Source organism: Patella vulgata, chromosome 8, assembly GCF_932274485.2.
Source record: "Patella vulgata chromosome 8, xgPatVulg1.2, whole genome shotgun sequence".
Taxonomy (NCBI): Eukaryota; Metazoa; Mollusca; class Gastropoda; family Patellidae; genus Patella; species Patella vulgata.
The window spans coordinates 54,599,629-54,743,807 of NC_065886.2; the positions used below are offsets into that span (position 1 = coordinate 54,599,629).

General features: G+C 35.5%; 4 protein-coding genes across 6 annotated transcripts; 2 read left to right on the plus strand and 2 right to left on the minus strand.

Moving 5' to 3' along the window:
• The first annotated feature begins 43,940 nt into the window (after positions 1 to 43,940).
• LOC126830198 (uncharacterized) lies at positions 43,941 to 71,116 on the plus strand. Its single transcript, XM_050560532.2, has 13 exons — positions 43,941 to 44,222; positions 47,905 to 48,455; positions 54,482 to 54,690; positions 56,697 to 56,868; positions 58,336 to 58,562; positions 59,563 to 59,744; positions 62,672 to 62,768; positions 63,433 to 63,616; positions 63,941 to 64,066; positions 64,496 to 64,647; positions 65,913 to 66,633; positions 67,164 to 67,329; positions 68,930 to 71,116. The coding sequence occupies exons 2-13, from the start codon at positions 47,933 to 47,935 to the stop codon at positions 69,084 to 69,086; spliced, it is 2,916 nt and encodes a 971-aa protein (XP_050416489.2). The 5' UTR covers positions 43,941 to 44,222; positions 47,905 to 47,932; the 3' UTR covers positions 69,087 to 71,116.
• A 1,920-nt stretch (positions 71,117 to 73,036) lies between these two features.
• On the minus strand, positions 73,037 to 81,793 carry LOC126830010 (death effector domain-containing protein). The gene is made up of 4 exons (XM_050560208.2): positions 81,484 to 81,793; positions 80,649 to 80,906; positions 78,851 to 79,105; positions 73,037 to 77,720 (listed from the first exon to the last, which is right to left on the minus strand). The coding sequence occupies exons 1-4, from the start codon at positions 81,785 to 81,787 to the stop codon at positions 77,611 to 77,613; spliced, it is 927 nt and encodes a 308-aa protein (XP_050416165.1). The 5' UTR covers positions 81,788 to 81,793; the 3' UTR covers positions 73,037 to 77,610.
• A 2,312-nt stretch (positions 81,794 to 84,105) lies between these two features.
• On the plus strand, positions 84,106 to 105,347 carry LOC126829480 (POU domain, class 2, transcription factor 1). 3 transcript variants are annotated; one of them, XM_056102741.1, is made up of 7 exons: positions 84,106 to 84,215; positions 87,378 to 87,496; positions 96,663 to 96,803; positions 97,878 to 98,282; positions 99,267 to 99,446; positions 100,929 to 100,998; positions 101,956 to 105,347. In XM_056102741.1, the coding sequence occupies exons 1-7, from the start codon at positions 84,179 to 84,181 to the stop codon at positions 102,624 to 102,626; spliced, it is 1,623 nt and encodes a 540-aa protein (XP_055958716.1). In that variant the 5' UTR covers positions 84,106 to 84,178; the 3' UTR covers positions 102,627 to 105,347. The 3 variants fall into 3 exon arrangements, with proteins under 3 accessions (XP_055958716.1, XP_055958717.1, XP_055958718.1); XM_056102742.1 differs by having other exon boundaries at positions 97,914 to 98,282; XM_056102743.1 differs by lacking the exons at positions 84,106 to 84,215; positions 87,378 to 87,496 and adding an exon at positions 91,653 to 92,254.
• A 17,440-nt stretch (positions 105,348 to 122,787) lies between these two features.
• Positions 122,788 to 139,104, minus strand: LOC126829445 (histone-lysine N-methyltransferase 2B). Its single transcript, XM_056102916.1, has 16 exons — positions 138,053 to 139,104; positions 137,374 to 137,565; positions 136,570 to 136,821; positions 135,433 to 135,672; positions 134,600 to 134,669; positions 134,354 to 134,485; positions 133,916 to 133,963; positions 133,504 to 133,828; positions 132,990 to 133,094; positions 132,013 to 132,123; positions 131,350 to 131,504; positions 130,309 to 130,502; positions 129,197 to 129,310; positions 128,277 to 128,464; positions 126,758 to 127,658; positions 122,788 to 122,801 (listed from the first exon to the last, which is right to left on the minus strand). The coding sequence occupies exons 1-16, from the start codon at positions 138,600 to 138,602 to the stop codon at positions 122,788 to 122,790; spliced, it is 3,591 nt and encodes a 1,196-aa protein (XP_055958891.1). The 5' UTR covers positions 138,603 to 139,104.
• Between the last annotated feature and the right edge of the window lie 5,075 nt (positions 139,105 to 144,179).

Genomic DNA, 144,179 nt, shown 5'->3' on the forward strand with positions numbered 1-144,179 from the left:
TTATTAGAGGTAACCATTGTATGTTAATAACAGGCCAATTGTCTACACATGAACATAAACAGTTCATATGGGTGGCTTATCTGACGGCCCCTTTTCACTCGCAAAGAGATACACCGTCAAAAGTAAAAATGGACGTTTTTGATTTTTGTCTTAATAAAGAGTATAATTGCTCCACCAATCCTCAGACATTCACCAATTCGTCGTGGCGTGCTCCTAATCAACCGTCCAATCACGATTTGGGTCAATCTGACCAACTCCTCTTGCAGTGCCACGGCCAATTCTTGCAGTTTTGTCGGTTGATGTTGACGTCGACGAACACGTCTCCCGATCAAATTAAACGTAACACACTAAAACAAAGATACGCTAAACAGTAAATACAAGAACCGATAGGAAAGCAAACATGGATAGATAAACCAGCACGCGGCAGTTTTCATCAACCCTTCCTTGGAGTGTCAAATTTGACAATGAACCCCTCCCACGTGTATGGCGCTATTGGGTGTCGCATGTGCAGCTCAGTGGTTCTGTTGGGGCGATAAGTTCTTCATCTGTGAACATATTTCTCAAAGCATGTCAAGTGTCCATGACTATTTATCATATCACAACCTGCATAGGTATTTGCATTTCAATATCCCCTACTTTTTTTTGAAGAGTATATTTCGTTCTGACACATTCTTAACATATTTATGACATATTTATTTTTATTATTATTTTGCTTGTGAATGGCCGGGGTGGTATGGGAGGCGGGTGAGGATGGGGGCTTTGATATTGAAGCACACTATTTTATGTTGAAATATTATCCCCTTTGAAAGTTTTTTGGACCCTTTTATAACAGGATGTATGTGAATGGTTGGGGATGGGGGGGGGGGGGTGTCTTCACCATACTACATTACAATCTTCTGACGTTTAACCCAACGAATGATGTAAAGCCTGTGTAGATCTAAAGGGTCTCAGATAGAAAATTAATTGAAATACGTAATTCGGTCCCTTAAACGCGATGAATAAGTCCACTTCGGCTGAATTTAAGACGATGTTGTTCCAGATTTAAAGGTTTGTATTTTTTACGAATATAGATTTATTACAAAGACTTCATAGGCCCCGATTATTCTTTATTTTTGTAAAAATATACTTCCTTTAATAATTATTCATAACTCAACTTTACATGCCAAGTAAATATTCACTTGAACGGGAGCTCCGTCAAATAATTATGTCCTCGATGTTGCTTCTCCCGTCTCGAACATGCTGGATCCTACAAATGGGACGCCTTCGCGATCTAATTGGGTTCAGCTATTTTCTCCTACTCAAGTCTATGCCTCCACAGCTCGGTTTATCTCTTACCATTGTGAAGATAAACAAACTGTTTGAGCAATGTCAAATCATCTTAAACGTCGCTGAACATATAGTAAAATATTTTCTATAGAACCTTTCATCTCAAGGCCTTAACATCATTCTAACTTGTAACACGGGATTCGTTCCTATATCGCGCCATCTGTAATACGGAATTGGAACCATCAGAAGACAGTGGATACGAGGTTGGAGAATTCTGCCCAGACAGTGTCTCCACTTACACTTCTTCTTATTCCGACTATCAACGGCTATTTTACGGGAGGACTTCAGTTTGTTGACCTATGTAAACATCTCTCTCTTCTCTCCCCCCTCTCTCTCTCTCTTTCTCTGGGGGTTGGATGACCGAATGGTTAGCACGTGCGCGCTGTATCAAAAGGTTCCGATTCCCCGGTTGTACGTGACAAGGAGTAGGGTCGTCTGTCCAACCCCGTGGGTTTTCTCCGGGTCCTCCCACTGCTAAAGACTTCTACGCGCAGCAAAACCCGGCTTGAAAACTCTTTCGTGCACCTAGCTAACAAATTTTAAGTGTACTTTCCAATTTATATAAATTTAAAATTTATGCAGTTTAGCTACATAAATTTATTTAACCGACGAAACTGTTAAATTATTGATTCGATAAATTATATCTGTAGCGAACATTAATAAATTTGCCAGTGATCAATATGCAACAGAGATTATAAAGATATATCGTTAGTAATATATTATTAATACAACACGATACAGCATTAATAACTTTGTGAATATATATTATATGTGCAGCTGATGAGTGGTACGCTTAAAGGTTTTTGATTACTCGCCGTATCTCTTTATCAATGGGGTCAGGGCCAGCACTCTATGGATAACATTGGCCCCGTATAGAATCATTTATCTTCTAAATTTGCCTGTTAGTAGACGTACTGTCTAATAGCTATGAAGATTTGGTATCCTTCTACGTGTTTGCTACTTTCGCTTTCAGTGATTCTAGTTCATTGTAGAAGAAATGTTCTATTCTTAGTTTCCGATGATATGCGTCCACAATTACCAATCTATTATGGACCTGATTTCCCAACACCGGTTCATCCACCGATGCATTCTCCTAATCTGGATATGTTGGCAGGCAGAAGTTTATTGTTGAAGAGAGCCTACGTACAACAAGCTGTCTGCTCACCCAGTAGAACGTCTTTGCTGACTGGACGACGACCAGATACGACCCACGTTTACGACTTGGTAAAATATTTCCGTAATGTCGGCGGTAACTTCACTACTATTCCAGAATATTTTAAACAAAATGGTTACAGAAGTATTGGAATGGGGAAGATTTTCCATCCTGGGAGAGCATCTGGAAATGACGATCCAATTTCCTGGACAGAACCATACTTCCATGCCCCTAATGAAGGACTATATGGAGGTCGTAATCATAGCTGGCGAGCTGTTCCAAGAAGTGAATACGAGAAGCAACCTCTTCCCGATACCCAACTCGCCGATAATGCTATCAAGGTATTAAGGGATGTTGCCCCAGCAGCTCGTAGCGGTGAAAAGAATTTCTTCGTGGCTGTAGGGTTTCATAAGCCACATCTTCCTTTCGTCTTCCCTGAAGAGTTCCTGTCAGCCTATCCTATTGAATCTATACACCTTCCAGATAACGAATTTGCACCTGTCAATATGCCTGAAATAGCTTGGGTTAGTTACGGTGAATTGAGATCATATTATGATATTCTCAAATTAAATGCTTCGGGAAATCCCAATACTTCACTTCCTAATGATGTTGTTATAAATTTACGCCGGGCTTATTATAGTGCTCTGTCGCATACAGACAATGAATTGGGACGAGTTTTACAGGAACTTGAGAATCTTGGTTTAGCAAATGATACTATTGTATCTTTCTGGGGAGATCATGGTTGGCAACTAGGAGAACATGGTGAGTGGTGCAAACATACCAACTTTGAGGATGCTGTGCACGCACCAATGATGATTCATGTGCCTGGAGTCACCGACAAAGGACTCGTTACCGAGAGACTCACGGAATTCGTTGATTTATTTCCAACATTGGTTGAAGCTGCTGAATTAGAACCGTTACCCCTTTGTCCGGAAAATTCAGATGAAATAGGTTTGTGTCGGGAAGGTACGAGTTTGATGCCGTTAATGCGGGATCCAACTATGGAATGGAAGGAAGCAGTATTCTCACAATATCCAAGAAGTAAAAATGGAATACATATCATGGGGTATTCAATTCGTACTGATCAATATCGATATACGGAGTGGCCAGGTTTCAGCGGACCTCCAGCTTATAAACCAGAATGGGAAAATATGTTCGGAGTTGAACTTTATGATCACGATACTGATCCGGAGGAAAATTATAATCGTGCTGATGATCCAAACTATGTGACTATCAGAAATAAACTCAGAGATCATCTACGTACTGGTTGGAGAAAGTTTTTACCTCCAACATAAATGAAACGTGATTCAATCATTCCGTTTTGTAATAAACTAATAACGTTTATTCATCTTTTTTTCATGGATTCATTTTTAGACTTGTTTGATTATTTCTTATTCTTAACTATCCTTAACACTTGGTCCGCTAATGGCCACAATGCTACGCATCAAATTTGAAAGGAAACGGCTATCGCGTTCACAAGGTTTTCTGCAAAAGTTGGATAATTCCAGAGGAAGGGTTGCGGAATATCGATAGGGGTTGTCCTCTTTTATAGGACAGCAATGTCCCTCCTTAACTTCATTAGACGCGGGATAATAATGCAGCAAAGCCCCATTTCAGGGCTGTTCCGCGAAACGAATCCGAGAAACAGCCTTTCCAGGTAATAAGATTGCCGATAATGCTATCAAGGTATAAAGGAGCGTTGCTCCTGCTTTGATGTGCGTACACAGTTTCATAAATATATATAATCAAAGTGATTAAATCCAAGAAAAATCTAATAAGAAAAGATCTACTTTTATAGGTTGATATGTGTGCAGAGTTTCATAAAGATATTTTGAGCGGTTTATCAGGTTATATTCCGGGAATGAAATCGGGGCGAAGGCCATGGACGGACAGACGGGGAACATTTCCATATCCCTCCCTAACTTCGTTCGGCGCGGACTAATGATGCAGCTGAACATTTTATACCCCCACCACCACCACCACAACCCCCAGCATGACATTCAAGGCGACCTTCGGATGCAGACTATGGTCGCGACTACAGTCTGGACCAGCACCCAAACGCAAATGGCCCTAGCCATTGACTATTCAATATGGTGGCGACCATGTCAGTTGTTCCGCCTGCTATATTTACTCCTATTTACTCATGTACTTTTAAAAACCGGTTAATTTTCCATACTGCGATGTGAAAGCAAGCTTAAAATAGGTTACCCAACCAAATCATTTCACACGTACAGTCTTATGTCGTGTGCCTATATATATTCGAAGATCCTAATCTGTCAAATTCACCCAAAAAGAATCATATTTAACATTTATACTACAATGCTCATTCACTAACTTTCAGGCGTTAATATGGGCCCTATAATACCGACCAGGGTGTAAATAACGCAACGGCAATCGGCAATTTTATTATATTTTTCAGAAAATCTTCTCAAGTGTCAGTTTTGTCAGCCACCTTTGAACTATCCCGACCGCGCTTTATCGCATAGTATGGCTGGTCACGACCACTGGTTGAACTTAATGTCATTCGCATGCAGATGGTTCGACTATAGTACGAAAATCCGTGCAATCGAAGGTCGCCCTGGATAAACAATTCAGTTCTACAGCCTCAATCCAAGATCTGATTCGTACTATGGATTGCTCTGTAGTAATTTAATAACGGATTACTGATTTAGTTAAGTCATTTATTTTTTACATAGTTTGTTGTATTCAGTTGGGGACGGAAAATTATATAATCATTTGTATAAGTTTTAAAGATATATTTAATTTACAATAAATTGAGTAACAGATAAATAGCTATGTAAGATCCCTATTCATAGTTTTAAAAATACACAATCAAAAATACCCATAATTTCTACTAGAATTAGCGAATTAAGACGCCGGATGTGACGTGATCAGAGTAACCCATAGTCACAGTTTATAATATCAACAAAGGTAAAGTTTAAGAAAAACGTCGTCCCAGTTTTTTTATATTGTAAACATTAATGACGTCAACACTGGGACTGTGATTGAGAATATTCATCACAATTGGAATGTTTGCTATCATTATTAGGTAATACTGTAGTAGAGGCTCGCTGTAATTTTAAACCAAGTTCTGTTGCTGGTGGTATTTGAGGGAGAGGAGGGCGTTGTTCCCAATAATTAGCCATCTGTAGTAGGTAATCAGAACCATCACAAGACAGTTGATGAGCAGATTTTTCACTTTCATCCCTTGCATCATCTAATGTGCAAAAACACAGAGAATAAATAATATTATATTTGTATTTAGGGATAATGGTCTATATTTCAAATGAGAGAGAGAGAGAGAGAGAGAGAGAGAGATGGGTTTTAAGGACCACTCGACACAAACTAGCTCATTTCAATAATTCGCTTGGGCGTAGGGGTCTTTAGCAGTGGGAGGAAACCGGAGGACCCGGAGAAAACCCACTAGGTTGAACAGGCGACCCTACTCCTTGTCACGTACAACTGGGGAATCGGAACTTCGGCAGTTGACTCAATGACAGACCTTATGATACTGCGCGCACGTGCTAACTATTCGGCCATCAAACCTCCCCATATTTCAAATGAATTAAATGGAGTTGAGTTAGGTTTCAAGAAGAAATCCTATAAATATTTCAGCGAGTAAAATTCTGTACGGTTGATCAGTCTCGGGTAACTATCTGAAACTCTATGATTTGTTTTCAGAGAAATACTGACGTCCTGTGGAGTGTGGAACGAACTCCTTGAATTGCAATCACTTTATGACTGGATGAACCTGGCTATAAATCAGGCACGTGATTCAGTGATGTGGAACGTTTGTGCTACAAATATGTTTTCTAATTGTAAGTCACTTACACTTTGTTTTTGAGCACAAAATCAATGGGTGCGCTGAGATGAAAATCATCAGTGAGCCTGATACTAGGAAAATGCCGAGATCTACTCGTCTATATATGACGGGGGGGGGGGGCTGGTGGTCTATAGTGGCGCGCTTCGAGCTCTAGCTGATCGGTCGTGGTTTCAAACCCTGGTGTGCGCTATCACCCTCACTAATAGAAGAAGAAGGAGAACACCTGTCAATTGTAATCCATGAACATTAGTTGGTGACGCCGCTAGTTTTAGCCCCCCCCCCCCACACTAATTGCTACAGAAAAATCAACCGAACGTAAATCTCAAACTGATAAAAGTATAGTGTTGACCATGTTCCTGAAGCAACGACCACGAGTTTTACAACATCTAGTCGTTGCTTCAATACTCAACAATTCCTGATTTTTTGCGCTCGTTGTGGTTACACGTGACTAATTAGCATTGTCCAATCAGAGGTCGTGGCACATAACACACTGTAAACAAATATGGCGGCCTCCATAGAAAAAGAAATAGACAAGTTTACAGCCTTTGTTGATGAACCATGATTTCCAGCAACCTTGACATTGATCGAACCTTGAACTTTGCAACTCGATTGTCACATGTAGGACATTTTAGCTAGAAGCACGAGACTTGATAATCGTAACCATATTTTTAACGAAAGAATCTGATAGGATCACAAGCTGGGCTTATACCCAATCGAAATTAGTGCTAAAATATGCGGGGTATTAGGTGAGGGGCTTGATAAGATGTACGTAGTTAAGGCGAGATCAAGCCTTCTATTGAAGATGGAGTGTTGACGAGATATTCCTTTCCTTTATATATTTTTATATATTTTGTATATATTTATAATACCTGTTTGATCTATCAACCTGTCTAAGTATTTCTTATCAATATACAATTCTTCTAATAATTTCTTTAACCTGTCTCTATCCAATACAGGATATCTAAGTCGAGCTGAGGTCGGGGTAACACTAAGGTACCAATCTGTTAAAGAACTTGATGTTATTTTACGTTTAGATTGACCATCTGCTGGGGGACTCAATAAACCATCCAAATCTGTTGTATTGTGTGGCCCTGGTACCCGGGTGAACAGACGAGGATTTTCAATCAACTTGGGGAAAAAATAAAATAAATCGTGAATTACTTGTATCAACCAATATGAAGGATTTAAAATGTTCTAAGAAACAGTCTAATTAATTCTCGACAATATAGTATACTACAACAAAGTCTAACAAAATCTTTAAGATCATCTGATCTGTACGCTCTGTCAGTCAATGAAAAAACATATTAGCATTAACAAAAGAGGTTAAGCCAACCAGAGTGATAAACAAACAAACAAAGACAACAAACAGTTGATAAGGAAGTAGTCCATGTCTATCTAAAATTAATACAAAAAACGAGATAATTTAGACATTTATTCAATCCCAAAATCGACTCTCTGGAATCTAGGTTTTCCTTGTCATTGGTGCAGGACGGAGAGCCTGACAAGGACAGCTGTCTAGTCGGTCGGATGAGACAAAAAACAGACGTCCTGTGTACTGTGTACACATTTGCGTGTACGTAAAATATTCCTTGACAGTTGGAATTTGATATAAGAGTAAGCCGCAACGCCGCTGTCCGGGCAAAATGTTCTTCACAGTACACTGTGTGGCGTATGCCCGTCTTCATTAGGCCATTTGGAGCAGAACAGTAGGACGTTAAACCTCATTTCATTTCACTTCAGAAACTGGTTGGATTACAACCGTCCCGCCATTTATTAATATAACGATAAAATGAATAATTGAGACTTATTGTACTTGACAAGCGAAACTATCGTATCAAAACTTCAAACAGTGATAACTTCGCTCAGAATAAAGTAATGTGACTGAAATTTACAATAAATTCCTTTTCTAATTATCTATTTTAAACTAATACAGCCAGAACGGTCAGCTGTTTATGTGATTCTTATATAATGTATCTTTAACCAAATATGGAAGAACACAGGTCAATAAATGATATGTATCTAAAATGTTGTTTATCTTATATTCACCTTTTTATTTTGATCAGCTATATAGGCACGATGACTTTTACCTTTAGATAACCATTTCGGATAATCTATAAATAGATTGATATTGTTTAATTATCTACAGAATATAATTATTTCAGCAAATATCAGGTTATAATCTATTAGTGGCATTTAGCGATTGGAAATATAACAAAACTAACAGTTATATTAGACCGGAGGCTCAGCGCGGCGGGTGTCCATCAAATGGGCACAAAACCAGACCCAACTTTCTAGAGTAAAATTTTGCATAGAATACGACGCCGGGTGGTAATCAGTCCGCCGTTGGGGCGTTTTCGAGATATTCGGGGTCAAAGGTCAAATGAGTTCATTTGCACTGAAAGTGAATGCGCAGTCATACTTGTATTATGTAAAGATGCTGAAAATGATCGAAAGTAATCACACTTTCAATAAAAATGTAAACTTGCTAAATTCACTTTAGTCTTAGTGACTCTGGAGGTCAAAAGGTGAAATTTACCGTTTTACGGCGGACTGAATACCACTCGGCATCGTATTCTACGCAAAATTTTACTCTATAAAAGTTGGGTCTGGTTTTGTGCCCATTTGATGGACCCCCCCCCCCCCCCCGCGCTGAGCCTCCAGACTATTTGGCACAACAATCACTGGTCACTTATTGAAACGTCGTGCTTGTGTATAATAAACCAGTGATTGTTGTCCCATATACCTGTGTTAGTTATGAAATATCAGAATAAAAAGAAATCGACCAGAAGCGAAACATAGTCTTTGATTAATCCGTCACAGAATCTGGATTCCTTTTTTACTTTCAAGGCGGTTAGTGCACGAGTGGTCTAAAGTGTGTGTTTTAGGTCATAATATCTGAGTCAAATGGCTTGGTTTCGAGCAAACCAAGTTATTGTGGACGTGCCCAGCTTCTCTCCGCAACTGGACATCACTAGTTGAACGTGTGATCAGCCTTGACGTCTGGAAGACTGATAACCGTAGCCGGAAGCGCCGCTGTTTGGACAAAGTTCTCCCCCTAATCGGGAGAAAACGGAATAAAATTAAGTTTGTCTTAAATATTGAATTGACAAGATGTTCAACTAACAGAGAGACAGATTACATAGCCAGAGTTACGTGGTGGAAAAGTCTTTGAATAATAATTGTATTTTTTAAAATTATATTTGCACATACCATCTACGTGGATATTATCTGGGTTTGAAAGAAAACTCTGATTATGATAATCATCATCTGGCCATATTCCACGGTTGATTTCGTCGATGAATTTCTGGGAACATACAGAATTTGTCGAAGGTCCACAAAACTCTGAAGGAGGACCAAAGGGTGCTGGCGAATGACCAAGTCGTATTGATGAAGATTCCCTATAGATTGAGATTGAGCTTCCATGCTCTGAACCCAAGCGAGATGACCTTTGTCCATGATGTGAACCTGACACACTGTTCTTTTGTCGGAATCCATCGTAGGAAAACCGAGACCAGCTTACTGGAGGTCGATGAGATGAAGTAGATTTTGATCGTTCACGGAAATTGATTAGTGGCAAGCCTGTGGGCTTTCGGAGTGTCTGGGATGCCATTGTAGAGGCTCGGCCTCTATTTTCAGGTCGTATATCAGGACATTCTTCTATAAATATCACATGACTCTGAAATAAAGCCAAAAATAAATAAAGCTTTGTTTTTAAAGTAGCTAAGACTCTAACTCAATATCATCCAAAGTCTTCGACATTGAAATCAGTTTAAAAGTCAGTTTAAATCAACATTGATGTCGTAATGTTACCGGGAAAAGATGGGTTTCTGATATCAAATATTTAAGACAAAATAAACATTTTACCATTGGTACACGAATCGTGTACCATCATGCGTTTCAGCGCTATATGTAACGAGGCTAGACATATTCCACAAGTCATGTCAAACGGTGACACCATATTCTTTTTGGGGAGCATGCGCAATAAATACTATCGGTGTGGACTGGAATTACCAGACGCTAGAGATTGCAATTCGATTGAGACGTCTGGCGTATTCCGCTGAACATAAATGATTTGAAATTACAGTCAATTTCTAGCTCCCACAATTAGCGATTTAGCTCCTTTGAACATAATTAATCATATAGCTACGGTCGCTCGATGAGTATGGGCGGTGGTTCACAAATCAGCAAGTCAAGACTTCGATCCCAATGTTCGTTCCTTGAGAGTTCCTCGGGATTATCCAGCCTGGTTTCCCCCTTGTTAGTTCTTGACAACAAAGATAATCTTTTGGGTAGGACAAAAAACTCAAGCCCATGCACGTATTCGTTGACAGTTGGAAGATTAGATAAAGAACTGGCAGTTCTCACTATAATAGTTAAAAAATAGATAATGTAAAGGGAATTTGCTGAAAATTTCAGTCAAATTGATCCACTCCGAACCGAGATTTTAGCGATTGAATTTTGGGCCTAGCCTGGATCATCATTACTAAAGTCGGTACGATAAAGTACATAGTATCGATTATCCATTTCTTGATTTAATCATGAATGAGCGTAGAGCAGCAGATTGGATCCTAATCCAGTAAATATCGCAAACCAGCGATGCCATCGAGAGTTGATTATGGTCTGGATAAGTTAATTAATGTCTAATTAATAATTTAGATAACATTTCAGGCCTAAAGAAAGACCTGCAATAGACAGATTTTGCTCGTGTATAATGTATAAGTTTACCTGTATTTTATAATGAATGCTATTGGTTGAAGGGGAAATTGAACTATCAGACCTTGAAGTATGTTCTGGTAGTTAACGGTTACCTGGGTTTTATCAGGAATAATATTGGTTGAAAGGCGAGTTGAACTATCAGACCTTAAAATATTTCTGATAATTAACGGAAACTAAATTTACCTGGGTTTTATCAGGAATGCTATTGGTGGAATGGGGAGTTGAACTATTAGAGTTTGGAATAATTTTTGGTAATTCCGTAATCGGATCATGTGTCGTTCCCTACAATATACGAGAATCATTATTAGGATCACACCCATGGAATAATGAACATTCGAACAATACACATTGATATAAATACATACAGTGAAAGACAGAAAACTATTATAGATAATATCATACCTTGAAATATTTCAGGTACTTAACGGAAACTAAATTTACCTGGGTTTTATCAGGAATGCTATTGGTGGAATGAGGAGTTGAACTATTAGATGTAGATATAATTTCTGGTAAGTCTATAGCTGGATCATGTGTCATTCCCTACAATATATGATAATCATTATTAGGATCACACTCATGGAATAATGAACATTCGAACAATACACATTGATATAAATACATACAGTGAAAGACAGAAAACTATCATAGATAATATCATACCTTGAAATATTTCAGGTACTTAACGGAAACTAAATTTACCTGGGTTTTATCAGGAATGCTATTGGTGGAATGAGGAGTTGAACTATTAGATGTAGATATAATTTCTGGTAAGTCTATGGCTGGATTATGTGTCATTCCCTACAATATATGATAATCATTATTAGGATCACACTCATGGAATAATGAACATTCGAACAATACACATTGGTATAAATACATACAGTGAAAGACAGAAAACTATTATAGATAATATCATACCTTGATATATTTCAGGTACTTAACGGAAACTAAATTTACCTGGGTTTTATCAGGAATGCTATTGGTGGAATGAGGAGTTGAACTATTAGATTTTGAAATAATTTTTGGTAATTCTGTAATTGGATCATGTGTCATTCCCTACAATATATGATAATCATTATTAGGATTACATTACAGGAATAATGAATATTCGAACAATACAAATTAATTATAACAATTTAAAAAAAACATAGAGTGTACTGATAAGCATGGTGGCATAAGTGACATACGGTGTTCCAAAAATATTACACTCTTACCCTGCCTCGTAATTACCAGAATTATTAATTCCGTATCGTTGATTATTTATCTTCCTTCTGAGTCCTGGTCCTAACCACGGAAACGGGTACAGAGTTATCTCCACTGCGTATGTTAAAGTCGCGCCGAAATTATTCCACATGTTGAGACAATGATTTGTATTATTCGGCCAACAAACCTAGTAGACCTCTCACAATATCGTCCATAGTTGCCTTTCGATCTAGCAATGGATATTGAGATACTGATGATCTAGATGTACCCTTGCTTCATGAAAATACCCAAAACTTAAACATCCATTCAAACATATAGGTCTAATTTATTTTGTGACAGTCAAAGACATCAACTAAAAATCAATTATTCACGAAATGTTGAAAATTACGTACATGTTTTCTAACAGGCGTTTGTTTAAGATTGGCCACGTCAGTATTTATCGTGTCTGGTAGCCCATTAGCTTGTAAAGGGAATTGGGTGACATTTTGGTCGCCGCCATTATTCTACAACATAATGTATAACATATACTTTTATAATACATTGCTTAAAGCCGCAATATCCACAGTAAAAGGTAAATATATACTTTCACACCATATACATTATATAATAAATAAATATATAATTTCACATCATATACATTAAATAATCAGGGTTTAATACTCGATTTCTCTAAACTAACCGGAAATTGAAAGTCGGACATAATAATGTCAACATGGCGGATAAGGTTTAAAGGCCCCTTGGGAACTAACCTTATCTTTTTATCATCGCTTACACCACTATCAAGAGAATATCTGTCGGCATTTATTTTTGTAAGGAAGGTAATACAACTGTTACCATTCATGAATAGTAATACAACATACCTCACCCCCTCCACATTATTACTTACAAGGTCACTGTAAACATGCTGGATAGCTGGTGTCGAAAGTCGAGGAGTTGTCGAACTATGGCTACCTGGTTGGTCATGTGTTGATTTAGATGTACATGTACTGTCAGGAGTTGTCGAATTATGGCTACCTGGTTGTTCATGTGTTGATTTAGATGTACATGTACTGTCAGGAGTTGTCGAAATATGGCTACCTGGTTGGTCATGTGTTGATTTAGATGTATGGTCAGATCTATTATAGTAAGGATTGATAGCCGGGTGGTCATCATGGAAATTCTGAAATAATAAAACAAACAATTATTGATTGAGATATAATCACACAACTGTTTGTGGAAGGACAAAGTAATGGGGAATATTTTAGAATTAAGATTCTGTATATTATTACTTGAGTTCGGGTTGCTACTTAACGAGTCCATCATTTTACAAGTCGTATTCTTACGGTAAAAATTAATTTTGAATTTCAACAAGTATGACCATATCGCTTATACTTACAAATATGTCTGAAGCCCTTTTCTTAGATTCGGCATCATCAAAAAATCCCTCGTCATCTAAATGATGTTCTATGTCCTTCTTATAGTAATATTCTTTCATGTAGGGAGTTCTATTTTCACCAGTTTCAACACTGATATGTTGAAGTGTCGAGTCGGCGCTATCGTTATGTTGAAGTGTCAAGTCAGCATTATCGTTATGTTGAAGTGTCGAGTCAGCATTATCGTTATGTTGAAGCGTCGAGTCAGCATTATCGTTATGTTGAAGTGTAGAGTCAGCATTATCGTTATTCTGTTTCGAATTCATATCTTGTGACGTTACCTGGTTACGGCTCCCTGTTAACTTTTTGGCTAATGATCCAAAGAATCCTTTTGTAGTCTTTTTTGGTTTCTCAACTTGGTTACGTTTCTCATCTTTCCTTCTGCTTGTAAGATATCCATCCAAGGGAACCTTGGGCTGTAAAATATAAGTTCTAAATATAACTTTAGAAGACTTGTAAACAGGAACAATTTCTATATTCTAGATCTTAAATTTCAATTTCTATATTCTAGATTTTAGAATCAAAGTCATGTTTTATAGATTTTAAAATTCGAAATATGGATTAAAATGTCACCGTCATAATTTTATAACAAAACGTTGACTTATCTATTTAGAACAATCCCTGTCGGGCTTTGTACTTTTAACATCGACAGAACCGTTTTTCGACACTAACAAGTTCAAGATAATGATTTACATAGATTATTAAAACAAAACTAACAATTCTCGTACCTGAAATAAATAAGAGCTGTTCTCTCTTTTACATTCAGCTACCCTGATTTTATTACTTAAAGTATCCCCATCTTTTAATGGGTTCCACACTTCATCACCATTGCTGTTTTTCTCTAATGTTTCTTCTATCTGTTACACAAGTAAGATATTAATCCTAGTATTATCTTTTTGATGAGAGAGAGAGAGAGAGAGAGAGAGAGAGAGGGAGAGAGAGAGAGAGAGAGAGGTTTAGCGTCGGGACTAACACATGGTTCACTTTTATTTCAATAATTAGCTTGCGCGTACGGGTCTTTAGCAGTGGGAGGAAACCGGGGGACCCGGAGAAAACCCAAGAGGTTACTCCTTGTCACGTACAACCGGGAATCATCGAAACCACGCCAGCTGACTCAAGGACAGACCTTATGATACAGCGCGCACGTGCTAACCATTCAGCCACCCTACCCCCAATATTTTATTTATGAGAAAAACATCAATACAAAACTATTGTTTAATTAGCATTTGGTAGGGGGACCCTTAAAGGCTCAATACCACTCTTGTTGTAACTGAATAATATGTCCCAATCTTTATTCTGGTCAACAAATTGTACTATTTTACAATATTCCAATTAATTGATAATACAAATTTCATCTTAACACACTTTATTTAAAAATTTTGAAAAATTCAACATAATGGTTTGAAACGTCTAACGTAAACCTTTTCAAATGAAACTTCGATTTAAAAATATTTTCGAACCCTCTGGACAAGTAAAATAGGATGTAATGGATAATTTACACAACAGGTAGGACACTTAAACATCTAGTACTTAGATAGAGATATTATTTATTTTCTGGAGCTTTCAAGCCAGCAAGAGTGTTATTGTCCCTTTAATATTCACACTCTTTCCGACAGAGAAATAAAAACAAATCTTTATTTAATTTTACCTGCGTTCTGTCAGATAATAACCGACTGCGTGTGACCAATGTAGGGTCACGTCCGTGTCTATCATCATCGTTTGAATTGTGTTCATCAATATTGGTTGATGTTCTGTGTACATGAAGAACATTATCTCCGAAATCTCGTCTGATTTGTTCTACGACGTGGTCATCCTGGACAGCAGATCCTGTATCATCAACCTATAAAGCATAACAATTAATCATTTCACTTTCTTGTCTACGAGGGGATCACGTGGCTAAGTGGGTAAGACGCTGGCTCGCTAGCCTGGAGGTCGGGTGTTCGATCCCTGCATTGGCCAAGAAAGAGCATTCAGTTTTTACGGCGTGGTTCCTCGTGTATGCCCGTCTTCATTAGCCCAGGTTAGGAGCAGAACAGTAGGACGTTAAACCCTATTCCATTTCATTTCTTTTTTTGTCTACGATATCATCCATGGTGGAAGTGGACATAAAATTCTAGGAACGAACGTTCGAATGTTTCACTTTTTATGATAAAATAACTGTGACCATTTTATTTTTGTCCGAAATCATTGATATTACTATCTTATTCAAACCATTTTCAGATATACAAATAAACGTTTTTTGTTGGTTTGATTTTCAAGTTCCTATTACAAGAGGAAACCCCACATTTCATACACTGATGGGAAGATATCTATAAGTACGCCATACGATGATATATGAATTATGTTGATGTACGTAAGATTATTAAAAAGGGATGCCTTTGTATTAAGAGCGTTTCCACAGTTTGTAAAAATGGGCTGGACTATACTTCATAGTATCCCCTACACCCAGAAAGAACCCAGAACTAAAGCCGCCACACACGGCCCAAAATCGTCAACGGACAAAGGCTTTCAGCAATCAAACATATGATCGGAAAAACATTTCATTTATTATGTTATTTATTTATAGGCCGACACTGGTCCTGAATCACCCACCTCCGCCCTGTAGTAAATCCACTTACTATCATTATATGTCGTCCATATTTATCTGTTACCATTTTTCTATCCTGTCCGTATCTTGTGCTAGTCAATAATCTTCGTGAACTATTCTTAACCGCTGTTTCACTATGAATGTCAGCACCATACAAACCATATCGTTCTTTGTCATTATCAACAATACTAACATCATCTTTCCCAGAAACACCAGTACCAGCACGACCTTCACCACCAATAGAACCATCTTTATCGGTAATATTATGGTTACCATGGCAGCCAATAGAATGATCAATACCAGCATCATCTTTACCACCAATAAAAGCATGGTTGCCATGGTGCCCACTGGAATGATCAATACCAGAACCATCTTTGCTACTACCAGCATGGTTACCATCGCTACCAGTACCATCTTTGCTATTAACAGTATGGTTACCATCGCCACCGATATTATGATCAATACCAGAACCATCTTTGCTATTAACAATTAAATAACCACCCCCACTGACAGAATGGTCACCACCGACACAATCTTCACCACCAATACCACCACCTACTCCAAGGCCAGAATCCGTTGATGCAGTATCCGCAGAATCCCTCCCTCCTACAGAATAATATATTTGTATTCAAATATGTAGCTGTTTGAATAAAGCAAAATTTCACGTTTTTGTTATATTGTAATTTTCATTAAAAAAGGCACTGATCTTTTTACTTTTTGCCGACTAAGGAATGCGTCATCCCTGATAAGACGTAATCGAGCGTGAAAAATCCCAGGACATTCTCGATTGGATCTGGATTAAAAACACGAACATTCTAGTTACATTACCACTGACATTCTGCCGTCCCAACACGATTCTACCTTCTCAGAATATTTAATTTATCTCTTTTCGAACGAATTAAATGAACTTCGTCGGAATCTACTCAGACCATCATGTGAGTTACACTATCACTGACATAGCCACCTACCCAGACCATCATGTGAGTGAAAAGAAATGAAATGGGGTTTAACGTTATACTGTTTTGCTCCTAAACTGGGCTAATGAAGACGGGCATACGCCATACAGTGTGCTATGAGGGAAATTTTGCCCGGGTAGCGGGCACGCCAATTTGTACACGGGATTCGGTTTTTCGTCCCATCCGAACGACTAGATAGCTGTCCTTGTCAGGCCCTCCGTCCTGCACCACTGACAAGGGGAAACCACGCCGGAAAATCGGGATAAACTTTCTCGGCCAATGCAGGGATTGAACACCCGACCTCCAGGCTAGCGAGCCAGCGTCTTACCCACTTAGCCACGTGACCCCCCCCCATCATGTGAGTAATGTTACAAACGTACATAAAATCTAATTTACCTGTTTTATCTAATTTACCTGTTTTCGAACGAATTAAATGAACTTCATCTGAATCCTGACGTGTTCTTTCTTTTCCCTTTTCTTGGTCGATCTGTCTTTTTTGCTTTCTTCTCTTTTGACACCAGCAGCAACAGAGTAATAATAATAGAAGCAATACCAACAACAAGAAAATACCCAATGAAATACCAGAAATTTGGGCTGTGGTCAAGCCTGGACTATCTTTTAAATCTGTTATAGCTACAAAAAGAAATACATGTATTTCGTCGTTAGTTTGGTTGTATTGGGAATCAAAACAGGGTCCAGAATAGTTACCAAGATAAAACAAAGCAATACAACTTTAAAAAATTTGTTATCCATGTGATATCCTCGAACGAGATGTGATGGTACGAATTGCTTGGATCTCAGAAGATACTGGATAGACGTTAGCCTCGACACCCTCGTCCCCCAGCAGTCATCAGCCAAATGAGACGTGTTATAGAGGCTCTAGAATGAGTAAGCATACCCCGCATGACACGTCACTAATTGTAACCAAATAGAACGGTGGCTTTGAAAATCTCCACCCCATTGGATTAAAAACAAAAGTATAAAACAATACATTAGCTACGTGCACTGCTCAAACTTGAAGTGGTATCAGATACCCCATAAAGATCAATCATGCCCTGTACCATGCACTACACCTTCCAACCAGTAAAGATAATAGTTTTGTTTCAGCTTGTGGATGTCGGTGTATATTGTCTTCGTCTCTAAAAGATGTTGTTTTTTGTTTAAATATTTCTTAAGTTGTTTGTATACTTACGACATAGCTCTGAAATGGAAAATAAAATATTTGAAAGTACTTTTTCCGTATAATCTTCCTTTTTTTCATTTTATACTTTTAAAATCCCTAAACACTTCTTCATCTGAACATAAATATATATAATTGCTAGAAATTACCATTTATTTACCATAAATAGATCATATTTCCTATATAATATATAGAATGGCTGTTGTTAAACTGATATAAATTAGTGAATTACCCAATGCTGTAAATTCGTATGTTTTGCCAATAGTTGGAGCCACTAATGATGTTTGATTTTCCAGACATTCTGATGGGTTTTCAGACAACTCTAATTTCCCTGAAACTGCACGAATAGCCTGGAATTGAAGAGGAGAGAAAATGAAAAAGACATCAGGGTTGTTAAAACAAATGGAGCCTATCGGAATTGATTAAATGTGGAATAATTAACAAATATCACAAATTAATACAGTCATAATCTTCTGAAAACAATATTGACTTAGTGATAAGATCGGGAAAACATTTAGCAAATTATATGGCGAATGTTTTTAGTTGGATTGGGGTAGGCGTGATATCAAAGTTATTTTATAAAAAATTATATTGCAATCGTACGGGGCCCTTATTCACGAAAACTTAAACTAAGATACAATCGAAATTTTAAGAAATACTGCAATTCGATTGGCTGACCAGTAAAATCAATTTGCATATATCCAATGAAGTTGCAGTATTTCTTAAAATTTCGGTTGTAACTTAGTTTAAGTTTTCGTGAATAAGGGCCCAGATCGAAGGAAGAAAGTAAATGTTTTGATCGGTTATGGAATTGTCTTAGCAGCCATATTTTAGAGAGCACGTTCATGACGCAACATACGATCTGTGTATGAGGATGATTAGGACAAGTTCCTTCAAACACAATGTATTAGGTCCTTGGCCCCAAATGACCGGAAATGACATCTACAGCGTTCCAGTATTTTTCTAGGGGGTTCTCCACACACACAACTCCGCCATGGGTTTTAAGTGTCTTCACCGCTCGTGAATTGTAACCACAACACTTCAATATGTAGATTTAAAACTTCTGGATCCCTCCCATCCCAAACACATCTCTCCCACCCACCCCCTGGATCAACATACCAGACATGTGAATCGGAATGTATTTATATCATCTACAACTTGATCCTGATTATAAACTGTTAAATATGTCACGTTATTACCATCAATAATACTGTGTATACAACTAACACTACCATTAACTGCAGAAAATAAAACATAAATAAATTATTTATATTCAACACTCACCGGAGGATACAACCACGGGTGCTTTTTAATGCAATCTGAAGCATTAGGGCTTCTATGGATCCGGGGGCGAAAAAAGTTTTGAATTTTGTTATATACCTTAGGGCTAATGAAGACGGCGTTCGCCATACAGTGTGCTATGTGGTAAATTTTGTCCACACAGCAGCGCTACGGCCTACATTTGTCAGACCCTCCTCCCTGTACGAGGGCAAACCGCGTCGGATAATAACGAAATGGGAGTAGGACTACAAACTAAAGATATAAAATACCCAGATCTGGATTGGTTGCTAGAAATCAATCTTGTCCCCAAGATATGGTACCCCAACTCTCTATTCTGCTCGTCTCAAGTTGAGGTAGGGAACTATTCAATCTTGATCATACTTATCTCAAGTTGAGGAAGGGTACTATTCAGTTTGAGGGGGTGGGGGCACTATTCAATTTCTTGTAACAGCTATAACATTAATTGATTAATTTAACCGATATGGATACGGCAAAGTTGTGTCGCTACACTGTGCTGGGTATGTTTAATTTGTTATAATGGTAAGATATTATCTTATTTTAATGACGTTACAGTTATTAATAAATAAAATAAGATTGCATGGTGAAAATAACACCATCAAATCTTTAAATATTTGATAATTGAACGAGTTTTATTTTGCATAGAGATGACAAAGATTATGAAACATTATAGTAAAATTATTATTTATATTTTTAACAGAAATAGGTAGAAACTTACGAGAAAACAGCGGTAAATGTGAACATTGTGTATTTGATATGATGATCGTTTTTTTATCTGAACATGAATCAAGTAGAACTGTACAATTTGATTGACTTTCAGTATATCTACCTAAAACTTCAGATGGACAATTACTAACTGAATTGACAGGAACGTCTGTAAAAAAAACAGTGGATAAATTATAACATCTTTTTATTAAAATCTCTTGTTTTTATATTCAGAGCTACGAAAACCTATAAAACAGAGAAGGGTTTTATTTATAAATATAAGGGGTTCTAGAAAGTTTAAGTTTAACCTGAGTCGTGCACGATATCATTTTCTACAAATAGCATACTGGGGTGATATTTGGGATATCGGAAGTCAAGGCTATGTCAGAGAAAGTAATCCTAGCGCGATAATGGATTCAAGGCGACTTCGTGTATACTCATGAGTCACCATTACTATTACTAAGTTCCCACTGTCGTGTGGTGCGTTACGAATGGGACGATTGGCCATTCTTTTGCTGATCGTTTAATTTTTATTTACTTCTCTGAAAGTTCACGTTTCGATACGATGTGATGCGAGTCAAAACGTTTTAGTACGCTTGATGTGATATGGTCACGACTGGTCAATTACAGGTCACAGAATCTGTCACGATCTGGTCTCCCGTTCCGATACGATCAGATAAGTTCCAATAGGATTGTTCCTATTGAGTCCTCAATCGGCATCCCACTTGATTTTGTTTGACGAAGGACGCACTTTATTCAATCGTCATTAAGCGCACATTAGACTAGTATACAATCGCTTTCTTGAATTACAATTAATGTACTATAATGCAACCAAGCGAGTTAATTTAATTAATGTCTGTAATGATTTTAAGCTAGCACTTGAATTATTTATGTCTTGGTGTTTCAACAAGGTAGACTGCTACTTAAAATTGCCACCGTGTGAGGATGACGTCATATCGAAGTCTCTCAATGGAACAAGGACGCCATAGCGATCGTGCATGATTGGCTACGGTATGGACGACCCTCTCAAGAACATCAAGAAGAACAAAAGTCCAATAGAGCTTGAGAATCAATTCTTGGTACAAAAATATTCTTACATATTCATATAAAATGTGTAAATTCTAAAATGTTTGAAACCTTACCATTGTTAATAAGGACATGGTAGGATTGAGGGGGATATGGTTTCCTTCGGTCACAAACAACGTTTATATCAAGGGAATCGGCATCACTAAACAATGTTCTATCATTAGTGTACTCATTGATGGCTGAAATAAATTTAAAAACAGTTTATAAGCCATTAGTCGTCTTAAATAAATTAATATCACTCAATGATTTTAACTAAGTCGAAAGTTCGAGAGCGGGTTTTAATCCCCATCGATCCCGACACGGCACTAGCATAGGGTATAATTATTTCAATATTTGGTGAAGTTTCATTTCGTCATTTAGCACAGTAGAAGTCCCTAAAGAAATACAGTACTGTGAAAGATGAATCTCTAATATGAATGTCTAATCATACTTAGGGTGCATTACGCTGTGGGAAATTTAATATCTAGCGAAAAATGCAAATGACGCAATAAGACTTTAAAACTTTAAAAGATTGTTTCAAAAATAAATAAATTTTAAAAAATAACGTACCTTCTATAGCAGGATAATATATTACTTTAGATGTAGTTATTTCTGACAATTCCCAACATACATACAACCTTACAGGAATTCTACCAGATGTGAACATTGGGGATCTGTTCGTAATAAAGAAGATTATGGCAGAATGAAGGTGAACTATAAAGTTTAAAGTCATACACAATCTAAAGTATTTATAAGAACAGTATCTTTATTAAAATAGATAGTTCATATCTTTGACTTTTTAAATCTATAGGAACTTATTTATTTGTGAGTACGACTATCGAGAAGATGTATTTTAACGAGAAACGTCGTCTACAAGTAAAATACTCGGCGTAAATTTGTAGTTTTAACAGTTTTAACAAGTACGACCGTACTATGGACTTGGACCGGATTATAATGTCAGCGCGGCCATCAGAGTATAACGTCGGCGAAACCATCTGAGTATGACGTCAACGCGACCATCAGAGTATAACGTCAACGCGACCATCTGAGTATAACGTCAGCGCGGCCATCAGAGTATGACGTCAGCGGGGCCATCAGAGTATAACGTCAACGCGACCATCTGAGTATAACGTCAGCGCGGCCATCAGAGTATAACGTCGGCGCAGCCATCTGAGTATGACGTCAGCGGGGCCATCAGAGTATAATGTCAGCGCAGCCATCTGAGTATAAGGTAAGCGCGGCCATCAGAGTATAACGTCGGCTCGATCGTAAATAAATAGGCGCCACAAACAACAAGAACATGTTGAGCAGCGTTTCAGGAACAGTTCCTGGTTCAACAAGTAAACTGGGCATACCTGAGAACATAAGTAGTATTGTCATTCTTGTAGCATTCTAGTGTTTGTGGACATGGATTCTGACAAGCATCTGAAGGTATGGTGTACCCAGAAACTGTCGTAGAGTTAAAGTTTAAAACACCCAGATGAGAATCCAGCCATCTTCCACGCAACTCTGGCGGAAACTGGCACTGTGAGGCTAAAATAAATTATACATTAACATTTCAGTAAATACGAACAGACTAATTTAAAGAAATAAGGATATGTGCTTAATATTTAATGTAGATATCTGATACTAAAGTTCCGAATTGACCTAGTTAGTGTCGAGTAGACCCACACACCCTTTCTTCCAAAGTGCAACCTTACAAAAGAAATGAAATGAAATGGGGTCCAACGTCCTATTGTTCTGCTCAGGTTGGGCTAATGGACACGGACCCTATAAAAGGACGGACCTGCTATTGAAATTGATAAAATATAAACTAATATAATACAAAGCTTAAAAATATTATTTTACAATTAAATGTTTACTCACAGCATGCTGGCAACAAAACAAAAGCTATCACTATTAGCACGATATCTTTTCCCATTTTACAGAAGTCTTTAAATGGTGTACACAACGTTTAATAAAGTTTCATTTTTACAAGAATTCGTCGAGCGGAAAGTTTGGTAACCGTTCATCATGAATACATATTTCTCATAGAAGAAATGGCAACGTAAATAATTGTTATTTTATTATGGCTATTTTTAGGCATGTAAATAACCGTGACCACCGGGTTTGTATACTAGCAAGAATAAAGGCTATTTGCCCATGTCAGATTGGTTTTACACTGTTCAACAACAATTGTTTATTTGTATATCAATAGTTGATTTGAGTGGTCAGTAGATATACGACTATCTAATAGTTATGTTTATATCAATGATCAATAACTTTATACAAAAACATGTTTTGCTCACTTTCTATTGAAGTAAGAAAACAAGTGATATTATATATAGTACTTGATAGCAAATAAAATATAATTCACCCAAGGTCCTTGTGGCTGTCTAAGGTTCATATTAATTTCTATAGATTTCACCCCGCCATCTTTTTTTACAGAGAGAGAGAGAGAAAGAGAGTTTAACGTCCACTCGACACAAACTAGGTCATTTCGGGACTGACATATGGTTTAATTTTATTTCAATAATTCGCTTGCGCCGTAGGGGTCTTTAGCAGTGGGAGGAAACCGTACGACCCGGAGAAAACCCACGAGGTTAGGCAGACGACTAAATGACAGATCTTACGAATGAACGGATTGTAGCGACTATGTAGAGCACTGCCTTAAATTATGCAAGAGCTAAATCTGCCTATAGCTTCAAATGTTACATAATTATTATTTCTTTAACATTTATTAATATGTCAAGTCCATAATCAACTCTCTGAGCCATCGGATGACTTCGATTTTAAGTAGATTAGAACAGTTTCACGATAAAACAGTTAAAACTTCAAACCCTTATAACTTGGCACAGACAAGTAATTTGACTGGAATTTTTAATATATTCATTTTTCATTATCTGTTTTGGAACTATTATTGCCAGCAGGGTCAGCTCTCTATCCAAGTCTTTCAATATGTATCTTTAAGCTATCACAGACAGAACAGAAATGAAGAACTGCGACTCAATACAAATATGACCCAGATTCAGTGTTTTATGTCATAAATCAAACCACTGCTACTGTTGAGTTGAATTTTACAGTAAACATTTCGCTTTGTGTCCGCTTAAACAAAAAAAAACAACAACAACAAAAAAACCCTACTTTATGAGAATATGGAATTTAATATGAACGTGTTTATCTGCCACCTCCCCTGTTAATTGACATGCAATTGACATACAACTGCAATTGTTATAATGTATCGACGACGAAGTTTATGTTTAGTTGATAAACGGAGATAATTAATCAATAATTGTTTTCACTTCACCGAACATGTAAAGATATAACCATTTTAAAACATGACGCGGTTAATTCATCTGTTGATATGACGTCCTGGTGTAGTTATTTACTACTTGCACATCCCAGTAAAAATTGACCGGTTTTCAGATTTTTTGTGTTTCTTACATGTCAGGCAACTAAACACATAGGGGGGTTGGATGGCTGAATGGTTAGCGTGCGCGCGCTGTATCATAAAGTCTGTCATTGAGTCGACTGGCGTGGTTTCGAATCCCCGGTGACAAGGAGTAGGGTCGCCTGTCCAACCTCGTGGGTTTTCTCCGGGTCCTCCGGTTTCCTCCCACTGCTAAAGACCCCTATGCACAAGCGAATTATTGAATTAAAATTAAACCATATGTTAGTCCCGAAATGACCTAGTTTGTGTCGAGTGGACGTTAAACCCCATTTCTCTCTCTCTCTCTCTCTCTCTCACTAAACACATAGAACTTTCTTTAAAGGAGCTAATTCGCTATTTGCGACCTAGAAATCGACACAGATGGGTCGCTACTCATAATAATATAATATGAATGTTTATCCATGGAAACTGGTTTACATTCAATCGTTTCTGTTTTTACTTTAATTCAAAATCAGTTATGTTCGGCGAAACACGCCAGAAGTCTCAATCGAATGGCAACCTCTAGCGTCTGATTATTCCAGTCTATTTATTGTATATGCTCTCCAGATAAGAATATGGCGTCACCATTTGACATGACTTGTGGAATATATCTAGCCTCGTTCTTCAAGTCCCTTGTTACAAATGGTGCTGAGTTATGATTATTGACGACAATTGATTGGTGATTGTTAAAGCGGTTAAAAACGATTGAATATACGAAGAATTCCAAAATGCAACATGTAATTTATTATTCATTACCATTACGTAATAAACCTTAAATCAATTTAACTAACTGTAAGGTGGGACTGCATGCTTTCTGTAATGGTTGGGTTATTTGAGCCTAAAATAGAACACAGCAAGTCTCCAAAAGGTGCATATTTACGTGTGAAGATGGGCGCACGCGTTTCTTTGATCTGTTAAATCATGGACCGTATAATTATACGGTTATATCACGGGGGCATTCTGTTATTGAAACCCAACTGCATGAAAACGGCTTTCGATCGTAACCGATGTAAATTTAGTGGAATGCTGAAGCAATTTTAGTTTAAATATATCCTTTGTGTGTGAATTACTACTATTTGGCAGGCTGTGTAATATCAATATGGAAATTTCTATTTTTTTTCAATGCATACAGTTTGCTTTTTGTTATTAAATCATCGTAGCGACTTCTCGTTCGGCGGCCATTTTTATAAAAAAAAAATTGTTCTTTTCAATATTTTAACAGGGGCTGGTGTATGATTTAAATGTTTCATATTCATGTAATTATAATTTTTTTTAAATTTAGCGTAGCCATTGGATTTGATCAAATTGTTTCACCTTTATTTCAATTTCTTTTAATCTATTTCGACAACAAAGGAAAAGGTACGAATCAATTTGGGGTACGAAGTGAAGTACGAAACGGCTCATGTGAGGTACGAATGAACTAAGTACGAAACAGCCAGGTTACGAAATAGCTGACATCCATTATCACACTGATCCGCAGTGAATATTTGCTAGGCCGCTACAATCACTGATAAGGATGACATCGATGCGACTTAATGAGCCAGAAGTATTAACTTTTTACCTGCAACAAATTAAATTCTAAAACATTTTTTTTATGTATTGGAAAAATAAATAAATACGTTTGACGTATTTGTAGTTAAAAATTATTTCCGATTTAGTGTAAATGGGTATTAAAATGACTAAAATGCAGCATTCTCTCCGAAGTAGTAACGTCTTATGTAAACAATGCACGCGCCATTCAACCAATGATTGACGCCGCGTGCTGTGAGGGCACGTGTTAAGGCAGTCATCTTTGACAGAGATATTATACTAGACTCGTAATTCTCTGTGAAACAGATTGATCCATTATGGTACACGATTCACCGAGTTCCTTGTTACAAATGGTACACGATTCGTGTACCAATGGTAAAATGTTTATTTTGTCTTAAATATTGGATATCAGAAGCCCATCTTTTCCCGGTAGGATCACAATATCAATGTTGATTTAAATTGACAAATAATTCGTGTTTTTTGCGTGTTTTCTGCTTGTCCCGTGTACTCGTTGGCGTGCTAGTAAGAGAATTCTTGGTAGTTGTGATTTGATGAAGAGTGGACCTGGGTCTACCGTGTATAATATCAGATGTAATAGGCCTACAGTAGTTATTCACCCCTAACCGTCATATTCAATACAGTGTAACATTCCTGCCACAACAACCGAAAATTATTTTAAGCAATGTGGACTGAAATCGCGTCTTGAGCCCCTTCAGAATTAAAGGCCCTGAAACTTAATCTTCATTAGTTTGACCGTAGATTCACCCCTCCCTCATGTCATTCACTGAAAAGGCTTTATGTAGTACCATGGGTTGTCTGTCAGACGTGGAAAACAGCCATACTCTCAAAACAGGTCGCCACATCCGGCGCATAACCCATGTACTCTTTTCTTTCTACATATCTTTGAACAGCCCTTGATCGTCTAGTGTACTGACAATGGAGAATAATATTGTTACAGTTATAATATAAACATGTCGATATTAAAGAGTTCACACAGAGCTTACAATGTTTTCTTGTACTTTTGTATTAAAACACTATAAATATACATTACATACAGATCGATCTACATAACCGACAGTGTGTTATTTACTTCCGGTATTTCATGTTGACATATACAACCTACAAATATAAATCAATGCCATCAAATTATTTTACGCATAATTGTCAACTTCATAAATAATTTTAAGGATTAACTTAAAATCTGTTCAAAATTCATTTGTTATAACGTTGTCGGTGGCCATTATTAGTTGAATTACTATAATAATATATCTATCAAGTTACAGTTATTGGTGAAGTTACATTGGTATTGTATTGAGGAGAAAATAGTATGAACACTCTGTAGATTTTGTGATATTTTGAACGGATTATTAGTAAATATGTTACATGAGTGATTATCAGTAAATATTGAACTATCGATAAAAATCAGTAAATATTAATCTATCAGTAAAGACTCGTATGTTAATCAGGTATTATCAGTATATATTAAAGTTACAATTTCATATTTTCTAAAAAAGTCAAAACATAATTATTTCTATGTCTTTTGCTCAATAGGTTGTCAATTCACTATTATACGATCATAGGTGTCATTCTCACACTTTAAACTCATTTACACAGGAAATAATAACACAATTACCTCCCAATTACCTTCCTTGTTTTCTATTCTCCACCATGGAGTAGCGATCTTCAAACGTTTGAATTTGAAGAGGAAAATGATATTTTTGCCAATTTCTCAACTGGTAATAGTGAATTAATAGGATTATTCTTTAACAAGGCAGGACTGTTTATAGATACCATCTATTTTAAGGCCCTTTATTAATAAATTTTAAAAATATAACGTAAAAATATGAAATTGCAACTTTAAACTATCAGTAAATATTGAAGTAAAAAAAATGTATGTTGAACTATGGTATATAGCTACATGTATGAGTACATATTGAGTTGAACTATAATGTATAGATATATATATATCAGTAAATATTGGGTGGAACTATAGTGTATAGCCCATATATAGACATCAGTAAATATTGAATAGTAAGTAAAATTTGATCTATCAAGTTATAATACACCAATCATACCAATAAACCAATATTCCTCAATATACTGGCATGTCCTTGATAACGTGATGCCACAGGAGCTAAAATCAAATGGTTAAGCTTTAATTAAACATAGCTAAGCTATTTGTAAACACATCGAAGCTATTTGTAACAGAATCAATGTTCTGTTGAAAAGTGGGATTTTTTTCTCACGTAGATGTTAATGATAAATATCTGATAAAGATAATGAAATTCATAAAGAACAATTCTGATGAAGAGTCACTAAAATGATAAGAATATTAAATGAACTTGTAATTGACATTTTTTTTATACACTATCAAGTTAAAATCGTTTTATTCTTGTTCTTAATAGGAATTGGTTTATTTGTAATGGATTTTAGACTGTCTTCAAACAAATTATAAATATAGAAATAGAAATAAACACACATCATCACACACACGCAAATTAAACACATTTTGTATATCCTGATTCTTATTTGTCTATTTCTAAAAACGCATAATTGCTCTCAAAAATAAAGATGTTCTTGACATCAATGTCGTTCCATACGTTTATATAGCCTACTGTTAGCAGTGTGATTGTCTGAAACACAATAACTTTATTTCTAACCAATAGACTTTAATAAAACTTAAAACATAATGTTCACTATCATAGTCGTTTACGATTTTATCTTCCCACCGTTCAGCATGAATGCTTACAAGGTATGTTTCAATAATAATTGTTTTTGCACTAATTCTTTCGAAACAAATATTATATCTACAGGGCTACATCAAAACACATTCATCATAGCCTTATTTGGACATGGGGAGAGGTGGGGGGGGGAAACTAACGTGTGCGGTTTCGATTCCAAGCTTGTACGTGGCAAGAGTATGGTCGCCTGTCCAACCTCGTGGGTTTCCCACGGTTTATTCGGTTTCCTCCAACTGCTAAAGAATCCTACTTGCATTGCTGCCTGCCAAATTATTCAAATAAATAAGTACCATGTGTTAATAATGACCTACCATAGATTGTGGCACTGTAAAAAATATCCATTTTTTATGTGGCCGAATTCCGTAATTTAACACCTTTTTTCTGTTAATCGATGGATTTTTTGGAGAAATTGTGTTAATAGTGTGAATTATTTCTTCAAATTACGTGTTTTATGTATTTCTGTGGAATATTCAGTATTAAACAGGAAATTTCCGTGAAATTTAGGGATAAAATGTTAAGGTTGTAATATCTGGTAATCAAGCACGCTTAAATCCGGATAGTACAACCGGTTGGCCAGTGTAAGTCGGTTTGTCTCTATGGCAGGGTCTACATACCTGCGAATTGATAATACCGCAAACTTTCATCTGAAAGCATCCAACCACTGACGAGTAGCGGTTTGTGATACCTTGCTCTCGATTCTTATATTAGCGAAAAGAGGTTACGTTTAAAGATTATCTGCGATATCACTTCGGTGGAAGCGGACGTTAAATAAAGCTATTTAACGCACGCGTATAAAGTCAATGGTTAATTCAATGAAATTTTTATCACCTATATGGTCAGGAAACGAAATTTACCAGGATTTTTTTTTCTGTATTTGAAAATGGAATTTATGTTAATTGAGGGAATTTCTGTAAATTACAGGAAAAACAAATACGGAAAAAATTTTCCTGGTAATTTTTGTTTCCGGAATTTTTTACGTTTTTTCACGGAAATTTTTGTTACAGTGGTACACATTAATCCCCATTTACCTTTCATTCGGTTTCCTCCCACTGCTAAAGACCCCCCATTGACTCGCCCTGACTCGCCCCGATGTCATCTAACTCAATACCAGTAGCGATCAAGCGAATATTTACAAGTCAGATTGAAGCCTGTTTTAATTAAACAAACAAACACTGATTACAGTTCTTCATACGTCACTGTGTGACTGTAACCAGATATTCAAAAATCGAATAATCCATTGTGTCATTGTAAATATATCTGCATCGTATTCTATTAAAGTTTAATGACAATAATTGATAAATGGTGTTATTCTTGTTAATTTGCAAACAAAAATTGTTAATAGCTTGCATATTGTTGCAATTAAAATCGGAAATCTCATGACCATCCCCCATTATGCAAGCAGAAGTGAAATACGCTGGTTTAATGATCGAGTTATTGTAATTTAATAGGGCGTAATGTTTAATACTAAGACGTAGTTAAATCCCTGGCATGTTCCTGGAGCAACGACTGCGAGTTTAACAACATTTGGATGTTGCTAGATTACTTCACAATTTCTGAACTTACAGCTACGTTATCTAAAGACACGTGAACAGTAGCGTTCAATCAGAGGTTGTGACATAGCGACCTTGAGATTGAACGAACCTTGAACTTTGCAACGCGATTATCACAGTTCGACATTTTAGCTTGAAAGCGCGAGACTTGGTATTCGCGACGATCGAGGAATCTGATAGGCTCACAAGCTGTATGGGCTTGTACCCAATTGAAATTAGTGCCGAAATATTCTGGGCATTACGTGAAGGCCTTGATAAGATGTACGTAGTTAAAGTGAGATCAAGCCTTCTATTGAAGAGTCCTCGGCGGATTAACTGTTTCGTGGGTGCATAAAGAGGACTTGTCAAATTCCGTTACCTTGAGATATTTAAGTATTGATTTTCGTCGATATAGTATATAGAGACTAATTAACCCAGCAAATTTCGTCACAAACTATTACCTTTGCAAAAGTCATCGATTGAAGGATAAAGTGGCGACAGGGTAGCCTTCTCATTAGGCCTTACGCGTGAATAATCAACGCGATACAGTTACCGACTTGATGTTAAAATATTGAAAAGAAATAAAATACGGTTTAACGGATTATTCTTCCATTTTATTGGCTTCGGAAACGGGAAGAAGGTTGTACCTTTGGTATGTCGATCAGTATATCTTGAATTATACTTGCATATTGCCCAACAACAATATTTCATCGTACCTGTCTTTCCCGAAATGACCTAGTTTGTGTCGAGTGAACGTTAACCCCCATTTCTCTGTCTCTCCCTCTCTCCCCCCCCCCCCTGTCTCACTTTCTACCTTCAGGTTAACGATGACGGCATGTGGTTAATTTGCCCGGACATCGGCGCTAAGACCTACTCTAGTTTCGATTTCCTACTAGTACTGGTATACACGGAGGTTTCGGTGTTTCATTCTATCCTAACGATTGGGCGCTTTTACTGTCCATTTAGAAAAGACCATAAAATTTTCTATCTTCAGTTTATAAATTGACGCATAGGCTGGTAGGAGAACTGTTCATTTAAAAAAGACCATAATTTTCTAGCTTCCATTTTTAACCGGATTTTAGGATGACATCTGTTTTATATGGCAAGATGCCTTTAAGTATGCAGTTTTTACATGAAGTTGACCATTTCCAAATATCCAAGGTCTAGGCTGGTAGGGGAACTTCGGATTTGCGTGAGATGGGGAAAAAAATCCGAAACAAATGATTCTTGCTTTCTATGAAAGGTTTATATGAGTACAACTTCAGGGAAAAAATCCACCAAAATGGGCCATGGGCAAAAACATGGTTTTCGTACCCATTCGACTTATAAAATCCACAATTTTTCGAACTTTTTGTCACTTTTTTCGGCATGCTGAGAATATTTTTGTGCATAATAAATACTATTCCACTATTAGACCATTCTAGAAGCCATTATCAGAAGAAACAACAAACTTCAGTTTATAGGTAACCAGCCCAAAACAATCAGTATCTCCACTACCAACCTAACGACCCGTATCAGATCAAGAAATCCACCATCACGACACTCACCAGCCGTCCCTCACTATTTGTGACCATGATCTCCCCCATAATACAATCTCAAACAATTTTGTTCAACATTTAACCAAAAACTTGCTACTCAACACCACAAAGTCAACAAACACTGAGCCAGCACCCATCCGCGTCAGCATACGATTCCATGATAGTTCATCCTACCAAATCAGACCAGTATGGATGGATATTGATAGTTGAGCTAATAATATTATTTTTAAAAAATCACGGTGTTTAGTGTGTTTATGATTACTTACAATTTGATAACATATTTACAGTGCGTAAAGTTGATGATAACTTAAATGAGGCGGCTTTACAACTTAAATGAGGCGTTTTTACAAGGATCATTAAAAGATCGCCCAAGGTAGATTGTGGTGGATTTTCGTCTTACATACCTCCTTACACCCCCCCCCCCCCAAAAAAATCATTTGTTTCGGATATTCTTTCCCCAGGTTGGGATGTCTCCTACCAGCCTAGCGGGCTTGATACATTAGGAAGACATCTGTCATATATGTGAATATCCCTTTAAACTTCCAGATCTACTTGCAGTCAAACTCTTGGATGATTACGTATACTAACTAATAAATACCAGCACCGTGTTCGATCAATAGCCAGTGTGGAAATCTAATCGCTAGCTACATCTTTGCTTATTTGTGTAACATTTTCCCACGGAGATATGGCCTACGCGATTATATTCGTTTTTATCGGCGGACTTTTATTATGTAATGAAAGCCAAAGTGAGTATCAAAAATATTTCTATATGTTTTGATTTGTTTTTTATATTTTTTCTTAGTTTTTTTTGGTCAACATAAACAAGTATCCTGTGTGTAGCTCATGTTGGCGTAAGAACTAACCGGGAAATTATCAGTATTATACCCAAATCAATGATTAGTAAATTCATTATAATGTCTTTGTTGTTGAGTTTCAAAAATATTACTATTAGTTACTGTTAGCATTTAGGCAAATACAAGGATTAGTAAATTCGTTTTAATGTTTTTGTTGTGGGGTTCCATGGAATATAATTACTGCTAATTACTGACCGCCGTTCAGACTAGTATAATACTATCGGACTTCTTTTCTTGTTGTGTTTGTTTCTTCGTGATCGTAATAACACTACAGAATCAATGGTTTTAAACTTTATTGTTAAGTTGTAGTGGCTTTGAAGGGTCCTCGTTCTCAATAATAATAGTTGCTTGGAATATCTGAATGAGCTCTGATCAATCTCGCTCTACACCCTGTTTTATAACCCCCAAATTTATGCATGTCTTAGATAGCCTTGAAACTAATTTCCAACCTAATTTCACAAGACTAACGGAGGAAACATTACCTTATTTGGTCTACCAACCATAGGTCAATTAACAGATAGAATTTATGGATATTTTGACAATTGTTATGATTTTACCAAAATATCACTGTTTTTTATGTATAACTATATATTCACGTTCATTAAGTACGTGTGATTTTGACTCTATAGACAGAGTGAACCAACAATTTTTCTTGATAATGACTAGAGAAGCCTAGTCGAAACATCGCTCAGTAAAAAGCAGTAATTGTATTCCATGGAATTGTGAACTGTATACTCCAGTTCAATTACTAAATGCCATTGAAACAATTTATTCGCTAATTAGCCGCTGCGTATTATGGCTTCGTTTAAGGAAATGTTTTCTCGGGTAAATCTACTCGTTTGGTCTATTCCGTAATGTTAACAAATTAATTATTACACACCGGTCAAATTGTTTCTGTTGTACATTTAATATTAATAGCAGTAGATGTGTTCATATTTCGAACCAATCGGATTTCGGGTAGGAATGGGGTCTATTTTTATTTTCGGTTCGAAGCAGAGTCAGTTCAGTTTTCTGAGTCAAAGACATTCGGACATCTTGTTTGTAATGATGACCGGAAATTCAGATCCGAAATAGATTTATAACCGGCCAAATAAGCCTTTCCGCTAAGAGTAGGGGCGTCACAATATAACACTTTTGTTAAGGCCAGCATTTTCCAGCGGGGTGTCACAATAGAACACTTTTGTTAAGGCCCGTATTTTCCAGAGGCGAAATTGCTAGCTGAACCCGATTTGGCAAGACAAAATCTCTGACGTCATTTTCGATTGGCGTATGGCCGACTTCCAATTGTCAGATTTTTCAATATAATAATAATCTTTCATTTTTTTATGGCTTGTAGTATGTTTATGGTTTATGAAATAAAATTATACACGGCTTTTAAACCCCCTAAAGATGCCTTATGTACGCGCTAAATCTGTCTCAAATATTATATCAATATATTTATTCACAAGATAAACCTATAATAAAGCTCTCTAGATTATCGGATCGTTGTGATTTGGAACGGATTAATGATTTAATTTAAAAATGTATAATTCAGACTTTGTTATTCTAATAAATGAAATGGAGTTGAACGTCCTGTTCGTTATTTTAACAACGGTAGTAATAAAAATCGAGATCACGGTATTCCTCCGCTCATAATATAATCCCTTTTCATTATCTACTATTAAACTATTGATTTGTCTGAAATGTTTAATATAATCCCTTCTCATTATGGGGGGTTGGATGGCTAAATGGTTAGCGTGTGCGCGCTGTATCATAAAGTCTGTCATTGAGTCAACTGGCGTGGTTTCGATTCCCCAGTTGTACGTGACAAGGAGTAGGGTCGCCTGTCCAACCTCGTGGTTTTTCTCCGGGTCCTCCGGTTTCCTCCCACTGCTAAAGACCCCTACGCGTAAGCGAATTATTGAAATTAAATTAAACCATATGTTAGTCCCGAAATGACCTAGTTTGTGTCGAGTGGACGTTAAATCCAATTTCTCTCTCTCTCCCTTCTCATTATCTACTATGTTAGTGAGAACAGTTAGCTCTTTATCTAAATCTTATATTTAATGTACCGTGAACTGACAAGTTATCTCAAACAAGCTTATTACAGGTTTATTTTGTTAGTTAACCAGCGGCTGCCAGGCAGGATACGCCCACATTTTGCAGGAGATGGATAGAGAACAAGCTAAACAAAAAGCGATTTTTCGTACAATCAAGGGCCTTAATTCAGGGATTTACAATTCGATATGCGCGAACATCGAGAGGAACCAAGATCGTGGGGTTATAAAGATATATTTCAAGTTTCATCAAAATCGGATCAAAATTGTGACTCCTACAGGGTCCACAACCATGATATACCATATATTAACACTATTTGCGTATGCGGGGCAGCCATTTTGTGCGGCACTTTTGGTCTGATTTTCACGAAATTCAAACTTAGCCGTCCTTAGGGTGTAACGGCGATATATTCAATCGGATAAAAATTGTGACCTCTAGAGGGGCCACAAGCTAAAAACGCGATTTTTCGTACAATCAGGGGCCATAATTCAGGAAGTTATGATCCGATATGCGTGAAAATCGGATAAGAATTGTGACCTGTAGAGGGTCCACAAATAAACAAATAAATTGTGGACGGACGGACGGACGGATAAACAGGGGCGACAACAATATACATCCACATGAACATATGGGCGTATAAAAACGAGCTAACGGAACTTTAAAAAGGTATTTTTATTTGATGTCTTTGAATGCTTAAAGGACCGTCTCAAATAATCAAACGTCACAATTAATCCTAGCCCGCCATTTCCGCCCAGTGGAGATATATTTATTTACTTAAGTCCGTGGCTTTACGTGCCGGAAAGAAGTTGTTATCATGCCATACGCGTGCCAAGCTAGTCGCTGTATTAATTACTTTTAATAATAGGCTTGTTTCTGTATTGTAACCAACTGAATGTAATTTTAACATGAATAATTTAAGGTTTGTGTTTAATCGACGATGACATTAGAGGCATCAGTTATCTCAAGCTGAATTGGAATTAATGTTGTGGAGAAAATTAATTGCATTAACTATATCGATGCGCCAATTATACAAAAGGGAGGATTTTCGCTGATGTTAGAAGAATACAAATAACTTACTACCTCTATGAATTGAAGTATAAAAGGGGCAGGATGTCTCGGATTTACATTCAATTATTGTATTGAATTTGGTTGATCTTTCGGTGAACGATGACGGAGTGCATTTTACCCGGATAGCGGCGCTACAACCTACACTGGTTTTGATTTCCAAATAGCTGTGGTATACACGGAGGTCTCTGTGTTTCGTTCCATCCTAACGATTGGGCGCTTTTACTGTCCATTTAGAAAAGACCATAAAATTTTATATCTTCAGTTTATAACTTGAACTGTTCATTTAGAAAAGACTATAATTTTCTAGCTTCCGTTTTTAACTTGGCTTTAGGATGACATCTGTTATATATGGCAAAATATCTTTAAGTGTGTAGTTTTTGCATGAAGTTGACCATTTCCAAATATCCAAGGTCTGTGAGCAAATTTCCCTCTTTCCTGGTTGATTATGTTCCTCATCCAAGACATATTCCAAGTCGTGTACATCATTTTCACATGCTACTAGATGCACAAGAAAAGATCAACATGTTAGTCTCGTGATGACGTAGTTGTGCCGACGTTAATTTCTCAATGTCTCCTCATTAAAGATGCCTCCCCGCGGACAAATTGAGAGATTTGATGATATATTTGGACTAAAAACATATTCAAACTAATTAATCTATCAAACATTTGCTTCAAATCCCGTTCAAAACTTTGTATTCGTGAGGAAATACCCCAAGATGTAAAAAATTAATTTTAGAAAGCACGTTTGTCATGTAACTTGATTGAGGAAGGAACATTTTCAGAGTGTATTTGTCGTTACTTACTGTCCATTTGCCATACTGAAGCCTAAGTAAATTCTTGGATTATCTTATGCCAACTTCTTTTTCCACCGTTTAACAGCAGGGTCGGTTGTGCGCTGTAACCTCTCAATATGCTCCAAACCGGTTAACCATTGATCAACAAATAACAACCGCTCCTTAAGTCAAGCTGGCAGACAATAATCCGTCGGGTTGCCATTAGTGATACCCTAACATTTTTGCCCAGTGCTTGCCTCATGGATGTTTTTCAGGGAATCCGGTACATGTATTTTTCTAGTAGAGAATTGGGCGTCTCTGCTATCCATTTATACCAAATTTGCCATACTTTTATTGGAAATAACTACCCTATAAATACTTTCGTGTGAATGTATCTTTAATTCAACATTAATTTTATATTTAAGCTTCAGTACCAGTTACAGTGAAGGGAACACTTTTCAGACGCTATGGATTCGATATTATACCCGATCAAACACCGTTATATACAGCTATGTCCAGTATCGTTGTTTGCGGTTTCGTATGTTCAAACCAAACGGATTGTATCGGCTTTAACTATCACCAAACAACGTGTAAGACTTTTGGTAATACTACAATTAAGACGACTCCAGCGGAACTGTTGGGTTCTTCGTCATGGTGCAAGATGCCGACATGTTAAGACGAGAATGTTTAGAAGACCCTGTTCATATCGTTGACATGTTAAGATGAGAATGTTTAGAAGACCCTGTACATATCGTTGATATTTTATAAAAACAATATCAAACCGTTCCATAGCTTTCTTTTAACTTTGCACAGGATAACTCATCTTAAGTTTAAGGGCACGCCCAGTATAGTTCCAAGTGTGGCGTCACAGAATATGGCACCGATAATATCTGCGTTATTTAAGCCTTTATCGAATGTTGTAATACAAACTGTACTATTGTATGTACCCATTTAGACTAAATAGGAAATATGTTTTATCCATATACTTCAAACAACTAAAGATTGATTTTAGAATTTAATTTGCAGCAGACAAATTGTTAATAATGAGAATTAAATAACACGCACCCAAAGGTTATCCCTCTCAGTGATATTGGCAGCCAGTTTAAAACAATGTACCAGACCACATAATTTTAGTATAGTTTTTTTTTCTTTGGTGTTTATTTAACGAAATATACGTTATGGACATGCGTCTATAAACTTGTCTTTATCTGTTGCATCTAATAGCGTGTGCTTAATAGTTTTCTGTATCCAAATTCTACTTAAAGGTTCTTTTACGTGCACGCCGATTTTTCCTCACATCCGAACGACTAGACACTGTACCGTGTCAGATACTCCGTCTGCACCACTGACAAGGGGAAGCCCGCTGGAAAATCCCGAGGTACTTTCTCGGGATCGAACACCGGATCCCTTTATTCTGTCACTGAGAAAATGCGGCCCCCTAACTTACAAGTACATTGAAGACTGCCCGACCATAGCATGAGAGGCCTATGTCATGGAGTATTAGTATTAAAAAAAAAAACCCAAATAGGTGAAAAAAACAGAACAACTGTTACTGTAGGTTCATAAGAGTTAGAAGATATGGTGGCTGTATAATTTAATAACATATTTTTTTTAAAAAGGTGTTAAATGTGTCAAATTGTGTGTGTGTGTGGGGGGGGGGATAGGCGCCCAGGGCCTAGTTGTGTGAGGTTGAGTAATGAGTGTGTTTGTTTTCGGGGAGCCTTGCAGAGACAGCGTCTCGTTCGGATGGGACGAAAAACCGAGGTCCCGTGAGGCCTACACCTTGGCGTGCACGTAAAGAATCCTTGCCAGTTGGAATTCTATTGCTATCCGGGTAAAATTTCCCTTATAGCACACTGTATGGCCTATGACCGTCTTCATTATCCCGGTAGGACGTTAAACCCAATTTCATTCATTAATTTGTTTGTTTTCGCTTGTTCAGCTGAACTTGTTTGTGTTTAGAAAAATATTATGACATGAAAATTTATTATATATCTTAAGTTTCTTATAAAAATTTAGTCTAAAGGGTTTATTTTAATAATTTTAAAATGACTTTTAGATAAGGTCTTCAAATCAAATTAATGACATTAATTCGATTGTTATTGACGTTTACATTGGCAACTGAGCCCAGTGCTAGAAGAATGGACCGATTTTTGATAGGTACAGTTGATAAATCAATCTAACCTATAAAACGCCATTCCACTACCTATTTTTTCGGTTGTTTGAGCAGCCAAAACAGCAGCAACTCTCTGGCATATTGATTATAAAACACGATTTAAAAAATCTAATGGTCGTCAGAGCCAACTCCCCGGATCTAACATGGCGGACAAGGCCCCATGTCGGCACGCTGTCACGTGATCAGTGTGGACTCTAGTTTCTATATTTAGCTCTATGCTTGGCACGCAATAGTTCCCACTTTGGAACTATTACTGTAAAAGTTTCTAGTTCTAGAAAAATGAGTTATGTTTTGAGCTGTGCGTAACTGAAAACAAATCTTGCATTTTCTTATATTTTTAATGTTTATTAATTAACTAAATGATTTTTGTGTTGATTCTGGTATTTTACGTAATTAAAGATATTATGAATGGGATTGTTTTCCTTTTTAAACGACAGTGTTTATTCCATTAATACAAAACTAGCGTTGCTAGCCAACTACTGTACACGGCCAAACAGTAGCTTCTGTAGGGTGGTTTACAACGGCAATAACTACGCATAACAATCAGTAGGGTTTCCTATATAACTGGGAAATATCAATGCGAGGCTCTGTATAGTTCCTACTTAGACATTTGAAACATAAGTGAGAAAATAAACTTACATACTCTTAAACGGTTTAGGCTACAAGGGGGGTAACTCTGCACAAGGTCTCGGACTAGCAAGTATTTGGCCACAGATCACTAAACATTTGCCCATTGACTTTAATGTTAATTCTCGTGTCTTAGACCGGCTCTAACTTTTTCCCAAATTTTCGTTGGGTAGAACGCTTTCTACCACAGATGGAGCAACATGTGGCAACCTCTTGCCAAAAAGCACGTATGAGGTTCACCATGGAAAACTTGAGATACACAAGCTGGAAGTAGAGATAAGAAAACATGCAATTTTGGACCCTACATTTCAACCTAACCAACCTCTCAACTCTTGTATCCTTCCGCCTCAAAATCATGAATATTCACCAAAACCTGGTAGAAAATGTATTTTCAAACCCTTTTCTTCGATTCTACACCAAAAAGTCAACAAAAATCGCCATGCAAAATGTGGGAAAAGGGAAAGGGAGAGAAAGACTAAAAATAACTTTCGCCCTACATTCGTAGAAATATTTGGTGAACTGTGTCCATTTGTCCATTGACTTCAATGTTAAATGGCTGTAACATCACAGGTTGTAGCTTTTTACTCAACATTCCGTTGGTTCCAATCTTTAAATGCACAATGGGGATCACATTTGGCAATCTGTTCATCATAATTTTGTAGGGGTTTGACCGTTTAGATTTTTTGCTACGGGGATTTGATGTTGACTGAGGTCAAAATCTCACTTCCAATACAATGATTGCTCAGCAGAAAGACACCTTACACCCCCTATCCCTCCACTGTCATATCATCAGTATTATCCCAAACTGCTATGAAATTGCAAATCTGATCCCTTTTCTCCAATTCTAGGCCAAAAAGTCAACCAAATTATGCAAGAAGAGGGGAGAGAAAAATTTAATTGGAAAATTGTCTATTTATAATAGAGGGAAATAATTAGTCCTGTAATTTCCATGTTTCCTCCTTGGGATGAACCAAACATCGTACCAAATTTGGGCGTTTACAAGAATTGTGAACGGATAGTGTTATATAATTGGAGAATATTTAGAAAAATGTTAATCAACACCTTCCATACATGAAATTGATCAAAACATCCTTATCATATAATGACCCACAGATGGGCGACATTGGCACTGTCCTGACACGGCCAACGGCCACGTGGAAGTCATTAGTTACTACCCATGGCCTGAACCAACTGCATAATCTCTTCGATCATCCATTGTCTAGGAGGGGGATTATAAGCAGGAATCCAAAAGAGATTATTTCTTCAAGGCGAGGGGGTCTAAAAGTTCAGGAATCCAAATAGATTATTTCTTCAAGGCGAGGGGGTCTAAGAGTTCAGATCGGAGAGGCCCATGTAAGTTACTTGGGAGTTGCAACCCAAGGGTGCCAAGCTAGGAGCATGGTTCCAGGGGCGGAATGGGCCAAAAATAATTTTGTCCAATTCGTCTAAAAAAAGCTTTTTCTGCTGAACATTATATGGGGTGGGGTGTGTGTGTGTGTGTGGGGGGGGGGGGGGGGTATTGGACCGGCCATGGAGCGATGATGATCATGTTGTATGTGGCCGGTGAAAGTGATTTACTTTCCGGTACCCTACCAAATGTTTACTTTTGTAAATGTGTATTCAACAAATAAAGAATCTCCTACGAGTTTTTATTAAATGGGTATTCAATAACATTTAATACACAGTTTTTATTTATTATGCTTGCGGTATTTCGTTAGTTCATTCTATAGCACTGACAAAAATAATGGTTTTACCTTTTCGGCTTCAAGCCGACCTCCAACCAATTGGAGTTAAATTCACGTGACAACGATATGTGTCTAATAACTGGATAATCATTGTTAATCCATCACTCATCAATACAACACGCCCATTTCATTTCATTTCATTTCATTTCGACAAGAGTTGTTTCCCTTTATCTAGATCAATTTTATTATAATACTAGCAGGATACCCGTCTTCGCCCGAGTCCATTTCGCCCGAGGCCTAAACAATTGACGGGGTTATGCTGGTTAATTTGATACCACATGCGACGGAGCGTGATTCGCCAACACCCAATTTCCCCGGACCCAAATTCGATGGCCTAATACATTCGTGGCTAAGTGGGTAAGGCGCTGGCTCGCTAGCCTGGAGGTCGGGTGTTCTATCCCTGCATTGGCCGAGAAAGTTCATCTCGATTTTCCGGCGTGGTTTCCATTTGTCAGTGATGCAGAACGGAGGGCCTGACAAGGACAGCTGCCTAGTCGTTCGGATGGGACGAAAAAACGAGGTCCCGTGTACACATTGGCGTGCACGTAAAAGATCCCTTGGCAGTTGGAATTCGATATAAGAGTAGGCTATAGGGCCGCTGCCCGGGCAAAATTTCCCTCATAGCACACTGTATGGCGTATGCCCGTCTTCAATTAGCCCAGGTTAGGTGCAGAAGAGTAGGACGTTAAACCCCATTTCATTTTCTAATACATTTACCGGGTCACACTGGTTAATTTCATACCGTATATATAGGACTGGAGCGCGGTGACGAAGCATGATGGGCGAACATAGATACATACATACACGTGTACACTTTCATTTTATTTATATATATTGGCTTTATGTGCTGAACCTATTGTCAATGAAGGGGCAAATGTAATCATTTTATTACTGATAGAGAAATTATTGATATAATGAAAGGTAGGCCCGGACCCCTCTAACCAATTATCAAGCATCCGCCACTTTGTACAGTTTTTGCTGAGATTTTTTTATTCAAATTGAAATCAATGGCTTGATCTTATGTGTCAATTGAAGCCATTGTAAATTTGATAAACGATTACTGAAAGTAGCTAAGTCTCTTACTCATTATCATCCAAAGTCATTGACATTGAAAACATGAATTATTTAAATTTAAATCAACATTGATGTTGTGATCTTACCGGGAAAAGATGGGCTTCTGATATCGAATCGTGTACCATAATGCGTAACAAGGGACTCGAAGAACGAGGCTAGACCAATAAATACTACCAGTGTAGACTGGAATAAACAAGACGCTAGAGAGTGCCATTCGATTGAGACTTCTGGCGTATTTCGCCGAACATAACCTATTTGAATTTAGAGTAAAAACCGAAACGATTGAATGTAAATCCGTATGCGTTCCGACCCATTTGTGTCAATTTCTAGGGCTAAAATATTAGCGATTTAGCTCCTTTAAAGTAGAAATGATCATTTTGAATAATATTTTATTTTTTTTAAGTTCATCGGGATTTTCCAGCGTGGTTTCCCCTTGTCATTGGTGCAGGACGGAGGGCCTGACAAGGACAGCTGTCTAGTCGTTCGGATGGGACGGAAAACCAAGGTCCCGTGTACACATTGGCGTGCACGTAAAAGAACCCTTTACAGTTGGAATTTTATATAAGAGTAGGTCATAGTGCCGCAGCTCGGGCAAAATTTTCCTCATAGCACAATTTAGAGTAAAAACCGAAACGATTGAATGTAAATTCGTATGCGTTCCGACCCATTTGTGTCAATTTCTAGGGCTAAAATATTAGCGATTTAGCTCCTTTAAAGTAGAAATGATCATTTTGAATAATATTTTATTTTTTTTTAAGTTCATCGGGATTTTCCAGCGTGGTTTCCCCTTGTCATTGGTGCAGGACGGAGGGCCTGACAAGGACAGCTGTCTAGTCGTTCGGATGGGACGGAAAACCAAGGTCCCGTGTACACATTGGCGTGCACGTAAAAGATCCCTTTACAGTTGGAATTTGATATAAGAGTAGGTCATAGTGCCGCAGCTCGGGCAAAATTTTCCTCATAGCACACTGTATGGCGCATGCCCGTCTTCATTAGCCCAGTATGAGAAGAACAGTAGGACGTTAAACCCCATTTCATTTCATTTCCATTTTGAATAATATTTTAACTAGAATGTTTATATAAATAAAAACACTTTTAATTGTGTAATGGTCTGGAATCTTTATATTTATCCATGTATCCTGGTATATTCACAATCTGTACCTTATATTTCACACTAACATTAAACACAGCTCTGAATAAACAAAACCTCATATTAAATCATGTAAAAAATAGAATTAACGATCGAACAGAATGGTTGACTCTGTCGTCTGCTAGAAAGACGGCGAATGCTAATGAAAAAAAAATCGATAGACAATATGGCTGCCTAGAATGAATTAATTATGTTCCTTTGGTGCCAGCAGAGCGTCGTTTATTTACAGTTTATTTTTGATATTCTACATCACTTGAATAGATTTGATGATATTATTGGATCAGAATTTATTTGTGACAGTTTATTCCACATTAGTTTTGTTCGTCTGTGATATCGGCTGTAGTATCGCCCTAAACAAATGAAATGGTAAGGGTTTGGATCGAAATATCGATGACGTCACATAGCGAACTATAGAAGAATTGGTGTTTTACCCTATAGTGCTGGTGACAGATGGTTAAACGATTCGGAACACCTCGAGAATAATATAAACGGATATAATCAGATTTGGTTACCAAGGAGGATATGATACAGGCATTATTGTAGCTGGTATGTATTGGTGTTTTCGTCTATCATAACAAAGGTACTGCATAAATTGAATATCAAACTATTTCTACCTTCCATCATCGATAATAAAACCATAAATCTCTCTTCGGTAATTTATTGATGCAGATTTTAAGGCAATCCTTAAGTCGAGAACCGAAACAAGCTTGACTCATTAAGATCTTTTTCAACCAGCTCTCTCCTTATATAAACTATAAACCTATCTATCCACGAAATGATTGACAAAACTGTTCCCCAGGACTGTGTTGTTGTTAATAATAATAATACATAAACGACGATTTTTTATATTGTGAGTTCTATTATAAATTGGTTAGTCTGAGGGTAGCTTGCTATATTAAGAGCAGGTAACTACACTTTATTTGGTTTTATAAAGCTTTGAAAAATCGGCACCAACCAATCACCAAGAGTCTCTGGTAACAATAACATCGTTTTGTTTCATACTTTATTCAATGGTGGGGGGGGGGGGGGTGAAACGTGCGCTTTAGATCATAAAATCTGCCATTAAATCAGGAGGTGGGATTTCGACCCCAAGGCGTAAGATCGCTGTTTTATCATCACGGATTTTCTCCGGGTCCTCCGGTTTCCTCCAAGTACTAAAGACCCCTACGCTCAAACGAATTATTGAAATAATTGAAATAAGGTTGAACCATATGTTAGTCCCGAAATAACCTAGTTTCTGTCGAATGTCTCTCTCTCTCTCTCTCTCTTTCTTCTAATCAATACATAATTATTTATCAATAATATTACGACCTGTATCTATGTTATTCAAAACATAATTAAGTGTGAAATAAATTCATTTACCTATCTTTATCTATAGAATACATAATAAAGTATTGTTTAATATATATCAATGTTATTGAATGTATAATTATAAAATATTGATCAATCATGTCTCTATATACCATGCGTTGCAATTTATTAATCTGACGGTATCAGTAGTTGCAAGCATTAATCAAGCAAAGCGTAAACTTTGATATATGAGCTGTACGTGACGTATGTCGGGGTTTATTGATCCCAATCTTCAATTTTCATGATTTCTATACTGTAGTCATCTTAGCTGAAGGCATGATAATACACAATAAAATCAACATTAACGTTTTATTGACCCACAGATTTCTCAATTACATAAACGACCATTGAGTCGACCAATAATTAACTGTGTAACTCTGATCGGTCAATGTGGTTCATTTCAATAAAGGATAAATATGTGATAATGTAAGTAATAATTAAGTAATAATTATTGCCATTCGATTTGAAATGATCCCTTGATTTTTGTCCTGGAATGATGTCGCGGTTTACAATAGACGGGAACATGTCCATAAAAGCGGAAAGATTGATTGCTACCTGTCTCGCAATGCTGTGATCCTGCCAATGTAATATTTTTGGTCCAATTATGTTTCATACCTCCATACATTCCCACCCATTGACAGGAATTCAAATTGATTATGTTTCATACCCTCCATACATTCCAACACATTGACAGGAATACAAACTGATTCTGTTTCAAATTACGTAGTCTGTATTATGATCGATGGAGACTTGAGACTGAGTTTTAAAAAAAGTGTGATTGATTCAGCAAACAAAATAGATAATGATAATGATCCGAACGACTTGACACATTTGTTTGCCAGGTTTGAGTATTGCCCCATTGAAACGGGGAAACTAGGAACTACTATTATTTTACATGCATGCGCTGGACCTCGGTTTTTAGTACCATCCGAACGACTAGACGAGGCATCACTGACAAGAGAAACACGAGGGAAAATCTCCCGGCCAACATCAGGGGTAAACCTGGGATTTGGTTAGTGAGCCAGCATCAGGGACGAACCCTGGATTTGGTTAGCGAGTCAGCATCAGGGGCGAACCTTGGATCTGGTTAGCGAGTCAGCATCAGGGGTGAACCTTGGATCTGGTTAGCGAGCCAGCATCAGGGGCGAACCTTGGATCTGGTTAGCGAGCCAGCATCAGGGGCGAACCTTGGATCTGGTTAGCGAGCCAGCACCAGGGGCGAACCTTGGATCTGGTTAGCGAGCCAGCGTTTGTACTCACTGAGCCATCATAAAATATGAAAGTGAGTTGGTTGGATTCTTTTAATAATTTTCTTGGGAACAATGTGTCTATGTCTGGACCTAGACCAAGCAGCACAGTTTTTCTTGAGGCTGAATGGGATCAAAGCCTATACAATTCTTGTCGCGGTCTTAAATTCCCAAACCAAATAATTACCACTGCACGTTTAAATCCGGCGATAAATCGCATCGTACTGCTCTAATTAACCGATATGGTTTTCGATCTTCATTTCCTTTAAATTATTTTTGTTCGTCTGTTAAAAGAATACTAATTTAATTATACATGCTTCATTAACAAGTTAAATCCATAGTAGAAACGGTTTAGAATATACCCTTTGCAGACAATTTTTAAATAAAAGAGACAATGACATGGCACCGAAAACGTTTTTTATAGTACAAGTTAGCATACATCCAGATTGTATATATATAAATATTGCTGTTGGTTTTAAATCTCACTTTATAACACGACTGTGGTGGTGGATGTCACTTTATAACATGACTGTAAGGATTGTACCTGTTGTGTGGTGGTGGAATTTGACATCTAGATCTGGTTCAATTTATGCCGTTGGTTGATTTTATGTTACAGACGGAATGTGGCTTAGGAAAATGGTCTGTTGGCTTTAATTGGCTTGAATCAAATGTACAATCACCTGATCCCTGCAGAATAACTTCCCAAACGGATCCCTTAATTTATTTTAAAAATGCAGAATAACTCCCCAAACTGAAATTCACTACCACTATTTATTTATATAAGTGGGGAGAAATTTTACTGGTGTGGAAATGGAAGAAACTAAGTTCACAGGTTTTGTTTCGGAAATAAACTTAGATTGGAGGCCAGTCTAGCATATTCCATATTTAACAATATAAATGTAAAAACGAATCTGCTATAAAATGTCAGTTTGAGAACTAAGCTTATATTCTATTTAACTACAGTAAAACTATTAAAACGATAGTAAGTACTATAAAATCCTGTCAGATCATGTATCCACCTACATATTTTTACAAAAAGCCTCAAACAATTGAATAAGAATAATGTGTGAAATTTAATTATTAATATAAGAGATTTTGGCACCAGAACAATTCAGTGAAACAGCTGGTTGTTTAATTGACTTTTACGTGGACCTGTCTAATCCTTGGATCTCGGTATCATTTCATCTCGACTCAACATATTATCCGAGTCAATCTGTCTAGGTTTAACGTTTGGATGGACTTTAACTATTATAATTTAGCTTTGTCAACGTTTGAGCAAAGGTAATGAGTATATGAAATTTAACTATTATAATTTAGCTTGGACAACGTTTCAGTAAAGGTAATATACGGACTGTAACTATACGAATTTTAACTTTTATAAGTTAGTTTTGCCAACAATTGGGATGAATACGGACTATAACGTCTATAATTTAGCTTTGACAACGTTTAAGCAGTAATAATACGAAGAGATCACACAGGAAAGTGTGTGAAATTGACATTGTGTGTGTGGGGGTTTGGGGTTTTCTACACAAGATTGTGCTCGCTAAAATGAAAGCTGATTTTGTTTTGAAATGAAACTATATTGTCTGTTGAGTATGTGTAGTAATCTGTAACTTGTACTTTCCTTCCAGGGTACAGACTGGCATCACTAAATCCGATATGTTTTCAAAAAAGGATAAAACGGAATCGAGGGTTGTGTTTAAAAAGAAAGGTGGCCATAGAAACGGTTACGTTAACGACGAGTACCATGGTGATGATAACGAAGAAGGTTACTCGGATGAAGATGACGTATTTGTTGAAGATCCCCTGGATGGATCTTCAGCTACCAAACCATTGATGCACCCGCGCCAAAGAACTCGAGTAAAGAGTAAACATCCGGATTGTAAATGTAAAGCTATGTGCAAGCCTATTTTATATTTTGTGATATTTGTGAGTCTATTAGGAGGCCTTATGTCCGTTATCTTGTATACAATGAACAAACACTCGCATAAAAATAATTCCCATACGAACAAAGTGAAAGTAGCGTCAAGTTCTAGTCAAGACTCTGTGATTGGTTGCGATCAGGTTGAAGTGGAAGATGTTTGGGTTGTGGGAATTCCTAAACTTCTAACAGAATCATCTTTCCGATTGGTGGACGTCAATCAAGATGGTGTCCTTGACGTCCTACTGGGTTTTGCAACAGGTAAGTCAAAAAAGTTATATGTTAAACGGAATATTCGGTGTCGGATTAACCCTAACCTATATATGGCTTTGGTACCCCATGTTTAAATATTAAATCAGATTATCTGACAGTGGTGCGTACCAAAACATGAAATTCTGAAGGTGAATTTAAAAAAAGTGGACATTTTGTAGGGGCTTACATCCAATACTTGAAATATAGGCTAAACATCAGAATCTGTCCTGCAAACATAGTTCTTGTATTTCACATTCAGTCAACACCAGAGTTAAATAAACTATAAACATACTTATGGAAAACAGCTACTGATTTATTTAGGCGACGTTTCGAAGAGTATTCTCTCAACGTTTTCAAGCTAATACTCTTCGAAACGTCGCCTAAATAAATCAGTAGCTGTTTTCCATAAGTATGTTTATAGTTTATTTATCTGTCCAGTTACTCAATGTCACTTAAAGAATACCAAAGTTCGGGGTAAAAATGTTCGAAATGTTCCCTCATTGCCACCTGAAACAAAGAACAGGTAAGAAGTAGGTTCCGGTGACAATATTTTCTCAGGTGTAGTAGGGGTAGTTCACTCTTCCGGAACATTAAATGGCCGCCATTCAGCTGTTTCTAGTCAATTCTTGTCTCTCTGCCTGCTGAAGACCACGAACTACTAAGGAATCAGAATATTATTTGACATCGATTTTAACCAAGGTAATTTCACGGTTGATGAAAGTTGATAAATATGTATCGTTAAGTCTAGAAACATTTGATTGTAGATAATGTAAAACAGACACGAGAACCACGTGGAAAACAAACCGGATATACATTCCCCACAAGCTATTAAAGGACAATATTGGTGCCAGTCATTATCACATATGTGTTAGAGCTGGTTAAACACATTCCAAATATACTTTTAACACAGAGATAATTGCTACGAAAGCTGAGTAATACAGGTTTCCCGAATAGGAAGTGACGAACGCCAAAGGAAAACACGAGTCACCGCTCTATATAACTGACTGAAGCGACGAGTGATAACAGATACACGGCCGAATTTCTGCTCACTAATAATTCCTTCGAAGACCAAAAGTTGTTGTGTGATAATGACTGGCATCAATATTGTCCTTTAAGATAGCATGGAAAAAATCAAAACAGAACCTGGACTACCACACTATATGCAAACAAAACCGCCAAGACAAACCAGCAGACAAAACTAATTACATGGACATTACGCGAACTAAACAATAAATATCAAATCAAGTGAATTTATCCTAGGGCCAGGTGAGTTGTACAGGTGTCACTCAATATCAAAAACAAAACAATGATTTACATGAAAGACCAAAATGCGACCAGTCTTGACGATACTCGTCTCCTAAATCCTCCGTGGAACTAATAGTCATTGTTCTTAATTGAATTGAACAAAAGTAAGGGCTGAAAGGTTTTCTTTAGATAGTAGTCTAGACACTCAACTCAAATAATCTAGGTTAGATACTATCTTGATCTCGATGTTTATGGATAGAAACCAGTGACTGACTGGAGCTCTAAGGCAGATTTCATTTAATTGAACATGGACTGAAATACAATATGAGCTCTTTATTCTGGAATATTATGACTTTGAAGTCTTAACTTTCAGAAAAGCCCCCAATCCCGTATAGATATACAAAATAATTTAATCATGTATGCTTGAAAAACTTCCAATCTAGCGCGTTTTAGTTGAGGCTACTCGACTACCGCATTCAGAGTCAGATTGCGCCTAAACTGACATCCATTAAAGTGTATGTGTCTCTTTAAGTAGTAATTCAATCAATATGATGTAAAATTTTTACCGTATCCAATATGTCTGTGAAGCCTGTGATGATATGTAATCACAAGAATAATGGTAATCTTAAACGACGAACAGTCACGCAACATCCTCACGTCAACTATTACATGTGATAGATAACAATACAGAAAGAAACTACTTCTTTACAATTTGTCATCATTCAATCGCTGTTTTATTATTGATACCAATGTAACAGTTTTCTACCTGGAGTGGCAGTGTCATGCTAAACTTAGGCAGCCTGTCTACAGACACTAAGCTAGTTGACTGACATTTTAAGTCCTAAATCGACGATTTTAGTCTAAAACACGAAGTATACCTCGAGAATTTTGATTTGATATTGTTTTAATTCTGCTTCCATTTGATAAAATTAAATATGTTAATTTAGTCTTTGTGTGTATGCCAGATGTGACACAGTATACTATTTTTTGGATATGGCGTCCATTCAGGACAGAGATTTATTCTCGAAGTATGAATTAGATAAATATCTGTGTGTATGTTATAAAGCAGGTTGTACAATGTATTAAAGGTATGAAATGATTTGGGTTTAACGTCCCAATTTTCTGCTTCATCTTCAATAATGAAGATTTTGACCGGAAAGTGGCGTTACGACCTACATCGTGAATTACGTGCAGTTCAATATGTACACCTCGGTGTACCTTGCCAGTCTGTATGTCCTGCACCACTGACAAGGTGGAACCACGCCTTAAAATCCAGATGAAATCGTATCTGTACCCCCCACCCCCCGCCTCACCTGCGGGTTAGCTATTAGTAATGACCGATGTCCGGGTAAGAAATGTTTTCTTTTTCTACCACTTTCATTTATTTGAGAATACTTAATGTTGGTTGACTTTGTGAATTGTGTTGGTTTCATATATCGATTAAAGGTAATTGGTTTGGTCATGTTATCACCTGCTGTTATCACCTGTGTATTCAGGTGTTAAACTGATTACTGTCGGGGTTATATATTTTAGAACGTTAATTCACGTTTAAAACATGTAACAGGATTCCGGACACCTCTTTGATAACTTTAATAACGTTATGTTGACAGATGTCGATACGCCAGTATATGTGCGAGATGTTGCGTGGAACTTAACCGTGGCCGACATTCATGGGGTTTGAAAAAGTCAGAAGATTCGGACGAGGTAAAATGGCGGTTGACAGTCGGTTCTTTCTGTTATTCCCATCATTTATCAAGTCTAGCAAAATGAAAATTGATAGTTCATATTATAGTATAATACACACATAAAATCATTAACGTTAACCTCTATGCCAACAGGTGAGCGAGGATATAGCTAAAAGTGATGTCTAGATAATAATACCACATTCTCTGTTAAAATCACAAATTATTAAACAGAGAGAGAGAGACAGAGAGAGAGAGAGAAGAGAGAGGGACGGAGAGAGAGACACAGAGAGAAAGAGAGAGAGAGATGGGGTTTTTAGGGGTCTTTAGTAGTAGGAGGAAACCGGAGGGCCCGGGGAAAACCCACAGGTTGGGCAGGCGACCCTACTCCTTGTCACCTACAGCCGGGGAATCGAAACCCCGCCAGTTGACTCAATGACAGACCTTATGATACAGCGCACACGTACTACCCATTCGGCTATTCATCCCCCGAATATGATTAAACCTTGTTAACTATATAGAGCAAACACACAGACGAGTAAACTGATATTGAATGAATTTTAATCTCAAAATCTGCTGGAGTGGGGTGGCCTGTCTAACCTCGTGGGTTTTTTCTGGGTCCTCCGCGTATGTGAATTATCGAAATGAAATTGTACCACATGTTAGTCCCGAAATGACATAGTTTGTTTTGAACGAACTTAAAGTTTAACCCGTTTTATTTCTAATTTAAGCTGTAAATAAGACTTATTTGATTTGACCTTTATATTATACAATATTTCACCTTTGATAAATGTCTGCTGGGAATGGTGAATAGTATTACAGAATCCCCGAGAGATCAATTAAGAAACTTTGAAAACAAGGAAATGATAAGCAACATCCCATAACTATACGGATCTCCACAGAGACGCGAATAAAGATTACATTTGTCGGTTTAAATTATGTGGTGCTATTTCATTTCCACTACATACCAGGAACCATAAACTATCGTGACGCGTGAAGTTTTCATTATTCTAGGTCAGCGAAATGAAATGAAATGAAATGGGGTTTAACGTCCTACTGTTCTGCTCCTAACCTGGGCTAATGAAGACGGGCATACGCCATACAGTGTACTATGAGGGAAATTTTGCCCGGACAGCGGCAAAACGGCCTACTCTTATATCGAATTCCAACTGCCAAGGGATCTTTTACGTGCACGCCAATGTGTACACGGGACCTCGGTTTTTCGTCCCATCCGAACGACTAGACAGCTTTCCTTGTCAGCCCTCCGTCCTGCATCACTGACAAGGGAGAACCACGCCGGAAAATCTGGATTAACTTTCTCGACCAATGCAGGGATCGAACACCCGACCTCCAGGCTAGCGAGCTAGCGTCTTACCCACCTAGCCACGTGATCCCCTCTAGGTCAGCGCCTGATGTATGTGGAGATTTAAACCCTCTTGGGAGTGGGAGGGGGGGGGGGAGTGGGAGATGGGGGGGGGGGGAGTGTTGGGGGCCGAGTGTTTAAACTCTCCTACCAAATTCTTAAACCTAACTCTTGTGACGTCTAACTTGACGAGTGGGAATTTCCAACTTCGTCGACCGACCTGAGAATAAAAAGAGAGAGGAGAAAGAGAGAGTGGGGAGAGAGAGAGGGGGGTTAAAGTCCATTCGATACAAACTATGTCATTTCGGGACTAACATATGGTTCAATGGGTCTTTTAGTAGTGGGAGGAAACCGGAGAACCCGATGAAAACCACGAGGTTAGACAGGCTACTCAAACTCCTTGTCACGAACAGCGGAGAATCGAACCACGCCACTTGACTCAACACGTTAACCATTCGGCCACCGAAACCCCATTGAAGATAAAAAAAAACCTAACTATCAGGACTTTCAAACGGAGCTAAAAGCAATTATTTTAAACTCGGGCTGCTATGCATTATCATATGCTAATTTTGTGAGGTGCTACCCAGCATGGCAAGGGCACCACCCTGAACCGGGACAACTCCTCCAGTCCTATGCCACTCCCCAAGGCAGCCAAGAGAATCCGTATTAGTATGGCCGCCAACCCCAAACAGACGAACAAACAGACAAATGACAGTTGCAGATATTATATAGTAGATTGTTTTAGATCTTTATCTACAATTTTCTGTTGTGCCTTAATGAGAACTGGATTTACCATTAATCAAAATAAGCACGCGCTTAGGGCATCAAGGGAAGAATGGGAAACACACAAATTGTCAATGTGGGATTTACCATGGATCACCGCCATACGTTGCAAAATTATAAATAACCTGGTTCACAAAAAGACCCTATGTTGAAGTATAATAAAACTCCCAACAGAACGACAGGATACCATGTAAATATGTTACGTAAAATTAGTTTGAAAGATCGGATCAAAGACTTTAAACATATTTACATTTTTTAAATACCAAAGTCTTTGATAAGATCCTCCAAACTAATTTTACGTAAATTATTTTAAAAAAAAACCCTTATTTTATGCTTTATCACGTGGGCACTAAAATCTTTGAAGTGCTAATAAAGGCTCTATAGGTTTAATCCAGAACTTGATCATCGGGGATTATTGTTTAAACATACATTATGCAAGAGCTATATCTGCCTATTTCAGGTCTTTCTTTAGGCCTGAATATTATCTAAATTATTAATTAGATATTAATAAACCTATCCAGACCATAATAAACTCTCGGTGGCATCGGATTTCTCCTATATTAAATAGATTAGAACGGTTTGGGAATAATTTGATTTAATCTAAAAATGCAGGAGCGAGACTTAGCTTCGAACAACCAGTACGGTGGTTGATATCTTCCCTGACAATGGAGTAATTTGAATGAAATTTTCAAATTATTCATTTTACACTATCTATTTTCGAACTATTATAGCAAGAATTGCTAGTTCTTTATCTAAATCTAACATAATGTATCTTTAACATAATAATACGACATAAGGTGATTTCCGTTGGTATTATTGTCAGCGCTAATAATGAATAAAATGGTGGTTTAACACCCTGTTTTGCTCTGCACCAACCGGGCTTGTGAAGACGCCTTGCTGCTGTTGAGTTTGTAATTAACCCGATATTACAAATCATTATTTATCAACATTGATTTTTATAGGAGCGGATGGTTACGATGTCACGAATTTGGTGTGCGAAATTTATTTTAATGGGACTGTTCCGTGTTTTGGCGGGATCCTGGCTTTAGACGGGATGTCTGGTAAAGAATTATGGCGAACCTACAGTAATCATGAGGTGTACGCTTTAAACTGTAATGTGGATTTAAACAAAGATGGCGTCAACGATTGTCTAGGAGGAGGAAGAGCAGGAGTAAGTATAATTGTTGTAGGTGTGCGTTTTAAAAAAATCTAAACTTGGTCGTATTGAGCACCAGAAAATAGGCAAAATGATAAACCAAACCTTCAACGTGGCACTGTTCTTTTAACACGACGTGATTTCCCCTTGTCAGTGATGCAGGACGGAGAGCCTGGCAAGGACAGCTGTCGAGTCGTTCGGATGGGACGAAAAACCGAGGTCCCGTGTATACATTGACGTGCACATAAAAGATCCCTTGGCAGTTGGAATTCGATATAAGAGTAGGCCATAGTGCGGCTGCCCGGGCAAAATTAATGCCGCTTCCCGGGCAAAATTTCGTTTACCCCCATTAAAGCCACGTCCAGTATACGTCAATGTGTGACTCGACTAACATGTAGAGGGTCTAAAGATTGAAACAATCTGACACAGAAATGATTTATTATGGTAATCACCACTAGAAAATCGAAGTTTTCTCAAAAGTTGCTAGAGCAGAGCGACATAGAGAGAGAGAGATAGAGAGGGAGGCCATTATGGGAGAGAGAGAAATGGCGTTTAATAACACAAACTAGGTCATTTCGGGACTAACATATGGTTTTAATTTTATTTCAATAATTCGCATCCGCGTAGAGGCCTTTAGCAGTGGAAAGAAACCGGAGGACCCGGAGAAAACCCACGAGGTTGGACAGGCGACCCTACTCCTTGTCACGTACAACCGGGGATTCGAAACCTCGCCTGCTGACTAAATGACAGACTTTGTGATACAGCACGCACGCACGCACTAACCATTCGGTCATCCAATCCCCCAGGTCATTATGGAAAACTGTATCCGAGTTTCTGTCAGATTTATTCTATATAAAGGTTAACTAAATGGAAAACTGTGAAAATCTTTATCCGGTTTTCAGTCATATTTATTTATAACAAGTTTAACTTATTGCTCTGGGGCTGTCTTCCCTTACAAATAACACTTGAATGAAAAAAAAAACACTCTTTGTGACTAATCATTTATACAGATATGAAAATAGCTTGCACGGATTTATCTCGCGTGATAGCATACTGTGAATTGAATTTCTAGACAAAACTAAAAAACAACAAGAGAAAGACTGCCATAAATATAAAGTGATAAGAATTCGAGTCTACCAATTGAAAACTCTTGTAAATGTTAAGTAAATAAAAACAGAGATTGGGGGTTTTTTTTATCCAAGAAACAGATGTGTCTTTTATCTTAATGACTTACTTCGTGCACAAAAATAGTCGGTTTATTTAAATAAATGATTCTGATGAATTGTCAGTTTGCGTTTCTTGTATAGACTTATTTTTTATAACACTATTTGGAACGCCAAATTGAGTTTTCTATTTTACGCACCATACAGCTGCTATTTTAAGCTATGGAAGTGGATGCGCTGGTGAAAGTCAGGGGCGGATCCAGGGGGAGAGGGGGGGGGGACTGCTCAGCGACATAAAACAAATGTAAAACAACACTTTTTATGAGAAAAGTGTCAAGGTCGTGTGCGTTGTCCCTTTATCATCAGATGGTGGGATGGGATGGGCATTCAAGGCGTGAGATAATTATATAGACATATGTGATATCATAATTAATGCTTTGCATCAATGAAATTGAATCACAATGTGATCCTATCAATTCATAATAAAAATTGACATCAAACGGGGTGTTGGATTTCTCTGTTTAAAAAGCTGAATGTGTATGTATGTACTATGTATGCTTACGTAATTTAGAGACGATAATGTCATCATGCATTGTCACCAGGCAAATTTCCTCAACAGGAACCTGGCAAACCCCCTCCTGTAAATATTCCTAGATCCGTCCTGATACGTCATCTTTTAACTTTCTAAATATTATATTGGGGACTCTATAGAGGAACACGTATTGTGCTCTGATAATAAAGGTAGGGGAGGGGGAAGGTAAAGGGTGTAGTATTTTCTACTCTGCTTGTTCTGTTTATAGGTTTTTGCTGTAGGCTCTAAAAAGGGTAAATTGTTAGTTTCCCATGTTCTATTTATAGGTTTTTGATGCTATAAGTGGTAAAGAGGGGAAGTTACTATGGAGATTTGGAGATTCCGATCCTAAAAATAGTATAATGAATTTATACACAGCCCAGTATGTGAGTGATATGGATGGTGATTCTGTACCGGATATATTTGCTGTACATGGTGGTGATCCATTACAGAGTCCAAGTAGGTTATGTAGATGTATTCCTGTATGCAGATCTGTGCTTATATTGTTTAATAAAAGATTCTCATCTACTGGAAACTGTTTAAATTGAAACCAAAAATATCAATCTGATCAAAACACAGATTTTATTTCGTTTCGTTTTTATAGTTCAAAATTTCATTTTACTTGTCTTTACTACACTTGGATCTGGAAGAGTTGTTATCATTGATGTCTTCTGAATGATGTGAGGAATTAACCAATGAAACGGTCTGTTACGGCGAGTTCTTGGCCTTTTGATACACGGAACTGTGGGTAAACCAGTAGAAACGTCAACGCTGATTGATTAATCAATATCTGACGTCATAGGGTCAAAAGCTGCTCGTTTGACCCCTGACGTGAAATCTCACTATAACTTATCAGATCTTTATGTAGTGTATGCAAACTAAAGTATAAAAAAACGAAACGAAATACAGATCTGTATTTTAATCAGATTGCAAAAATATATTAGTTTTAAACATTTCTTTTTCTATATTTGGCGGGGTGATGGTCGCGTTTGGTTGGCTTCTGATGTGGAAACGGCAAACGTCAGCACCGGATATTCTCTTCTATATGATAAATTTGTAAAGAAAATTTAATACAAACTCTTGAGTTCCATGTGAGGTTGGCGATAAGTACCCTAATTTCGCGGTATGTAAGTGGGGCCAAATAACCATATAAACATTATTGTTGGTCAATATGATAGCTGAGATAATCAGCCACACTATTGAACGAAAATAACGATCACTTCCGAATAGTTTAATATTTTGATTTGGAATTTTCAAACAATCTAATTGGGCTAATTCGGCTGATTTTAGATAAATATATTTAGATATACTGACATCAATGTATACACTTTGACATATTGAACTTCTCTTTTAGAGGGGGGTAGATGGTCTAAGATCTGTCATTGAGTCAAGTGGCCTGTGTTCGATTCGAAAATGGAAGCAGAATAAATACTGCTTAAAATTCTCAAAGTGTACCTAGTGTTTCCGACTAAAATCGTCCCTGTAGGAATTATAATGTCAGGCAACTAGCATTTCAATGTGATGAAATTAACTACATTTTTTTTTCTTCTTACTGGAGAGAGAGAGAGAGAAAGAGAGAGGGAGAGGGAGATGGGTGTTTAACGTCCACTCGACACAAACTGGGTCATTTCGGGACTTAATTTTATTTCAATAATTCGCTTGCGCGTCGGGATCTTTAGCAGTTGGAGGAAACCGGGGGACCCTGAGAAAACCCACGAGGTTGGACAGACGACCCTACTCCTTGTCACGTACAACCGGGGAATCGTAACCACGCCATTTTACTCAGTGACAGACCTTATGATACAACTTGCACGTGCTAACCATTCGACCATCCGACACTCCCCCTCCCCCTTCTTCTTACTGAGGACGCTATCACCTGTTTAATATACCTTATGAAATTTGAATGAATAATATTTGTTATTTCAGACAGTGCTTTCAGATTATCTGGTAAATTAATGTTCTTTAGTGGTAAAACTGGTAAAGTATTACGAGAAATTGGAGTTCCTGATAATAAGGAAGCCTACTATTCACCACAGATTTATCTACAAGAGGACGGTACTGAGGTTGTTTTGTTTGGTACTGGTGGTGAGACTCATGGTGGTTCACTCTGGAGTATTGGTCTACACGATCTTCAGAAAGGTCATATCGATAAAGTAAGTAAACAACGGTTGACATTTGTGTAATGAAGGTCAGTGAAGATCACAATCTAATTAAAATATAGATCTATATTTCGTTTCGTTTTTTTTTTATACTTTTGATGGCCTACACTACATGAAGATCTGACCGGTTGTAGTAAAAGGTCGCGTCAGGGGTCATTAGAGAGGCTTTAGACCCGATGACGTCAGACATTGATTAATCAATCAGCTGTGACGTTTTTAGGAGTTTACCCACAGTTCCGTGCAGAGCACACTAAGAACTGGCCGTAACAGACCGTTTCATTGACTAATTCATCACATCATCTAGAACGCCCGTTATATAACAATACTTCCAGATCCCAGTGTTGTGAAGATCAGTAAAACTAAATTTTGAACTATAAAAAAACGAAACGAAATCTGTGTTTTAATCAGATTGGTGAAGATCATAATAGATGCATGTACATTGAAGGGTGCCCAATGAAAGTCATCTAGATAAAGTAAGAGCATCTAGATAAAGTAAGAGCATCTAGATAAAGTAAGAGCATCTAGATAAAGTAAGAGCATGTACAATGAAAGTCATCTAGATAAAGTTGAGAGTGAGAGACGGTTGTAGAGAGGGGGGGGGGAGAAGGTTAACGTTCATTCAACGCCAACTAAATAAAAATTATGTCATTTCGGGACTAGCATAATATGGTACTTTTTTATTTCAATACTTCGCTTGCGTTTTTGTGATCTTTAGCCATGAGAGAAAATTGGACGAGGCAGAAAAAACTCATGAGATTAGGCAGGCGACCCTACTAATATACAAGTGAGATCGAATCCTCCCCACACGACTTCACAGAACTTATGATCTAAACGCACGCGTTAGATTATTCGACCACCGGTCCCCCCATGTTGCCATGTCCAATTCAGAACACGTTTTCAAACTTGCACGAGTAATAGTGTCTGGGTGACCATTTAGTCGTGTTTATCTGGACACTCATTACCCGTATTCGCAAGATGTTAATTGTTTTTTTAGGCAGCAAGAATTTATACAGATAATCTGAAAGGTGTGATGACACCACCTGCCCTGATAGATTTAACACATGATGGTATAGAAGATATAGTTATTGCCATGTTTAATTCGACAGTTCTCGCCATTGATGGAAAGACATATGAGATGTTATGGAACTATACTTTCCCTGAATCAGAATCATATGCGTAAGTAGTTCATCGTTTTAAATTCACATCATTAGATATACTAGCCACGGTGGCTAAGTGGGTAAGACGCTGGCTTGCTAGCCTGAGGTCGCGTGTTCGATCCCTGCTCATCGGGATTTTCCGGCGTGGTTTCGCCTTGTCGGAGGGACTGACAAGGAAAGCTGTGTAGTCGTTCGCATGGGACGAAAAAACAAGGATCCGTGTATACATTGGTTTGCACATAAAAGATCCCTTGGCAATTGGAATTCGATATAAGAGTCATGCCATAGTGCCGCTGCCCGGGGAACATTTCCCTTATAGCCCGTTTTCATTAGCGCAGTAGGAGCAGAACAGTAGGACGTTAAACCCCATTTCATTAAATATATCCCCTCGTGGTTAATTAAGTGATCGGTTTGATAATTCGTATGGCATAAAAAAATATCATTGGCTGCAAATAATATACAATACATATCGACCCTTTAAATATGTAACTGCTTTATGGGGCTGGAAAATAAATCAATGTCTAGTTCTTTCTTCAAAGAAGCATTATGCGAGAGATAATTTGCCTATTGCGGGGCGTTTTTCTGGCTAAAAATGTTATTATGTAGGTTATTTTGTTAAAAATAAAAAAAAATTAAAAAAAAACCATTTACATGACAATCTGATAATCAACTCTCCAGAACATCGGATGGCTTGGATATTAAATTAAGTGATTAGACAATGCCCGCTATATCTGCCTGAAACGCTAATATGACTGACCCATGCCGAAATTTTCCGAAAGTACATGACGTCAGTCACAGAGCCTGATGACGTCAACAGAGCTTTTTGTCTGTAAAATGGCTTTGTTTGTCACTATCATTAGCACTTCCGTTTTAGCACTTGTTATATAACTGTTATCCTGACGTCATTAATTCTTCTACTCGTTCTATATATAAATATTTAATAATCCTTTCGCTAATCGCCGTGTAAATAATTTCACTCTGTACATATAATATGTAATTGTCTGCGATATCACCTCGGTGGAAGCGAACGTTAAATAAAGCTATTCCACACACATAGTTTATTCTACCGGTATTCGTATAAATTAAATGTTTTATTTGAATTTAAAAAAAGTAATACAATTTTAATTAGATCCCCCGGTGATTTGTGAAACCCGACAGAAGAAGACATTTATAACTTATTGTTCATTAAATGTTTTGGAATTATTATAACAAAAATGACCCGGTCTTTATCTAAATCTAATATAATAAATCTTTATTATAAGATCTCCTGCCAACGATATATGACATTTGTTTCACTTTGATGACATTCAACATTCCAACTTAAGACTTCGCCTCACGTTTAAAGTAAATTTCCGATATTGATATCTGATAATGAGTCTCTAGGATCTTTTTGAAGTAATTGTGAATATCTAATCTGTCGTTCCATGAAGAGAGATGAATAATCTGTCGTTCCATGGAGAGAGGGGTACAACCTGAATGCGACATGCTTGTATCGTAATTAACCCACTGATATCGCTAGAGACTTAATTTATGACGTGAGATTAATGCCATGACATGGTAGACAACTTGGCTGCTTCAACGATCGGCTGTTTTCCGAAAATTGCTTTATTCATAACGTTAGCAGAAAAGATTATCGGTAATGAATTCATTTCTCCCATGGGTTTCAAATAAATGGCTGAAGATGACCTGCTTTTTAAATATCTGGTCGATTACCATTGTTTTTCTTCCCAGTGAACTATCAGGCTACTTGTTACCTAAATCTCGCTTAATACACGATATCACGGAGTACACGTATTAGAAAATATTAGCCAATTGGTGCTTCATGGCAAGGTAAAAATTGTATCATTATGGTTCACAGCGCTTTCTAACATATCTAAGATTATCTAAGATTTCGATAACGAGCTGGAAGTTCTCGCTATACTAGTTAAAACATAGATAATGAAAAGGGAATATGTTAAATATTTCAGTCAAATTATTTCATTCTGAGCGAAGTTATGACAGTTTGAAGAATAGTGTAGCTCGATTGTATTTGGTACCATAATAAGTCTCGATTATCCATGTTTTAATTAAATTATTAAGGGGCGGTCGTGTTTTAATCCACTGAAAATCACAGCCATCGATGATCTAGAGAGTTAATTATAAGCTTGACATGTGACTAAATGTCTCATTAATGATTAATATAACATTTGAGCCAAACGAAAGATCTGCATTTGGCAGATAAAGCACAAACATCTTTATTAATGTCCATTTAAAATTTACATTGGTTTCTATTGTGTCTAAAATAAATTTGGTAATAATAATTCTGCGATTAGGGTTCGTACAAGTCAGTTCATAAATAATTTTCACATTAAAATAGTACATGTATATTTGAGATATACAGAAATCCGACTTCCCGTGCTTGTAAACTTACAGTATTTATTATATTGAACCAGGCTGTTGTTTTATATTGTTATACTGAACCGGTTTCTTGTATTGTTATATTGTTATACTGAACCGGTTTGTTGTATTGTTATATTTTATATTGAACCAGGCTGTTGTATTGTTATACTGAACCAGGCTGTTGAATTGTTATACTGAACCAGGCTGTTGATTGTTATATTTTATATTGAACCAGGCTGTTGTATTGTTATATTTTATACTGAACCGGGCTGTTGTATTGTTATATTTATACTGAACCGGGCTGTTGTATTGTTATATTTATACTGAACCGGGCTGTTGTGTTGTTGTATTTTATATTGAACCGGGCTGTTGTATTGTTATATTGAACCGGGCTGTTATATTGTTATATTGAACCAGGCTGTTGTATTGTTATATTGAACCGGTTTGTTGTATTTTTATAATTTATATTGAACAAGTCTGTTGTATTGTTATATTTTATATTGAACCAGGCTGTTGTATTGTTATATTGTTATATTGAACCTGACTGTTGTATTTTTATATTTTCAGCACACCATCAGTAGGTTATTATAATGATGATGATGTTCCTGATTTTATGGTTAAATACGCGTTTGGACCAGGTTATCCTATATATTATAATGCTACGGTAAGTCGTATTTATCTCTTCATTAATGACCAGTGGTAGTTGGGTGTAAGTCATATTTATCTCTCCATTAATGAATGACCAGTGTATGGTCAATAGAAGTACTTATACTTGGGGTGTAAGCAAGCGGTTAGACATCATGATTCTCACCCAGAATGGCCCGGGTACCTAACCCAGTGTGGGTCCTACTTGTGAAATGTTGTTTAGTCCTTCAGATGGGACGTAAATCCGATGTTCACTCGTAAACATATTGGCGTGTAGTAAATGAGATTAAAATTCGATGAAGAGAATGGCGGATATATCGATGACCGTATACGTAAATTTTAAACAGATGTTAGTCTCAAAATGATAAAAGTTATAGCATAGAAAAAAAGTTTAATACCGCTCCATTGAAATACAATCAGGCTTGAATACCTGTACAAATTAAATCTGTTAGCTGTATGGAGTTGAAGTTGTGCGGGAGGTGTGTGTGTGTGTGTGGGTGGCGAGGGGGGGGGGGCAATACATAAAGGTGTCCAATTATGTTTCTTCTACGTGACAAATATCAAGGGAGATAAAAACATGAAATCTTTTGGGGTCGTCTTTTATGTTTGGAAGAAATCAAATCGTTTGTGAAATGTATTTGAATATCAGTAGATGATCAGTATGTTTATATTTATTTTTACAGACAACTGTATTAGATGGACGTACTGGTAAACCAATGATTACACCATTTGTAAGAGATGGTGTAGGAGCTCAGGCTTCAGCTATAACTGTGAGTGTAGAGGGAAGAGGAAACGATCTCTTCCTCTACTGGATCGCTGATTGTATTGAACATGAAGGAGAAGGGGGTGTTTTTGATTTTGTTAAAGGTAACATATTACTTCGCTATTTTAAACTCAGACCAATGTTCTCTTCCTTGACGAGGGGTTGGATGGCCGAATGGTTAGCACGTTCGCGCTGTATCATAAGGTCTGTCATTGAGTCAACTGGCGTATATGACAAGTAGGGTCGCCTGTCCAACTTCACGGGTTTTCTCTGTGACAGGTCCTCCGTACTGCACCATTCGGAAACCACTCTAGAAAATCCCCGGGAGACAGTCGGGATGACGAAATTAGGATGACAAACCACACAATCCGGTTTATTGATAAATATTTACATTTACAAACTGAAATAAGATATATTTAATATTACAGGAACAAACGTCCATGAACAAAGCCGAGCAGATTTTTGTCGATTGCGATTTAAAACGAAGGGTTTTACAAAGATGTTAGCTTTGAATGGTAATATGAAAGTACCGGGAACTAAAGTCTATTTTTCAGGTATGAATCAAACATGTCCCTGTGACGTGTATTTTCCAGGTATGAATCAAATATGTCCCTGTGACGTGTATTTTCCAGGTATGAATGACACGTGTCCCTGTAACGTGTATTTTCCAGGCATGAATGACGCATGTCCTTGTGACTGTATTTTTCGGGTATGAAAGAAACATGTTCTTGTGCCTGATTATTATAGGAATGGAATATAATCTTACACATGTAGATATTGTCTGTTGTGGGGTAACTTTTTCTTATGTTCTCACCATTCCTGTTTCTTTCTCTATCAACAGATCACGATTTTAAAAAGTATTGTATTTGTTTTAATTATAAGGAATAGTATCCGTTCATTCTTCTTCCAAACAAATCGTCACGTTTCTCGTAAACCGACGATTCTCATATATTTATGTATTGAGAGAAATATTGATATTTTAGAGGACAGAACGGTTGTAGAGCACGCCTATTGGATAAATACAACATTAGAAGCAATAGATTTCGTTCGAACACATCCAGAACATCTCAAGGCCTATGATCATTATGCAAGTAAAGAGAGAAAAACTAAAACAGAAGATGTGGAAACTAATCAGGTCAGTGTATTATTTATCCCAAACTCATTAAAAGTTAGAAGTTTTGTCCAACCCGTTTTTGTTTTATTTTCCGTAATTTATCGGGTTCGATTTTATTTTAAACTCGCCAAAGTCTCAATGAGACCGGTGACCAGACGAAAACTGATCCTCTAGACGTCGTAGCTCGCAGTGTCGCTGTAGGTTAGACCGGAGATAACAATCCGGACCATTCGGTGTTATCATCATGTCGTGTTTTCACGTGTGTACTGTTAATAGCCAATGGAAATACAGTCCTTCAAAATACGTCACCATATCACATAGGCGCACGAGCTATCGGGAAACTGCCCCACCCCCTAACTTTTAGGCAATCTTACTTTTCAGTAAGCTCCGCTCCTTCGCCTCTTGCAAATGACCGGCTTCGCCGTCGGTGACCCGGAATTTTCTCGGGCATTTCGGGTTCTGCCTCACTAACATTCATCGAGTCTGTACGCTACGGACATCGTCGTCCACTGATATGTTTATCAATTGATGAAAGTTTGTGTGAGGCTGGTGGCCAGACAACAGCTGATAGCCCGCAGCCTCCCTGTAGTATGGAGCGGAGATTGCTATCTGGACCAGACTGTAGAGGATTTCAGAAGTTTGTGTGAGGCTGGTGGCCAGACAACAGCTGATAGCCCGCAGCCTCACTGTAGTATGGACTGGAGATTGCTATCTGGACCAGACTATAGAGGATTTCAGGTTGTCTTTTTCAAGGTTGTCCGATAATACAGATCTATAATCGGACGTCTACTTATCTAGATATAATATTTTCACGCTGTCCCACACTCGTACAGGGTTAGGTTTAAGAATTTGGGGGAGAGGTTAACACGGCTGAGTAAGCCATCTGAACAACCGTCGTGGTGAAGACGTGTTAGAACGTATGTACAAAATTATAAACACCAAACGAAATAAAGATTTGATTTTCATTAGATCGTATGTATCTGAAAGATACATTGCTTACAGGTACGTCTGTGGCCTTTCCTGTATAGATTTACCACGGATCGATGTCATTTTTATAACCGGCATTTTTATATACTACAATTTTTATCTTGATTTTAGTCCTATGTGTGAATGTAGGCCGTTAGAGCCGCGGATGGTTGTAACCCAACCAGTTGACTCCTATAAGCACCAGTTAGGACATACTTAACCCCTGTGGACAAAACGTCCCTTCAACCTATAAATGTTTGTGGTTGAAAGAAAATATGAAAATCTGAATACTTGGCAATGCTGCTTCTTTTTACTTTTAGAGAAATACCAACACTGAAGAAAGCGGAAGACTCGTTCCCGAGACTGGTACCAGAACATCCAGTGGGAAGAAAGGTCCACCAAATATGCAGATGGGAGGGCGAAAACAATACCAACGTCCTGGACAATACAATAACAATCAACAAAGAGTCAGATATCAACAAAATCACGGTCCTAATAAACCAGGGTATCGGCAACGTCAAAGGGGTCGACCAGATAATCCACATGTTCCAGGGTATCCATACGATATGCAGTCGCCATTTTCTAATTACTATAGCAACGGGGAAGCAAATCCTGACTATGACAGTCGTGAAAATAATGATGACGGTTACTATAACGACCGTTATTTGACACATAAACGTTCTAAAGCTATGGAAGTAGATCCTATAGCAATGAAAAAACGAGCAATCCACAAAAATAATCCAGATCATTATAGAAAATTAGTAGAAAAGTTTTTAAAAGATAACAAAAATAATTTTTCAAATGATCGAAAGCGTCGCCATGTTGGACCTCATGACGATGATGGGCTGCAGCGACTCATTTCTACGGGAACGGTAGCTCCGTCAACACTTCCGGTTGATCACCCGGATTATAATCAAACTGCAGATGTTGTTTTTGGCACGTATTGGTTCTTTCCCGCCAAAACACAAGCTATTTTGCCTGAAGACCAGAAATGTATAGCTGATAAACTTTCAAAAGAAGCTGAGCGAACACAACCAACAAGTAAGTAATATCTTTAGATTAGATTTGTTATAAATTGTGCCGAGCATATTTTTGTCCAGTTGGTTCAGTAAGTCGCGGTGATTCAGTGAGTGCTGTGTTAGCCGAGAACACTCCCCGGACTTTCCTGGTTGATTTCCCAGAGAGAGCCTAGCAAGGAACAGCGTTTAGTCGTTCGGATAGGACAAGAATTCGAGATCCAGTATACACGTTGGCGTGCAGGTAAAAGAGCCCTCGACACAAACTAGGTCATTTCAGGACTAACATATGGTTTAATTTTATTTCTATAATTCGCTTGCGCGTAGGGGTCTTCAGCAGTGGGAGGAAACCGGAGGGCCCGGTGAAAACCCACGAGGTTAGACATGCGACCCTAAGCTTTGTCACGTACAACCGGGGAATCGAAGCCACGCCAGTTGAAAAAGAGCCCTTGAAGTTGGAAATTTAATTAAGAATGGACCATAGTGCCGCTCTCCGGGCAGAATTCCCCCTATTTACTATGAGTGGGTTAATACTGATTGGGGTTTTTATTTCAGGTAAATATTATGGAATGGATCACGATGCCTATGAAGATGCTATTGTACAGGAATGTATCCATAAATCTGGTAATGCAGTGGATGATGATGATGATGGTCATATATATCAGAGTCAGTCAGGATTTAATCCTTACAACGTTCATATGGGACAATTAACAATTTACAGGTTTAATATCATTACTTTCTTTTAATAAATACAATCTACACATACAGGTGTAGGTCATTTCAAACAATATCATTAGCATCTACACATACAAGTGTAGGTCATTCCACGCGAATGGGGGTCTCCAAGTCATTTTGATACAACCTATAGTCTAATATCATTAGAATCTACATTCCAAGCAAATAAGGACGGAGGGCCTGACAAGGACAGCTGTTAAGTCGTTCGGATGGGACGAAAGAGATCCCTCGACAGTTGGAATTCGATATAAGAGTAGACCATAGTGCCGCTGTCCGGGCAAAATTTGGATATTCAGCGCTTTATAAATAGATTATAATTATTATTATTAATTAATAGATAACAGGTCAAGAAATAAAACTTTATATCTGGATTTAAATTTTGGCAATTCAGATTATAATTTTATTTCAAACTACCTTTTGACTCTCATTTATTGGACAACTTTATGTTGGTATTTCCATAAAATTTCCCCCATAGCACACTGTATGGCGTATGTCCGTCTTCATTAGCTCAGTTCGGAGCAGAACAGTAGGACGTTAAACCCCATTTCATTTCATTTCCAAGCAAATGTGGGTTCCCGAGTCAATTTGATACAACCGTGGTTTCCGCTTCTCAGTGGTATAGGACGCTGGGTCTGGAAGGAATGGCATCTAGTTGTTTGGATGGAGCAAAAAACCGAGGTCCCGTGTACTTGTTGGAGTACATGTAAATAAAACCCTTAACAGTTGGAATTCAAAATAAGAGTAGGTCCATTTGCTGTAGGACGTTTAACCTCATTTAATTTCATGGCTATCTTTTCACACCTTCGTCGTCGCTTTCCGTATGTTTCCCAACGCGTCTGAACCATCACAAAATGGTTATATGCAGACAAACTAACACGGTCCAGGCTGCCCATGCTGCTGCTACCTACATATATATCTAAAGACTCGACCTTGTACACAAAATCAAATTGTTCCATTGACTGAAAATATATCTTCCATGACTCCATTTAACATACATTATGCAATAGCTAAATCTGCCAATTACAGGTCTTTCTTTGGGTCTGAAATATTATCTAAATTATAAACTAGACATTAATTATCTTATCCAGACCATAATCAACTCTAGATGTCATCGCTAGCCTGCGATATTTACTTGATTAGAACCCGGTCTGCTGCTTCTGATTAAATCAAAAAGTGGATAATCGAAACTATGTTTTTTTTTACGATACTGACTTTAGTAATGATGATCGAGGCTAGGCCCAAATTTGAATCGCTAAATACTCGGTTCAGGGTGGATCAATTTGACAGAAATTTGCAGAAATTGCCTTTACAATATCTAGTTTTTTACAATTATAGTGAGAACTGCCAGCTCTTTATCTACTCCCCCATAATGTATCTTTAATTTTAATTGAAAATCTTACAGGTGTTGTTTTATTCCAATGAACAATCAATTTTTCCCTCACTTAATCTCATAAAAATCAGATGCCAATTTCTTTTGATTTTATTTCTGTTTTTGTTCTGAAAAAGACTGAAAAAAAAACGAAACGAAATTGTAATTCATGTCTGATGTATAATTAATTAACGTTGAGTCCATATTTATATTTCAGATTACGTATAAAATGTAGCTGTAGTAATACGACAGAAATAAAGACTGGAAAAAAGAGATGTAGCCGCGTTTTACCATATAATAAACAAGAGTGGCCAGCATACATGGGTGCCAACGGCGATAGTCACTGGAGGTCCAGAGATCAAATATTTTCCTAGTAAATTACAAAAATCCTAACACACAAACAGAAAGATAGCTTAAACCAGCATAACTTAAGATTTTAAATTGTTTTAAAACAAGATATAGGTTCTAAAATAAGATACAATCACCCGATTAACTCACAAAATGGCTACATGCAATATATGCCAATATAGGTACTTTATCTTTTATTGAATGTTGGTTTTAGTAGGAATTGATATTAACTTATAGATAACAGATCAAGAATGTAGGTTTTAGTAGGAATTGATATTAACTTATAGCTAACAGACCAAGAGTGTTGGTTTTAGTAGGAGTTGATATTAACTTATAGGTAACAGATCAAGAGTGTTGGTTTTGGTAGGAACCGATATTAACGCTCTTGAGCAACCAGTTTGTTGGATATTCAGCGCTTTATAAATAGATTATAATTATTATTATTAACTAATAGATAACAGGTCAAGAAATAACTTTATATCTGGATTTAAATTTTGGCAATTCAGATTATAATTTTATTTCAAACTACCTTTTGACTCTCATTTATTGGACAACTTTATGTTGGTATTCCCATGAAATGAAGCCGTTCATGAAAATCCCAACAAAAGGCACTACAAGTCTGATCTATCACATAGATTTTAAAAGTCAAAAATGTCTACTATTTTAATGTAAAGACTTTTGTCATGTTATTAAAGATAAAGACATTTTAATTGTGTATGTCATAAACTCTATAATTAACCTTTATTCTGGTAAGCTGGTTTGTTAAATAGTTCACTAATGCTTCATTCCAATATGTTGCCGACGCGAAAACAACTCAATTATGGTGATTACGAGTTACCGACACGAAAATATCGTTAGAACCACGATGATTACATGTTACTGACTACAATTCAACTTGAATCACGATGATTACGAGTTACTGACTAAAAATACAACTTGAATCACGGTGATTATAAGTTACGGACTCGAATATTTCATGAGACTCGCGGTGATTACGAATTACTGACTCAAAAACACCACAAGAATCACGGTGATTACTGGTTACTGACTCGACAAAATTGTCCTAGAATCACGGTCATGTTCATTAACTTAGAAAGTCGGGTGTTAATATATTTTACAGTGGTGGTTTGCCATTGGGAAAGTCGTAATCACCGAATAATCAACTTGGAAAGTCGGGTGTTAATATATTTTACAGTGGTAGTTTGCCATTCGGAAAGTCGTAATTACCAAATACACAACATAACACGAATTCAGCAGGATTCCGGTTTGTATTTATTTTCATAAGCGTGTAAATATGGATATACAGCTTGTACATGACATTAAACCTAACCATAACCCTAACCCATGTACATAAACAATAATATAACCCTTGTATATAAACAAATAAATCATGTATATTATCAGTCCACTTGTAAATAATATAGAGGCTACAGTTTATATTGTTTAAATTATTATTAAATTATTTGATATTATTTCTAATCGGGTAAAGTTAAATATTATTCAAATATTATAGTAATTGAAAGTAAACACAACCAACTGTATAAAGCTTGCATGTATTTTTTTATTTATTATTTTATGGAAGCGGTATCATGCATTCAGACATTCGACAAGATAGATTTAGTCATTCAACTGGACATGATTAGTTATTCTCCAATGAGGAGTCGATCACACAATTCTGTAAAGAAGTACAAGTTGAAATATTAATTGCAACGTCTAAGTGGTCGGCCTATAAGTGAACCATTAGCTGACCTCTCGGTCCACTAAACAACATTTAACCGCGGTACGGTGCGGTGATAAATGTCGTATTCCTAGATGATCTGGCGTTCAATTACAGACATTTGCCCAATTCTTACCAAGGGCAACTTATAATTAAAATTAGATTACAATTTCGTTTCGTTTTTTTCCTGACTTTTACACTATACATCATCAGAAATAAAACGGAACGAAATTTAAATAATGGCGTTTTTTAAATAATAATGATATTATGTATTACTTTACGGCCAATTTTAAGATGCATTTTTACACATTTTTTATGATTAAGAAGAATGTATTGTCTATAAATTGATTTAAATTGTTGTTGTTTATTTGTTATGTGAAATAAGTTATTGATGTTGATAAAATTGTTATTAATGTTCTTGTGAAAATTGTTATTGTCTTGTTTAGGACTAAATACAAAAATAATCAATTATATTACATGTATATTGTTTTGATAATGGCGGACATTGACTTTTATTTAATTAATAGGGTTGACATATCATGAGTGGGTTTAACTCTTTAAATTTCAATATCCCTAGAATGATCCTCACAATGTCAAATTATCGTTACGTACATCTGAAGGCATCTGTCGCAATAGGCCTATTATAAAAGCGAGAGAAAATAAAAATTAATATCCGCTCGACAACTAGGTCATTTCGGGACTACCATATTGTAGGTCTACAATTTTATTTCAATAAATCGCTTGTTTAGCAGTGGAAGGGGACCTGGAGAAAACCCACGAGATTGGGCAGACGAAACTAGCTTGGGATTGAAATAATAGTCCCACATAGTGGATGCTTAAATATCTGTTATATTAAAGGGACATTGCCCAAATGGGTGACCTTGAAATGGTTCACCATTGATTAAAATAAAGATCTATATTTCGTTTCGTTTTTTATACTTTTGATGGCCTTCACTACATGAATATCTGACCAGTTGTAGTGGATGGTCGCGTCAGAGGTCATACGAGCCTTTTTTTCTATGACGTCAAACATTTGATTAACCAATCAGAGTTGATGTTTCTAGTGGGTTACCCACAGTTCGGTGCACCTCACGCCAAAAACTTGCTGTAACAGACCGTTTCATTGGCTAATCCCTCACATCATCCAGAGCGCGGGTTATATAACAACTCTTCCAGATCCTAGTGTTGTGAAGACAAGTTAAACGAAATTTTAAACTATAAAAAACGAAACGAAATAGGATCTGTGTCATATGTCATATTGTCATATGTACAGCTTGAAATTGTTCGAATGTTTCCATCAAGTTATAACCCAACTGTTCAAAGTACGTCATAATACCATAGAATCATGTAAACCAATGCAAATAGTATTACATATAATTATGTTTAAGCACGTTAAGGGCCAACATGTAATTTTTGAAAACGGATTAAAAAATATATTCTCTGAAGGTTTTGTTTCTGAATTATGATAAATCGTTATGTTTTGAAGATACACCATCTCCAGCCATGATTCAACGTTTTTAGAAGCAGTATCCTTCATCGCGGAATTAATCACTGCAAATTTAGCAGAGAGAGGGGGAGAAGGGGGTCTTTAGCAGGAGGAAACTGATGGACCCGGAGTAAACCCACGAGATTGATCAGACGAAAACCACGACACTTGCCTCAATGACAACCTTATGATCAACGCTCTCGATGACAGGCCTTGTGATCTAACACGCATGTATTTAGCCACCAAACCACAGGCATATATAACAGTAATATAATATGTAATTATAACATGGGGCTCCCTTATTACTAGTCGTTTGGATGGTACAAACCCTTGCACCTGTAGAAATACGCTTAAAACAGTCCCCCAACTCTTTCGCAATTCTAGATCGCTGTTTCTCGCAAAAGTCAACACAAACCTTGACACTACTGTGTAACAAATTAAAAAAACATGAACAAGACTTGTAAAATGTACACAATGTAACATGAATAAAACTAAGAAAAATTCTTCTTCTGCATCCACTTACAATAAGAACGATAAATTAGCAAGGGTACTTGATTACCATTTATCATCGAGTAAAGTTTCAACTGGGTTTCTCTAGTCTTTGTCATTCTGTATTAAACAGTAATTCTCTAGAATTGTCCTGTGTGTTTACAGTCTCTGGAGATACCACTTGACTTTCAATGTAGGTATATATTATTTTAGTTCAAACTATAAAACAGAAATAATATCCGTCTTTCTGGTCCAGGAGATGTAAATAAAATAAAAACAAATGATTTGAGTAGAGATCTGATAATTTAATACCAATGATGTTTTTATACTAAATGAAATACAATATACATGAATAATAATAATATTACTTTCATTCAGGTCAGACTCTATATTATTATCAACAACTCGTATTACTTTCATTCAGGCTCTATATTTTATCAACAACTTGTATTTCTGTAAGCAATCTTCTAAACCTCACTTCTTGACAATCGGCACTAAGAAACGTCATGATAAACCTCAGTACTAAACAATCGGCACTGAGAAACGTCATGAAACTTTATAACAACATGTATGACATTACAATTATTGTCTTCTTGCCACCAATTTCAAGTAATAAACTAGAACTTAGCAGCATTTCAGCACAAACAACCAGGATTCTGATCATTGAAGAGAATTATCTAAAACCCAACCTCATATACATCAAAATTACAATTAGCTTCCATGTTGACTAGGTTAGATATTACATAAACTGTAAAATAAATGAACTGTGGATGGAGTTTAAAGGAACGCAAGGTGATAATAATTTATTTGAATTTGAGCATGTACCGGTATTTAATTTTAGAGTTATAACACTTGATTTTATAACAACATATAGTTCCTGAAAGGGGTCTGAAAGTTTATTCTTTCAACAAAAAAACTACACAAAACATGAATCATACTCCTCCCTGTATGAGGTTTGATTATAACCAAGCTGTGTAAATTATATATAACCAGTTTCTCAAATACTGTTAACAAGTGTTTAAATAACTCACTTTATGAAATAACTCATTTGATCAAATACCTCACTTTATGAAATAAATCACTTCATCAAATAACTTGATCAAATAACTCACTTTAACAAATAACTCATTTCATCAAATAACTCACTCTATCAAATAACCCACTTTATCAAATAACTCACTTTATCAAATAACTCACTTTATCAAATAACTCACTTTATCAAATAACTCAGTTCATTTAAAGTTGAGATTAATGACACCACTGATCTCTATTTGATTTGTTAACAGGTAAAATAATTAAATGTTGAAAACTTTGTTAAATCGTGGACTGACAAAGCCAGAGGTTCAACATCTATCTTCTTGTCATCTTTTTACAATGATTTTCACATTTCAATTGACATGAAAAATGAAATAACATAACATGAAGATTAGAATTGTTGTTAAATAAAATGTTTGAAAAATGGACAGATTTCTTACTAACATGACAGTCATCAACTCAAATAATTTATTCCAAGTGAATGGTTCCATTTTGAGATACATCTAAATAATTTTTCTTTACATATTTCAAAATTCAGCTTAACAATTAGTAGATATTGTAGTAGTAGTAGTGTTTCTACAATAAAATAGTGAGCAGTGTAAAACTCTAAAACTTCTCAAACAATAATTATTTAATGATAGAGAAATGGGGTTTAACATCCATTTGACACAAACTAGGAGGACACCAGAGGACCCGGAAAAACCCCACAAGGTTGGACTACTCCTTGCCACATACAGACCTTATGATACAACGCGCATGTGCTAACCATTCGACCATCCCCCCCCCCCCACCCCACTAATTATTAAGTGTCTAATATACTTAAGAGTGTACAGTTGACACTTTCAACATGCAGATTAATCAATGATGACGATGATGGAATATGTTGGTCCATTATAAACATCAATAAATAATTACATCATTATGCAGGAATTAACATATAAATTATAAATACAACAAATGATAAATTGCCCTATTTGTCGTTCATTGCTTAAAATCATAATAAATACTTGTAAATAATAAACAATTCATTCAGATACAAACACAAATCTTTCAATTATTTTAATTTGTTTGTTAGAATCTATGAGGTTATGTGAATCAGTATAGCTGTATAAACCGGGATATTAGCAAGAACTGTGGTACTAGTTATGGAATATAGAATGACGATGTTATAACAAAACATAGGGTAGTCCATCTAGAACAGAAAGACATCAGCAGACTTTGGTAGAATAAAAGTTGAATTTAATGCAACCCTTAACAAGGTCTGAAACCTTATATATCAAACTTTATTCTACCTAACTCTGTTATACTTCTGTTCAACAGTCACTTCTCTATCTATTTATGTCTACTCTCTGCATCTAAATTAATTTTTATCCCACAGTTAAGCAGATTTAACAAGTTTATAAATTTCAACTGAAGAGAATATATTATAAATGATAGTAAACATTAAGAACGATAAAGGAATAAATAATTACAAGTTTATTTTTAAACAGATTGTTAATAATTAAAAATAATCAACTGAACATATCCACAATGGTCAACTCCACAATGGTCAACTGAACATATCCATAATGATCAACTCCACAATGATCAACTGAATATATCCACAATGATCAACTGAATATATCCACGATCAACTGAACATATCCACAATGATCAACTGAATATATCCACAATGATCAACTGAATATATCCACAATGATCAACTGAATATATCCACAATGATCAACTCCACAATGATCAACTGAATATATCCACAATGATCAACTGAATATATCCACGATCAACTGAACATATCCACAATGATCAACTGAATATATCCACAATGATCAACTGAATATATCCACGATCAACTGAATTTATCCACAATGATCAACTGAACATATCCACAATGACCAACTGAATATATCCACAATGATCAACTGAACATATTCACAATGATCAACTGAATATATCCACAATGATCAACTGAACATATTCACAATGATATAATAGATATTATGAGACTCACTTAAACATACATTCCTATCTAGTAGTCACATCTTACATTTTAAATATGTTGAGAAATTAATCCAATGTTATTTAACTCTGTTATAATTATTGGTGTGGTTTTGGTTGTAGATTTATAAAAAGTGTTAATCCTTTATTTGTTTGTTTCCATTTCAATATGAGATAATTTTACTGATTTCAAATAATTAAATAAATGCTAAGAGATAAAACAACTGTTTTAATAAACACTGACAAACTAGTTATAATCGTCATGACAAACTAGTTATAATCGTCATGACAAACTAGTTATAATCATCATGACAAACTAGTTATAATAGCCATGACAAACTAGTTATAATCGTCATGACAAACTAGTTATAATCGTCATGACAAACTAGTTATAATAGCCATGACAAACTAGTTATAATCGGTATGACAAACTAGTTATAATCGCCTTGACATGAATTTAATTATCCCAATACTTGTGTCAGCAATATTCTTTAAACCTTCAAGACCATATTTTAAATCTACCATTTGGTTAAAACATGCCTTATAGAAGTATTGATTCTACTACTAGTCAGTTATCTATACCCAATATGGATGATCATTCATCAAATAATATAAATGTGTTCATCAATTTCAGCCTATAATATTCAGTTAAAATGTTTGGGGATATCAACAGAAGGAACATAATTACAAAATTTTAACAATCTAAATGGCTGTAACTTTAAGTAAAAATAAAACAAGTCCGGCAATTACTAGGAAAAAAACTTTATACACCATCATGTGTTGCCTGAATTAGATGCATCCATGCCCAGGGTGGTAACCTGCACGATGTCTGTAGTTCTATCTATGATATTTAAGAACAGACAATTTTATACGACTAAAACAATGACAGGGTATAAACTCACACTCCCAACACAATAAAACACACACGGTAAGTTGAAATAATCGTATTGTAAGTTTTTTGATAGCACAATAAAATGTATGGCACATTTATTTTTTTCTATGGGTCGAGTTTCATCTTTCTAATGTAAAAACATCATCTTTATATTATCAAGACTATTTTATACATATCTCAACTCTTTATTTCATTTAGTACAGTATATCTCAACTCTTTATTTCATTTTATGGTATATCTCAACTCTTTATTTCATTTAGAATGGTATATCTCAACTCTTTATTTCATTTAGTATGGTATATCTCAACTCTTAATTTTAATTAGTATGGTATATCTCAACTCTTTATTTTATGAAAACTTTAACTCAGATATTACTGTATATCTCATTTTAATTAGTTAAAAACTAAAACCTCAACACGAATTTCAGTCCTCAATCAAAATTCAATATTTCTACACTGTTTTAGTTGATGTTTCATGAATAAGATATCATCACCAAGGTCTGATCTGGCTGCTTGAGGGACCTACATCACCAGAATATACATTAATCATATACTGGTTGTCAACTAGGTAATAACATACTAGTAAACAGTTATAAATAGTTGTTGGTATCATAAACAAGACAGGGTATGCTTATTCATTCTAGAACATCTGATATCACTTTTATTTATTTGAGAAATTCACACAGCTAACTGTTTAATTTGTAAACAAGACAGGGTATGCTTTTTCATTCTAGAAAATCTGATATCAAATATTTGAGAAATTCACATAGCTAACCGTTTAATTTGTACTTGAGTATATGTACATACAACTAGTTGGACAACAAAGGGTTAAAATAAGTATCTACTTAAACTTGATAATATGAAGATATATGAACGGAGACTTGGCCCATTTATAAAAAACAAAACAATAATAAATAACATGGACATATAATAATAACTAGAGAGTTAAATTAGCTAATAATTTGACTCTTCCAGCTTCGTAATCATCCTCATCAACATTAACCAATAACTTGATAGCTTCATGACCTACTGCTTGTTTTAATGTATCTGGAAATAAAAACAACTTTAATTATTATGAGATGACAATATGCTAATTTTTATTTATTTATTAAATACAATATGAGCCATGGAATTTTGTTCAGAGTGAAAATGTCATCCACTACTATCAAATTATAAGTGTCATGTTTTTTTTGTTTTATTTTCCTACAGTGACAACCACGACTAAAATGAAATGAAATGGGGTTTAACATCCTACTGTTCTGCTCTGACTGGGCTAATGAAGACGGGAATTTTGCCTGGCCAGCGGCACTATGGCCTACTCTTATATCGAATTTCAACTGTCAAGGGATCTTTATGTGCATGCCAACATATACACGGGACCTCGGTTTTTCATCCCATCAGAATGACTAGACAGCTGTACTTGTCAGGCCCTCCATCCTGCACCACTGGCAAGGGGGTAACCACGTCGGAAAATGCTGATGAACTTTCTCGGCCAATATAGGGATCAAATACCCGACCTCCAGGCTAGCGAGTCAGCATCTTACCTATTTAGCCACCGTGTCTCCCCAACCACGACTAAATACTAAATTAAATTTAAAGAAAGCAGTAACAACCCATATGTAGCAAACTATCTTATTTGTTATTTACTGCCGTACGAGTTAAAGACATGGCTTATATGTTAGGTGTAGATTTATCAAACGAAACACTGATAGTGTGAAGAGCATTGGCACTTCACATTCATTTTCATACAGATTTTTGTCTACTCCCTTCAGGTCGCATTCAGCCCTTACCCCCACGCAATACAGATAATGTGAATGAAATGGGGTTTAATGTCCTTGTTTTCTGAACCTACGGACATACAGTGTGCTGAGGGAAATTTTACCTGGTCAGCAATTGAATTCCAGTTGTCTGGGGTTCTTTTACGTGCACACCAAGATGTACACATAGTACATACGTCGTTTATTGTCCCTTTCAAACGACTAGATGCTATTACCAGATTTAAAATCCTGCACACTAACAAAAGGCAACAACGCCAGAAAATCTGGAGGAACATTCTTGACCATCATCGGGATTGTACATGAGAACTCCAGGTGAGCGAGCTAGCACCTTGCTCACTGTGCCACCCAACATGGAATACAGGTAATATTAGACAGAAACAACTAGAAGACAACACCAACCTGTTATAAAAACACCTTTAAGAGCTTCTAACAAAGACCCATTTATATAATCTCTCCAAAACGCATCTAAATAAGTTAGCTCTGAAAATTTTATATCACACACAATAGAGCCTAAGTCCCGAGATTTTAAAATAGTGTTTGCTTGAGCAAATTTTTCAAATTGTCTTTCTAATAATTCAGGTTTATTCGAGAAAATATTTCCATCTAATGCATTTTCATGTTGACAATATTCAGCTCTCACCCTTAATTTTATATCTGAAAAAATAAAACAAAATAATATACATCAACATGTGGAATCTACTAAAGAGAGAATACTTGAAGGTCAATTACAACACAAAGACTGAGTCATTCTATATTCATAGACAGGTTTTGGAATGTACAGGGATAAACAATCTGTGTGTTATTGATAATTAACTATCAAATACTAGCAGTGCACACTTTATAATATATATAATAAATAGTACGAGAGATTCCAATTATTATGGCCTTTAACCATTTAGCCCCTAGACTTTTTACTTTTGTATTTTATAACAATGGTGGCCTTCAAGTCAATAACTACACACGTAAATTGATCAGCAAGGCTGGGTTAAGATAGGGCTCTTCTTCACGAGCAATTCCAGCCAGTTAAAAACATCTAAAAAAAACAACTCTTGCATAGGTGACAAGGGTAAGAACCATGTGTAAATTTCAAACACAATTCTGAATTTCAATTGGGTTTGGCTTGCTTTCCATGTATGGAATTTCACACTGTATTTTGTGGAATCCCACGTAAATGATGTCATAACACCATGTTCAAAGAATCTGCCATTTGCATAAGTGGAAGAGAACCTGTGTTCATACGGCAGGTATGACACGCATGTGCACTCTTCACGTGAAAAAAATTCTACGGAAAAGCCGCTCATCAAGCAACTTTTTTTTTAAGCACGAAAATGATTACATGGAAACGGTCCCACTACAATTGCAATAGACCAACTTTTCCACCGGGAGAAACACGCAGGCAAGATTTGGTTTTTTTTAAAAAAAGCTAAAACATATGAACTGTTCACATTTATAAGACATAACGTGTAAGTGTTAAGGGAGTTAGCTCCATTTGAACTCATAAGCAATTCAGAAATTCAATAGGATTCCTACTGATGTTTAAAGGAGCTAAATCGCTAATATTTGGGACCTAGAAATTGACCCAAATGGGTCGCAACGCATATAATAATGTAATCTGATTGTATATAAACTGATTTACATTCAATTGTTTCCGTTTTGACTCTTAATTTCAAATCAGTTATGTCCAGTGAAATACGGCCTGTGTCTCAACCCTATAGCAATTTCTAGCGTCTGGTTACTCCAGTCTATTGAGCAGGCTCTCCAGCTGAATATGTCTAGCTTCGTTCTTTCTGGTCACTTGTTGCAAATGACAGTAAAACGCACTATAATACACGATTCGTGTACCAATGGTAAAATGTTTATTTTTGTCTTAAATATTGGATATCAGAAGCATGTCTTTTCCTGGTAAGATCACAACATCAATGTTGATTTTTAAATGACAAATAATTCGTATTTTCAACATGTATGACTTTGGATGATATTGAGTTAGAGACTTAGATACTTTAACCTAACAAATCCCAACAAGTTTTTAAAAAAATCTCAAAAAACTGTGAACCAAATAAAATACAGACCAACATCCAAGAATTCTGCAATATTTTGGTTTACAATTACACATAACACAACACTAAGATCTTTAAACTACTAGAATATTTGGGTTTATAATTACACACAACACTAACGTCTTTAATATAATACTTACCACATGTCTCTTTCTTCTTCATTTCTAATTCTTCATCCACATTCTTTAATTGATGGTCCGTTCTTGAAGATTTTACTTTTGTCATTGAACATGATTTCCTTTGCCTTTTTCTGTGTGACGTACTAGGTCTATTATCACTAGTTGAAAAAGTTTTATCTAAATTGGAATTATCGTCTTTATCTACATTTGAAATGTTCGAATTATTTTTCTGTTTATGTTCTGTTTCATTTAAATACACGTCAACAGGATCCAGTTCAACTGAAAAATGAAATAAACCATTTTCATATTGGTGTCCATGCTTAAGTTTTGGTAATCTGACCAAAAATTTAATTACCAGGTAATATACAAATAAAATAAAATGAAATGGGGTTTAACGTCCTACTGTTCTGCTCTGACTGGACTAATGAAGACGGGCATACACTATACAGTATGCTGTACTGAGGGAAATTTTGCTAATACAGCCTACTCCATATCAAATATTCCAATTGCAAAGGGTTCCTTTTACCCGCATGCCAAGGCCAATGTATACATGGAACCTCATTTTTTTTTTTACCCCTCGAAACGACTACACGTTGTCACTTGCCAGGCCCTCCCTGCATCAGGGTAATAATTATAACCACACTCTACAAAAATTGCAGATGTAAAAAAATACAATATTGTCAGCCTATTAATTGATCAAAACTGGTAGACTATTGGATGAAATCCCTTTCCAAATTTATTGAAAATAAACATTTGTCTTCTTTCTTATAGGCTAAATAATAATAATGAATATTATACATAAAAAAACAAAAAATATCGGCACAGCCTATAATGTAGTAGTGAAATTGTGAGCTACCTGTCTTACGCTTCCGTAAGTTTACCAGATGAGTAAGATCGTGTCTTGTTATTGTTCGTAATAAATGCAAAATATGCTTGAAATTTGTTTCGTCAACACGACCCATTTTTTCGAGAGCTACTAGAAAACTGTAACCGTCCGTCACGTTGGAAATTAATTCATCGTTCATTATCTTCGTATACAGAAACTTCAAAACGGCTACATCAATTGACGTCATTTGGTCCCCAACTAATTTAAACACACAGCTAAGAGTCTTGTGTTTAGTTGTGGAATTCATTGAACTTCCTTCGACAGGAGTCGCCATGTTGGACTTGACAGCGACTTAGTTCGAATCTGCGGCTTTAGACATTTCGCCCAAAGACAACCTGTCCCCACGTTAAAGATATCTCGCCAAGTTTGGATCATGGGTTTTGAAAACTGAAAGGCTTGCGGTGAATAAAATCTGAATATACAGAAATCTAGGATATTATATGCTGTGATAGGCTTTATTTTTAGTTGTAGTAATTTTATTCCATAAAAAACATGTTCTGTTGATAAGTAGGCCTATAATGTGGGTTTTCTCCGGGTCCTCCGGTTTCCTCCAACTGCTAAAGACCCCTACGCGCAAGTGAATTATTGATATAAAATGACCCAGTTTGTGTCGAATGGACGTTACCCCCCCCCCCCACTCTCCCTCTCGCTCTCTCTCTCTCTCTCTCTCTCTCTCTCTCTCTCGCAGGAAATGTTATAAAGCAGAGCAAAATCTGTTACAAATCTACTTTTCACAACCTTTTGACACGCATAAAATATTTCGAATGTAAGACTTCACTTATCTGCGTAAGCTTCTAAACAGTAGTCTTAATCTATTATTTATTATATTCCCAACAATATCTACCAGGGTAGCCCACTTCATGATTCATGACACCTTTATATTCATACTTTTATAATAAAAAAAAAATAAAGACGCCGATGTGAGTAAAAAAAACAGATTAATTATGCAACAAATAAATAGTAATTTATCATTTTCATAAAGACCATCATAGGGGCAGCCGAAATACGTACCTCAGCCCGGGAATTATTCACTTCCCTGTGTATCACGTCGCCTACAAATCGAAGGGCGGAATACAATACATTCGGCCATCCACCCATAACCCTAACCCTAAACCGAAGGGCGGAATACAATACATTCAATAAGTAGCATCTAAACAGATTAAACAAATCCCAATATCTTTCTGCACACGGGGCAGGACATGCTTACTCATAGCGAAACGAATCAATAGTGTTGCCATTTATATTTGTCCGATTCTACATTTGGTTGGCAATTAAACTACAAACCGCGGGGCCCTGTTTCACGAAATTTTAACTAAAGATAAAATCCAATTTTAGTAGATACTTCAATTTTGATTGGCTAAGCACTAAAATCAATCTAATATTATCCAATCAAATTACTAAAATTTGGATTTTATCTTAGTTAAAATTTCGTGAAACAGGTCTCGAGCTCTTTAAAATAGATCGTGCCATGTCAATTAAAAATCTGGATTGATCGGAGAAGCAAACTAGGAATGTGACAATCCTTCTAAAGCAACAAGACGAAGACGGTGTTTTACAGCCAGTAACAACATCTAAAACATTCAAGTACGTTGTGGCCCAAATGGTAACAAAGGTATGAAATGAAATAAAATTGGGTTCGCTCCGTCTGGGCTAATGAAGACGGGCATACGCCATAGAGTGTGCTATGAGGGAAATTTTGCCCGGGCAGCTACACTATACCCTATACTCTTATTCCAACTGACAAGGGATTTTTTACGTGCAAGCCGATGTATACACGGGACCTCGTCTTTTTTGCCCTATCCGAACAACTAGACACCTAGTCCTTGTCAGGCCCTGCACCAGTACAACTGGTATACAATATTTAAAATAAGCCACGTAACTTGTATATGGAGAACTACAAACGGCACAGATTAAAGGTAGTAAAAAAATATAGTTTAAAATTGTACCATTGTATATTTAAAGATTATATTAAGAATAATTATTTACGGATTTCCATATGAACAAAGAATTTAACATCATATTTCGTTTGGCGTTGAGTGACAATAGTTTTGAAGAAGATTTATTCTAATATCTTTGGATTAAATCATCAATGAGCATTGAGCAGCAAATCTGATTCAATCCAGTGAAAATCCGACGCATAAGATGGCATCGAGAGTTGATTATGATCTTTTCATGTTAATAAATGTCTAATTAATAGTTTATATAACATTTCAGGCCCAAAGAAGGACCTGCAATAGGCAGATTTAACTGTAGCATAATGTATGTTTAAGTATCATTGGTTTGATAATGAATAACAAGTATTACATCAACCATTTTGAATTTTGTTTAGCCGCTGTGGCCAAATATGTGGCCGTTATGACCGAATGTATGGCCGTTTGGACTATTGTTTGGGCGAATTATCCCATAAAACGAGACATAATTAGAGTTGCCTCCCATCGACTAGACATTATCGAAATTCTCACAAATGTCTTGATAAAATTGAAATTCTCATTAATAAAATATACCAGTTTACAGAACGATAATGCACTTTAAAAATAATATATGAAAACTCTACATGGTTAAATTTAGAAATAATCGTCAGTTATTTTATCCCGCTTCCCGAAGAAGATTCTTTGTTTATTTCCGGACATTACCGAAGAATAATTATAAGATTTTATTATTCAAAATGGCGGAGCAAGCGTCGTCTCCAAATGAAAAGCAAGGTAATAATGGGATTTTTACATATTCATATCTTTGGGTTAGCATAATGTATGCTTCAGTTCTTGATTAACCAATAGTTAATTATTTTAATTAAACGGTTTATTTGTAATATTGAAACGTTGGGGTGATTCTAGAAGGATTTTAGATCTCTCAAAAATGAGCGAAGTGTGTGTCGAATTATTTGTGTCATATTTCGCGGTGGTATGTTGTCTATTTTTTTACGACATGCATGCAAATAAGCGTGTCGGTCGGAATACCTAACATGAGTATGTGAAGTTAGACAACAAGACAAACACGTGTATTCGTATTTAATAATCTAGATATATAATTAATGCTGATGTGATGTTTGAAAACTTTAGCTTTGTCCATCGAGTGTACAATCTCGATTCACGCACCTGTCATCGACGATTATCTCAATCAAACACGGCCTTACACCAGGGCACGGAGCGTCTTAAAAGCCCTATCCCGTGGCATGCCATCCATCGTATTTTTTTTAAACATGACATTGTAATGTTATGACAGTCTAAAGATATTATAATTGTCTCTTTTTTAAAAGAAATTGTTAATATTGCTAATACAATTATAGTTTTACAAACTACATCTTACAAACTAGGCCTAGCCAGTAACTTGCATTCATTTCATTTAGATAAGTTTATACTATTACTAGGCCTATTACTAGTCTATAGCCTTGAACTGATTTATTAAGATCCATGTGTCCACCCACCCCCACCCAATTATTTGTAAGGCACATTTGATGCAGAATAAATACCTTTACCACAGACAAAGCAGCACAAGGCTATAAAGTAAGATTATTATTTTTATGTTTTATTTAAAAAAAATAGCTGAAGTCCTTAAAAAAGTGTTAAAGTAATGTCAAATTTACAAATTGATTAATCACTCAGTTTTAAAAAAAACCTTAATAGAGTCTAGAAGTGTGTCTCTGTACTTTAGCATGTGCTTTTGAAGAATGTGTAATGTCCTGTTAACAAAATCCTCTAAGTTTTATAGCCAGGGTTTGTAATAATTTGTTATGAACGGTATTGCCATGGTTTTACCCAGATGAGTTAACAGTGTTCATCATGATTTAATTATCTTTCCATGGTTTCAATTCTCAGTTTATTTGAACCTTATAAAAGACAAACATTTTACAATAAAAAGAAGGATATACTTCCACAAGATTTGCAGCAATAAAAATTTTATACAATTCTAATAAAGATTTGTAGCTAAGAGAATTTAATACAATTTTAGGGAAGAAAAAGGACATTACTTAATACTACAATATTATAGTGAAACACAATAAAACATAAATATAGGTGATGTGTTGTATTTTAAACCAAATGAACAATTTTTTTAAAAAATCTATAAAATGATAAATAAGATCCAAACAAAATTACCACTCTATATTCACTTTTGATTTCCCCCACATCTATTTCAATTTTAGAAATAGCGGTACCTTTGGTTTTTAAGCTCTGGGAGTGTGAATATATAAATTAATAATGAGATATTTGTAATCTTCTCTAGATAGAGACTCAGTTAAAAGTTAAGCTTTTTTTTTTTTTAGCTCTGGGAGTGTGAATATATAAATTAATAATGAAATGTTTGTAAGCTCTCTAGTTTGTATCACTTGATGACGATATACTAAAGAATAGTAAAATAGAAGAATGGCTTGCTTAAAGAAGCTAAATCACTAACTCAATATTTTCCATAATATTCCAAATTAAAAGCATGAATTAGAATTTATTATTGATTCATTTCGATCAATATTGATTTTGTTATCATCCTGCTGTGAAAATATAGGATCCTTATATCAAATATTTAAGACACAAGTGAACATTTTAAAATTTATACACAAGTCGTGTAAGGTTTCAGGTGCCATTTGTAATTAACAGAGATAAATATATCCCACGAGACAATTCAGAAGTAATTAGTAATGGTTGATTCACAAACGACAAAATAATAATTAAAATATTGTGTAGAATGGACTAAAACAGACCTAAATGACAGCTGTTAAAAATGGACTGTCCATGTATTGAATTGATTAGAAATGACAATAAATGTTTTAGAAATTGAATATAAATCACTTTAATACATTGGGATCTTCTGCCGTCATTCCTCCTTGTCAGTGGTGCAGGACCGAGGGCTGGCAAGGAGCAACATATAGTCGTTCAAATGGGACGAAAGCCGAGGTCCCATCACCGTGTACACATTGGCATGCACATTAAAGATCTCTTGGTAGTTGGGATTCGATAAAATAAAAGTAGGCCGTAGTGCGGCTATCTGGGCAAATTTTCCCTCATAGCACACTGTATGGCGTAAGCCTGTCTTCATTAGCCCAGCCAGAGCAGAACGGTAGGACATTAAACCCTATTTCATTTCATATGAACATACATGTAGGAGAAGTTGACTGCGACCATTAATATCACCAGTGGTACTGGTGGGGCGTTTTTTTTCGCATAACACTGGCCGAACACTACTTCATGGACTGGAGATAATTTATTTACTGTCAGTGCAGTTATATAAAAAAAAATCATAATATTTGATAATGATAAAAACATAAAAAGTCATGAAATGTGTTATAAACATAAAAATATCAGAAAATTTGATAAAAATAGAAAATTTGATAAAAACATCAGAAAATAATCAGATTTTTTTTTTTATAATTCCACTAGAAGCTTTCATAAAAATCTGTGTTATATGTATCATTTAGATTAGTGAAACGAAGAAGCCTAAGAATTTCAGCAATTTTCTGTCATCATTTACTTCTAGAGTTATGGCCCTCGCTTTACTTTGTTGGACCTTGTGAACATTTGTTTGAATAACAAAATTTATCATCCGGTCTGTATGAAATTTATATGCATTATGTAAATCAGTAAAACAAAAAACCCTGTCTTATTTTAACAATTTCTGTAAATTACTTCCAGAGTTAAGGCCCTTATTTCAATTTTTAGAACCTTATGAACCCTCAGACAGCGAAAATGATCTGATCTGTTACTGTATGAAATTGTCTTGTAAATTTCCCTAGTTACCTACAAAAGAATGAATATATGCGACAACCTTTGTCGACCGCTAGGACGATTTTGCTGCTGTGGGCATATGTTTTGTTGCCTGGCAACCTATTTTAACTTATTGAGGGTGTAAAGTTTTAATATTGATTAAAATTTAAGGTGTTGTTGGCATCACAATGAATGGACAGATATCCCAGGCTACTCTTAATACCATGGCAACCAATACAACAGCAGTTAACAATCAGAATACAGGTGACATGAAACCAATATTAATCCAGGTAAGTTAAATTGATCACTAGATTGAACTGTCAACACCTCAGGTCTTGTCTACAAATTATATATGATGCATGGCATCAGTTCAAATTATTGACCAATGAAACTTGCTGGTTTTTATTATAACGTTGGTGTCTATTTTTTGAGGAATTTTGATATTTATTGATGAGTTATTGCGTTTGATTCAAAAGTGATGTTCAGATAACTATGTTTTATATAATAAACATTTTATCACTAGGAAGAACAAGACATTTTACCAAATTTCAATTACTTTTGATACAATGTAGTTACTTCAAGGGTTGTTATACCTACAATAAATACTCTTATATCCACAATAAATACTCTTACACCCACAATGAATACTCTTATACCTACAATAAATACTCTTATACCTACAATAAATACTCTTATACCTACAATAAATACTCTTACACCTACAATAAATACTCTTACACCTACAATAAATACTCTTATACCCACAATGAATACTCTTATACCTACAATAAATACTCTTATACCTACAATAAATACTCTTATACCTACAATAAATACTCTTACACCTACAATAAATACTCTTACACCTACAATAAATACTCTTATACCCACAATAAATACTCTTATACCTATGATAAATACTCTTATACCTACAATAAATACTCTTACACCTACAATAAATACTCTTATATCCACAATAAATACTCTTATACCCACAATAAATACTCTTATACCTACAATAAATACTCTTATACCTATGATAAATACTCTTATACCTATGATAAATACTCTTACACCTACAATAAATACTCTTATACCTACAATAAATACTCTTATACCTACAATAAATACTCTTACACCTACAATAAATACTCTTATACCTACAATAAATACTCTTATACCTACAATAAATATTCTTATACCTATGATAAATACTCTTACACCTACAATAAATACTCTTACACCTACAATAAATACTCTTACACCTACAATAAATACTCTTATACCCACAATAAATACTCTTATACCTATGATAAATACTCTTATACCTATGATAAATACTCTTACACCTACAATAAATACTCTTATACCTATAATAAATACTCTTATACCCACAATAAATACTCTTATACCTACAATAAATACTCTTATATCCACAAGAAATACTCTTATACCCACAATAAATACTCTTATACCTACAATAAATACTCTTGTACCTACAATAAATACTCTTATACCTACAATAAATACTATTACACCCACAATAAATACTCTTACACCTACAATAAATACTCTTATTATACCTATGATAAATACTCTTACACCTACAATAAATACTCTTACACCTACAATAAATACTCTTATACCCACAATAAATACTCTTATACCTATGATAAATACTCTTACACCTACAATAAATACTCTTATACCTATGATAAATACTCTTATACCTACAATAAATACTCTTACTCTTACACCTACAATAAATATTCTTTTACCTATGATAGATACTCTTATACCTATGATAAATACTCTTATACCCACAATAAATACTCTTATACCTACAACAATACTCTTATACCTACAATAAATACTCTTACACCTACAATAAATACTCTTACACCTACAATAAATACTCTTACACCTACAATAAATACTCTTACACCTACAATAAATATTCTTATACCTATGATAAATACTCTTACACCTACAATAAATACTCTTACACCTACAATAAATACTCTTACACCTACAATAAATACTCTTATACCCACAATAAATACTCTTATACCTATGATAAATACTCTTATACCTATGATAAATACTCTTACACCTACAATAAATACTCTTATACCTACAATAAATACTCTTATACCCACAATAAATACTCTTATACCTACAATAAATACTCTTATATCCACAAGAAATACTCTTATACCCACAATAAATACTCTTATACCTACAATAAATACTCTTATACCTATGATAAATACTCTTATACCTATGATAAATACTCTTACACCTACAATAAATACTCTTATATCCACAATAAATACTCTTATACCTATGATAAATACTCTTACACTTACAATAAATACAAATACAACCATTCAGAAGATACAAAGCATTACAAAATACCAGCATCCCAAACTACAAATACAAGCACACACAACACCCCTTTATAAAAAAATATAACAACAGATCTGGCTAAATGAGACACATAGATCTGTATTTAGAAGACCTTTCATTCATTTAATAGAAGAGGTTTGTGACTGGCAAATATCATTCACCTCTTTCGTTTGATTAAAATATAAGATTATTGATTACCAGTACAATGAATTTTAAGTGTTGTTTAGTTTTTTGGTATGACAATCTGCTTTCAATCAAAATTTCACAACATACATGTAGATCAAGCTAATGTAATGTTGAAATAATGTACAGTAATGAGATGTGTGTCCCACTGTCAACATAAAACTAAAATGAATATCCAGGGCTTAAATGAACTGTGCCAGATATATTTTATTGAATAAAACTAGGTAATTGTATTTTAAAGACCTGATTAATCTAGTCTAGTGGAACAATAAGATAAAATATGAATAATTTTTTGAAGAATATAAATGGTCGATTGAATTTTGAGTGGCAACAATGTTCCAATGTGACGTAAGTATCTGGATAACCATGTATAAGCTTTCCGTAGTGAGTTTGTCATGTTTATCAGGTCTTTATTTGTCATACCCAACCCTTTTAACCCTTGTGCGTATACAAAGGGTATTTCGGGACCCCATAATCATGTCCTTAACATTTGTGAGGAACTGGTTCATAATTGTCTAGCGAGAATTTTATACATCGTCAGCTATTTAATGTCGAGTATAATGCTGCAAATAGAACGGAAGTAAGGCAGTGGCAACATTCATCATTTGACAAGAAACTACGGGTATTACATTATTGGAAACAAGGGGTCTTGTGGACCCCCACCTCTCCTTTCCTTTCAACATTTTGTTGGTTATAAGTGTCTAATTTGTTCTGCGCTCGGTGCTAGCTTTGTTTGTAGATTCATTCTTACTGAAGATGATATTGTGTTGATCATTCTAGTAATCTAGATCTGAAAGCAAATCTAGGTACTCTACCAAAACCATCGAAAGATGATTCTACATGGAAATAACAAGTTATTTGTAGATTTGTATGGTTTCAAAAATACCTTATAATTCATATCGTCACTGTTAATACCTCAAATATTTTTTTTTCACTCTGATTGATTATTATTCTATCTTTATATGAAGCTGTAGTTTGATCGTATTTGAATAAAATTATGCATCCAAAAACCTATTTATATCTGGGGTCTTAGATTACCCCTTGTTGCCGACAATGTTTTTCCGTGCGACGTGTCCACACAAGGTTTAAACAGGTAAAAGGCTCAATATTCTGAGATGGAACTTTTAGATGGTCACACCATCATTAAATTATAAATCTTTACATTCTAGCATTTGATTTGAATACTGAAACTTATTGTATCAATCGAGGGGGGGCGATGGTCGAATATTTAGCACATGCGCGTTGTATCATAAGGTCAGTCATTGAGTCAACTGGCGTGGTTTTGGTTCCCTGGTTGTATGTGACAAGGAGTAGGGTCGCCTGTCCAACCTCGTGGGTTTTCTCCAGGTCCTCCGGTTTCTTCCCACTGCTAAAACCCCCTTTATTGAAATAAAATTGAACCATATGTTAGTCCTGAAATGACCTAGTTTGTGTCGAGTGGACCTCCCTCCCTCTCTCTCTCTCTCTGTATCAACCAACACCCAGAATTAATGTGAAAGTTATTATTATTGAAATAAAATTTAACCATATGTTAGTCCCGAGATGACCTAGTGTGTGTGGTGTGGACGTTAAACCCCATCTCTCTCACTCTCACTCTTTCTGGATTAATGTGTATTGTCAAGACAACAGCATCAGTTTTATTTATACATGTATTAAATAGGCAGAACAGGAAAACTGCAACACAAACCACAAACAGAACAAATAAGTATGTTTTAAAAGGAACAAGATTATCAAATATGATTTTTATTGTATGTAGCCTACATAAAAATAAAATATTGTGATGTTGCCAAAATTGATAAAAGAAAATTTTATTTATTCATATATTGTTCAGTTTAAAAATCTCATGTCAGATTTGGCAAAATGTCTGTATTTTATTCATGGAGTTTTTAACACACAATTGAAGAGATGTTTTTTGAATGAGTCATTGTACATTACTGTAGACAAAAAGCACTGTAGAATTCTCTATTCATTTAAATTCAGTTGGAAGTATATGAATTATGCATGGTTCACATGGTAATATGATATTAAACATTTTCGAGGACTTGTAGTTGGCTAGAGAGTTGAGTTGAGAACTGGAGATGGATAGCACGCTACAGTAACACGGTCAACAAGTATAAACACACACACACGCTTGCAGACATTTTTATTTGATCAATATTCAAGGAATATTGTCGAAGATAATAAGCACAGTAAAATGAAGGAACAGGCTGCCATTATTTGCATATAAATAGAAATTCTTCATCCATAAAGCTGGCAGGAAGACCGTGTCAGATAATGAGATGCAAATGATATGCCTGGGGTCTTCATTTTAATGTCAAATGAAGTGAGGGTCATGCATACTAATGATATGATTTGCAAATGAGCTGGTGTATAATGGATACTGACTTGTGATTTACATACAACAGTTTATAATGTTATTACCAGTTGTACAACCTTATGTTGGAGTTCTGTGTCAGGTATATATAAACCTATCTTGTCTTATATTTTAAAATCACGATTTATCTGAGTCATATTATAATGGTTATTGTCAGATTATGTAATATTGAGACTGTATCATACAGGGTCTGTCGTATGAACCATGTAGCCATAGGGACAGAAATAATTTTCAATAATTTAAAAATAACCTACGTGGTTCATGTTTCAATATAGATTTAATAAACAATATTTAACTGAAGCATATACACACAGCATACTGTACTGGGTTCCATGGTTAAAATAAATATTTAATGATAATATCAAGATTTCAGTAATGGAATGCTAAATAACCTGGGATGGGATGTCCCCCAAATCTTAGTCTCCCGGTCGTCACATCATTATGTAATGTCCAGATTTTGTAATAACCAAAATTATTTGTGGATTAAAGGGTTTGGCATATTTATTGGGGATAAAGTTACATTGTAATGTTTACATTTAAAATGTAATGGCACAGTAATTTATTAAATTTATATTGTAATAGCTCACTGTCAACTTGAAAATTTGTTGCTATCAATAAAAGAGATATAAGACATGTCTATAAGCTTAACTTCATGTATTTATGGTACCTTCCAGAAATTATTGATTTATTGATTTAAAATACTTATGGTAACAATGAAAAAAATCTGTTCGTTAAAATTTTAATGATAACAAAATTGTTTATTCTTTGAAATTATAATAAGTTGAAGGGGGAACATGAAAATGAATGATTATTGAAAATGTATGGGATATTATTTTGATTAGGTTGTTATGGAGAAGATTATAACCAAGTTATATACCAGTAGTTTAAATCATCTCTTGTAGTTTTAAAATTGATGAAGATTCAGATTATATTTTACAATAACCGTTTTAAGATTGTTTGGAAGTAGTAACTCACGATATACCTCTTTGATCTGGGTCAAATTAAAATGGTAGATTTAAATGAATTTTATGTGTTAGTTTGTTTTGTGGGAAGGTAATCCATTTTATAGACAGAAGCAGCCAGTGTTAAGATACAATTGATTTTAACACATTAAACCAAAAATAAAATCAGTTACTTCTTAATCTTTTGAGTCGAATAAAAATCTTATAAAGTTTGTCTCATGACTGATGGAAATCACACATTCATGCAAATCAATAATTTATTTTAACCTAAGATTAAACACACAGGGTAGAATTTTTATAAATACACAATTACTGAGTTTAATACTTAGCGACGTTTCGACGAGGATACTATCGTCTTTATCAAGCAAATGAAATGTCGCTTAGTATTAAACTTAGTAATGGTGTATCCATAAAAATTGTACCTTGTGTTAATATGTTCAATTACTAAATGTCACTCAAAGAAAATATTAGATTAAACAGTTTTAGTTAGATCATTTAAGTTTTGAAGTTATAATTTGGTAATAGAATCTCATTCAAACAGATTATAGCATTGTATCATATTACTACAAGTTCAGTGTGTTATTCACGAAAACTTAAACTAAGTTACAAACGAAATTTTAAGAAATACTGCAACTTCATTGGATAGATGCAAATTGATTTTACTGGTCAGCCAATCGAATTGCAGTATTTCTTAAAATTTCGATTGTATCTTAGTTTAAGTTTTCGTGAATAAGGGCCCAGGTATTATTTTGTTTGCCCAAGAAGTAGAATTTTTATAAGTTGTCCCGAAGAACTATATAGTTCAAATTGATGTTACCTAGGATACATAGATAAAAAAAGGAGAAATATTTTACTGACTGATGTAGTCAACAAATCATTTGTTCAGATAATTTCACCTCTCAGGTGTAAAGTTTACATTGATATGACTTCTCATGAAAATGTCGTTTGTCTGCATGAATATTTATTTGTGAGTAAAATAGTGGTGTTCACGATTTATCAATCTCAGTTCTAACTTGTTAGAGCTGACAAGAAAAGTAGGGCCTAGTCATTTGAACGGGATGAAAAACCGAGGTCCATCTCTGTACTGGTACATAATGTAATGGGGATGGCAGGCAAATAAAAGAACACTTGACAATAACATCAGAGAGAGAGAGAAATGGGGTTTAACGTCCACTCGACACAAACTAGGTCATTTCGGGACTAACATATGGTTTAATTTTTTTATTTCAATAATTCGCTTGCGTGTAGGGGTCTTTAGCAGTGGGAGGAAACCGGAGGACCCGGAGAAAACCCATGAGGTTGGACAGGCGACCCTACTCCTTGTCACGTACAACCGGGAAATCAAAACCCCGCCAGTTGACTCAATGACAGACCGTATGATACAGCGCGCGCGTGCTAACCATTCGGCCATCCAACCCCCCAGTAACGTCAGAATTATAAGAAAAAGAGCTGGTAGACCCCCACCCCCTCGTATTTTAACCGTTACTAGATAAATGAAGTTGGTCACCTTTTATGTCAAAATGGCCAAAGTATTGTTTAAACTCTTTTAGTAAATGCAGGGGGACTGCACCAGACATAATTTACACAAAACAAACCTACATACATGACACAATATTCAGAACTCACAAACTTTATCAGCACTCTATATAATATGAGAGAGAGAGAGAGAAATGGGGTTTAACGTCCACTCGACACAAACTAGGTCATTTCAGGACTAACATGGTTTAATTTTTTTTACATAATTCACTTGTGCATAGGGGTCTTTAGCAGTGGGAGGAAACCGGAGGACCCGTAGAAAACCCACGAGGTTGGACAGGCGACCCTACTCCTTGTCACGTACAACCGGGGATTCAAAACCATGCCAGTTGACTCAGTGACAGGCTTTATGATACAGTGCATACGCTATATGATTACCATATGTTGTACAGTTTTAAAATAAGATGGTACAAGTTATGTTTTATTCTGAGTAATCCGACACACTGCGTAATCCGACATATTGTAACAATCCCGTACGATGTCAGATTTGACAGAGTCCACTGTAAATGTTGTACAGTTTTTCGATTGATTTTTGTATATATGTATAACCAACTTGAATATTTATAACATAGCAATATAATTACGTTAATATATCATTTTTCCCCTATAATAATATTTATTGTAATTTTATAATGAATATATGATATTGGTATAAATTACCATTGTATATTACATAGTAACAAAATTGAAGGATTTGAAATATGAATAAAGACTACAATAGTGTCTAGTAAGGTTGGAGACATGCCATTATATTATTGGCACGGTTTATATTGTAAATAGACAATAATCAGAATAATTAATATTCCTCCTCGTCTGTAGGCAAGTATTATTATTATGCTAATCATTTTGAGAATTTTACAGTGATTTTAGGTTTCAGAGGCTATAGTTATCATTGGATATTCTTTACATTTGTACACGGTGGGGTTGGACGGCCGAATGGTTAGCACGTGCGTGCTGTATCATAAGGTCTGTCATTAAGTCAACTGCCATGGTTTTGATTCACTGGTTGTATGTGACAAGGATGGGATCGCTCGTCCGACCTCGTGGGTTTTCTCCATTTTCCTCCCGTTGCTAAAGACCCCTATGTGCAAGCGAATTATTGAAATAAAATTGACCCATGTTTTCCCCAAAATGACCTAGTTTGTGCCGAGTGGACGTTAAACCCCATTTCTTTCTCTCTTTATCTTTAAACTTGGTTGGGTGCTCACCATAACTTAATTTTTAGAAATTATGTCAGAATTATTTGAACACAGTGTTCATGTTCTTGAGATATTTAATTTCATTAATTTCCAATAATCACTTTCAGAGATATTGCCCTTGTTTAACTTGTTATGCAATAATTTCCAATAATCACTTTGAAAGATATTGTCCTTGTTTAACTTGTTGAGGTGGCTCTAATAGTTAACTTGTGATTGACATGGAATTTATAAATGTTGTTACTGTGGGTGTATTTTTAAATAAGGTTATAAACGTTAAGAGGAAATTCACTTCAGTTAGAAAAATCAATATCTTTAAACATTATACTGGGTTGTGTTGTTAGTTTCAATCATTCACAAGGGGTTGGGTGGGGGGGTGTTAGTTTCAATCATTGACAAGGGGGTGGGGTGTTGTTAGTTTCAATCATTCACACGGGGGTGGGGAGTTGTGTTGTTAGTTTCAATCATTCACACAGAGGTAGGGTTGTGGGGTGGGGTGATGATTTATGTTTTTGTCATCAAAGATGTTCTCAGTTACGATCTAAAGAATGAATATTGATATGTATAACCTGATGTATTATTTACAAGTCTTCTGGTGATAAACTGGTAGACTAGTTGTGATAAATCACACGTTCTATCACTGCTCCAACTCATGTACCAGAACGTCACATTTTATCTTTAAAATCAAACATAATCAATTCTAATTAGTGGCACTATATTAAATACGATGAATTTGTTCAAAACGAGTGATACTGACATTTAATATTGTGTGATATAAAATTTAATATTTTTTCAGACTGCAGAAGGTCAGTCAGCTATGAACCAAACAACGGCTTCTGTTGCCCAGGCATTACAACAATTGTTACCACAACAACTACCTATTGCCATGTCAACACCCGGATTCATTATACAAAATCAGTTTGGACAACAAACAGTGGTACGTACAATTTACATTTAAAAAAAATCAATTTTATTTAAATTATGTATGTAACATTTTTGAATAAGAAAGAGTACACTTCTATATTAACTTATACTAAATTACATCAGACGAGATCTTTAAGTGTAGCTTAAAGATACATTATGGGAGATTAGATAAAGAGCTAGTAGTTCTCACTATAATAGTTAGAAACTAGATCATGTAAAGTGAATTTGCTGAAAATTTCAGACAAATTGATCAACTCTGAACCGAGAATTTAGCGACTGAATTTTGGGCCTATCCTCGATCATCATTACTAAAGTCGGTCGATAAAACTTAATAATAATTGGCAGATTTAGCTCTTGCATAATGTATGTTTAATGGTCCAGTGCGGTACATTAAGTAATATATAGGGCATTAAAATACAGACACTATCCAGCATGTGCATTTCAATGAAATACGTCACGCAGGTCCAATATTTCAACCAATATAAATAATGTACACTTGGCACATTGCCGTACCATTATTTGAAATTACGCCAACATTAAAGGATGACGTCACATTTGTATTTTAAGTCAGAGGAAAGAACATTTCAAAATTTATTTCAATAACTGTTATCTATTTTTATTTAAACATACATCAGGCAAGAGCTAAATCTGCTTATTGCAGGTCTTTCTTTAGGCCTGAAATGTTATTTAAATTATTAATTAGACATTAATCAACTTATCCAGACCATAATCAACTCTCAATGGCATCGCTAGCCTGCGATATTTACTGGATTAGAGCCTGGTCTGCTGCTTTTGATTAAATCAAAAAATGGATAATCGAGACTGTTTTTTATCGTACCGACTTTAGTAATGATGATCGAGGCTAGGCCGAAATTTCAATTCTCGGTTCAGAGTGGATCAATTTGACTGAAATTTTCAGCAAATTGCCTTTACATTATCTAGTCAACTATTATAGTGAGATAAGTGAGAACTTCCAACTGTTTATCTAATGTTCCATAATTTATCTTTAAGTAATTGAATGAATATATAATAAAGAGTAATGATGAAATAACAGCCAGATAATAAAATTATTGGTTGTTATTTTTAGTTACCAGTAACGGCAGCACTTCCTGCTGGTTTTCAGCTAACCCCACAAGATCTACAAAACCTTCAACAACAATTATTACTACAACAACAACAGCTACAAGTTCAACAGCTTCAAGCTAATTTACAACAAGTTGTTTCCGCTGCACAAACAGCTACATCACAGGCTGCTGCTGCTGCCTCAGTTACATCCCCTACATCTTCTATATCACAACCTTCCACACCATTAAAAAGCAACCCAATGATTGGTCAATTACAAATCCAACAGTCGCCACCCGGACAGCTGACACCAGGTCAATTACAAAATGTGACCATTCCAAACACATCTTTACCAGGTATTCAACAGATTGTCTTTGTTAGTCCTTCACAGTTACAAACAGTTCAACCACAGCTACTGGTACAAAATCAGGTAAGATTTATTAAATATTAATTCCTAATGTCACCTGTCAACGACTTTCGACTGGCAAAAGTGTGTACACCTTGAAGGGGACTATGTAGAAAAATAAATGGAAACCATCGACTTTGTACAGGTGTTTCACAGATAGGCTTAGAACTTTTCAGCCAACCCTCGTAGCGTCTCTCACGTTAGATGAAACACAGTATCTTTTTCCGTCCGTCGGTCCATCACACTTTTTGGGACACAATAACTCTCCTGCTAATTGACCTAGAATGTTCAAACTTGGTGTAGGTGTTTATTAGGTCAATGCCTTGATAGAGTGTGAAGATGAGCATTTTCTGCTTATGGTAAGTAGAGATAAGCAATTTGATTGGTTGATGCTTTGGGACACAATAACTTTCGTTCTAATTAAATGAGAGTGATGAAACTTGGTGTATAGTTTCATTACATCAATAACTTGATTAAGTTCGATAATGAGCATTTTCTGCTCAGGGTGAGCAGAGTGACAAGCATTTTGATTGGTCAAGACTTTGGAACATAACAACTCTGCTTCTAATTGAGATAGAATGTTTAAACTTGATGTAGATGTTCATCTTGACTGAGTTCAATGATTAACATATCGAGCTAAAGCTAAGCAGAGATAAGCAATTTCCTGCTTTGGGACAAGATAACTTTGATTCTATCTGATAGAGAGTGATGAAACTTAGTGTATAGTTGATAATCAGTTTGATTGCTCGATACTTTTGAAAAAATTAGATGTGCGATTAATTAATATGTGTCATCTATTTATTTGGGGATTTCGGCGGGGGACATCAGCCTCACTGTTGGCTTGTTTATCTTAAAATTAATAAAAAAAAACACGAATCAAGAGTCCATTTCTGTAGAGGTTTATTTTATGGAATGTTAAAACATTGTTAACAATTTGAGCATTAGATTCAGTGTTGCCATGGTGGTTCCTGAATTATCAAATTAATCTTGTTTTGTGTTATATTTCAGCATGCTTTACCAGTACTACAAGGAATGGCTACAGCTTTAGCAGTAAGTACAGGACCATCTACTGCCCCTACACCTACATTAATATCAACATCTACTACACCACACAGTAGTGCTTCAGTTACTTCCCCTTCTATAGTAACAACAGCTAATACCACAGTTCAACATATCATTCCACCATTAGTAAGTATTATATTTTATCCTGCTTGCTTATCTTAGTGTGGCTTATAAAATAACAAGTTGATATAGAGACTCTTCCCTCGGTTGTATTTGGCAGGGTGTTCGTAATTATTGACATTTAGATGATAAGGTATGTCCTGGAGTGAAGCTTTGTGGTTTTAATCCCAGGCCTGTATATGAAAAGGATATGGGCGTCTGATTCACCTCATGGGTTTTCTACAGGTTCGTCTTCATTAGCCGAGTTCGGAGCAGAACAGTAGGACGTTAAACCCCATTTCATTTCATTTATACAGGTACTCTGGTTTCCTACAATTGGTAAAGATCCCGGAGCATGACCCAATTATAGAAATAATGATTTTATGTTAGTCTTAAAATAACCTAGTTTGTGTTGAGTTATTCTTCTATCTGCCTCACCCACTCTCTCTGGACGTAAATATACACTAGTGTTATCACGGCCCACTCTCTCTGGACGTAAATATACACTAGTGTTATCACGGCCCACTCTCTCTGGACGTAAATATACACTAGTGTTATCACGGCCCACTCTCTCTGGATGTAAATATACACTAGTGTTATCACGGCCCACTCTCTCTGGACGTAAATATACACTAGTGTTATCACGGCCCACTCTCTCTTTGTGGACATAAATATACACTGTTATCATGGTCCATATGGTGAATTCATCATATCAAGTATATTTGTTGATAGTATTCTATTTTCTATAATCTGCTATACCCTGACAGATATGTTTGAGGGGAGACAGAATTAAACATGACCCATATGATTTAGACAGGTATGATATTAAACCAGTATGACGATGAAAGTTCTAATCGTAAATTAAATTGTATTGTGTTTAGTCAGAAAATAATACACTGATCAGCAGTGAATATTCGCTAGGCTGCGACAATCACTGATAAGGATGACATCAATGCGACTTAATGAGCCACAAATATTAACTTTTTTCCTCCATCAAATTAAATTCCAAAACATTTTTTTTTATGTATTAGAAAAATAAATAAAGACATTTGACGTATTTGTAGGTAGAAATTATTTCCTATGGGTATTAAAATGAGTAAAAGACAGCATTCTGCCTGAATCAGTAACGTCTTATGTAAACAATGCACGCGCCATTGAGCCGGTGATTGACATCGCGTGATGAGATGTTGAAGGTAGTCATCTTTTACAGAGATATTAGAAGACTTTTGTAATGCTCTGTGATACAGTAATACACCTGTCTTATAGTTAGTGTAGGACAACCACACTACACACAAAACAAAATCTACAAGATAGACCTGCGGACAAATATAGGCATTGCAAGAAATAAACAAATATCAAATCAAGTGAATGGATCTGTGGACCAGTCGTAAGTGTCCACTGTGTTGTACAGTCCCGAGTCTAATGATATTGTGTAATACTATTTTCTACTTGCAGCTAGGTTTGTTGTTGTGATGTGATAATTTATTTATATTTTATTTCTGTTTATAGGAAGAGAATATTGATTTAGAGGAGTTGGAATTATTTGCTAAAACATTTAAAAGAAGAAGAATAGAACTAGGTATGGTCATACACATATCTTTATGTCTATAGTTATAATATTCACATATAATTTATTAAACCATAAAATATTTACTAACATCAAGCCTCTGTCTCTTTACAGTTAGATGTAAAGGAAGGGGTCAATAACATCCTCTTATTATACATGCCTTAAAATCGGATTGATTTATTAATCCATGCCGGGGGACACATATTCAAGTTATCTGCCCTTGATGATTGTGCTATTATTATCGACCAATCCCATAAATCGTTAATTGCAAAGGGAAGTAACTCTCATTGTGTTGCAACAAGCGGCCATATTGTTGGGAACATAAACAAAGAGGCTAGAGTCCTAAGGCGTTTTTATTGACCACTGATTAGCCAAAGTGATTTGCATTCAATCAAATTTTCATCTTTAATGTCCATCTAATTCAAATTGGTTACCCTAATCAACGAATTTATCGACACCGATTTCCGAAGCGATTACATCAAATCGACAAATCACTTCAGGGTGCGATTTGATCGGGTGATCACGTGTTTTTTTCAACTGTGTCCAGCCACAACAATTGTTCACAGCTAATCGGAGCATTTAACGAACTCGCCAAAGTACTTTGAAATCAACTATACTGTCACATGACATCTCCACTAAATTCAAATCGATTTGGCAAGTCGATAAAAAAGCCTTTAGTAAGACTGTTTGTAAACTGTTTTTTGAATGCTTCGATCAAGATCAGAGAAGGGCCAGAGAAGATAAATTGAAAACGTGTCTCCCCCATAGATTAACCCAAGGTATAGTGGAGTAGAACGGAATGAAACCAGTGGGGATACCGAGGATGCCCTCAGACATGACACCTGACAAATGAGACAGGAGTTTCAAATGACCCATATCCCTATTCAAGTCATTCTTGTCATGAGTCGAGTGTTGTTTCCATAGTTCACTAAGCTATGTAAGACTAATGATATATTTGTATGTTTGCAGGTTTTACACAAGGTGATGTTGGTCTGGCTATGGGTAAATTATATGGAAACGACTTCAGTCAAACCACCATATCAAGATTTGAAGCTCTAAATCTCAGTTTTAAAAACATGTGTAAACTCAAACCGTTATTACATAAATGGCTGGAAGATGCAGACGCACTGGCTTCAAATCCGACTGTGATTACTGGTGGATCGGGTTTATCAGCAGACGCGATTGCGCGCAGACGTAAAAAACGAACAAGTATAGACACCACAATACGTGTTGCACTTGAAAAGGGTTTTCTCATAAATCCAAAACCATCTTCAGAAGAAATCACCCAGTTAGCAGACAATTTAAATATGGAAAAAGAAGTAGTGCGCGTGTGGTTCTGCAATCGAAGGCAGAAAGAGAAACGTATTAATCCGCCATCACCATTTATTATGCCTCAAGTAACTGTTTCTAACACATCAACGGCAACAAATCAACCACAATTTGCAAACACTTCTGTTAATATGTCACATCCATCAAACGTTTTACTCTCTACTATCCATGGTACAACTACTTCCGTTAATTCACCCAGCATGGCTTCTGCGTCGGCCATTATTAACGCAGCAGTAAATCCTAATTCTTCTTCTAATCCATCGTTGTCATTATCTCAGGAACGTGACGAACAAGAAATGGAGGGTAGTTAGAGACAGTGAAACATTTCGTTTAAGAAATTTTAACAGATTTTCATATTAAAAGTGCTAATTCATTGAAGGTAGAAATTTGAGAAACTGAATACTTCATCTTATAAAGTGACATAGCAGTTAGCACTACAATAACTGGAACTGTCTGAAATACTCCAGTGATGCATAGCAGTTAGCACTACAATAACTGGAACTGTCTGAAATACTCCAGTGATGGTTAACTGAATACAAAGTTTCAATAGGACTTTAAATTACAATAGGAAAAGTTTATGCAATAGTTAGGGTCATATGCAATGCTTAAAGTTGTAATTTATTGTTAAATCTATGAGTATTACTAATTATCTAATATTGATACATACATTAGAACTAAGTACATTGATTAAGGTTTTTATTTCAAGTTAAGTGATTTATGGATATCTTATAAAAACTTGTGGTATCTGTAAGCCATATTTGGGTGGGGTTTTTTTTCAAGTTTGTTGAGGACACTAGTGATTTATGGATATCTTATAGAAACTTGTGGTATCTGTAGATTATATTAGTTTCTTGGTTTATAGTATTATAAATTAAATATCATGTTTAGAATCTTATAAAACAAGAATGTAGAGTTTTAGTGATGGTAAGAGCAATGGATCATGTAGAAATTGATTGTACATAGATTTGATACTAGTAGTACCTATATACAATAAATAATGTGATACCATAATGTCAATTAGTGCTATCAAATACAAATTATGATATTAAATTGTATATTAAATAAAGTCTAGATTTTATACATTGTATATATATAAAGAGAGATTTGTATAAAAAAAGATAGAATTATTAAGTCTATATTAGTCTTATTTACCTTGTCATAAAGTCAGTATAAAAGCAATATTATTATTAAGCTGTAAATTGTCATGGAAACAGAAGCTTATTAGGTTACCAGTACCAACTACTGTACTCTCCAGTCCTCATTAGGGTTATTAAAAATAACAGTTTGAAGGATGTAAGTCTTTGAAATTAGAAACCCGAATTACTGATCCATTTCAATTAATAGTCATGTTGTCTTACTGTGAAAACATGGGTTCCTAATATCCAATAATATCCTCTTCAGTTCACCCCTGGAACCAATCAATAATAGTAAAATGTATTAAGTTTTAGGCCAACAGCGGTATAGATATTTGTTTAAATGATATTAATATAATTCAATGATATTATTTTGAATTTTCAAACAAAATACCAGTATAAAGTTTACATATATACAAAATAGTTGGCATATCAAAGATAATGTAAATTGATAATACAATCGGAAATAGTTATGTTAATTGTTTGTTATGCATTCATCTTGGTGTATTGCATATTAAATATTGCAGTCGTTCGATTTCTTGTCCTGGCTGTTGTATGCCGTATGAAAATGATTAGCTTTAATTTACCCTATAGTTTTTGTCAAGACTGACATGTATCCAGCTATCAAATTAATATGGAAAATAATTAAGATGTCTTTCTTTCTGTTCTTAGGCTATCTTCCATACTAAAGCAATATGTCATTAGATTTCCCTGTATTTTGTATTCTTCCATTTCATCTTCAATCATTCATTCTTCATTTTGTTTTACCTCGTTTTGTTCAAGAATATGAACTGTATGTGTTCATAGTTAATACTGTATTTTTATTGAGTTCAACTATAATTTCTGTATATGGAGAATTTTTTGATACATAAATAGAATACAGTAGTTTGCTATAAAGAAGATATATTTTACACTAAATGAAGTTGACTTTTATTTTATATATTAACATGGTTATATATTGTAATCTGTGTCAACTATAGAGGGAGTTTGACATAACATTCACAAATCTGTTGAACTAATGATGGTTAAAAAGACTAGTGAGAGAGAGAAATGGGGTTTAACGTCCACTCCACACAAACTAGGTCATTTCGGGACTAACATATGGTTCAATTTTATTTCAATACTTCGCTTGCGCGTAGGGGTCTTTAGCAGTGAGAGGAAACTGGAGGACTCGGAGAAAACCCACAAGGTTGGACAGGTGACCTTACTCCTTGAAATAAAAAGAATAGTGTTGAGTCTGTAATTAAATGAAATAGGTTTTAACGTCAGACTGGGCTAAAGGAGACAGGGGCCTTGATGTGGGCGTATAAAAATGGTTCACACCACTTAAATGTTCTGCCTAGAGCTATAGAAATCTAGATATCAGTCAGGTATATTCTGTTGGTGTATATAAGGCATAATACCATACTACTGATCTATACATGTATAAAAAAACAAACTAAATTAGTAAAATAAATTATCAGTGCCAATAATTGAATAATAAACTTATGTATTATTCAGTTCTTGGCTCGGATACATAAAATATTCATTCTATTGATCTGATCTGAATAGGGGCTGCTGGCTGACAGTCAAGACCGTACAAATATCTTCCTGTTCCCAACATTATTGATCAGGAAAAAAAAGATCATTATTAAATATTATAAAATCTTTATTAACAATTTAGCTTGTTGAAATGTCCAAAGGTTGTTTATAATATATAATTAAATACAATACATGATAATTCACAAATAGGTAATTAAATTCAAATCAATACTTTGAAAGGCAGGTAAATATAATGTAGATATACTGGCATTTTCTATCAGATTTCTTTGCCAATAAAAAAAAAACAAGGTTTAGTTTTACAATATACTGTACATGTATCGCATACATTTAATATATTAAACAATGTTAGTATCAATATTTACATGGTTAATATTATTGCCCTACTGATTGTTAATCTTTATATATTATTTAAATGAGGATTCAATTTCTCTTGTCATATCAGTTTTATTGCATACTAGAGAAATATATTTACACAAACCCTTTAAAACAATGATTGAAGCCAATAAAACACAGATCCCTTTATAACCCCTGCACCATTAGGGAGAGTGTCCAACAAGTCCATTTATAACCCCTGCAGCATCAGGGAGAGTGTCCAACAGGTCCATTTATAACCCCTGCACCATTAGGGAGAGTGACCAACAGGTCCATTTATAACCCCTGCAGCATCAGGGAGTGACCAACAGGTCCATTTATAACCCCTGCACCATTAGGGAGAGTGTAAGACAGCTGTAAAACCAATGGCAGTGATTCGCACCAAATATATGAACTGAATTTTAAAAATTTCTATTAAGTACTTTGACCGTATCACAAGATTTCTGAACAATCTCTTCAAATCTGAATAAATCAACTATAAGCTGTGAACTGTATAGAGTGGTCACTATAACTCCATATCAATATTGGGCCTATCAAAATGTATTTTGTTTGGACTGATAAATTCAATAGAAAATCTATGCAAATTTTATAGAAAAAATAAGTTAACGCCTCTCACAACAAATCTACAGACGCTAGAATTGACTAAATATAAAACGTAAAAATATTAAAAAGAGGCAGAAGGTAACAAGATCTGAATGTTAGCCGTGATTTGGTATTTTTTGCTTCGAACATGTGTGTGTGTCCATCCCCAAATACAAGATTTATTTACATTTAATTTCCTCATGAATATTTGTTTCCAATCAAAATATCATTTCAAGAATTTTGTGAATCCAGAAACCAAATCTATACTGAAGTCCAAAAGAAAGTATACACTGTTCATTTCGTCCTGTTTCAAACAAAGTCGTTTTTCCATAGTATGCGGTATTTGGGTACAATGTCCATTTGTTTTGCCGTTTATTTGCTTAGAAATATTGAGTTTGGACGCACAAGACGTGTTCAGTGTAGTTTTATCACATTTTTTTGATTTAACAAAACTTAGTCATATTTTTAGTGTGTATACTTTCTTTTGGACTTCAGTATACAACAAAACTGATCAACCTTGAAACATAGATTACCTACTGGTATTTTATGAAAATTTTATATTTTGATATCCCTTTTGGCTTAGCCACGATTAATGTTGACTATAAATTTGTTTTAAAATACCTAACCTAATATCAGGGATATGATAGGATGATAGGCTTAAAGGCTCAATACCACTCTTGTTGTAACTGAATAATATGTCCCAATCTTTATTCTGGTCAACAAATTGTACTATTTTACAATATTCAAATTAATTGATAATACAAATTTCATCTTAACACACCTAATTTAAAAAATTGGAAAAATTCAACTAAATGATTTGAAAAGCCTGACGTAAAGCTTTTCAAATGTGACTTGGATTTAAAAATATTTTCGAACCCTCTGGACAAGTAAAATAGGATTTAATGGATAATTTACACAACAGGTAGGACACTTAAAAATCTAGTACTCAGAATAAGGCTATTATTTATTTTCTGGAGCCGTCAAGCCAGCAAGAGTGTTATTGTCCCTTTAAACAATAGTCTAGTATATAAAATCATATATAAATATAATACACATGTTATTGTTGAAATATAACCCCAATATGAATATATACAGTAATAAATATCAAAATATGAAATATTACAGGGAATATGGAGTAGGCATTCTAAATATGAGACATTTTCATAGCTTAAACAAACTAAACGGTTCTTGATTTCGATCAAAAATAACAATCAATTTCACTGGATTTTATGTAGATTTGTTTCTTGGTAAAATAAACGATTTGTGATCCACTTTTGATGAGTAAGCTAAAAATTTTAACTAAAATTAGAAAATAAGTCGACTACTGGTTAATGTTTCGAAACGAAAAATTAAAACCATATAAAGCTTTCTCGATGACTAATCAACGTAACACATGAGAACAACGCTAATTCTATTCCTTTATTTTGATCTAAATCAATGAAGTTTAGTTCCTTTAATTAATACCGGTCTATACAGCAAAATTCTTTAATAACAAAATACTGTTAAATATTGAGAAATTAAAACAAAAATGATACATAATAACCAATGAAAGCACTTATAAATGTATATAATGTGTAAAAACACTTAACATGAAAACAATATTTACAAAAAAATATACAGTTATATACATTTATAGTCAACATCTATTTATCTAATAGAATCATCATCTTATTTCAATATTTGATAGAGTTTTTATATCAATAACTTACCAACTGTACAATACGTTCTCAATTGACAGAAATATAATGTAGTTACAAATAATCGAGTTCTGTTGCAATTGTTATTAGTAGCGAAACAAGCAGAATCATGATGGAATCCAACACACCAAACAACTGTTGTGATTGGAGGAGACAATCTCAGATTTAGTGTCATCATAAAATTGAGAAAATTCCATTAAACCAAGTACCCGGTAATCTTCGTAAAAGGCACGATCTTTATACATTAATTCAGCAATCTGTTTTTACATCTTAATATTTCAATTATTACCAGTGAAAGTTGGTGTGTGTACAAATACAAATCTCACGAAGTTACTTATTTAATAAACTGGGCAGGTGTTATAGATTCTGGGTATATTTTATGTTTTATAGAATCTGGGGATATTTTATATACATGAAATAAATAATGAGATATTATTCTTCAACAATTCAATATCACAAAAGTTTAACATAGTTTTTATAATAATATAAAACAATTAGAAATTAATTTAAATATTTACGACATCTCTTAGATGAACAGGAACAGGTAATCTTGACATCTTCAATGGGAAATTTATAATCATATGTTAACTCTTCACCTTTCTTTATCCTGAAAATAATAAAAATATAATAATAATCTTTATCCTGAAAATAATAAAATATAATAATAATCTTTATCCTGAAAATAATAAAATATAATAATAATCTTTATCTATATATATATATATAGAGAGAGAGAGAGAGAGATGGGGTTAAACGTCAACTCGACACAAACCAGGTCATATCGGAACTAACATATATTTCAATTTTATTTCAATAATTCGCTAGAGAGAGAGAGAGAGAGAAATGAGGTTTAACCTCCACTCAACACAAACCAGGTCACATGATTCAATTTTATTTCAATAATTCACTTGCAGTGGGAGGATTATTCTGTATAGAATCTCTTAGACTGATATTATCATACAGAATAAAATTACTAAATATTGTTAGATATAAAAATATACAATAATTTACATGTAAATCAAGGGCAGTGAGAAATGATGGGTTCGGAAGCTGATTGTTAGTACAAGGGAAGTATTTATTTTTTGTAATTTAAAAAGATAAAACATGATAGTTTATTTAGTGAGGATAAATATGAGAAATTAAGGTAAGGCTTGTTTTAATTATTGATATGTTGGGACACCATATCAATGTGCCTTGATAAAAAGGTTGCTGTTCAACTCCCAGAAATATTGTCTAACTCATTCCTCCACAATGGCCCTGCTTGATTTGTCAATATCGGCGCATACCGGCTGACCGCAGTTCGGCAGTTTTTGTGCGAGGTCACTTGATTTCACCGGAAGTCGACAAAAGTTCGGCTGCAGCGTACGCCGAATGCGCCGCTTTGGCGGCAGCGGCGAACACCGGCGCAAGATGGTGAACATGTCAACAAGATAAAATTCACGTTATTTTGGAATGCCATAAAACACTAATTTTAAAGCGTTAAAATTAAACCAAATGTTTTGAAGTTGAATTTGAGCTTCGTAAAACCAAAAGTTCATATGTCATTTATTTTTTCTCAGTAATATTACTATTAATAATTTTCTGCTTATTGTGCGGGCACTTTCAAGTCATACTTTCAAGAATACTGTTTTTGATTAAAACATGTCATGTAACCAGTTTAATATTATAACTTTAGCCAACGCCATATTGTTTATCAGCCGGGTCACTTGATTTGCTTCGACAATTTGTCGGCAGACAAATCAAGCAGGTCCATTATCACCCCCTAAAACAAATTTAGAACTCCACATTATCATCCCCTAAAACAAATATAGAACTCAACATTATCATCCCCTTAAACAAATATAGAACTCAACATTATCATCCCCTTAAACAAATATAGAACTCAACATTATCATCCCCTTAAACAAATATAGAACTCAACATTATCATCCCCTTAAACAAATATAGAACTCAACATTATCATCCCCATAAACAAATATAGAACTCCACATTATCATCCCCTTAAACAAATATAGAACTCAACATTATCATCCCCTTAAACAAATATAGAACTCCACATTATCATCCCCTTAAACAAATATAGAACTCAACATTATCATCCCCTTAAACAAATATAGAACTCAACATTATCATCCCCTTAAACAAATATAATAAACTTGATACTTACGGTCTCATAGCAAAAATAACAATATGTTTTCTACCATCAACACTGATTACTTTAGAATAACAATTAGGCTGAAAATTATAATATATACATCATTTCAATCATCTAACACAAATCACATTTCTAGTAACAAGGGATGTCGAGAACGGAGGGGGAGAGATCATGCACAAAAAGCAATGACTTCTGTTCAGGATTGGATTGATGAATTGTTCGACATAGGATAAAGTCAGCCCATAAAGGCAAATTAAGTAGTTCATCAAGGTAGGTGTATAGACGGTATAACATCATAAATAGTTGATCACTTCAATGATAATTGGGTTGAGTGGTAGATATACACTTTGTACAGTAAATTAATTTTGGAATTTTGAATATTATTCACCATGTCTTGATGTCCAATTAGGTAATTTGTCAAACCTCTGCACAACCCAGGTAAGCGAGCTACCGACCCCGGTAACAAATTTTCAAACCCCGCCAAAGGGTCAACCCCGGTTACCCTGCTTATTAGTAACCATAGAAACCCCACCAGGGTTTCGGAATAGTATAAATTTAAACGCTCGCCACGTGAGTCCTATCAGTCTGAAGATTTTAATACGAATGAAACTAGTCACTGACATTCGGGATAACCAGGTCTTCATAGCCACCTTATCTCTTATATTAGGCATATTCCTGGTCGGACGTTTGGAAAAGAGCGTAGGACATGTCCAGAATATACGGGCGAAATAACACCACTGATACAATGTAAAACGAGGCCTAAGAATTAATGGACCTAAGAATCAAAGCACAAGGTGATAGATCACTAGGTCACTTGGAAAATAAAAAAGAGAACTTACTTCACAAGAATGGTTGATAAATCTAGCAGCACTACCATGCATGGTGGCATCAACAACATCCATGTCATCTATACGGAACATGTAACATCCAATACCTTTACTATCATAATATTTCTCACGTTTATCTGTTAATGATGCTCGTATAACCTCCCCAGCATATTCTATCACCATTTCACCAGCATCAATATTACGTTTACAAAATAAACCACGGCCATGGATAAGGGATCTATACATAAAATTAAATATTGAATCTCATTAACATAAATACATAACCATTATACAAAAACAACTCAACAGTACGACTTTAAATCCCATTTCATTTCATATTACAAAAACAAACATTATAATTCTGTGTAAAATATTGTTAATTGCTTCGCATTTCTTGACATTACACCTTGGAAAAACCAGCGGTTTCCAGGCAAGATACGCCAACATTTCTCGACTTTAAATCTTGAAATAAAATATTAATCCTAGTAATTTCTTCAGTCTACTCCTTGGATATTTGGGTATGAGAGAGAGAGAGATGGAGAGAGAGAAAGAAAGATGGGGTATAACATCCACTTAACACAAACTAGGTCATTTCGGGACTAACATATGGTTCAGTTTTATTTCAATAATTCGTTTGCGTGTAGGAGTCTTTAGCAGTGGGAGGAAACCAGAGGACCTGGAGAAAACCCACGAGGTTGGACAGGCGACCCTACTCCTTGTTATGTACAACCAGGGAATAGAAACCACACCAGTTCACTCAATGACTGACCTTATCATACAGTGAGCACATGCTAACCATTCAGCCATCCAACCACCCACCTTGGATATAAGATGACAGTGAGTATATCTTGATGTTAACATGAATATCAAGAGATTGTAGAATCCTGACTGCTATCATTGTAAGAATATATATAATTTACCTGTAGACACCTGACTGGGATTAATGTAAGAATATATATAATTTACCTGTAGACACCTGACTGGGATTAATGTAAGAATATATATAATTTACCTGTAGACACCTGACCGGGATTAATATAAGAATATATATAATTTACCTATAAACACCAACAGCTTCTTTAGCATGAGCTTGTAATTTACGAAATCTCATAGCCATAGGTAAATCCATACTGGTTGCTCTCCTATAACATTAATACAGTTTTTATTAAATTCATAAAATTATACCCTGTCCTCCCCCTTTCCCCCACTTAATATTATTTGCTTTCAGATAAATAATTTCTCTAAACACACTGCATGGTGTATGCCTAGCTTCATTAGTTTGGCTTGTGCAGAAAGGTGTACAGAAAATAAACATGGCAGCTTTACTCTGAGATGACCGTTTTCTTGAGCATCGCTTTTCTCAAATATAAATACTAGTCCTTTGAGTTTTAACAATATTAGTTCAGGTCATTTTTAAACTATGATTGTCAAAGAAAGTTGACTTCTAAGAACTTGAAAACTAGAAATTTACTGTCAAACTCTACAGAAATATTTTACAAGTTACCTTGACGATTTGTGTATCATTTCATTACATAACTCTGATGATTTTTCGTCTATTTGAGGTCGTAATCTGTGTTTAGACATCAAGAAGCTGAACATATCAGATGGTTTACGTGAAGAATACGGTTCACTTCTAATACTACCGCTAGGATTTACAGCTGGTTCCTGTATAAAATAATTCTTACATTTAAAATACGGTTTTAATATACGAGAGAGAGAGAGAGAGAGAGAGAGAGAGAGAGAGAGAGAGAGATGGGTTTAACATCCACTTGACACAAACTAGGTCATTTCGGGACTCACACATGGTTCAAATTTTATTTCAATAATTAGCATAGGGGTCTTTAGCAGTGGGAGGAAACCGGAGTTCCCGGAGAAAACCCACTAGGTTGCACAGGCGACCCTACTTCTTGCCACATACAACCGGGGATTCGAAACCACGCCAGTTGACTCAATGGCAGACATTATGATAAAGCGTGCACATGCTAACCATTCGGCCATCCACCCCCCCCCCCCCAATATATAAAGAAAGGAATCAGTTTAACATCTCAATACTATATTTTGGTGTGAATACAAGACATGGTTTTCATGTGGGCAATTAGAGACAAATATTAAACACACCCAAGTTTTCCAAATATAAAGATCAAGTATTAACACTTCTGAAAACCATTTCATTGATAATATTATTAATTTTGTTAAATGTTAAAATGATTTTACCTCTTCATCCTCTGTTATATCATGTGAATGATATTTAAAATGATAATTTCTACAATGACCAGCTCCATATAACTGTTCTACGTGATAAACAACGGCTCGATGACTGACACCAAACATACTTAATCCACTTATACCTAGATTCATAACAAAATATCTATCAATTTGTAAAAATATATGAAACAAAATTTATTATCATGATAATTACTGGTCGGTATGCTATAATCATTGAATGGTTGTTGTGTTGTTTTAAAACAGATCTACACATTATTTAACAACGTATATTGATGAAGGTTGTTCACAAGTTTTATAATCATGGAATTAGTTGTGTTAATAAATCAGATCAACATTTCTACTTCCATCAAGTCAGCAAAAAATAAATCTTGCTGATTGCAGAGTGATCTTTGTGTTATTCCTGAAAAAACTATCAGTCTGTGGTTCTGCTACTCTGATAGACTTAGACGGATCTGCTACTCTGATAGACTTAGACAGTTCTGTTAGCCTGACTCACTTAGACGGTTCAGTTAGCCTGACTAACTTAGACAGTTCTGTTAGCCTAACAGACTTAGATGGTTGTTAGTCTGAATAACTTAGACGGTTCTGTTAGCCTAACAGACTTAGATGGTTGTTAGTCTGACTAACTTAGACGGTTCTGTTAGTCTGACCAATTATTAGATGATTTGACTAAGTTTATCGTACTAATGTTAAAACAATCAGGTTAGACATCAATAGCAGTGTGAAGTTTGTAATTAAAAGTAAGTAATTAAACATCAATAACAGTGTGAACTTTGTAATTATCAGTAAGTAATTAAACCAACCTGCGCATGACATCTGTTTTAATTTTAGAGCACCTCTAGCATCTTGTACTTTCTCTATAACCTGTTTCCAGGCATCTACAAATAACAAATCAAACACAATCACATGATAGTTTACAATCTTTCTAGATTAGATTATCAAAAGATGGGGGTGCTCAATTGTTAGTCATTAATATTTAGATATAGATAGTTGTCACCAAGGGGTTGAGATAATTCAATTTTAAAATGGGTGGCGAAATAAATCATACAAGATACACCCACATTTTACAAGAGATGGACAGAAAAATAGCTAAAAAAAAAAGTCATTTTCATACAATTTGGGGCCATAATCCGAAATTTTTGCAAGATAAACCTATATTTCAAGTTTTGTTTAAATCGGAAAAAAATTGTGATCTGTTGAGTGTCCATAAAAAAAATGTGATCGGACAGACAGGGGCAACGGCAATATACACCCACACAAGAGAAAGAAATGGGTTTTAACGTCCACTCGACACAAACCAGGTCATTTCAGGACTAACATATGGTCCAATTTTGTTTCAATAATTCGTTTGCACGTGGGGGTCTTTAGCAGTGGGAGGAAATCGAAGGACTCGGAGAAAACCAAAGAGGTTGGACAGGCGACAGTACTTCTTGTCACATTCAACAGGGGAATCGAAACCACACCAGTTGACTCAATGACAGAACTTCTGATACAACGCACACATGCTAACCATTCGACCATTGAACCCCCACGTCCTCATGAAAATGTGGGCGTAAATAATGAATTAAACAGTTTGCTATTTACCTTCCATAGAGTTTGACTGACATGAGAAACCATCATCACTAGTAATTTCAAAGACTAATCGTGACATATTTTTAGTGTTTATAGAATCTTGTCGTGTATTGCGATCTTCGTGTTCTAGTATTGATAACATTGGACTATCTGTTACTTCTTCTTCTACTTCAGCTTGTGGTAAAACAGTTGACTGTTTCTGGTGATGAATCAATGAATGGGAAACTAATCCAACTGAAATAAATCATTATTACAGGTGAGACAGGTGGGTTCATGAGGTCAGGTATTACAGGTGAGACAGGTAGGTACATGAGGCCAGGTATTACAGGACTCATCTGTTTGTGAAATAGGTTTATTGTACGTCTACTTTCATATATCGATATTACAGAGAACGATTTCCCGTAACTATTTCAAAATAATATAATTTTTGTTTTGCCATTGCTAATCATATAATTCATGTTTTGCAATATGGTTGATTTCGTGCAATAGCAGAAACCTTTGTCCTCATGTGGTACTTTTTTGAAGAAATCAAAACTTCCTTTTTCGATGTGGGGTTGGCTATAAGTCCCAAAATTTTACATTATAGAGACATTCAGTACCAGAATATTCATGTTATTAATACAATAACTCCAAGACGTAATGTCTAATTTTCAGGCATAAAACATTTAAAAAAGTGGACAAATAAATCATGCTATCAAATAGAGATACGAGTATACCCTTTACCAACTTCATGAGGCACTTAGTAACAATTTTCAACTACAACATATGGTCTATATACCCCTCGTCGAGCAATGAGGCAATGCACTGGTTATCCGTGCTAGTCCTCCCCCTCGTAGGCAGGGCAGTATATGGTTTCATTTAACGGAGGAAATATAAATCAAACATATAAGAATAGGGTTACAAACCTTTTGTTGTTGAATGTGGTTTTAATCTTGGGATAGCTGGTTTTGTTTTCTTAACTGGAGACATGGTTGCCACCTTATTTGGAGATTTGGGTTTTTTAGGACTCTTGGTAACAGGAGTTTTTTTAATCGTTGAAAACTTTTTATTTTCAGGTTTTGTTCCAGCAGCTTTCTGAAATATCATATTTGGAGCCGCCAACTGTCTTGCTATGATACCATTCTTATCTAATCGACCTATCAGTTTTTGTTTGGTTGCTGGATCAATACTGGTATTGATGGAAATTAATTTACGTTTTAATAAATTAGGTTTTGATATCAGTTTCCGTACAGATGAATTCTGTCGATTGATGCTAGCCATTTTTATTTTCTTTGATTGCTCATTCATAATTTTCTTCAGTTGATTTTGCGGATTGTTACTGAAAAGAGATTGAAGGGCTCCACTTATACTTTCATTTGGGTTTTTGTAATCAGAATTTTCATTGGTGGTGGTGGTAGTTTGAGAGGTAGGTGTTGATAGGTCACTTCTATCAGTACCAGAAGATTTGCTGACGACTATTTTAAAGATTTTAGGTTTTACTGGACTGCCGGTATTGTTGGATAATTCTGTTTGACAGTTGGATAACGATGTGTTCAACATATTTGCAAGTTGCTGATTGTGGCTGTTCATTGGACGGTTTGTTGTCATGGTGACAAAGTCACCTTGAGGATTCATGGTTACTTGGCGTGGTCCTAGCTGTGGATCCATCACAAAACTTCCGATATAACCACCACTGAGACCAGAAGTTGATGGTTGGGGAACAATAGAGACAGATCGCTGAACTGGTGTACACAAATTAGACATGATGGGCTGTGGCAGAAAGTGACTTGCTGCAGCATTAACAAAATTGGGAATGAATGGATTTAAGGTTGGATTTGATTGGATGTAAGCATTGGCTGGACTAACAGTAGGTACAAACGGGAAGGCCGGTTGGGGTTGTGTAATGTTTTGCGTCAAGTTTCCAACATAATTTGTCTGTATAGGGCATGGTAGCATGCTTTGAACTATACTTGGTGGGACTACCGGTTTTGATACTAGGGAATAAGTGACAGTATTTAAAACAGGTCTAATGGTGATGGGTCTCGGCTTAACACTGAACGTATCTTTATTTAATCCAGATGAACCTGTGATGAAAACATCGTCATCTTGACATGGTCTTGAAGCCGCGGCAAAATGAGTTATTGGTTCATTCAATTTCTGTAAAATGGAAGCAGCCATCAATTCTTCTGGAGTTGCATTTTGAAGGACACTTTGAGAAGGAAATTTTACAGGAGATTTTTTCTTGCTACATTTAGCAATGTCTTCAATATTGGGGTTTGTGTGCCAACCGGATTCAGTGCCCTGATCAAATGAACGTGTCGATTCAGAAGATTGTTGCTTTTCACGAAAATTATCCATGACTTGTTTGCCCTGTGATGGACTTCCGATTTTTTCTTTCAACTTAACCAATATACTTGTCGCATTTACTTGCATCTTCTTCTTTGGAGGTGTCACTTCTAGAGGCCGAGTCTCAGCAGGATTTGTCTCGGCATCAACTACTTCCATTTCATTGTTGGCATCAAGAATTGCTTTTTCTGGAGTGGTACTGCTTTCTACTTTCTCTGTTGAACTCCTGCTTGAATCAGATATCGTGTTCGCTGAAACCTCATGGGTAGCTTTTAATTCTGAATCCATCGGTTTGGATACAGATGTTTCTTCTTCCTTCTGAACCTTGTGCTGTTCTGTAAGTACTTCATTTGAAGTATCAGATTGTGTACGATCAAACTGTTCATCTAATCTAATTCTCTTCTTATCACTGCTTTTTGCATCATCAACATCTAATCGTCTTTTAGTGGGTAAAATTTGGGTGGGATTGAATTCTTCTGCTTCTTCTTCATCTTCTGTCATGTCTTCATCACTTGTACTTACTTCGAAATCACAATCTGCAACATGTAGATTAAAACTTTCTTTGGTGCGATAGGATCGTTTACATTTTGAACATTTAAAAGGTCCTTGATCCCCAGGATTACTTTTTGCCATGCTTTCAGCTTTTATTTTTCTAGCTAACTGGTCACAAATAGCCACATCATCTATTCCATTGCTGACTAAAGATGCATCAACGTCCTTTTTCTTGTCAGATTCTGTTGCATCATTTACACAATTCTTCTCTCCTTGAGAAGCTTTTTCATGATTCAAAGATTTATCAGATTTAAGTAAAGTATGATCTGCTAATCTTTGGCTCGTTCTCCGTAATGGATAAGATTTAAGGGTTCCACTGGGTTTGTTCACTTTTTCTGTTGGTTGATTTTCATTTCTTTTTGTTGATTCAACACAGTTTTTAACAGTTTCTTTGAGCTGATTGAACGTTTTAAAATCAGACAATGCCAACTTGTCAACATTCACATCTTTTGTTAAAGCTACATACGGACAAGAAATATCTTTGTTAAGCTCCTCGGCATCCTTTATTTTCGAACTATGGGATCTTGTTAGACGAGTTTCTCTTTGCTCAGGAGGTAATTGCTTTTTTATATCTTTAATTGAAGATTTTTCCTTGACCACAGTTTCATTCTTATTGCCTTCTGATTCTGTATCTTTCACTTTCAGCTTGGTACTTTCAGCGTCTATTCCTGCATCTTTTTTTTCTTTCAGTTCAACACTGTCGTCTTTCACTTCAGTACTGTCATCCTTCTTCACTTCGCCACAGTCTACTTTCATTTCAATACTATCCCCTTTCACTTCAGCACAGTCTTCTTTCACTTCAACGCTGTCTTCTTTCAGTTCAGGACTGTCATCTTTCATTTTAGCACCGTCGTCTTTCATTTTAACACCGTCATCTTTCATTTTAACACTGTCATCTGTCAGTTCAACACTGTCATCTTTCATTTTAGTACCATCATATTTTGCTTTAGTACTGTCTTCTATTGCTTCAGCACCATCTCCTGTCACTTCAGCATGATCACCGGTCACTTCATCATGGTCTCCTGTAATTTTGGCACTTAACTTTTTCACTTCAGCACAGTCAACTTTTACATTTGTGTCTTCTATTTTATCATCTCTGTTCTTTACTTCTGAAACATTTTCTTTGTCGTTTGCAGAATCCACACTTTTCATCTCAACCTCACTGTTTTTCAACTGTGCATCATTTTCTTCTAAAGAAATAAATTTTGTTTCTGCTGAATTTTCAGCAGCTTCTACTGCATCAGTAGACGATGTTAAAGCATTAATATTTTCAGTGCTGTCTATGTCACATATTGGTTTTTCTGTATCTGTAGTTGTAAGGATTACCAAACTTTGATCTGGTTCTGATGTTTCTACTTTGGAATCATTTCTTTCAGAAGAAGTATCCACAGTCTTTTGGTTAAATTCAGGCTCATTTTCAATGGACGGAGAGTCTGCAATCTCAAAAACTGTTGCATCACCAGCTTCCACTGGCTTGGTCTCATCTAAATTACAATCCTCAGGTTCTTCTGTAATAGTTTCTTGTGGATCTGTCATATTCAAAATTGCTGGAGATTCTTCTGAGAAAGAACTGCTGGCTTCTGAAAGAGTTGCTTCTGCTAATTCAACTGCTTCTTCCTCAGTCATATCCTCCTTGCCATCTGCTAAAACAAATATGGTGTCCCTTTCAGTGTCCAGAACATCGGCAGGTAAACTATCAATCAACCACTGAGCTTCATCTTCAATACTGTAACCTGAAAGATTCAATCCTGCTTCAGGTGTGTCCAAAGGAGGATTTGGGGAGTATTTTAAGGATGTATCAACAGTTAAAGGCTCTGAGATTTTTTTACTCAGTTGAAAATCATCTGCAGACCTAGATCTAACAATGGGTTTATATTCATTTACAATCTCCACACTTTTTGCACGTCTGCTACGACCAGCAGCAGAATTTAAACGCTCAACCATTTTAGTCAACCGGCTTCCAGATCCTATGTTGTCATCAGGTGATACACTCTTAGAATGTGTCTGTTGTTGGATGTATTTTTGAGGATCTTTGATATTAAGACAGCGTAATGTATTTGGTGATAACATACTGAGATTGAAAGAATTTGGTGACAATGGGTTGCTTGAAAGAGAACTATCAGGAGACATAATGGCGAAAGGACTGCCCTCGGCCGAAACAGTTCGACTTGATCCAGCTGAATTTGGTTGTGATCCTGGGAGAAATAAAACATCTTGATCATCTCTACCAGGAGAACCCAACAAGAATGATAAGCCTTTAGATTTTAAATCAAGTTTATCAAATGGTGTAAAATCTGGATGTGTTTCATCATGGATTATTCTCATGTCTTCCAATTTGATATCTGGTGATGTTGGTGTTGGTTTCACCTCAATAATACGACAAGTATAAACACATCTTTTTCTAGCGTCTTCTGTACTCCAGTATATACGTGTACACCTGAAAATAAACAATCAAATATATGTTTTAAACTCATCTCACTGTCATAAAGTTTATGGAAACTTGATATAGAAGTATGCTTCAGCGAAACCAGAATCTTCATTATTTCAATTTCAACATAATATATATTTCTATTAAGACTGGTATTACAAACTGTGTAGGTGACGTAATCTCCAGAGTCCTACTCACAAAACACATGGAATTGTAGCCATGGCATATCAAAATCAGACTTTCATTGATAAATCAATCAAAGTTGAAATATTTATGATATTTTATCAAAAATCAAAATCAAAAGGTTGTTTCCAACAATTTTTATACAAACACATTGAAATTTCCGATAATTACTGCCAGAGTTATAGCCCTTGATCACTTTGAAAAAACTTGTGGACGCTCTCAAGGCTCAAGTTAATATAAATTGTTAAAGGTGATGAGACAAACAATCCAAACAAATTCTAATTACTTCATGGGTTATTACTCGTAATCCGATTTTCGTGTGTTGTAAATGTTCTCCTTACTGACAAAAGACAAAAATTATGCGACAACACTTGTTGTCCGCCCGGATGACTTAGCTGCTGTGGGTGTATGTTTCGTTTCCTTGCAACCTATCGTTACTGATGACAGTTTACCATTAAAACAAGATAGTCCTGATATGGATGAAGTTTGTGTCTGTTGAATAAGTGGAGGCAAACACAAAATCAACTAGAACATTATCAATAACAGAGTCAATGAATTTCTGCAGTAAAAATAATTCAACAAGAATCCTGATTACAATTTGAATGATTTAAAAGTTAATTTACCTGAAATCAACAGGTAATAAACATCCTTTACAATCTGATAATGGTGCAATATGTCCTAAATTTTCTACTGTACATGATCCTAAATAAAACATCAAAAAAACAATTATTATACAATATAAACAATCTAGATCATATAAAAACAGAGGTTTAATGTCCACTCAACACAATCGTGTCATTTTGAGAGAAAGAGAGAGAAAGAGAGAGATTTAATGTCCACTCAAAACAATATATGTCATTGTGGGACTGTCATATGACACAATTTTATTTCAATAATTCGTTTGTTTGCTTTATTTTTTAGCAGTGGGAGGAAACTAATGATTTAGGGAAGAAAACACATAAGGTTGAACAGTTAACCCTATTTAGAAAACACATAAGGTTGAACAGTTAACCCTATTTAGAAAACACATAAGGTTGAACAGTTAACCCTACTTCTCTTCACGAACAAGCAGGGGATCAAAATCATGCCACTTGATGTCATGACAGACCTTATGATCTAAAGTGCATGTCATTGATTATCAAACAAGAGAGAGAGAGATGGGGTTTAACGTCCACCCGACACAAACTAGGTCATTTCGGGACTAACATATGGTTTAATTTTATTTCAATAATTTGCTTTCGTGTAGGGGTCTTTAGCAGTGGGAGGAAACTGGAGGACACGGAGAAAACCCACGACGTTGGACAGACGACCATACTCCATGTCACGTACAACTGCGGATTCGAAACCACGCCAGTTGACTCAATGACAGGCTTTATGATACAACGCGCACGTGCTAACCATTCGACCGTCCACCCCCCCCCCCCCCCCCATCAGACAAGAAGGTGTGCAACAAGTACCAAAGTTTATTTTATTAATTATGAATATACCAATTTGTATATTGATATAAGATGGAACTGTTATATAAAGTTAGAATCATGAATATTTACCAATTTGTATATTTATATATGATGGATCTAAACCTCTACTCCATGTTTTCTTATTAAATTTAGTTTGATCACAGTTAACACATACTCTACGTTCTACTGAAAACTTTCCTTTATGTATACACTGAAAATATAAACAAAATGATTAGTTTCCCTGACTCAACTGTTCTACAATGATCATCAAAATACGGGTTATATCATTAAAAATATTCTAGTCTTAGGTCTAATGAATGACCTGACCTATTGCTTTGGTGTAATGAAATGAAATGAAATGGGGTTTAACGTCCTACTGTTCTGCTCCGACAGGGCTAATGAAGACAGGCATATGCCGTACAGTGTGCTATGAGGGAAATTTTGCCCAGACAGCAGCGCTACGACCCACTCTTATATTGAATTCCAACTGCCACTCCAATGTGTATACCGAACCTCGGTTTTCTGTCCCATCTGAAACACTAAACATTGTCCGTTGCTAGGCGCTCAGTCTTGCACCACTAACAAGGAAGAACCAAGCCGGAAAATCCTCATAAACTTACTCAACTAACGCAGTGATCGAACACCCGACCTCCAGGTTAGCGAGCCTATGACTTACTCACTGAGCCACTGTGGCTCCTGCTTACATCTAATGAATGTCCTGATGGTTATCCAGATACTTTCCTCAAATACATTTGTTTGGAAAATTATCACAAAGTTTCCGATAATTGCAGATAAGTAGGATAATTGTTGTTTCTAAAAATATTCCACATAATATAAACCAGTTTTATTTACTGACAATAACCGTGACTGGAGATTTAAAACCTACCTCTATAACAGCGTTATCAGCATGTTGATGGCAGTAAACCTTTTTATCCGTTTGAAACACACACTGTTTATTTTTAGCACAGAAAAAATGATAATTAGCTGAACAAAATTTATTACAGCAACCAACAGTAGCACCAGATTTATAACAACTATCACATTTCTGAAACATAAATTATATAAAATATAGCTTTATCTATAATCATTGTATAAAGTAAAATATCAGAAACTATAAAACAATTTATGACTGGATTATTCTTCTGATCACCATCTAGGAAGACACAGAATTGTTTAATTTGTTTTAAAAACTTTAATATAATTATCTGAGTTAAGATTACCTAATTCAAGTACCAAAAAAATTAAGCTTTCAATTGCAAAATTTAAGGATTTCAAAACCTTTAAATGACAATTAAAAAAATTCATCCATCAACATGTCAATTTAACGACATAGCATTCAAATTCTAATGATTTCAAAAACTTTAAATAACAATTAAAGAAATCTCAAATGCAACATATCAATTTAATGACATATAATTCTTCTAATTATATTTAACTTATAAATTACAATCAGACAAATTATGATAATAATAATATATTGTACTATAATCTACGTCACTGATCAGACAAATTATAATCAAAATAATATATCGCGCTATAATCTATGTCACTGAGGGAAATGCTCTAGTGCTCACACATAAATTACAATATTTACATTTAAACAGTGTTTCAAAGCTGTTCAAACAGATTTCTGGTATTTGTCACTCAAAATAAATAAACCATGTGGAATTTGATCAGTCTGTTTGTCTCCTATTATTTCAGTGAAATCAATTTATAGTCAGAAATAAACATTCAAATAAAGGAAATGTATTATTTAAAATAAATCAAATATAGAAATAACATTTCAATATTGTCTTAGAATACTTGAATAGTACAATCATAATAATACTCACCAGTTGTCTCCCTCTAGCAACAGCTGTATGAACATTCTGTAATGAACCATCACCATCTTCATATACTTCTGCTGACCATAATGCACAATTAACATGAACCCAATCATCTTGACTTAAATATAATAATCTACCACAATCCTGTAACAAATCATAAAAATACTTATATAATACATTCTCACTGATCTACAAATACTCTGACACAATAATACATTCTGACTGATATATACTCTGACACTATAATTTATTCTGATCTTGGCACATTATTAACTATATTAAGGTAAAGTTTGCCTAGACATAACTGGACAAAAGTATTTGTGCCTACTTTTATTTTTAATTCCATGTCAATTTGTTAGCACACCAATGGACCCCAGTCATAGAGGAACAATTATCTGTCTCTGTGGTTGGCAATACCCATAATAGGGCTGGGAAAATAAGAAGGACAAATTAGTGAGAAATCTAGTGCCCTAATGTCAGACAGGAGTAAAAATACAGTAATATATACTTACATCTGGTTTATCATCACCATAATGTAAACAAAAAGAACATTGTCTATTATCATGTTCTATTGTACTCTGTAATGATACACTTATCGTATTTCTTGTAGCTAAAATATAAACATTTTATAAATTAATATAGCAATCATTTTATAGGACTGTGAACTATATGTTTACCTGTAGTAAATAGTGATTTTATAGGGCAGGTAGTTATATGATTACCTGTAGTAAATAATGATTTTATAGGAGTGATTACCTGTAGTAAATAGTGATTTTATAGGACAGGTAGTTATATGATTACCTGTAGTAAATAATGATTTTATAGGACTGCTAGTTATATGTTTAAATGGTGATGGTTGTGGTGAAGTAAGTAATGGAGGTTGATGTAACCATTGAGCGTACGTATGATCATCACTTGGTGGTAACACAGCTTCAGGTAACATTCCTCTAATAAAAATATAAAAAAACATACAAATATTATTACTCTTCTGTTTTAATTTGTATTGACTGTGTTTTAATGATGTACTGTTTGTTTTATGTTCAAAAATACCACAACAGTTAGCTATGTGATTCTCCCAACCACAACAGTTAGCTATGTGATTCTCCCAACCACAACAGTTAGCTACGTGATCCTCCCAACCACAACAGTTAGCTATGTGATCCTCCCAACCACAACAGTTGGCTACGTGATCTTCCTAAACACAACAGCAGGGCTGTCGGTAATTTTTCACAGTTGATTAGCAGCACTGTTAATCAAAAAGTCCAATTTTGCCAAATTTGATTAGCAAATTTAAAAACTGATTAGCAGTTTTTCAGTTTCAACATAAAAACCTAAATAACAAGATATTACTTTACTTCATAACAAATATGATTAAATTCCATTCTTACTATTCTTAGATTTTTTTAGCACTGCCACAAATACTTGTTACAGTTTGTGAATGTGATGTAGACATTTAGTTAGGTCTTATGTCTGAAGCCAATTCTTAACAGTGACTTCCAAGGCCCCAATCATTTTAATTGTTATTTTTTGTTACGTTAGAAATCTTCGTTAGAAAACAATTTCGTCTGCTTTTTATCGTGTATTGCTATTTTTGTTCAATCGGGCACACCTCGATTAATTAGACAATCGCGATATTTACGGGAATTTTTACTTTGATTTATCATTTTACAATACGTTAACTTATATTTATTTTTTTATATTTTATTTACAATACGTGGGGGATACACTGGATTTATTTCTTTCAAAATGAATATAATATAATTACTTGATGTCTCGCAACGTGAGTGGTACTACTTGATTCCCTATTTCCGGTTTAATAGTCCCTATTCATAGAGTTATGTCCCTGTTTTATATAGTACCGTATAATGAATTGTGTCTGGGTAGTTCGAGAAAAAATGTCACACGGAGAATTCAGTTTTGTTTATAAAATTTTATTCAACATTTTATACACGTTGAAAGTGTTCAGAAAGCCTTTTAGTCTTCGAATGTGGATTATCCTTGTGTCAATATCCAAAATGACAGGCATATTAATGATTCGCAGTTACTGCGAATCAAAAACTTTTGATTTTAATTTTTGATTAGCAACAGACAAAATATGTATCGCAAATTGCGCTGCGATACTGGTTGTCGGCAGCCCTGCACAACAGTTAGCTACGTGATCCTCCCAACCACAACAGTTATATTAATCATACATTCTTAATAAAGATAAAATAAAAAATGTCTTACATTGGTAAAGCTTTATTATGATCCCATAATTTACATAACTTGACGTTATACCATGGAAAACATCTCTCCATTTGCTAAAATAAACACAGAAATATATCAAACATGTCTAAAACTATATATCTCCTCTAACCATTCAATGAGCAGATCAAAAGAGTACTAAAGTGAATCTGTTTCTAATTGAACAAATATATGATACAAAGAGCTGAAAAATTTTTCATTACATAAATATTTGTATCGTACCTTAATAAATATTGATTTTGTTGACTGGTTCATTTTACGTCTCGAACTAGAGTAAGTGTGGTTTACAGCAAACTGTATTATACGTACAATATCTTCACTAAATTCTTCCTGTAAAAATAAAATATTCTCCATTCTTGCATTTCATATAGGATAAAATGGCCATTTTACCACCAAGCAGTGAGGCTTCTCTATGGTAATAACTAGTTCAAATCAATCTGATTACAACACAGATCCTATTTCGTTTCATTTTTTATAGTTCAAAATTTCGTTTTACTTGTCTTTACTAAACTAGGATCGGGAAGAGTTGTTATATAACTCGCGTTCTGGATGATGAAACGGCCTGTTATGGCGAGTTTTTGGCATGAGGTGCAGGGAACTATGAGTAATCCAGTAGAAACATCAAAGCTGATTGGTTAATCAATGTCTGACGTCATAGGGTCAAAAGCCGCTTGTATGACCCATGATGCGACCCTCACTACAACTGTCAGATCTTCATATAGTGGAGGCCATCGAAAGTATAAAAAAAAACAAAATGAAATATAGATGTGTATTTTTATCAGATTGAATTCAAATTGAACAAAATGGGGGGGACCGAGAAGATTAACAGCATTGTAATCAAGTGACTAGAAATTAAAGCCTGTCAGATTTCTGTCCGTCCTGATACTAGAAGTGGGATGTAATAATCAAACATTGTGAATTTACTTCAGGCATGGGGTATAGTCGAGATAATCTTATATACAGTTGGCACCTTGTCAACCAAAACTCTAGATTGACACCCTGCAGGATTGAGAGAATTTTATTCCTGAACATTCCATCACGTATCCCAACTATTATACACAGACAAGCTTATACCGGTATGTACTTACAATACTATCATATTTCTGTTCTCTAACATTTTCTGCTACAGCTTGTAAATCTAATGGATTATTTTGAAATTCTTTATTAAAACTATCATCAGTTCCACCATCTTTAGAATCTGTTTCATGATGTTCTTCTGTTTCTTCTATTTCAAAATTTTGTGCTACAATAGTTATCCTATTACTTTCAATTTTATCAACTATTTCATTATTCTGAATGTCTTTATCATTCCAAGCCTCACACTGATCTTTATTTAATACAGAATTATAGATATTTCTATAATCATTAGATTTGTCTATAATTTTTGTCCATTGTTGATCACTTCCTGTAGCAATGTCACCGTTTATTAAATGAGAATGTTCGGATGTTACACTATTATGCACACTAGTTTGTGATGATGTATTTTTATCTGTAAATTCTGCGTCATCGGATAAAGCACAATTTAAGGGACTATCTTTCGAAACAGTTTCTTGAGCACTATCTGAACAATTATTTGAATATTTACTAATATTGCTAGGTCCGTTACACAATTTGGGATGATATTGTGTAACTTGTGGTGATTTAGATTTAACAGGACTGTCTATTTCAGCCAATATTCCATATATTTTATTCACAACTTCATTGTCAACTAAATCGTAAAATATATCTAAGTCAATGGGGGTTTCCTCTACGATTTGTTCCACAGATTCGGTGGTTTTACATTCAGCTGACGGTTTTGATGTCAGATTATCTGGTGTTGTTTGTGATTCTGACGGTTTTGATGTCAAATTATCTGGTGTTGTTTGTGATTCTGATGGTTTTGATGTCAAATTATCTGGTGTTGTTTGTGATTCTGATGGTTTTGATGTCAAATTATCTGGTGTTCTTTGTGATTCTGATGGTTTTGATGTCAATTTATCTGGTGTTGTTTGTGATTCTGATGGTTTTGATGTTAAATTGCACGAATCTGGTTCATCAACATCCATTGATTCTAACCAATCATTTTTCTCAGGTATTTGTATGGAATTCATTTCTTTTGAAAATGTCTCAAAGAGATTTTTCTTAGCACTATTAACATTTCTATTAGGAGAGATTTTATCTTTCTCTCCCGAATTCTTTTTCTCCTGTTTCATTTCTTTATCCTTGATTAGTTTTAATCTCTTCTGAAAAAAAACACAAATTTGTTTTATTCAAAGTAAATATTAGCAGAAGTGATCAGTAAATATATTCTAAGGTAATCCCAACAGAAGACTGTTAGATTCTAGCAGAACTTTCTCACCCAACACCAGGGAGAACTCCAGAACTCCTGATTAAACATTTCTCTGCATACCGTCTGCCCAATCAGAAACAAATCAGTACAAATCTATCACGGCAACATACTTGTTTTAACTTTGAATTTGAAAGTTCAACAAATCTTTTAGCGTATTATTTAAAATCATTAACATTTAGTTTCATGGTGAAAGAAATAACACCCTGTTTAAGCTAGGTTCCCACTGTCACCACTCGTGCTACGATTGAAATCGTGGTTTTAATCATGGAGTAATCGTGGTGATCCTATTAGGTCTTATCATATATTGAGGTCAGTCGTAGCAATCGTGTTGATCGTATCGAAACGTATCCAAACATATATACACGTAAGCAGATCATGGACTCAATAGGGACAATCCTACCATAATGCATCAGACAACAGTGGGAACCTAGCATTAATCAATATCCAAATATTAGTAAATGTAATAATATTTACCTCTCTGTCTATTTTAACTAAATGTAATAATACTCACCTCTCTATCTATTTTAACTAAATGATGTGCACTCTTACAACTGATCAGAGTTCTTAATACTGACATTAATCCATCTAAAAATAACTGTTTCATAGCTAGTTCCCATTGTGCTGGTTTGTGTGTAGAACAGATTCTACAGGTATAATTTATATTATCTGGTAAATATGACACTAGTTGATACATCTCATCTATACAAATATAACACAATAAATAAATCGGATTAAAATACACATCTATATCAACATCTGACAAGTTGTAGTGAAAGATTGTGTCAGAGGTTGTACGAGCGGATTTTGACCCTATGACGTCGGATATTGATCAATCAACCAGAGTTGACCTTTCTTGTGGTTTACCCACAGTTCTGTGTATCACATGCCAAGAACTTATCGTAACAGACCGTTTCATTGGCTAATCCTCACATCAACCAGAACACCGGTTATGTAACAACCTAGTGCTGTGAAGACAAGTAAAACAAAATTATGAACTATAAAAACAAAATGAAATAGGATCTGTGTTTGAATCAGATTGATGTACTATGATACGTGTGTGATGCAGGAAGAGTTTTTCCCATGTTGCAATGTTCCTGTCCATCATCTTTACGAATTTAAACTGTCAAGGGTTCATTGATTAATGATTACATGTTTATTTGTGCTATACAAATACAATTGATTTTCCTTGTCAACCATGTGGACGTCATGTCTATCAAGTGACATTTGAAAAATTAAATATTAAAGGCCAAGATCCTGTTTCAAAACTTTTTACTTGTTTTGTTTTCAGTTAATTTTATTCTAAAAATATCACAAATATTATTAGCAAAGAAAATCCCCTGATAAATACTTTTATCTGACACAAGGAAATTTATTATATTTAATAGCTGATCACCATATTTTGTGTAGTAATTCATGTTTGTAATAACTCACCAGAAAGTTCTTCACATTTAGCATGAACCCAACTATTACATATGGCACAATGTACCATCTTAGATTCCCAATCATCATCAGAATAACATTTATGACATATTGGACAGAAATTACCTGAAAATAAATATCTAATTATATCTACCAATATTAGTCATCATAACCTGTTTAATAAAACTCACTATTTTTTCTCCAAAAAAATGATCTCCTCTCAATATTTGAATACTAGAAGGATATCCGGCTTCACCCGGCTTCAAATTCACCCCAGGGGCCAAATTAGCCTGGGGGATCAAATTGGATGGCCCCTAAAACATTCACAGGGTCATGCTGGTTAATTTGATACCACACATGTGGGGTAGAAGCGTGAGGGGCGAACACATGCACATCCACACCTATGTGGGGTGGAAGCGTGACGGGTAAACACATGCACACACACACACCTATATGTGGTGGAAGCGTGATGGACGAACAGACATCTTTGATTTTATTTCTACAGATTAAAATCCAAACCTAAATGAGTATGAAAATAGAGATGATTGCAGTTAACACATTAATGTGAGAGACAGACATTAATCATTTCTCTGTATTTAAACGTAACAAGAGTTCTGTACATAGTAATCTCAACAATTAAAACAAAAAACTGTAGGCTTAATGCTTTGATGAGATTTATGTCATTAATAGAAATAGAATATCATTCAAATATCAACAAATAGTCTCTGAGAAAAAGAAGATGTTGACATGACATCAACAGAAAGTTAGAGGAACCTTAAATGGTCATAACTTCTGTTAGGATTGATATCGATCTATTTGAGTAGTTTTTGATAAGACTATGGAGAGAGAGAGAGAAATGGGGTTTAATGTCCACTCGACACAAACTAGGTCATTTTGGGACTAACATATGGTCAATTTTATTTCAATAATTTGCCTGCGCGTAGGGGTCTTTAGCAGTGTGAGGAAACCGGAGGACCCAAGTAAAAACACGAGGTTGGAGATAAGACTATGGTGTCAAAGTCTATGTGTCTTGTAGTCTGGAACAATATGCCTTTAATTCAACATGTAAATATAGATGGTGTCACATACACTGTTTGAATGAATGAATGAATCAAGAACCTCACCTTTATCCATGAGTTTACCACAATCAAAACATAGAGAGAAATCGTACATCCATGTAGCATTTCCTGTTCCTGGTGTCGTTACACCACAACTTTTACATTTAACACATTTACTACACACCCATATATTCTTCTTCTTACTTGGTTTATTAGGATAGTTAGGTCCTAAACATTCAGGATGGTACGTTGAATGACATCTGTTTAAAACGAATTAATATTAAAACAATTGCTGAAACTATATTAGGATAGTTAGGTCCTAAACATTGTTGAATGACATCTATTTAAAAGGAATTAATATTAAAAACCTTGCTGAAACTTTAATAATATTGAAATCTTCGTAGTTATATGTCATTTTCCTGTAATTTTCTGCCTTAGTTATGTTCCATGTCGCGTCTAATCCAGAGTCTCACTTTAAGATTTCGCCAGTCAAACATTTTATGAATGTTGCAATTACTACATTGAAATCTAAAAATCCAATCTCTCTTGTATTTCTAGAGTTTAAGTGAGATCATACTATGGACCAGGAACTGACCGTGTTGTTGGATGAAATTCAAAAATCTAATTAACCACATCAATGCATACCAATTTTCATGTCGATCGGACTTGATCGGACTTGAATTGACGGAGCCTTAGGCGTTTTCAAAGAGCGTCACCTCAAGAACAAGATGGGGTAGCAGTTAGCGACCAGTTCCTGATCCAAACACGTCTATGAAGTGAATTGTATATATCACTATCAAGTGCTATATTTGAACTACCTGGCAAACAAATTGATGGACAGGTATATTTCACAGCTGGGTGAAAATGGTTAAAATAAATAACTCAGAGCCCGAATTCACGAAGCATTCTCAGACTTAAGTTAACAATTTACTCAAAATTGTTCGCCTAAAATATAGCCCCTTATACTTTTTTGTTTTTTGTTTTAATGTATCAAATACATTAATAGGAAACTATATGCAAAGTTTTGAGTTTTGGATTGAAAATTGAGTAAATTCTTAACTTAAGTCTGAGAATGCTTAGTGAACTCAGAGCCGGCCAAGATCTTACCTATCACAAGATAAGAGATTGAACTGATATCCACAAACATTACAGAACTGACAATTCTGGCAACACCAACTATCCCGATCATCGTCTCGAGGTTTCTCATCTTCCTCTAAACAAAACATGTGAAACGGTTCACAACAGATAGAACAATACACCATCTGTAAATAAATATCAAGGTTAGAAATTTCTCTGTGGAGTTTCGATTTGGCAATGTTACTGAAAAGAGAGGTAAAGAGAAAGGGGGTTGAAATGAAATGAAATTTAACGTCCAACTGTTCTGCTCCAACTGGGAAAATGAAGTCGGGCTTACGCCATACAGTGTGCTATGAGGGAAATTTTGCCAGTACAGTGGCACTATAGCCTACTCTTATACAGATACAGGAACTTGGTTTTTCGTCTCATCCTAAGGACTAGACAGCTGTCCTTGCTAGGCCCTCTGTCCTGCACCACTGTTAAGAGGAAGCCACACCAGAAAATCTCGAAACCTCGAGGCTAGCGAGCCATCGCACTGCTCTCTTAGCTACTATGGCTCCCAAGTCATGTTTGAAACCAAGACAGTAAATTAACCTTTAGGATCAATAATACTATATTTTTTTCACCATATTTTTTCCAAATACAGGGATACAGACTGCCCCCAAACAAACAAATATCTATGTGAATATTTACCTCTTGCTGTCCTAGACTTCCACATAAATAACAAGAATTACGAACACATGATTGACTAGATACAACTAAAGCCATTCCTCCTGCCCACGCTGTATCCACATCATATTTATCCTGTAAAATATAATCATCTGGGAACATAAGTACAATATTAATTTAAAAAAACTGGGTAAACTTTTTCTAAAACCATATTTCTAAACAAATCGTTCAGTTGATTTATTTGTTGTTAACACATACTAAATAGAGACAATTTCCAATAGCTTAGAGCCTTGTCATACCCAAATAGGGACTATTTCCAATAGCTTAGAACCTTATCATACCCAAATAGGGACTATTTCCAATAGCTTAGAACCTTATCATACCCAAATAGGGACTATTTCCAATAGCTTAGGGCTTCCTCATACCCAAATAGGGACAATTTCCAATAGCTTAGAGCCTCATCATACCCAAATAGGGACTATTTCCAATAGCTTAGAGCCTCGTCATACCCAAATAGGGACTATTTCCAATAGCTTAGGGCTTCCTCATACCCAAATAGGGACAATTTCCAACCCAAATAAAGACAATTTCAAATAGCTTAGAGTCTCATCATACCCAAATAAAGACAATTTCCAATAGCTTAGAGCTTCGTCATACCCAAATAGGGACTATTTCCAATAGCTTAGAGTCTCATCATACCCAAGTAGAGACAATTTCCAATAGCTTAGAGCTTCGTCATACCCAAATAGGGACTATTTTCAAAAGAAATCATCCCTGCATGTTACAAACAAACCTGTTTTTTAAAATTGTAACATAATTTAAGAACACACTGTCAATGAGCACCACTAACCCTACACAAGTTATTTAAAGTTACGTCAATATATTCAGGATATATAAAACAGATTAGCTTACCTTAAATTAGGGCACACCACTAACCCTACACAAGTTGTTTTATAAAGTTACCTCAACGTATTCAGGATATATAAAACAGATTAGCTTACCTTAAATTCAGCTTTAATATAATGTGGACCAACAGGTATTGAAGACCACTGACGATTGGTGGAGATTTGTTGAACAGTGGGTAAAACTTTATTTTTGGATAAAATCTGGTTGGAAAAATAAATTTAATGTTATTGAGAATTTATTCAATCTATGGACTATGATTACAAAATTACAAAATTAAACCAGGGGCAGTAACTCTAGAAATGATGCTGTCATGAATATGAGAGAGAGAGAGAAATGGGGTTTAACATCCACTCAACACAAACTGGGTCATTTTGGGACTAACATATGGTTTAATTTTTTTTATTTCAAAAAACCGGAGGACCCGGAGAAAACCCACGAGGTTGGACAGGCGACCCTACTCCTTGTCACGTACAACCGGGGATTCGAAACCATGCCAGTTGACTCAATGACAGGCCTTATGATACAACGCGCATGTGCTAACCTTTCGGCCATCCAACCCCCCGTCATGAATATGAGGAAATGCAAAAACAGAATTAATATATACTTCACCTTTGTTTTTAGCAGCCTTTTAGTGGGTGGTAATCTATGTGCTTCACTAGCCATATTATGCGGTAAGAAAGCAGACGAATGAAGTACAGCTTGATTATTGGTTACTTTATTATTGCCACCAGATGGAGGTTGTTTATTAGTTGATGTTGATGTGTTAGTATCGGTAGTTGATACACTACTAGTTGTAGTACTCGTACTATGTGGTGAATTATTCCCTCCATCTCTATCTTTATCATCTTCGCGACTTTTAGGATGTTGTTCTTTCAGTGTTATAAAAGCTGCTGTGGCTACTTTACCATATCGTGGATTCAAACAACGACGATGGCTGAAAAATAAAATCAATCATCAACTCATGTTGATCAATAGGAGAACAGCAATCAAATATAATCAAATAAAGAGAAAATCTACTTACATACAAGCCTGCTTCATTTTACAACTTCCACCAAACTTTGGTTTATCTCTGGATAATAAAACAAAAACAAGATATTGTATTCTGTTCTAAACAGATTAGTGGCCAAGTATTCATATTTCATGTGAACCCCACAAGTGAAAACAATTTCAAATTCCAAGGAGTTATGCCTGTAACTAATACATGGTTCAACTAGTCCGTAAAGGCCAACAACTGGTAATTATATTATTATTAACGCCAATTGGCAACTGACATGAAATAACTACAATTTCATTGATTCAGGTAGTTGCCCTTTAATTTACATTGAAATAGAACACCTTCATCACATTTCCATGGGCCTTATTTTACAATCTAGCTCCTCATTCCTTTAAATCTGATCTGGAAATCAGGAAGATTTCATGATATTACACAATATAATAAATATAAAGAAGCATTACTTACAAACATTGTTTACATTTACCACAATCTTCAGCTAAACATCCAGCACATTCTTTACACCTTATCTTTCTTCTCTTACCAACCTGACCAGAATCACGAACTAATTTAGCACTTTCTACACGACTAGCTATTATTCTGTAAAATATTGTGGTATAAACAGGTATACAAGTTAACTTTTAGTTATATCAATGTTCTTCGTACCCTAGTGTTTTTATTATTTGTGATGATCATTATAGCCTAAAAACTTACTTGTCCATAGGCTTCTTTCGTCCAGGAATATGATCTGCTGCTTCTGGTGTCATTTCTTCTTCAGACAACCCTGCAAAAATATTTCCCGAAAAATATTAACAAGAGTTGTTTCCCTTATAATGTTTGTGGTAATAATGTTGTCAACATACATGTATTGGATGTCCTTGTATTGTATTGCTAATATCTGTTATAGTCTGACATTGTTTTACACTTTCTGGAAGGGTATTCCAGAGTCTTGGTCCTAACATGCTGAAAGATCTGTCTGTAAATGTTTTATATTTAGTCTTGGGTATTCATAACATGTTTTTTCACGACAATCTTGTATTTACACTACAATATTCAAAATTCTACACATTCCATATTTCATTCGTAAGATTCAAATGTTGAGTCATTCTGTACTAGAATACTCTAAAATCACTTCAACAAATCTATTATGGAACCACGGTGGGTAAGTGGGTAAGATGCTGGCTCGCTATCCTGGAGATCACGTGTTCGATCATTGCTTTGGCCAAGAAAATTCATAGGGATTTTCAGACGTGGTTTCCCCTTGTCAGTGGTGTAGGACGGAGGGCCTGACAAGGACAGCTGTCTAGTCATTTGGATGGGATGAAAAACCGAGGTCCCATGTATACATTGGCTTGCACGTAAAAGATCAGTTGGCAGTTGAAATTTGATATATGAGTAGGCCATAGTGTCGCTGTCCGGGCAAAATTGCCCTCATAGCACACTGTATGGCATATGCTCATCTTCATTAGCAGAACAGTAGGTCGTTAAACCCAATTTCATTTCACAAATCTACTATTATAAAAAAATTAGTCAGATAAGAAACTTACTTTTTGCCTTTTCTTCCTCTTCTTTTAAAATTTGTTGTTTTTCTTTATTTGGAAGAGCACTTAAACTTGGTTCATCTGTTTGACCAGGGAAACGAGCCACAGGTTTACGTACAACCATCGCAGCTCTACGACAGACATGTTTTATTCTAGGTCCATGATCACCATGACGATCAGTGACTGGTGATTCCTCATTGGCTGATATTTTTTCGGGACTATCTATTGTTGGCATTGTATGTTCATCTGTAACAGAAATAAAACAACTAAATATTTATGGAAATGAAATGAAATAAAATGGGGTTTAACGTCCTACTGTTTTGCTCTGAACTGGGCTAATGAAGACGGGCATACGCCATGCAGTGTGCTATGAGGAAAATTTTGCCCGACAGCGGCACTACGGCCTACTCTTATATCGAATTCCAACTGTCAAGGGATCTTTAAGTGCATGCCAATGTGTACACAGGGCCTCGGTTTTTCATCCCATGCGAACAACTAGACAGCTGTCCTTGTCAGGCCCTCCATCCTGCATCACTGACAAGGGAAAACCACGCCGGAAAATCTGCATGAACTTTCTCGGCCAATGCAGGGATCGAACACCCGACCTCCAGGCTAGCGTCTTACCCACTTAGCCACCCTAAAATCGTTTGATGAAAAGTGTCTTAATTCATTGTCTGAGAAAAGATGACGGTAAATTCTTTAGGAAAAATATGTTGGGATAATAATTTTTCTTATTTGCTATTTTATGAACTATGCTATTATGATTTAATTTAGTAGAATATATCTCTATTGGCAACAATACAATACTAGTCCTATTTTCGTTTGCTTTTACAAGATTCTTAAAAACTTTTGTTGAATTGTCGACTGCCGTGCTCATACCGGTACTGAATTATATTTTCATCACTGTCTATAAGTTTCAGATATATAAGATAGTCTTAATAAGTTAGCATCAAATGTCATGTAAATTAATATTTAGACATTAATTCACATGACCAGCCTATAAACAACCAGCGGATAGTAACATTTAAATGGAATGACAAATGATTGCCACTTAATAATTCAATTTAAAAATAGATAATATAAACTTAGACAGCCATATCTCATTATCTATTTTTAGCAAGAACAGCCAGATCTAAATATTACCTGGAAGATTCTCTTTAGCTCCTGGTTCTTTATTAGGTGTTTCTATTTTACTTTTGACTGTTTTTTCTGGACTTGTCCCCTCGGTTCTAGATACAGGGCTGAGTATATTGACTGGTGACGGTGTACTGATGGTAAACGCTGGAGATTTAGGTGAAGATTTTAATTTCTCGTTTAAATCTTGGATATCAAGACACTTCCATAATCTACACGCTTTACAAAATCTCTTTCTTTCATAATCTATTTTACACTTTCCTGAAATAATATTCACATTTAATTACAAAATAAATTGTCAGTTTATCACAAAACCCATACGCTTAGCTTCCTCCCCTTTGCAATCTGATTAAAACACAGATCCTATTTCGTTTCATTTTTTATAGTTCAAAATTCCCTTTTACTTGTCTTTACTACACTAGGATCTAGAAGAGTTGTTATATAACAGGCGTTCTGGTTGAAGCGAGGGATTAGCCAATGAAATGGTATGTCACGACGAGAACATGGCGAGCGATGCACGGAACTGTGGGTAAGCCACAAGAAACGTCAACGCTGATTGATTAATCAATATCTGATGTCATAGGGTCAAAAGCCGCTCGTACGACCCCTGACACGATCTTTGAGTACAACTGGTCAGATCTTCATGTAGTGTAGAAAATATAAAAGTTTTTTCTGTCTATCTCAACAGTTATAATACAATCTTTTTCTGTGTTTATTTTTTTTTTTTAACTCTTTGACTTCAGTGAGTAATAATTTCATTATCAAAGCAACACTTCATCCTGAAAATCAGTTTCATGTTTTAACCACACTTACCTTTTAATTTACAAACGTAATCATCTGGCTTGACAAATTTACGTTTGGTATGTATACGTAAAAACTTATCACAGGCTTGGCAGAAGGGAACACCCTTCATATCATTGGCTACAACAGATTTATTTCTACAAACGGCACACTGACTTTTACGGAACTTTCTTTTCTTAACAACCTTATCAACTTTTCCCATACCTTTAAAATAAATAATTACATTAACAAATATGAAACAATTATACATGTACATTGTAAAGTAGCTACCTATGGCACTTATGCAATTTTTTTACGATGTTCAGTTCAATAATTTCATCATATATAAACTATACTGAAAACTTTTATACCCAACCATAACTTAATGTATATAAAGAAATAGATTTTGAGTCTAACTAGCACCTGCAGTATTTGCTGTTGAGAACTACAGCACCCTTCTTGTGGGTTCTTCCTAATTTCTGCTTATCAAATGTGACAAAGTATTTAGTTGCAGTTTTATTTTATTTAAATGAATTATGGATTTGGTTACCATTTGTGTAATAATCTTCTGATTTGTTTCTCTGTAACTGATTGATTGTCAAACTGTTTGTTAAACATTTATTATATGACATCGAACCTTGAGTTTACATTTCATATAAAAGATGATTGAAGAATTGAAAAAGAAGACGTTTACATCATAATTTGTTCTTACCAAAGCCTGATCCACCTGGAGATAAAGTTCCCCTCTGTGGACTGATAGGAGAATCAAATGGTTGTCGTAAACCTGAGAGAGGAGAGAGTTGAAGATGAGGAAGTGGCGAAAGTTGAGTCATCTCCATTGAATCTTCGTGTTTGATTAATTTAGCTTCCTTTTTCATTTTGGCTTTGAGAGATCGCGCTAAAGCTGCCTTAGATCTGTTTAACGCAGGTCTATTGAGTTGAAGTTTAGCTTTCTGTAGAATGATGCTGCTGGTCTTGGATGCTGAAAAATCTTGACCCTTACCGTCTGTTCTGCGAGTTAAATTCATTGGGCCTGCTCGGTTGAAAACACCAAGTTTCGCTGGAGCCAGAGGACTCTTTTTTGAAGAGAACAATGACTGTGAGGAATTTCCATTTGAAGATGATGTGGTAGAAGAGCTATCTGTTCCATCATCATCGGGTGTTAACATTCCAGACTTTAGTGATCGACCAAACTGTTTTACTTTCAACCTCATTTTAATACTAGGTTTCCGATGACGTTTGCCTTCGACGACTAAAGGCATGTCTAACAAAGCTTTGTGTGGTAAAGAATATCGCCGTTCTAATGAAGCTAAATTGCTTTCCACAAATAATTGATTTGACGGTGGGCTGAAGGTGGACACAGCAGTTAATGGCTCAATAAAAGGAGAAGAGGCTAGTGGAACAGCTTCAGAGGTGTTTATAGAAGTCAAACTTCTCCTTTTTATAGATACATCGTAGCTATCATCTTCCAGGAAACGCTTTGTAGGAATAATCACCCTTGATGATCGCGAACTTCTGGAGGGCAGCACAAATTTACGTTGTTGCTTTGGTGTATTTTCAGTATCCACGGACAATAAACAAAGTTTCGACTGTGGAATAAGACCTTTCTTGGCCTTCGCCAAAAGTTTCTTGGCTCGGTCATTTTCTGAGTTTTTAAATTTAGCAATTTTAGCCGACACAATTTTGGTTTTGATTACCTTAGAAACTTCAACATTAATCTTCTTTGGACGCCCGACTTTCCGCACGGGAGAAACAACTTTTTGAGATTCTGAGACACTTGCATTTTTGGGTGGACGACCACGCTTTTTCTCGCTTTTAGGTGAAACGGATAATTTTAATTTGGAGGGTGTCGTTGGAGATTTAAGTCTTACTGGAGATTTAAGTGAATATTTTCTCTCTTTTGGGCCATCTTGAAGTCTTTTCACATCTTTTACTTTAGCGATAATGGGAGTCAATGACCGTTTGCCTAAACCTTTTTTAATGACATCTGCATAAGAATTATTTAAAACTGTTTTCTTCCTTCCGCGTGTTCTTTCTGATGTAGGTAGCTCTTCTAGTGAATTTTTAGTAGACTTAAGTCGTGTGCTTACTAATCCATCAGTAGTCTGTTTCTTTTTGTTAACAGTACTTTTTTCCAGACTGTCTTGATCACGTAATTGCTGTTTTATGGCCTGCGCTAACTTTTTAGTAACTTTGACAACATCTCGGTTTGTAAACCCTTCAAATTCTTCATCCTGAAGAGAGAAAAACACACCATATTTATCTTATAAGCTGATAAAATTCAATATGTCACATTTATTGCAGATTGTACATTTAGAAAACTTTAGATAACAATCTACTGTATAAATACTGTATATATACAATAAATGTGCAGTTTATATTTGAAGAGCCCCGGGGAAGAACGAGCTAAGTCACTTTTCAACGAACCACAGTTAATGGCGCCATCTGGTAGCAAATTGTATAAGCTTTCTGTGCAACAATCAATTTCAGGTAAAAACGATCAGAGTCACATCGAACCAAGGCCCTTCTGAAATGGCCCCCCGGACAAATACAAGTCCATCGTATTTATTTGACCTTAATTTGGCTGAAAATTGGGAGTCAGTTGTTGTACTGGTAATTATGATTCGTATTAAACATCATTTTGAAGTTGTAATTAAACCCACTAGTTCTGTTCGCGTCAAGCATTCTCGTCCAAAAGTCTGTTTTGCCTTTTATGCGAAAAGACAAAAATGTCAATTAGACCGTTCTTAACCTGGACTCTTCATTTGACATTGATTTGTAATATGACCGCGAAGAGAGTGGATGTTTGCTTTCCTACTTTTTATTGTTGGGCAAGATTCAATTCAGCATTTTAGGATTTCTATGGAATACTGTAAATTACACAGGCTATTCGTTTATTTGGGATATATGCCCTACATAATATAGAGGATGTAATTTTTAATAAATACATAATATAACTTTCATCCAGTTAAAATAGGGTTGAGTCAAGACTACAGTTGATGTAAAAAAATAAGCCTATTCTGATTCTGTTATTCTTGCAGACATAAAATAAGCTTATTAGATAGGCTACAACACACATGAAAGTCATAACATTTGTGATTAAAACAAGCTTACTGTCATAAATAAAAGTTATAACAAGTTGTCAACATGTTAATCGTATTAGTCATGTATTTGTTAATCTATATAATCATCACGATAAGCTATTCATGTTACTAAACACATAAATAAAACGTTTTTAGCAAAAACTGTCAATGACAAATTGTGTCATCATGAATATTGGTTGGGCAACCTACGCAGGGAATCTAGTTTGAATCTATTTATTTGTAGACACAATGAACGTGACAATCATTTGTAAACATACAGTTCATAACAGGGATGATATAGATTGGTATAATTATGTTTTATCAACGATAATTCCTCCAATATTTCATAATATGGTAATCGTTTTTTCGTCGATGTCGGCCATTTTCTTATTGAGGAAGTGTGAATTGAATGATTACCTCGTCAGATTCGCCACATAACTCCCTAAAGTATCGTAACCCTCTGTGTATATTAGCTACAATTGCTAAAGTGGGATCTTTCGCATTACGTGCATCATCTAAGCCATATCTGATGCCTAAACGGTCAAATCTATATCCTGGGCGGCCTGGAAAACGAAGCCGCGCCATGTTGCTGTTCCCGATGAGAACAATATGGCCGCCAGCGCGTGATGCGATCTAGAGAAATATTGAATTTAATGCCATTTTCTTAGTTCCGCAAGAATATCTAGCTTTCCATGGGACATTTATAACTCATATTCTCTAAATATGCTGAATAATCGCATAAAAAGTCAACATAGCTCTCAAAATCAGAGTATTTCTACGATATGAACTCATTATTCATAGTTAGGGCCCGCGTTTAACCAATCAGTATGCCACTAGTACCCGCCAAATTTAATGTCAGTTGTATTTTTTTGCATGTTTTATAAATAAACAATAGGATAAAAATACCGAGGCGAAACGGAAACTTTTATTCATCGACTGGGTTGCATATTTGAAAATCGTGATATATTGGAAGTCGCAAATTATAGCATTTATTTACTTTTTTTTAGACCGTTTGACCAACTCTGCAGCGATAGTATGGATTACACACCTTCCCAGAATTCAGGGCCAGTGTGTAAACCTCGTGCGTTTGTTGTGATTCAGTACGGCGACTGACAGTGTTAGTGGAGAGGGGTAGCCAATGAAAGGGGATAATCGTGACCCCAATTTAGTAAGTTTACGTTAGCTTTTGGATATTTTTGTTCGGTGTTTACAAACATAAGCATGTGAATGTTATTTGACAGTTTACGGACGATGTGCTCGGGTTTCTAAATCAGATATGAAATAAGAAGCTGGACTGGATACTCTTTCCCATTTTGTGAATAGATTTGGGTTAGAGTAGGCCTAATAATACTCCCGAGAACTCATTAGGATGAAGTTCAATGAAGTGTCAACAGGGGTTTTATTCGGTTTCGAAAGGGAATTATTTTTAATTAACGAACGTTCTTGTTATTGAAGTGAATATGTATTTGGGAATTTATTTAGGTATGGTGTTTTGAGAAATATTTATATTTGTGAAAAAAAACCTAGAAGAGAAGATGAATTCAACGTCAGTGTTTCAAATGGAACAGGATAATTCTTTCAATTTTCCTACCACACCAAATGTTACTCTACCGATTTCAGCCCGTCCGGAGTGCGAAGGACAGGCCACAAAGCCTAAATTATATTTATATCGGAATATGCCACAGGCTCCAAGACTGTCGAGCCCTCTAAATGATATCTCTAAATCAACGAATAACTCGAGCAATTCTCTTGGAAGTTTTTCGGGAAATTCCCCAGCCATGACATCGTTGAACATCTCGGCTGTCTCTCCGGATTACAGCCGTCAATCTTCTATTCATGGCGATAATCTATTGTTAAATAACAACAATGTGAAGAGTTTGGACCCCGGGGTAGACGGGATATTAGAGACTAGTTGTGATCCCCGCCTCTGCCCCAGGGTACTGGTGGATGTTGATCTACCTATACAAAGACCTGAGGGATCAACCAGTTTAACAACCGCCACCGTCGTTAATAATTATCTTAGTGCCCGTGCTTCACCGCAAATCACCCAACACTTGGACCCAGGGATAAATACAAGTGGCAAAATAATAGACAAAAAGAAAAAAATAAGAGAAGACAGGCATTTCAGAAATCCTAAACAGGTAAATATAATTTATTCATTTTGACAGGGATACAAAAAATATTAATGTACCATCTGTTCAGGTTGGGTTTTTTTTTCATAGGTATTAAAAAAATATAAATATATTTACAAAAACATAATCCACACAAAATATACACAATTCCACAGCGGCTTTACAAGAATACTAAACATAGCCCAATAGCCCTTACCTTACAACTAAGTATACTTGAACAAGGGGTTTGTCGTAGCTACATGTAGTGGTTTAAAAATATATTTTCAAGTTACATGTAACCTCAACCCTAAACACATTGACCTATAACCATGGATTGAATACATGTATGATTCAAATTACTAGGGAAAATATATTTGTTACCAAAATATGTTTGGAGATAATGATTTTTCAAAATCTACAAATTATACCGTATGTGCAGGTATTGTTGTCATCATGGGAAACGATGACGAACGCAACGGTATAATAGGCTCAGTGGTTGACGCTCAATAACAATTATCTTTAGGTCAATATGAATTATTTTTTCCTGGTCATTGCAGTATTCTTCGGGATGAAAATAGGCTTAGAACAGTATATACATGTACATGTATACAATTTATTTCTTAAAGATTGACTTCTGTTTCAGATACACAAAATATAAAATCATTTCTTCATAAGACTATAATTACATGTAAATGTATTGGAAAGCACGTAATGCATGTGACCGTGAAAGGATTACAATAAGCCTAATTACTACCATAATTAAGTCAAAGTCATTTTTACAGTTGTCAATAATACTGTGAGAAAAATAAAGGAATTGTATTGATTTATCGATTGTGAACCAGGTACTTATCGATATTGTCATTAAGATAAGAATAAAAAACTATCGGTATCTGATGTGTATTGAAGACCCCTATCTCTCTCTAGATGGTCAGATTTGTCCGGGAATTACTTTCTACATGTTCATTCGGGTTAGGGTTAGGGAATTACTTTCTACATGTTCATTCGTATTTACTGTTCAGTATTGGTATTAAAATGATTAAACATGTTTGATTTGGCTAAAAAAATAACAACAAATTTAATATGTTGGTTTGCTTTGTGAAGTGGGTATCTCTTTAAATTTTAAAATTTTAGTCTACAAATACACGTAGAAGCCACGTGACGATAGAACCGATGTTGTGTTCTATTGTCGACAGTTTAAAAGCAAAAAACGAAACTAAAATTAGTAAACAGACTAACTTCCGCTTAATATTTAGAAATCAAAATTTAATCGTACAGCACATCGAATCTACCCAAGTCCACTTTCGTTTTTGTCCTAAATCAAAGATGTTTACAACAGCTGGCAACCTATCAGATTTTAAAAATATCTCTTGTCGTCACTTAAAGTTAAAGGATCAGTTTTGGGGTTCAGAAATCTTCATTGATCATATGTTTATGTTAGACAAATCCTTTAATCTACGTGTTAATTAATATTAAGAGAAACCTGATAGGCCCTGGTATTAGTGTGGATGTGACTATCATTAACACTTTATGGTCTAATATATTACATTTTAACGTTTTCACACATTTACACAGTATCCTATAGAAATTTGTCTTGAGGCAAGATTTGAGAGTTTAGAGGGTTAAAGCAGCAGGAAGCCCCATCATG

What these genes read in the sequence shown, in the direction of transcription:
- LOC126830198 (XM_050560532.2), top strand. Translation starts at nt 47,933, where the DNA reads ATGTTTTCAAAAAAGGATAAAACGGAATCGAGGGTTGTGTTTAAAAAG. An exon ending in CTATATATTATAATGCTACG is followed by an intron (nt 62,769 to 63,432) that starts GTAAGTCGTATT and finishes TTATTTTTACAG; the next exon opens with ACAACTGTATTAGATGGACG. An exon ending in GGACAATTAACAATTTACAG is followed by an intron (nt 67,330 to 68,929) that starts GTTTAATATCAT and finishes TTTATATTTCAG; the next exon opens with ATTACGTATAAAATGTAGCT.
- LOC126830010 (XM_050560208.2), bottom strand. Translation starts at nt 81,787, where the DNA reads ATGGCGACTCCTGTCGAAGGAAGTTCAATGAATTCCACAACTAAACAC. An exon ending in CTTACGGAAGCGTAAGACAG is followed by an intron (nt 80,907 to 81,483) that starts GTAGCTCACAAT and finishes TTCATTTTTCAG; the next exon opens with TTGAACTGGATCCTGTTGAC. An exon ending in TAAAGGTGTTTTTATAACAG is followed by an intron (nt 77,721 to 78,850) that starts GTTGGTGTTGTC and finishes TTTTATTTCCAG; the next exon opens with ATACATTAAAACAAGCAGTA.
- LOC126829480 (XM_056102741.1), top strand. Translation starts at nt 84,179, where the DNA reads ATGGCGGAGCAAGCGTCGTCTCCAAATGAAAAGCAAG. An exon ending in AGTTTGGACAACAAACAGTG is followed by an intron (nt 96,804 to 97,877) that starts GTACGTACAATT and finishes TGTTATTTTTAG; the next exon opens with TTACCAGTAACGGCAGCACT. An exon ending in AAGAAGAAGAATAGAACTAG is followed by an intron (nt 100,999 to 101,955) that starts GTATGGTCATAC and finishes GTATGTTTGCAG; the next exon opens with GTTTTACACAAGGTGATGTT.
- LOC126829445 (XM_056102916.1), bottom strand. Translation starts at nt 138,602, where the DNA reads ATGCCTTTAGTCGTCGAAGGCAAACGTCATCGGAAACCTAGTATTAAA. An exon ending in TCCAGGTGGATCAGGCTTTG is followed by an intron (nt 137,566 to 138,052) that starts GTAAGAACAAAT and finishes TTTATTTTAAAG; the next exon opens with GTATGGGAAAAGTTGATAAG. An exon ending in GGTAAATGTAAACAATGTTT is followed by an intron (nt 133,964 to 134,353) that starts GTAAGTAATGCT and finishes TTTATTATCCAG; the next exon opens with AGATAAACCAAAGTTTGGTG.